The sequence below is a fragment of the Balaenoptera ricei genome, chromosome 15 (assembly GCF_028023285.1).
Source record: "Balaenoptera ricei isolate mBalRic1 chromosome 15, mBalRic1.hap2, whole genome shotgun sequence".
NCBI classification, from domain to species: Eukaryota; Metazoa; Chordata; class Mammalia; order Artiodactyla; family Balaenopteridae; genus Balaenoptera; species Balaenoptera ricei.
In genome coordinates, this window is record NC_082653.1 from 14,271,385 (window position 1) to 14,391,035 (window position 119,651).

The 119,651-nt window shown below is 46.6% G+C and overlaps 3 protein-coding genes across 7 annotated transcripts in view; 2 read left to right on the forward strand and 1 right to left on the reverse strand.

The window, feature by feature from the left end:
- Positions 1 to 11,410, reverse strand: part of SLC2A10 (solute carrier family 2 member 10) — a 15,134-nt gene extending 3,724 nt beyond the window's left edge. Inside the window, exons 1-4 of one of the 2 annotated variants that reach the window (XM_059896784.1) lie at positions 11,370 to 11,410; positions 4,309 to 5,592; positions 3,757 to 3,879; positions 1,279 to 1,414 (exon numbers count right to left, since the gene is read on the reverse strand). In XM_059896784.1, coding sequence (XP_059752767.1) covers positions 1,279 to 1,414; positions 3,757 to 3,879; positions 4,309 to 5,592; positions 11,370 to 11,373 — 1,547 coding nt within the window. In that variant the 5' untranslated portion in view covers positions 11,374 to 11,410. Of the gene's footprint in view, positions 1 to 1,278; positions 1,415 to 3,756; positions 3,880 to 4,308; positions 5,690 to 11,369 lie in introns of those variants that run through there. The other variant, XM_059896783.1, reaches the window with a different exon arrangement.
- A 5,501-nt stretch (positions 11,411 to 16,911) lies between these two features.
- TP53RK (TP53 regulating kinase) lies at positions 16,912 to 19,797 on the forward strand. Its single transcript, XM_059896861.1, has 2 exons — positions 16,912 to 17,240; positions 18,823 to 19,797. Exons 1-2 carry the CDS (start codon positions 16,958 to 16,960, stop codon positions 19,299 to 19,301), a joined length of 762 nt encoding a protein of 253 aa, XP_059752844.1. The 5' UTR covers positions 16,912 to 16,957; the 3' UTR covers positions 19,302 to 19,797.
- A 17,116-nt stretch (positions 19,798 to 36,913) lies between these two features.
- On the forward strand, positions 36,914 to 114,846 carry SLC13A3 (solute carrier family 13 member 3). 4 transcript variants are annotated; one of them, XM_059896857.1, is made up of 13 exons: positions 36,914 to 37,033; positions 66,794 to 67,059; positions 70,083 to 70,243; positions 79,175 to 79,241; positions 81,950 to 82,135; positions 84,360 to 84,485; positions 88,752 to 88,847; positions 89,822 to 89,926; positions 94,284 to 94,381; positions 100,223 to 100,335; positions 108,617 to 108,778; positions 111,263 to 111,400; positions 112,679 to 114,846. In XM_059896857.1, the coding sequence occupies exons 1-13, from the start codon at positions 36,923 to 36,925 to the stop codon at positions 112,853 to 112,855; spliced, it is 1,806 nt and encodes a 601-aa protein (XP_059752840.1). In that variant the 5' UTR covers positions 36,914 to 36,922; the 3' UTR covers positions 112,856 to 114,846. The 4 variants fall into 4 exon arrangements, with proteins under 4 accessions (XP_059752840.1, XP_059752841.1, XP_059752843.1 ...); XM_059896859.1 differs by lacking the exon at positions 36,914 to 37,033 and adding an exon at positions 41,059 to 41,087; XM_059896858.1 differs by lacking the exon at positions 84,360 to 84,485.
- The last annotated feature ends 4,805 nt before the right edge of the window (positions 114,847 to 119,651 follow it).

The window sequence follows — 119,651 nt, forward strand, 5'->3', positions numbered from 1 at the left end:
GTCATGCAACAAACTGGGAGTGTGCGGCTGGCAGAGAACACTCTGGGGTGGGGTGGACCAGGTTTGAAGTTTCACATGGACTCGTTCTGCATCCCTTTGGGGGCCAGGTTGGGGCTTGGCAGGAAGCTGCAGGGAAGCAAGTTCCAACTCACCATTAGAATGATTTACCGTTTTAATTTGTTAGGGCCTCCCAGGAATAGAATGGGCAGTCAGACGCTGGTGACTCCCTTTACGACAAGAGGCAACCTGGGGCTTAGGATTATGGTGGTTTCAGGTCCCTTCTGACACCCCCCAGTATTCTTTATTTCAATAGCCCAAAGTCCCTGATGCTAAGATTTTGAACTCCTGTCTAGGACCTACAGACCTTATGTGATCTAGCTCCTGCCCACTTGGCCAATCTGATCTTCTCTCCTCCTCCCCTCCCTCCTTGCTCCGTCTGATCCAGCCACACTGGCTTCCTCGTTGTTCCTTGCATGTGCCAGATACACTCCCAACCTCAGGGTCTTTGCACCTGCTGTTCCCTCTACCTGGAAGGCTCGCCCTGCCTCATCTTTACGTGGCTGCCTCCTTCTCATTAACTTAAATGGCACCTACGCAGGGCGTCCCTCTCTGACCACCCACTCTGATTTAGCCACAACCCTGTGCCCCTCTGTCTCCCTCTCCACCAACCAGACCCTCTCAATGTATTTTGTTCTGTTTCCTTTTCTTCCAGCTACTCACCACTAACTGAAATGCTTTTGTTGCTGCATTCATTGGCTTATTTATTTTCTGTTCCCCTCCCCTAATAGAATGGAAGTTCCGTGAGGACAAGGACTTTCTCCATCTTATTTTCAGACACATTTCCTACGGCCCAGAATACCATGTGGCATATTAACACCCACTGAATGAGTAGATTATGCTCACAGTTCTTTGTGTGTGATTCAAAAGGCCATGATTATAATATTTTGTTTCTCCGAGCTTCCATGACTCTAAGATTCTGTGGTTTTGGGATCTAACTATTCTAACCTCCTATGAGTCCATAACTGCATGATTTTTAAATTCCTATGAGCTGAGCTCAAAGTCAAATAAAACTCTGCTGTAGGAAGACACAAAACAACTCAAGGAAAAGAGTTCATGTATGAAGACAGGACAAAACTCACTGTATCCAGGCAGTAAGAACAACAGGAAGAGAAGAAAAACACTCTTTTGCAAAGGGAAAGTGTAATGACTAAAATCCTGAAGCAAAGTGCTCAGGGTTTGATGCCACTCTTCCCCCCAGGCCAGCCCTGGCCCCCTTACCGTCTCTTCTGGAATTGCTGGTCTATCTCTATCAGCGACTGGCCTTTTGTTTCAGGGACAAAAAAATAGATGAAGCCCAGGCCGAAGACAGCAGTCAGCCCGTAGAGCAGGAAGGTCCAGGACAAGCCAATGGCACCTGGGAAAAACGGAGTGGGAGTGTGGGCAGGGCACAGCCTGGGCCAACTCCTCAAACACTGAAAATCAGTTCACCCAAAGCAGATCCTCTAGATGGTAGATTTGCAGTATGACTAACACGCTGTCAGATAAAAGTACCTTAAAGCAGGAGTAGGACTGGTTGTCCCAGAGGCAGGCAAAGGGCCAGGGCCCAAATCCACAAACATCTAGGACATGGTGTCTTTATGGGAAAGCCCGCTCACCCACTCACCCACACCCGAAATACTAGCCAGAGGTGCACACTTGGCACCTGAAAATGTGCATGGAGGGAAAATGACATCCACCTCAGCAGCCAAACAGCTGTGGGGGCAGCCTTGGCAAAGCTCAGCTCCGAAAAACCATCCTCAGAAATTCCATGAATTGGTTTTTCAATGAATCAAGCATTCAGCCAATTTGGCCTGTGACTGGTTTGCGAGAGAAGGCAGAAGCCTCAGCTCCATCCAGAAGGCTGTGGAGGCAGAAGCACTAATTACGTTTCAGACACCATTCTCACCTCTAACAGCCAGGGCCACACCTCCTCCAAGCAGCCACCCTTAACCAGCTTGACCTCCACTTAATCCTTATACCAGCAGAGAGAGTGCTGGGCTGGGAGAAGGAAGACGGGGTTCTAGTCTTCTAACTGCCTGGCTAGACTTGGGAAGGACGTATTTCCCAGTCTGTGAGATGGGGATGATAGGGATATGATACAGTTCTAATAAACCCTCCCTCCCTCCTCCCCTCTCTCCTTCCCTCCCTCCCTCTTTCCCTCCCTTCCTTCCTTCCCTCCTTCCTCTCTCTGTCTCACTCATTCATCCCACATAAAAGGGATGCTTGAAGACTAAGGCACCAGGGAGAAGCTTGGACTCCCAAAGACTGTGTATGGGAGACAGGCACGGTGGCTGGGTTCTTCTACCAGCATTTCCCACAGTCCCCCAGGGCTCCTCCTTTGACGAGGAAACACTTGGGCACGGGAAATGGGAAAATAACTAAACCCTAAGAACTGTGCCTTGGGGGCCCGCAGTGAAGGAGCCCCGCCCACTTTGGCCTCGATGACCACTGGCCTTGGGTCAGGAACATCCTCAGCATCTCAGAGATCCTTCCCTGGTGTTCTGGGCCTATATCATTCCCACCTGACCCCATCACTGCCCAGACTGGGTCTGAAGGCTAGTCAGGAAGAGAAGACGTCACCCAAACTAGATCTGAGAAGACCTTCCTGCTGGCAGGTGGGCATGACCCAGTTTAAGCTGGTTTAGAACAAAATGAAAAGGTTGTGGCTCCTACATCTGCTGGTCTCAGACACATTCTCTCCAGGGCAGGGGTAGACCTTCGCCTCTTATCTGGCCTGGAGGATTTTACAGCATGTCTGAGGGTTCTGGATGTTGTCAGACACTTCCGTGGAGCCTCTGCACAAAGTTTTATTTGAAGAATAGTTCTGCTGCAAAAAAAATTTTTAACTCCTCTGCTTTAAGAGTGGAAACTTTCAGCTACAGAGAGGAGAATGGACTTGTCTCGATGGGGGCACACTCAGGTGTCCCAAATCCCCATCCCCCCACCACCAATCGGAGATGGCTTCCTGGACAGAGGAGAACTGGATGCTTCAGCTCTAACCCCCCTTCAGCCTCAACTCCCAGGCTGTCAATAAAGCCAGCCCCCCACCAGCTGATGGGGCCTGGAATGAAGTAGAAAGCTCACAGGTCATATCTTCTGTTGTCTTTGCCTCCCAGCCCTCCTTTTCCTTGTTCTAGCCCCTCAATTTTCATTTGGGGCACCCTCCCCCAACTCTCAGTCCATAAAGTTGGGTGGGGCTGTCTGTCCTCCCCTTCCCCGGGTCTCCAGAGTGGGTATATGGCCCCAGGCCTGGGCATCAGACTATTCCAGCCCTCCAGACACAGTGATTGGGTCAGGGATGGGCACGTGATCTTGCTGAGCCAATGAGAATCAGCCCCAGGACATGAGTGACAGCCACTGAGAAAGACATGCTCTCCTTCCCCGGGGCTGCCAAGATGAAGAGACCCGCTCGTGGTCATCTTTGCATGGAGGTGGGTCTGCCTGGGAATGAAGCCCACGGCACAGGAGGCAGAGCCAAGAGAGCATGAAAGCTGGCCCACAGTTTTGTTGAAGCCTCTGGATCAGTGGTGCTTGAAGTAAACTACCCTCCTCTTTTCATGATTTAAGACAAAAATATTACCTTTCGTTCACAAACTGGTTTGCACGGGGTTTTCTGTGACTTATACCTGGACGATATGGAGGCCCAGGCTCTGTCTGGAGGCAGTTGTTTCTGGATCTTGAAGGAACCGGACCAAGGAATTAGGTCAGAGGACTCACCGATGAGGTCAAGGAAGGAGAGGCTGATGAAGAGGTTGGCAGCCCAGTTGAAGCTGTTGCAGAAGGCAAAGGCTCGCCCTCGGATCTCCACGGGGTAAATCTCGCTGAGGACGAGCCAGGTCACTAGGACAGGAGAGCAGGGAGGACTCTTAGGCTGCAGCTGGGTTTGCCCAGAAAACTGAGGGGTTTCCCGGGACATCAGACTTTCAGTGTCCTGGGCAAACTGGGATGGTTGGTCACCCTATTCATTAAATTCCTTTCCAGCTAAACCCTTCTGAGTGAGCTATCCAGGAGCACATTCTGGTTTTATGAGGCCTGAAGCTTAGACAATTTGGGGCCTTTATAAGAAAGAAAATACTACAAACATAAATTAGACCTCTGCCCTCGGAAGAAGTACCTCCAGGGAAGCAAGGAGCCCTGAAATCTGAGTTCATTGTTCTCATGGTCAAGCCACCTCTAGTCCCTCTGAGACCCTGACGGATTCGGTCCCCAGGCTTCCCACTAGGAGAGGTGGAAGGCTCCAGAGTTACCTGCAAGAGAACTCCCACTTACCTGGTCCAAAGCCAAAGGAGAAGGCGCTCACAAAGAGCATCATGCAGACCAGTGCGGTCCAGTGCAGCAGGGCATGCTCAGGGGCAGGAGAAGGGGGTGCAGCGGGCGCGATGCTTAGGGCTGGCAGAGGAAGGGCAGTGGGGTCCCCAGCTCCCGGATGAGGCTTGGTTTTCTCAGAGGTTGACAAGACTGGCCGCCCTGGGTTCTGGTCGGTCATTGGCCGCAGAGGTGGAGCCAAGCCCCTGGGCAGGCCAGAGTCTCCAGGGAGGCCTGACAGCCTAGTGGCATTGGGCATGGCCAGGCAACTTGGGCCTGAGTCCATGGGCACAGCAAAGCTGACAAGGCCGATGCCGCTGACCGACAGGGCCATGAGGGCACAGCCAGCGAGTAACAGGGCCCTGCGGCCCGCTCGGTCCACCAGCCCCATGGCGGTCAGCGTGGCCGCCACCTTCACGGCGCCGAGCCCCACGGAGGCCAGCACAGCCGAGGAGGCCCCACGGAAGCCGACTGAATGGAAGATGGTGGAGGCGTAGCACAGCACGTTGGGCTGCCCTGTTAGCTGCTGGAAAAGCACCAGCCCCAGCCCCACCGTGGTCCGGCCTCGCATGTTATCCCTGGTCCTGAAGAGGTCCAGGAAGGAGTATCTTGGCCTCCCCAGGTCCAGCTTCGTGGCCTCGCCTCCCTGGAGGGGGATGAGGTCCCTGTGGGCTGCAGCATCAGCTGTACCAGGGGGGAGGGGGAGGAGGCTGAGGGACTGCAGGAGAGCAGGTGCGGTGGCCCAGCCAAACATATGCCTCCAGCCCCAGAGGGCACCGGCCAGCGCGTAGTTGAGTGCATAGGAGAGCAGGATGCCCACGGTGACGCCTGCCTCGTAGAGGGACACCAGCACTCCCCGCTGCCGTGGCCCAACCAGCTCTGACACGTAGATACAGCAGGCCATGGAGGAGAGGGAGATGGCAAAGCCAGCCACTGAGCGGCCCAGGACCAGCCAGGTCAGGGAGCTGGCCAGGCTCAGGCTCAGGCTGCCTGCCAACAGCACCAAGTTGCTCCCGAGGATGGCTTGCTTCCTGCCATAGCGGTCGATGAGGAAGCCCCCTACCAGGGAGGCAAGGAGAGCCCCCAGGAGCAGACTGCCCACCAGGAGCTCCTGTTCCGAGCAGCTTAGCCCAAAGTCAAGCTGAAGTGGCAGTAGGGCACCCGATATGACTGCCAGTTCATAGCCAAAGGTCAGGCCACCCAGCAAAGACACAGAGGCACACAGGGGCAGGAGGAGTGAGGGTCGGCCTGGAAAACAAAAGTGACAGGGACAGAGTCCAGAATGTTTCCTGCCAGAGCATCCATCCAACCTCCTCTCCCTCTGTCCACCCCTCCATCTCTCCATCTATTCACTCATCCATCCATGTATCCTTCTACTACATCCATCCATCTATTCATTTATTCATCCATCCATCCATCCATTCATCATCCATTTCTTGCTTTGTCCGTCCATCCTTCCATCTATCTAATCCACCCGTTCACCCATTTATTCACATACCCACGCATGCATGCATCCACCCATTTGTTCACTTCTTCCTTCATTCCATCCATTTCTCCATCTCTCCATCCATCCATCCATCCATCCACTTCTTCCTTCATCCATTTCTCCCTCCAACCTTCCTTCTATCCATCTACTTCACCCATCCACCCATCCACTCCTTCCTTCATCCATCCACTCCATTCATTCACCCATCTATTTACTAATCAATCTATCCACCCAGCCCTTCATCATTCACTCCTCCATCCATCTATCTACTCCCTCCACCACATTTTCATCCATTCATTGGCCCATTTATCTACCCCTTAATTCACCCAAACATCCATCCATTTTTTGATCCATCTATCCACGCATCTTTGCATTCCATCCCTTATTTACCCAGACACACACCCATCCATTCATGCATCCATCCAATCATTCCAAAATTTATCTGGCATCTACAACACACCAGGCAGTGTTCTTGGGGATTGCAATACAATGGTGTTTTCAAAGATCTGACATTCTAGTAGAAAAAGGCAAATGATAAATGAATTAATATATAATATAATTTCAGGTGGTGATGGGTGTCATTTAAAAAAAAAAAAAGGCAGAGAAGGGAACTCCCTGGCAGTCCAGTGTTTAAGACTCCACGCTCCCATTGCAGGGGGCGTGGGTTCGATCCCTGGTCAGGGAACTAGATCCCCCATACATGCCGCAACTAAGAGTTCGCCTGCCACAACTGAGGAGCCCATGTGCTGCAATTAAGACCCGTGCAACCAAATAAATAAATATTTAAAAAAATAAAAAAATAAAACTACTTTCTGTGTATTCTTGGATTAAGTAAATGAAGAAATATATTAAGAATGATGGAAGCTATGTTTTAAAAAAGTAAAATAAAATGTGGCCAATGTGATTAAGGAACTGCGTTTTTAATTTATATTTAATTTTAATTAAGTGTGAAAATAGCCGCATGTGGCCAGCAGCTACCATATTGGCAGAACAGTTAAACAGGTTGCTCTTAATTTTTAATTCACATACGTAAACAAATATTTCTGGAAGCGTCAGGAGTAATCATGTATCTGTCTCACCCATCCCCACCCTGGACCTGACAAGAAGATTCATAACATTATAGCCAGATTTATGGAGTGTTTGATCTGGCCCCAGGCACTGCTTTGAGCACTTTCAGTGTTAATAGCTCATTTAATTCTCACCACAACTTTTATGAGGTGGGCTTTTGTATTATTTATGAATGAGTAAACTGATCATCAGAGACTTGCCTAAGGTCAAGAGTAGTGAGTAGCTGTGTCTAGATTCAAAGCCAGGTGGTCTGGCTCCGCAATCCCTGCCCTTAACCACTCCATTATTATACCTTGGCATAATAAGATTTCACCCTGTTCTCTTACGTCTGCCTCGCTCCATCTATGTTAGGCAATTTTTGTGCAGGGGGGAGGAGTTTCATGGGTAGAGGAATCACCCCCCACTTTCTGCTCACCCTTCTCCCCATCACCTCTGCCCCCCAGGGAATAGCCCCCTACCACTCCCTGGCTGGCCTTGTCCTTCCTCTTCATGACCATCAGTAAATACCCTGGGGAGATTATGCTGCCCAGGTCCTGCCCCTTCTTCACCTCCCTCTGCCCCACCTCCCTCGGTTTCTGGAGTTTACTGCCAGAAGGGAAGGTTCTTCCAGGCCATGTGAGGCAATCAAGTGAAAACACAGAATTTTTCTGCCATTTCCTGGGCTCTTCTTGAGGTGAATGGGAACCCAGCCAAAGGGCTCACAGGCAAAGCTGACTGTCCACAGGTTCTGCTGGAAAATGCAGCAGTACAGGTTCAGGTCACAGTGGTAAGAGCAGAACAGCAAAAATAAAAGTGAGATCAAACTGTAATAATAAAAAGTGTCATTGATGGAGTATTTCCTCTCTGCAAAGACTTTAGGTGCCTTCTCTCAATTTATCTTCATAACAACTCTAGGTGGTACTGCTACAATTATCCCCATTTGACAGATGGGAAAACTAAGGCTCAGAGTGTTCTCACAGCTGGGAAGCAACAGGATCAGGACTCAGACGCTGACCCATCTGACTCCCAAACCCATGCACTTAAGAGCTTTGCTGGATTGACTTCGAGCAAGAAGGGCCGATCAGAGATAGGTGGGGTGTGAGAGAGAGCAGGGGCGTAGGGGGCAGATGTGGAGGGGAAATAAAGTTCTCCGGAAAATCCCAAGTCACAAAGCATGGTGAAGTGCTACTGACCCATGGAGCTGTGAAGGACAGCCTCAAATGAGTCAGGGCCGCTAGAAAGATGGGGGAAGAGGATTCTCTTCCTTAAGCTTTCCAAGGCTCCCACCACCTGCTCCATTAAGTCCTAACTCCTTAGCATGACCTCCCAGGCCCTTCATGAGCTGGTGGCCCCAGCCCAACTCCTTGGCCACCTCTCCTCCCCACCCCTGTCCCCACCTCTCCAACACACCCTGCAAACACTGGTTCCCGGCACACACCGTAGATTTTCATGCCGCTCTGCCTCTGCATGTGCTGGTCCCTCTCCTGCTCCTCCCATGTTTCCCAAATGCCCACTTATCCTCATCCCGGCTCACCTCCCCAAGGGACCTCTGGTAATACACATCTGTTATTTGGCATCAGTCTCACCGGCTCTGTGGGGAGCTGCCCTTCCCTGTCCCATCTTCAACTCTCAGTCTCCAGATCTGGGGTAGAGATGACCTCCCTACTCCACCCCCACCATCCAGCTCCAGAGGTGTGTCCATGACCCAGATCTGATCAGCCAGCAGGTTCCCCGGCCTTGGACAGTGGTGAACGTCACGTGGCTGAACCTGAGCCAGTGAGAGCCAGTCCAGTCCAGGGTGTTTGCTTACTTGGGGTACTGAGCTGGTAGTTTACCTGCCTAGAGCAGCTGGGGGCCATCTCCCCTTGGGAGGGATTCCTGACAACGCTGCCTGAGCCCCTAGATCCAACCATGCCTGAAGCCATGGACTTTTCAGTGACCAATAAATAACCCCCCATTCTTTTTTTTTTTTTTTTTTGGCTAAGCTAGTTTGAGGGAATCTGTAATTCCTGTACGTCTTCCTCAACTTTCCAAGTCATATTTTTCACTTCCAACCAACTCTGCTTTCTCCTGCATTTGCTCACACCAAGTAATTGAATAAGTGATGTGTTTACCTTATTGAACTGAGAAGGATGGGGACAGAGACTTACTGTCTCTGTGCCTCCAGGGCTCCAGCCCCACCCTGACACCCAAGATGGGCTCAATAAAGTTTCTACTGAGTGAACAAATGACTGAGTCAGGGTCCAGGGCGGTATCTCCACGTCCCATTCCAGGACTGTGTCAGATACATTTGAACTTAATATACTGCTCAAGAGCAACTGGGGGGATCCTACGATAGCCCAAGTCAGACCACATCATTCTGCGCAGAGCCCTCCAAGGCTCCCACTTCACTCTGAAAAAAAGCCAGTGTCCTGAGAGTGGCCTTCAAGGCCCTGTAGGACCTGCCTCCCTTCACTGGGCTCCAGCCACACCAGCCTCCTTCCCGTTCCTCCTCACTCCAAGCCTGTCTCAACTCAAGGCTTTTTACCAGGTGTCACCTCTGCCAGGAAAGCCCTTTCCCTCCATCTCAGAGGCCCCAATCCCCCTTCCCTCTGGTCTCTGCTCAAATGTCGCCTTCTTATGAGACCTTCCCTGGCCCTCTACTTAAAAATGCAAACTCCCATGGCACCCAGCACTTCGTATTCCCTTCTCTGCTTGTTTTTCTCCATGGTACTTTTCATCATCTGAAATAACTATATGTTTTACATATCTATTGGGCTCCCCAAGCAGAATGTCAGCCCCAAAGGAACAGAAATTGTTTGTTTGTTCTCAGTTGTCTCCTGATGCTGGGGACAGTTCCTGGCATACAGTAGGCACTCAGTAAGTACTGGTTGAGTAGACAGATGATTGAATGAATGAATGAACTCAGCACATAGGGAATCCAGAGAGAAAGGATCTTGGCTGTTGAGCATCCTGGGGTGGGGGTGGGGGGTGGTGTCCAGGGCATGGAAGTGGAGTAAATCCTGGCCTCCAAATTAGGGTGGCCTAGCCTGGATTTAGGAACCACTCTCCCTTTCTATGGATTGCCTGTCTAAATATGGTATGTGAAGCTGTCCCACACTGGAGGAAATCCCTCAGTTCTCTAAGCCTCTCGCTGTGGAAGGCAGAGCTGCCCAGGGAGAGAATCAAGGGGCAGGTGGAGTGGAAAGAACCCAGGTTTTGGGTGCCCATATCACCAGCTGCAAGTCCCAGGGCACCCTCAGTTGGTGACACTAGAGCAGCATTTCAAACAGAGTCACAATGTATTGGGTCCCTCCCCCACCAGAGACCTGCCATGTCTTCCCCTTAAAATCCAGGGAAAAACCAGGTTTGAAACTGAACCATGCAAATATATTTGGCTTCCAAATGTCCCAACAACAGGTGATACTTACAGAGCAGTCACTATAACCAAACTCACATCCTTTTCCAGAAGCCATACCTGTATCAGCTGCCTTAATCCCTACAGCAACCTTGTAACACAGGCACTGGTGCCATTCCCATTTTACAGATGAGGCAACTGAGTCACAGAGAGGTAGAGACGTTTGCCTACGGTTGTAAAGTGACAGAGCAGGTTCTGAACTCGGGCAGTCTGACTCCAGAATCCCAATGTTGGGTGTGATAAAAAAAATAAAAGCTCATGTTAACTGACCATTTACCATGGGCAAGTGGTATATGGAGTAATTAAGTTCATATTCTCACGTCATTCACATGGCTTCCCTGTGATAGGGTGTTTTATGGTGACTGTTTTGTAGATGAGGAAACCGAAGGTCAGAGAGCTTAACTACACTGTCCCAGGTCATGATGCACCCGGGGAAGTGGGAGAAGGAGGGCTGGAACGCAGGTCTTTCTGACCCCAAAATCTATACACAGGGCCACTGAGTCCCCGACCCCTAAACCAATGTCTGCCACATAGTAGGTGGATGAATATTGACCCTTTGATGCTTCCGAATCCAGAGAGAAAAACAGAAACCTTAGTCCCCTGGAGCAACAAAGAAATTCCCTACTCCCCACCCGCCCCCATCTCCCCTCTACTGAGTATCTGGAGAGTAGAGGTTTTGTCTATTTTGTGTAGGGCAGCATCCCCAGGCCTAGAACAGCGCCTGGTGGGAAGTGCTCCGCGAGTGGATGAATGAATTTGCTCCCTTCGGAGCCTCCACTTCTTCATCTGCAGAATAGGAACAATTTCACTTGCTTGCTGGATGCTGTAAGGCTTAAAGCGGTCAGGAGAGGGTCTGGCCCCGAGTAAGCGCCCAGTATCAAGCAAGGAGCCCTCTCAGGTCACTTTTTCTGGGCAGAAAGGAGCATGGAAGGAAGTGGGCCCACGTCCCTTCCCAGCCACCAGCCAAGGCCTGCTGTCCCGGCTGCCACCCGAGTGGGCTGTATCTGGTCGGGGAGCTGCAGCTCAGGGCAAAGAGTGAGCGCGCAGGGATGGGGTCGCCGGCCTTCCCTGCCCGCAGCGCCGATCGAGACTTACCCATGCTGAGCAGGACTCCGAGGCAAGCTGGGGGCTCTGGGGGCCCGGGCGCGCATCCCCCGGCCGAGTCCCCGCCTCCGCCGCCAGACAAACTTTCCGGCCCGCCTCCAGCCTCCGTCCCTCCCTCCCCGCCTGCCCGCCGGCAGCACAGCTGCCACGTCGGCCAGCCCTGGGCCCCTGTGCCTGGAGGCGGGACAGAGGTGCGCCCTGGACGTCCCCAGTCTGGCCCAGCCTGGCTGGGACCCCACCCACCGTCATCCCCACTGGGGGGAGGACCCCACAAGTTGTCTTTCCCTGTCCTCCCCGCGGGAAGGAGACTTCCCGATCACTGTGGTCCTCTAGTCTGGCCTCAGACTAGGCCACTAGTCTGGCCTCTTCAGCCAGCGTGTGTGTACACACACACACACACACACACACACACACACACTCATGCATCTACACTGACTCACACATACCCACTTCAGCCGTTCACTCTCTCACATTCATCTTCCATTCACTGGACACTTAGGTTTGGACACGTCCCACCTGCGCTCAGGCAGTGTCCTAGGCCTGGAGGATGGGCTGGGAGAACCAGACAGACAGTTAATTTTGTTCCTCTGGAGTTTACTTTCTGGTGGGGGAAGAAGAAAGATAAATAACCAAAGGAACCAGAGAAATACCAGCTAGTAGTGATAAAGGCCAAGCAGAGAATTAAGCTAGAATGCTGGGTTAGGCAAGCACAGTGGCTGCTTTAGCTGGGGGTGGGCTTGGGAGGGGGTCTCTGGGAAGGCTGCTCTGGGGAGGGGATTTCTGAGCTGAGACCTCAGGTTCCAGACAGAAGGGAGACCAAAGGCAAAGGCCCTGCAGGAAGGAGCTTGGGGAGCATAAAAACAGAAATGAAGCCATAGTGTCTGGAGCACAGGGGTTGACAGGGAAGGTGGAGGGAGATGGGGCCCGAGGCAGGGGTTGGCAAAGCCCAGACCGTTTAAGTCCTTGGGAGGCCAGGATTAGGATGGGATTTTATTCCAACTGACACAGAAATAACTGGGGAGTTCTAGCAGGTTATAGGGAGCAAGGGTGGAAACAGGGGACCACTTGGGAGGCTATTGCAAGGTGAGAGGTGAAGTTGATTTGGGCTAAGGTGATAGCAGTGGGGCTGGAGAAAAGTTGGCAGATCGCAGATAGACTTGATAAGGGCTGACAGACGGCAAGAGGAGCAGTCTGGGGTGGGAAAGGAGATGTGAAGTTCTGTTTGGGCTGTGTGATGTTTAAGATGCTCATTAGGCATCCATGTGGAAATAGATGGGCAGTTCCATATAAAAGCCTGGCGTTCTGGAAAGGAGCCAGGCTGGGGACACCCCCACTAATTCTCACCATCAGGCAAAAACATAAATGCAGGCTCAGCACTCACATGGTCAGAGGCTTATCCGGCCTCTCCCTGCGTGTTCACATGTAAACACGTTTGTTCACATGCATCAGTAGCCACATCCTCACCCAGCAGGAATCCGGTGCCACGGACACAGATAAGCATCTTGGCAAAGAAGACAGCATCGACATGATCTTCTGAGCCAAGGGACCCATGTACAATTCTGAAAATATTAATAGCTGGGGGCAGTTGGAAAATATGGCTCCAAAATTCTTTGTTCCTTCCCTTGAAATCTGGGTGTGCTTGTAACTGCTTTGGCCAGTAGGTTGCACAGAGTGGCGTCGTGTGATTTCTGAGGCTGGGTCACTGTGACACTGGACACAGACCTGGAGCTCTGAGCCTCTAAGAAGTCTGACTACTCTGAGCCTGCCATGCTGTGAGGAAGCCCAAGGCACACAGAGAGGCCATGTGTGGATCCTCCTGTGATGGTCCTAGCCTTTGAGTCTTCCCAGCACTGGCTCCAGAGCCAGCCTTCAGATGATTCTGGCTCCCAATCCGCAAATCTTTCCAGCTGAGGCCCCAGACATTGTGGAGCAGAGACAAGCCATCCCTGTTGTTCCCAGTCTGGATTTCTGACCCACAGATTCCATGAGTATAATAAAATGGTCGTTTTAAATTTGAAGTTTTGGAGTAAATTGTTATGCAGCAACGATAACCGGAAACAACAGTTTAAACTATTGAGGGATAATTGATTTAAGCACCGTATGTGTATTTACAACTGCCTAATGAGTAGGGATTATTAAAATTTACCCCCATTTTATGAGTGAGGCAAAGGGAAGTGAAGTAACTTGCTTGCATAATAAACAAATAAATAAAAACAATAGTGCTGGGACTTCCCTGGAGGTCCAGTGGTTAAGACTTTGCCTTCCAATGCAGGGGGTGAGGGTTTGATCCCTGGTAGGGGAGATAAGATCCCACATGCCTCGTGACCAAAAAACCAAAACATAAAACGAAGCAATATTGTAACAAATTCAATAAAGACTTGAAAAATGGTCCACATCAAAAAACAAAAAATCAATAGTGCTTAAGGACACACACTAGTATACAGCTGATCCGGAAGTCAAACTTATGGGGAAAACTGGGCTCTCATCCATCACACTCTACTGCCTTTCTGGCATGGAGAAGAGCCCAAGGAGGCCTCTTGGCCATTGCCATGTGACAATTCCTCTTTCACATGAGTATCTGGAATTGTCACCAGGAGACCTGGTACAGAAAAGGCTGGGCTGTTCAATTCCTGAGATAACCTATAGAAATCATATGATGAAAAAGGGCATGAAGTCGTTGATCTCTGATTTCTATGGCTTGCATTAAGTCAGGAAGATGTTTGCATGCCTGCTGTCAGGTTCTATCTCTCCTAGAGAATAGAGAATCCCTCTTCACTGGTTGCCCCAAATGAGAAAGGAAAAGTTCTAATTGGGCATTTTGGTAGGCATCTTCAAAAATGGCTTCCCTTAAAAAAAAAAAAAAAAGGCTTCCCTTGAGGGTAGGCAGGATCTAGTGACCCACTTCTAACAAATAGAATACAGAAAAAATGATGATTGTTATTCTAAAGATCAAGTTATAAAAGATGGAGATTTCCATCTTGCTCACCCTCTCCTGATCTCTTACTCACTCACTCTGATGAAGCCACCTGTGTGTTGTGAACTGCCCAATGGAGAGTCCCACCTGGCAAGAATTGAGGGTGGCCTCCAGGCAATAGCCAGGGAGGAACTAAGGCCCTCATATTAACAGTCTGTGAGGAACTAAATCCTGCCACTAATCAAATAGTCATACAAACAAACAAAAAGGCAATGCAAAAGAGGAGAGATTCACAGGGGCACCAGGAATTATCAAGGTGGTTTTTCCCTCCTATGAGAAGTCAGGGAGGGCTTCCCTGAGGAAGTGACATTTGAGCCGAGAATGGAAGGATGCCTAGATGGGTCTAGGCAACAAAGAGAGGGAAGAGCACTTCTGACATGGGAAATAGCAGGTGCAAAGACCCCGTGGCAGGAGGGAGCCTGGCAAGAATGAGACTGAGAGAAAGCAAACGTGTTTGAAGATCACAGAGCAGAGGGGAGTTTGGTGGGAGATGAGTCTGAAAGAGGGACATAGGGCTGCATGCAGGACCTCATGGATCTTTATCTGAAGCACAACAAGGAGCCACTGAAAGGTTTTAAATAGGTTTCCTACCACAGAAGCCAGAACCAGTCTGACCATAGCAAGCCTGGGACTTGTAAATATGTTTGCACAGTGGATTTTCCAAAGGAGGGTGTTGGACGTCGGAAGGAATGAAAAGTACCCACCGAACTGAGAAGTTATCTTGAGAATAAAAAATGAGGCAGGCAGCTCCATATGATCAATGGATCTGTTTATTATAGGGGAACTTACAGGGTAGGAACTGGTGGACAGCAATCCACCCAGTGCATTTGCAGCTGCACTCTGAACCTTCAAGGGGCCATTGGGACAACTTTATAGTTAACCTAGGGTATGGGGGCACATGCTTGGAAACAGGAAGTGTATTCCTAAGTCAAGAGTTATGAATGGGTAACTAGTTCTGTAGGTACCAGGAGTACGTCAGCAAAGGTCTTCATCATTGTTTGGAGGCTAACGGAGCATAGAGGCCACCTGGATCTAAAGATCATTAAACAATATCTATTAACTACAAAGCCCTTGATGACAGAGAAAAGATTTACTATGCAGAACAGCTGTAGGTAGGGTCAGTGGAAGGACAGCAGGAACTGTACGGACACAAGATGGCGTCAGTTATGCTAACAGCCATACAGAGGGGTTCAGGCAGATTTGGTAACCATGGAGATGATCATGTGGACACTAACAATTATGATAATGAAACTACAAACCTGGGAAACTGGGCACTATAAATAGAATTGTTTCTGGGTGAGCTTTAAGTATGCTGGCTGATGAAAGGTGCTGGAAACCACATTATGTCAACAAAAAGGGTCTGATGATGGAAAAGGTGACCTACCCTGTGTATGAATGAACGCAGGGACTGTGGAGCTGAGGGTTGGTGTCAGTCGTAGCAACCCTCAGACCCAAGGGCTTTTCTTCAATATTTCAAACAGGGTCTCAGTGATGGGGGAAGGAAAATGCACACGTGAAGAATGTATGCAATCCACCAGGTACCCTCACGAGCAATACCTTATTTAATTTTAATAAGCTACTGCTGAAGTAAAACTAATTATCTTCGTTCTGAAGATGATGGATCTGAAACTCAGAGAAATAATGTTTGTTGCTGCATCTCACAGTGTGACAGGCACTTGAGGCTGCCTCCACTATGTGTGAGAGTGAACACATATACATTAAAAAAAAATCTGGAAAGAAACTTTATACAATAGTTGACGGGGGGGCGGGCAGATTGATGACAGGGATAGGGGTTCTTCAATTTTTCTTGTGGACAAAACTGTGTATTGTAAGAATCTGTTATAGCCTGTATTAGGTTTGCAAATAAAATAAACAGTAAAAGTTTATTTGCTAATCACTCCCAATTCGGCTAGGGTTCTGTCTCCTTTGAAAAACTCCGCAGCCTGATTATCCCCACCACCCTCTCTGACTCTCAATTATTATTTTTTTTTCTGTAAAATGGGTTTTCATCATTTAACTTTATTCCTCCTGAATGCACTCAACAAACGGTAGCTGTTACTATCCTAGCTCTAAAGACGACATCGGACACATGGTTCATTGTCCACCAGCCACAACCGACGCTGACTAGTGTAAGCCCCTATTGGGGGGGAATTCAGGAGCCCAGGGACGAGGAGTTCCAAGAAGAGAACTCCTGGGGGTGCAGCTTCCCGGGATCCAGAAAGACTCCTGAGGAGAGGAGATTCCGAAAAAGTTTTTCCGCGAGAAGCACCGAAGCTTTCCGAAAATAGCCGAAGAGCTGGGATGCAAGGGCCAACAAAGCCGACCGCGATAGTCACCAAGGGCTTCCGGAAAGAGCCGAGGAGTGGAAAGAGCGGTTTACCGAGAGTTTCCGAGAGTTTATGGAGATAGCCGAAGAGCAGGGAGGCGGGGCCACTAGGCTTCGAACAGAGCCGAAAAGTTGGGAGGAGGAACCACTTCCACAAGGCGGAAGTGTCGGCGTTCGAGTGGCCGAAGAGGTCCGAGGATTTCCGGAGCGAGCCGAAGCAGCGCCGACAGTTTCCGGAGAGGGCCGAGGATCTCCGAGTGGCTATGCGGAGGCGCAAACATGGCGGAGGCAGGCCCTTCTGCGAGTGAGCTGAACGAGGGGCTGGCGCCCGCGGCCGAAGCACTGGTAGCGGCCCGGGAGCGGAGCAGACGCTTCTTAAGCGGCCTAGAGCTGGTGAAGCAGGGTGCCGAGGCGCGAGTGTTCCGCGGCCGCTTTCAGGGCCGCGCGGCCGTGGTGAAGTACCGCTTCCCCAAGGGCTACCGACACCCGGCGCTGGAGGCGCGGCTCGGCCGGCGACGGACGGTGCAGGAGGCCCGGGCGCTGCTCCGCTGCCGCCGCGCAGGTGAGGCGGCCCGGCTTGGGGACGCGGGTAAGGGGCTCCCCTGCGCTGCGGGGCCGCGATTTGCCTCAGTTTCTCCGTTTGTACCTTCTGCATGGCTTTTCGTTAAGAAGTGTCATCCTTTCATCCTTTTCGTTCATTAACTCTTCAGAAGCCGCTTGGCCTTGCAGCGACTAGCATTTGTCCCGGAGCCACTGGCGCCTGGTTCAGTTCTAGGCTCTGCCACTCATGCTCAACGTCGCGCATGTCATTTAACTGCCCTGAACCTCTGTTTCCCCATTTGTACCGTCTCAATTTTCGATCATTATCTTTTTTTTCTTTTAAGAAGCAGACGTAATTGCAAGTACTTGCCCAGGAGCCAGGATCTCTGGGTTCAAATACTCCGCTGCTTCATATATAGCCTTTCAGCAAAGTTATATAACCTCAGCCTCAGTTTCCTCACATGTAAAGGGAAGTCACTGTAGCTATATCCATCTCATAGGGATGTTGTGACCATTAGACGAGATGTGTATGCCATGTATTATGTTTGAACGTAGGACTGACTTGTGGCGCTCAGTAAACATTAGATTTCATTCAATTGTTTATTTTTTCATTAAAACACCATTATGCACCATGACCATAAACCTTGTCCTCAGATGAGAAACGGAGACTCAAAGGGAAGTAACTTGCCCAAGCGACCCAGCCAGGCTCTCAGCCCGTATTCCTCTGAGCCAGAAAACACTGGCTTTGCACTTTTACACTTCCTACCTTTGTTTCTGTCATTGGTATTTTTTAGATGTCTGCTGTACTCCAAGACACTGTTAGGTGCAGGGAGATCTGGAGGAAATTCAGTGGCGGACAAGCAGATGCACCACTGCCCTTGCTCAGATTTAACGACGTTATTCACGTGTTCATATTTTCTATTTTCACCCTCTCCAAGATCTAAGTTCTGTTAAGCAGGGATCGTGCCTGCTTTGTTTCCTGCTGTATCCCAACAGATTTGTCTCCAGTATCTAGAAGTGTCTTGAGGGTGATTGACATTCAATGAAGATTCATTGAATCTTCAAATTCAGAGAAGTCATTGAATTATTGGAAGTATTGATCTCATGTTATAGAAGCAGAAATGGCAGCTTAGAGAAATTAATGTGACTTTAAAGTTATACAGCTAATAAGGAAGGGAGCAGGGATTTAAACTTGTCCTTCCTCTCTATAAAGATGAATCTCTAAGCTGGCACATGGCTTGGCCTCCTGCTGGTGTCCTTATCAGGTAGAAACGGCTCTGACTGGGCTGTGCGTACCCTTCTGGCTCTTTATTTTGTTTTGTATTTTAGCGAATAAGTATGACAAATGAAGTCCAATCATAAAGGGTAGAAGGTAGGAGGGAGCTTTGGCTCTGCTCACCTTAGCTATGGGGTGGTCTTAGCACAGTCCTGCAGGGGAAACTTCAGAGAAGTTAAGCTGTACCATTCTGCAGCATTCCTAAATCTTTTTCCCGAAATACGCAGATACACACTGTAAAAAACTGGCTCAGTCTTTGAAAATTAAGCTTACTGTTAAAAAAAAAAGGAAGTATCTAATTCAATGACCCCTTATGTCTTGGTTGCAGGAATATGTGCCCCGGTTGTCTTTTTTGTGGACCATGCTTCCAACTGTTTATTCATGGAAGAAATCGAAGGCTCAGTGACTGTTCGAGATTATATCAAATCCACTATGGAGACTGAAAAATCTCCCCAGAGTCTCTTTGCCTTAGCCGAGACAATCGGACAGGTTTTGGCTCGAATGCACGATGAAGACCTCATTCATGGTGATCTCACCACGTCCAACATGCTCCTGAAACCTCCCCTGGAACAGCTGAACATCGTGCTCATAGACTTCGGGCTGAGTTTCGTTTCAGCACTTCCGGAAGACAAGGGAGTTGACCTGTACGTGCTAGAGAAAGCCTTCCTTAGTACCCATCCCAACACCGAGACTGTGTTTGAAGCCTTTCTGAAGAGCTACTCCGCCGCCTCCAAAAAGGCCAGGCCAGTGCTTAAAAAATTAGCTGAGGTGCGCCTGAGAGGGAGAAAGAGGTCCATGGTGGGGTAGAAGAATTCTGTGTGATGACCACAGACGGTTAAGCTGTTCACAGTAACTTTGAAGGAATGCTATGAATATGAGATTCGACCTAAATAAAGGCGGTGGGATATTTTTAGGTGCCGTCTGTGATCATGCTTCTTAAGCATTATCATCTGCAGTTGACTGTTCTCAAGAGTTTACTCTGTACATAAGACATGTCTGGCAGAACTGGGCATTCAGAATAAATCTCAGGCTTTCTCTGCAATTGTGCCGTGTACACCTCAGGTCAAGGGCATGGCGTAACAAAACATTGAACCACATACTGAGGACCTTATTCTGTTTTCAGTCCTGGTGAGGCCAGGACAGAGGCTCAGCTGGTGGCAGTGTGTCTTTATCAGCCCTCTAACCCAGGCTTTTTGTTGTTGTGTTCATGACAGACTCCTGTGAAACCAGTACAGTGGGTTACAGCCAGCATTTTAAGAAAGAAATGGAATCAGAGATTAGAAAAATCAGAGCACATTGCATGTAGTATTGTAAGTATTGTTTTATGAAACGTGTTTGAAATGTGTATATAGACAATGGTATGTGCTAGGTTTTGATGTAAAATATAGTTCTTTTTGAGGGTTATGGTAAAAAAAAAAAGATGAAAAATGCCGCTTAACTCCAATTTCTCCTTTTTAAAAAAAGCGGGCTCATAGCTTTCAGGCAACTGAAATTTATGTAATTCTGTACAAGACAACTTATTTTTTTGTTGCTCTGTGTTTTTATGGCTATCTTCTAATTAAGACAAGTGATTGGTATCAAGTTCCTTTTAATTTCTGTAAGTAAAAAAGCCAGTTTATATCAAAGACAGTAAGTAGATTGAGCGAAGATAGTGAAGTAGCTTGGAAATGACTGAAGTTTGATAAAACCTGGTTTAAGAGAAGGTGCAGGAAAACTGTATTAAGATTCAAAGTACCGCGAATTAGCTCCCACTTATCCTTGCCCAGTTTCTTCCCCCAAAGAATTTGTGTGTGTGTTGGGAGGGAGGTGGGTATAATAAAACACTTTCCTCCTTGTAAGCTCTAACTAGCAAGTCAATACTTTGAGTGCGGGCACTGTACTGGGTACCAGGTGCAGTGATGAGCAAGATGGACAAGCATTGTTCTCATGGAGTGAACATTCTGGAGCAACTTGGACTGTGTCAGTGTTGTTCACCACAGTTATCACTCTGCACATGGCAGATGCCCAGGAATGAAAGAAAACTTCCCTTTCTGGGTAGCGGTGACTGGTTGAGAGAACTGACATCATTGTTTGGTTACTACACGTCAGGCATTGGATCTAAAACAACGCTAAATTAGGTATTGTCACCATTCGATAGAGAAACGGGCTCAGAAAGGGGGGAGCTTGTCCAAGATGTCACAAGTAGCAAGGGGTACTTTTCCCTGGCTCCAAAGCCTGTATGCTCTCCACTGATCCTTTAAGAAATGAGATGCATTTCAATATATGACACATATTATTATAATATGTATTGGCATTATGTTACACTATTTTCAAATAATTCCAAGGCCACAGGAGCTGGCCATAATTTTTTTCAATGAGTATTCTCAACGTGACTGAAGGCTCATTCCCCAGTTTCCTCATATACTGTACAGCTAATATGGCTAATCTCTACCTCGTGGGGAGAATGGTTGACCCATGTGTGCAGCCGTTAAGTCAGCAGATACCTAGTGCTCGCTGTGTGCCAGGCACTGGAGATACAGAGGGGACACGAATCTCTCTGGAAACAAACTAAGTACCTAAGACAACTTCAGACAGTGGTGAGGGCTGTAAAGCAGCGGTCCCCAACCTTTTTGGCACCAGGGACCGGTTTCGTGGAAGACAGTTTTTCCGGGGGGTTGGGGGCGCTGGTTCAGGCGGTAATGCCAGCGAAGGGGAGGAACGGGGAGCGGCAGATGAAGCTTCACTCACTTGCCCGCCGCTCACCTCCTGCTGTGTGGCCCGGTTCCTAACAGGCTACGGACTGGTACTGGTCCCGATCCGAGGCCCGGGGGTTGGGGACCCCTGCTGTAAAGGATGCTGAGATTCTGAGTGACCTCGAGTGGAGGGAGAGGGAGGAGTGGTCAGGGAAAGCCTCGATGAGGTGACATTGGAAGCAAGACGTGACAGAGAACCAGCAGATGGGGCATAGAATGTCATGTACCAAGTTGGTGAAGGAGGAACATTCTTGAGGGACAACAAGGCTGGTGGGGCTGGTTTGCGGCCGAGCAAGGAGGAGGAGCAGGAAATGAGATCAGAGAGGTGGGTAAGCGCTGGGTCACGCAGGGCCGAGTAACAAGGCTGGGTTTTTATTCTTAATGCAGCTCAGGAGGTTTTAAGCAAGGAACATCTGATTTACATTGTGAAAGGATGACATTGGTAGAAAAAAATAAACTGCAAGGGGCCAGAGTGGAGGCAGGAAAACAGTGAGAAGGTTGAGCCTGTGATGATGGTAGACCAGGGTGGAGGCGTCGGCAAGCATGCCGCAAGCCGTGTGGCAGTCACCGGGGTATGTGACACGGTGGCCAGCGGCTGTGGGAGTGGCGGCAGCAGCAGCAGGGAAGCAAAAATGACCTCTGCAGGCATTAAGAGGGAGAGGGAGACACCAGAGACTGGAGACACTTCACACGTGATCCCAGCAGGAGTATTTCCTGTCTTCGTACTCAGCCCGTGGCCAGGGCAGGGAAATAAGGATTAACAAGCCTTCCTAGGGGAGCAGTGCATTCCTCTCCTAGTTCAGTGTCTCACAGAGGGCTAAGGAACCCTCTGCGATCCCAGATCCCTCAGAGTCCACAGGGGACAGACAGCCTGTGCTTTGCACCGATGAGCCAATGGCACCAGCAGCAGCGTGTGAATTCCCACCAGTTATAACAAGGGTTATAACGGATGAGGAAACACTCTTAGCAATGAGGAGTAGGACGTCCTAGGATCACAATAAGTGACAGAGCTGGGATTGAAGCCCACATTTTTAACAACCGTTAAGTTTATTGAGCAGTTACTAAGTTCTTTGCGTGCATTAACCCATCTTACAGAGGAGACAGCTGAGGCCCAGAGAAATTCAGTCTTGCCCAAGGTTACACTGCTAATGAATGGCAGAGCCAAGGAAATGTGATGTGACACAGATGTGTCCAACACTGAAAAGGACACAGGGCCACATCTCCTGGGAAATTGTGGCCAGTCTGCCGGCCACAGAATGGAGTTACCCAAGCCTGGCCTACTGAGTGCCCCGTATAGGCATGCTCTTATTAAATGATCTGAGCTGGCCGAGAGGAGATGGGAGCACCTGCACTCATGAGGCACGTGGGCTATAATCTCTGCCATAACTGAGGACGTCAGCCTGAATCCTGATCCTGGTTCCAATACAATTTTATTTACAAAAACAGGCAACTGGTTTGTGGGCCACAGTTTGATGTTTTAAAATATCACATTAACATACTTGTCTCAGTTAACTGAGTTTTAGGGGCCCCCTTGAGTTTGTGCCCTAGGCAGGTGCTTCTCTTGCCTCGCCGGAGTCCTAACCCTGCCGTCACCAACTGACAGAGCCCCTGACAGTGAGTGCCCACGTCCTTACAAGGGCCTGCCCCAACCCTCTTTCTGGAACTGGGTATATCCTCTTTTGTCTTGAATTCAGGGCCCTGCAACTCCAAAGGACTGAATTCCCCTTTCCCCGAACCCAGTGGAGTGGCTCTCCTTCGCCACCAGAGGTCGCAAGTTACCGTCATTCTCTGTGCAAAGAAGTCAAAAAGAAACTTCCCTCCCCTTCCATCCTCTCTTTCACTCCCTTCTCTCCTCCCCTCCTCCTCCTCCTCTGTCCTCCTCCCCTCCGCCTCCCTTGTTCTCCTTCCTCTCCTTCCCTCTTTTCTTTCTGTCTCCCTCCCTTCCTCCCTCCCTCTCTCCCTTGAACTTGTTCATTTATTCACTCAACACCTTAGCTGAGTGTCCAGATGTGGTGGGCACCATGCTTATCACTCAGGATCCTAGTGAGCAAGACAGACCAGACGTGGGGACGTCTAGTTCCCTCCCGCCTTGATTTTGTCATCCGTTCTCTCACTCACCAGGCATTTAGCAAGCATGCTGGCTGTGTCCAGCTCAGTGCCAGATCCTGAAGAAGCTACAGTGACGAGGAAGTCCCCCTACCACTATCCCAGTGCCGCTGCAATCAATGGTTTCCCCACTGCTCCCTGTCCCCCCACGCCCCACTTCTTCCCTGGAGCCCCCTGCATTCTTCCTCACTCAGCAGCCAGAGACACCCTTGTAAAGCCAGAGGATGCCACTTCCCTCTTCAGAAGTGTGATGGCTTCCATCCCATGTCTCCTTGCTCACCAGCTGCATGGCTTGGGACCCCCTCACTGTACCTCTGAGCCACAGTGTCCTCATCTGTAAAATGGACTAACAGTGGTGTCTACCTCGTGGAGCTGCTGTGAGCACTCTCCTGGGTCGGAATTCCCAGGAAGCACACTCAGCGATGCAGTTTAGCGTATAGGATGTTTATTAAGGTGTCAGCCTCCAGAGAAGGGAAGGGAGGGAAGGAAGCAAGGGAGAGCGGGGGCAGAAGTGGGGCTGAGAGGCAGACCCAACAACAGCCTCAGCCAGCCTCCCCGCCCGGTGGAGGGGGGTGTCTGCAGCTACAATGGCCCTGCAGAGATGTCCCAAGTTGGGCAGAGATGGCCAGGCCTTCATAATCTCACATCACCCAGACATGAGCGGGCCACCCCTGGAAGGGTTTGGGCTTGGATAAGGCCACTCTGCTTGTGACTCGATTCCTGAAGGGGAGACAGATGGAGGCTGCCTGCTGACCACATCTGCATCTGGGGCAATCGGTCCTTCCTTGAAGAGGGACTGGGTCTCACATCAACGCCCCCATAAGCATTAATGAAATAATGCACGTAGAGCACTACTGCAGTGCTTGGCACATCGTAACAATTAGCTGTTGTTGTTATTATTATATAATTTATATTGCTACTATTTTTAGAGACCAACAAACAGGCAATTATAATACAGCATCATTTGCTTTACTTTATAAGCCAAGAATACACAGGTGCACATTGCCTGGCCCCAACCCTAATCTATCGGAATCAAAAGGTCTCAGGCTGGGCTGAGAATTTTCGTTTCTAACAAGTTCCAAGGTGCTGCTGAGGCTGCTGTTCTGAGACCACTGACCTAAGGGAAATCAAGGTGTTTCATGGGAAGATCAGGAAATGGACGCTGGTAGGACAGAAACAATAGTTCTTTGCTCTACCCCTTTTACAGAAGAGGAAGCTGAGGCTCACAGATGCTAAGCACCTTGCCTAGAGTCATCAGCCTCTATGGTAGAGACTGTGCTAGACATTGTCTGTTGCCTACTAAAAGCCAGCCCCCTTATTCCTTTTGGACAGAGCCTGGATTTGTCCAAGTATTTATTAGGTGCAGATAACTTTATCTCAGAGAAGCTCAGATTGGTCCCTGATACAGGGGTGGGCATGTGACCTTTTTCTGGCCAATAAGACACAAGAGAAAATTGCTGAGTTTGCTTTTGGGGAAGATTTTGCTTCTTACAGAAGGTGAGAGAATTCCAATCCAAGAGCATGGGATATCTTTCTGACACCCTTTTCTCACTTTGGGTCAGCCACCCGGTTCTTCCAATAGGCAGCCATGCTCCCATCTCAGGGCCATTGTACTTGCTGTTCCCTTTGCCTGTCACACTGTTCCTCACACATCCTCACATGGCTACCGCCTTCACTTCCTTCAAGTCTCTGTCAAACACCACTTTGTCTTCCATGAGCACCCTGTTTAGAAGCTAACACCCCCAGCCTCAGCCCTCCCCATCACCTCCCCAGCTTTGTTGCCATCCCATTCACGAGCACCTGCTACCGTTTATATTCACTTGCTCATTTGCTTCTTGTCTGCTCTGGGGGGCAGAGGGTCCTGTTTGCTACACTGTCTCAGCCCTTGTTTCTCTATTGGTGCCTGGAAGGTAGTGGGTGCTCAGTAAACATTTACTGAATTGAACTGAATTCCCTCATACAAGCCCAGCCTGCTTGTTGGAAAAAAACCCAAGGAGCCACGTGAGCCTTCCTGCCGCTATGCCAAACTCACACACACACACACACACACACACACACACACACACACCACCCCCACCTACCCACAGTCTTCCCTGCTGGAGGCAAAGCAGAGTAGGGTCCTGGCCTGCAGCTTGGAACAAAAAACAGTCAGAACCCTGGGGGCTTGGTGCCGATCAAAGGCCTCCTGATGTTTGTAAACCTTCGCTCTCTGCCCAGGATAGAGGGGGTTAGGGGGTGGCCCAGAATCCAGAGTTAGTTGTAGCTCCAGGCCAGGGGAGTCCGGGCCCTGCCCCTTTCCCCGTAGAGAGGAAAGGCCCTGAGAGGTCAAGTTGCTTGACCCCCTCCCTCCAGGGTATCTCAAGGGGTGACTTATCCCAGCCCCAGCCTCAGCCCACCTGCTGGGACTTGCTTCAAAGCCAGTATTGCTCTTGGAGCTGTAGAGGCCTTGACCAAGGTGTCACGCTGAAAGATGCTGACCGTGGTATGGGCCTCAGTGAAGGGAATGGGGGAGGCACTGAGAGTCCCTTCCGTGCAGGTGAAGTGGAAAGTGGTGCCCATACTCTCCCCTCAGGCTCTCTCCCCTCTCCCTGCTTTATGTTTCTTCATAGCACTACACACCATGTGATATGCTATATATTTCACTCATGCATCTCGTTATAGAGCTGCCAAAATAAAAGCTGTATGAGAGCAGAGACTTTTGCTTCATTTGATCACTGCCATAGCCCAGAAAGATGCCTGGTACATAGTATGCGCTCAATTCATATTTGTTGAACGAATGATATGCTTGATTTTGGTCGATGTTCATAGTAATGAAATACATTTTATTTAAAGCATGTTCAGCTATTCAATAGTTGATTGAACCCCTGCTATGTCCCAGGCACTGGGACTGTGGCGCGGTAGGATCTGGACTCCTTATTCTCATGGGGCTTCATCTAGGAGGGAATAATTTCAAATGGTGAATCATGCTGTGAAGGAACAACTCAGGGGGTTTTATACAGAGGGAGTGTTGTAGAGTTGAGGAAGGCTATGTTTCATTAAATTAGGTAGTCACGGAGGCCCTTCTGAGGAGGTGACGTCTGAATTGAGACCTGAGTGAGGAGAGGGAACCAGCCACTGTGAAGGGATGGCGGGGAAGGAGTGGGGAGGAGAGATCCAGGCAGAGGGAGCAGTCAGTGCAAGAACTTGGCATGTTCAAGGATCAGGAAGAAGGTCACAGAGAGGGTGGCACCCAATGGTTGAGGGGAAGGCAGGTGGGACGTGGAGTTGAAGTATTAGGCAGGATTCAGTCATTCACGTAAGTGACCAGCACAGTGCTTGGCACATAGCAAGCCCCTTAGTAACTGAGCTGATGAGTATAATCAGTGTGTGTGTGTGTGTGTGTGTGTGTGTGTGTGTGTGTGTGTGTGTGTGTGTGTGTGTATATATATACACACACACACACACACACACACACACTTTACAGAGGTTGTTATTTGCGTATTAAAAAGAGGGGTAGCGATGTGTATCATTAGAATTTCAGCTCTACTGTGCGCTGGCCGTGGGACCTTGGACAAATGTCTTAATTTCTCTGAGCCTTAGTTCCTCATCTGTCCAATGGGCATACCAATGGGAATGAAAATAAATGGTAGTCAAACCATCCTCTGTGGAAGTTCTTTAAGAATTCCCTCCCCCGTCACACACAAAAGATAAAACACACCAAAAAAAAGAAAAAAAAGAATTCCCTCCCACACTCTACTTTCTTTTCAGTGTAAAGGGGGAAGAAACAAAGGCAGGGAGCTAATTAGTGGGTCCAGCCTTGGAGCCCCCTTGCCCCCTGTAGAGTTCTAAGTCAACCAGCTAGAGGCCTTATGTCTGCAGACTCTCCTTCCTATAAGAAGCTCTTCTCCAGGTGAGAAAAGTAATAGTGGTGGTAACATTTACCTATCGCTGTGTGACAAACTGCTCCAAAACGTAACGGCATAAAACAACCATTTATTATGTTTGCAGATTATGTGGGTCAGAACTTTGGACAGGGCAACCCAGGGATGTCTTTGATCTACCACGTCTGGGGCCTTAGTTGAAAGGCGAGGGGCTGGAATTATCTGAAGGCTCATTCACTCACATGCCAGTTAGTTATTGCTAGCGGCCTCTTGGGGACCTCGGTTTCTCTCCATGTGGTTTTTCTGCCCGGTTTAGTTTGAACTCCAAATATGACAGCTGGGTCTCAAGGGCGAGAGTCTCACAGAGTGAGGGAACCAGGCAGAAGCTGTACCCACTTTATGGCTCAACCTTGGAAATCACATCGCATCCATTCTGCCATGTTCTGTTGGTTGGTGCATCACAAGCCCCCACCCACTTTCCAGAGGTGGGGACATACACCCCCAACTCTCAGTGCGAAGTGTTACTCACATTGTAAGAGGAGCATATGGGATGCACACATAGGATGGAAGATATATATTGGTGCTGTCCTTGGAAAATCTGCCACAAGCAGAATAACAATGGCCAATTGTTGCACACTTACTATATGCAAGTACTGTGCTATACCCTCGCCTGTTAATCCTCCTAACATCCCTATGAGTTACATACAATTTTTGTTCTCATTTCAGATAAAGAAACTGAGGCCCAATGGAATTAAACATCTTGCCCAGGGTTGCATAACAAGCAAGTGGTACAGCCAGCATTTGAGTGTTGCTTCATCCAGTGCGGGGTGACAGGCTCAATAAGGTAATGAAAATGGATTATTATAAGGATTAAATAAATTAATACATGTAAAGTGCTGCAAACAGTGCCTCACATATTGTAAGTGCAGTATATGTGCTTGCTATTATTAATACTATCATTATTATTATTACTACATTTGAGTCACCAGATTGATACCTCTGCTCTAATAGAAGATATTTGTACTCTGAATCTCTCAGCTGGTTCCAGAAACAGGGAGCCAGTCCAGGGGCACTGGGTGCAATATACCCTGGTCCCAGTTGCCTCCATTTGGGCTTTGGGGAATGGACTTGAGTTTCTATGATGTCAGCTGGTCCAAATCCCCAGGGCTCGTTTTTCCGGTTTGGAGCACCCCATCCTCCCACACCCAGGCCTCAAATGTCCAAAGTGCTCCCTGCAGGGCCTCGCCGACCATCCAAGGCTGTCTGACACTAACCTGGCTAGAACCTTTGATGAAGCCGACTATCGGGCTGGCTCAAGGTCAGGTCTCCAACTTGAAAGGACATGGGAGAAGGTTTCATCACAGCCTGCAAAGGGTCCATTGGGAAATAACTTGCCCTAGGGGTTTACGGGAATCATGGCAGCATGACCTGGATAGGAAGTGAGCACTGCACCTGTTCCAGGGCCTTTCTCTTGCCATCTCTTGGTTTCCCAAATTTCAGATCTTTGCATCCAATTTTTGGAATTTTGCCATAACCATGCACTTTCCATACTAAGAGTTACTTAGTATTTTTCTTTGAGTTGCTTCACATTGTAAACTTCAATAGATTTAACTTAAAAGGAGGATTGTTTTAAAATCATGGGCTTTAGTTAAAAAAAAAAAAAAAAAAGAAATCACTTGTCCTAAGGCAAAAGTAATTAGAAGAATAAATAAAATAAAAAGAAACCAGTGCTGTCCAGTCGCAGCAAGATGTCGAAGTCTCTGGCCCTGAAGTCTTCTTTGGCTGTTACAAAGAGAGGAGTTACCAATGATGAGGTGTTAAAGGGACACTGACACCCAGCCGAGACCCTCTCTGTGGTGTAATGAAGAGTTAAAGAAAATTGACACAGGGAATAACTTTCACTCTGTGGGATTAAATGTTATTTAAATATTGTCTAGTACAACATAAAATGATCTGTGTTTCCTTACGGGTCTGCCTCTCACGTGTTGAGAAATATTCCACCATCTAATTCGGTCTCAATGACAGCTCCTTTCTGTCCCTCCCTCAGAGATCTGAAGACATGTCCACAGAAAAACCTGCACACAAATGTTCATAGCAGCATTATCATAATAGCCCAAAAGTGGAAACAACTCAAATATCCATCAAGTGATGCATGGATAAATAAAATGTGGTGTATTTATACAATGGAACATTATTTGGCCATAAAAATGAGAGAAGTACTTATACATGCTACAGTGTGGGTGAACCTTGAACAAAATCATGCTAAGTGAAAGAAGCCAGACACAAAGGACCACATATTGTATGATTCCATTTATACAAAATGTCCAGAATAGGCAAATCTAGAGAGACAGAAAGTAGATCAGTGGTTATCTAGGGCTTTGGAGGTTGCGGGGAGATTGGGGGTTGGTTGAGACTGTTAATGGGTGTGGGGTTTCTTTCTAGGATGATGAAAAATTTCTATAATCGATTATAGTAATGATTTCACAACTTTGTGAGTATACTAAAAACTATTGACCTCTTGGCTTTAAATGGATGAATTGTATGCTATGTCAGTTATATCTAAGTAAATCTGTTACTAACATAATGAAAGCAGAATCTGTCACTCTGCTTAAATCCCCGCAGTGGCTGCCCTTGTCATTGAGGGTGGAATGCAAAATCCTTACTCAGCCTTTCAAGATCCTGTGTCTTCTAGGCGCTGGCTGCCCTTCTGATCACACCTCTGTACCCAGTTCCTTGATGACTCTAAGCCAGGTCTTGCTTGCTCTTGCCTCAGAGCCATTGCACTTGGCTTTTCCTTCCTCTTGGAATGCTTCCTTCACATACTCAGAGGGTCCACTCGCTCACTTTCCTTGGGTCTCTGCTTAGCTTAAGGCCCTTAGTCACCTAGTCATCCAGGGCTTCCCTGACCACCTTATCTGAAATGGTGTTCCCGCCCCCCCATCACAAGCCATCTCCCTCTCCTGCCTTATTTTCCTCCATAGCACTTGTCATCTTCTCATCTTTACGCCATAATACATTTTACTCATTTGTTTATCATTTGTCTCCTCCAACTCCACCCCCCCCCCAACTAATTGAAGTTTCCAGGTAGGCAGAGATTTTAAATTTTTGGTCTTATTCATGATTGTATTCATAGCCTGGTATATAGTTGCCATGCAGTCAATATTTATTGAATAAAAGGAATAATGAAAGGTATGTATGATTAGCCCCAAGTTTACTGATGAGGGAAACCAAGTCTGGTATTTAAATATTCATTTAGTAAACATTGACAGAGCACTTACCCCAGACCACGCCCGAGCCCTGGAGATATTAAGTGGCAAAATTTCGGTAGAACTCAGGAGGGCCATGAGAACCAGACTGAAGTCTCTAGATGTGAAGTTATAGAAGCCAACTCAGATTTTGCATCAGGGAAATGATTCCACCAGAATCTGATGAAAGATGGATTAGCTTTTAGGGGTGTGGGGAGTTGGACAGCAGGGGAGTTGTTCCAAAAGTGGCTCTCAACCCCAGCTGCACATTAGAATCTGCTGGGAGCTCTTAAAAATCCTGATGTTCAGACCACATCCCAGACAATTAAATCAGACTCTCTAAGGGCAGTGCCTGGGCTTCAGCATTTTTAAAGCTTCCAAGGTGATTCCAAGTGCAGCCAGGGTTGAGAACCACTGTGTTAGATGGTTAGAGGAGTGTTGATGGCCCTTGTTATCTGATGGTACTGAGTATTAGGAAACAGCTTCTTGAGTGCATATGCTCAAATTGTTGACAACTCTCAAATATTTGAGGGGATGAGGTGTTATTTACTTTAATGTTCACCGTAAAAGTCATATTTCTTGTATCTAATAAACACACCTAATGAAACATATCTAATAAAACATATACTCTGAGTCATTACTATGTCATGGTTAGGCATGGGGACTCTGGAGCTAGACTACTGGGATTTGAATCCTCCTTAATAGCTGTGTGTCCTTGGATAAGCTACTCAGGCTCTCTGTACCTCAGTTTCCTCCTCTGCAAAATGGGAATATATTAGGATCTACTTCATAAGGTCATTTTTGTGTTCAGTGAGTTAAATCATATAAAGCTCTTAGAACAGGGCCTGGCACAGAGTAAGTACCCAGTGAATGTTGGCTGTTATTATTCATTAATAAATAAGATATGAAGCCAACATTCCTTGAGCATTTGACATAGATCACTAATTTGATTAAATTCTCTTGAACAGTATAAACTGCAATTATACATTTTAGTAAATCTGATTCTTTTGAATGGTTCAAGCATATTAAACAGTAGACCAGGGACTTCCTTGGTGGTACAGTGGTAAAGAACCTGCCTTCCAATGCAGGGGACGTGGATTCGATCCCTGGTAGGGGAACTAAGATCCCACGTGCCACGGGGCAACTAAGCCCGCGTGCCACAACTATTGAGCTCACGTGCCTCAACTATTGAGCTCACGTGCCTCAATGAGAGAGCCCGGTGCCGCAAACTACAAAGCTCATGTGCCCTGGAGCCCACGCGCCACAACTAGAGAGAGAAAACCCGCATGCCACAACTAGAGAGAAGTCCGCGCGCTGCAACTAGAGAGAAACCCGAGCAGACCATGAGCCATGACGCAAAGATCCCACATGCCTCAACAGAGATCCCGTGTGCTGCGACTAAGACCCGACACAGCCAAAAAAAAAATAAGGAAAATAAATAAATTAAATAAATAAATATATATATATAAAAAAACTAGTAGACCAAGTATATACAGATTCATTGTGGATGAAACTCATGCATACTCTTACACCAAGATAGGTTACAAAAGTGCTGACCCCATGGAATTTAGTTTATTTCTTATTCATATTTTTAGAAAACCATAGTTTTAAAAAATTTATAGATAGAACTATAGAAATTACATAAGCTGAACACCAGAGAGAAAATAGACTGAAAAAATGAACAGAGCCTCAAGAATCTGTGGGATTATAACAAATGTTCTAACATTTGTGTCATTGGAGTTCTGAAAAGAGAGGAAAAAGAGGAAGGAACATAAAAGTATTCAAAGAAATAATGGCTGAAAACTTCTCAAATTTGGCAAAAGAATAAACCTACAGACTCAAGAGGCTGAGTTAACTCCAAACAAGATAACTAAAAGAAACTACACCAAGGCATATAGTCAAACTTCTGAAAACTAAAGACAAACAAAAACACCTTGCAAGCAGTGAGAGAGAAATGACATCTTACCTCTAGAGGAAAAACAATTCAAATGACAGCGAATTTCTCACCAAAATTCATGAAGTCCAGAAAAAAGTGGCATAACATTTGTCAAGTGCTGAAAGAAAAAAGCTGTCAACTCAGAATCCTATATTCAGTGAAAATATCCTTTAGGAACAAAGGGGAAGTCAAGACCTTCTCAGATGAAGAAAACCTAAGAGAGTTTGTTGCCATTGGACCTACTCTAAAAGAATGACTAAAGGAAGTTCTCTAAACCAAAAGGAAATGATAAACAAAGGAATATTTGAATATCAGGAAGGAAGAAAGAACACAGCAAGCAAAAATATAGGTAACTGCAATAAACTGTTTTCCTCTTGGGTTTTCTAAATTATGTTTAATGGTTGAGGCCAAAATTATGACATTGTCTGATGTGGTTCTAAATGTATGAGGAGGAAATACAAGATAATAATACTATAACAGGGTAAAGTAAAGGGACATAAAGGGAGATAAGGTATCTATACTTTACTGAAATTGGTACCAGTAGACTGTGCTGAGTTATGTACATACAATGTAATAGCTAGAATAAGCACTAAAAAATCCATACTAATAAATGCACTCAAAATCACTATATAAAAATCAAAATGGAATTCTAAAAAATGTTCAAGTAATCCACAGGAAGGCAAGAAAAAGAAAACAGAGAAATAAGTGAGATAGAGGTAGAGATAGAGAATAGATAGAGAACATATAGAAAACAGAATGGCAGATTTAAGCCCTAATATATCAACAATTATGTTAAATATAAATGGTCTAAAAACACTAATTAAAAGACAGAGCCTAGCAGAGTGGAGTTTTTAAAAGCATGACCCAACTGTATGCTGTCTGTAAGAAACGCACTTCAAATATAATGATATATGCGTATTGAAAGTAAAAGGATAAAAAAATATATATGGCAAATGGTAGTCAAAAGAAATCATAAGTGTCTATATTAATATCAAAGAAAGTAGACTTCAGAACAAAGAAAGTTCCCAGAGACATAGAGGGACATTATATAATAATGAAGGAGTCAATACACTAAAAGATTTAGCAATCTTAAATGTGTATATGCCAAGCAACAGAGCTACAAAATATGTGAAGCAAAAACTTCACATATGGTTCTTTGACCATAGTGGAATCAAATTAAAAATCAGTAACAGAAAGATCATAGGAAAATCTCCAAACACTTAGAAACTAAACACCTCACTTCCAAATAATCCATGGGTCAAAGAAGACATCTCAAGGGAAAATAAAAAATACATTGAACTGAATGATAATGAAAATACACCACATAAGATTTGTGAGACACAGCTAAACCAGTGCAGAGAGGGGGAATTTTTATCATTAAATGTATACATTTGAAAAGGTGAAAAAGATCTCAAATCAATAATCTAAGCTCCCACTTCAATGTCCTAGAAAAAGAAGAGTGAGAAGCATGGAAAAAAGAAAGATAAGCCTAGAAATCAATGAAATTGAAAACAGAAAGACAACCTCCAAGCATTGTTTCTTTGAAAAGAGGATTAAATTTAAAAATCTCTAGTAAGACCGACAAAAAGAGAGAGAAAAATGCAAGTTACCAAATGAATGAATCAGGAGTGGATGAATGAATCAAGGATATCACTATAGAACCTGCAGACATCAAAAGGGAGTACTAGAAACTCTACATGCAAACATTTAACAATTTAGATGAAACAGACCAACTCCTCAGAAAATATAAACTACCACAATGTACTCAATATGAAGTGGATAATTCAAATAGCCCTATAACTGTTAAGAAAATTAAATATAAAATTTTGCAAAAAATTAAAAAAAATCTATAGGCCTAGATGGTTTCACTGGGAAATAATACCAAACACTTAAACAAGAATTAACACCAATTCCATGCAATCTCTTCTAGAAAATAGAAGAGAAGGGAACAATTCCCAGCTCATTTATGAGGCTAGTATTAACCAGATACCAAAACCAGACAAAGGCAATAAAAAAAGAAAAACTACAGACAATATCCCTCAAGATTATAGATGTAAAAATCTTTAATAAAATATTAGCAAATAGAATTCAACAAAATATAAAAATAATTATACATCATGATCAAGTGGCATATTCCCCAGGGATACAAAGCTGGTTCACTACTTGAATACCAATCACTGTAATCCATCATATTAATAGGCTAAAGAAGAAAAATCATTTGATCATATTAATTGATGCCCCCTCCCAAAGCATGTGATAAAATTCAACACTCATCCATGATAAAAACTCTCAGAAAAATAAAAATAGATGGGAACTTTCTCAATTTGGAAAGGAGCATTTACAAAACACCTACAGCTAACATTATAGTTAATAGTGAAAGATTGAATGCTTTCTCCCTGAGATTGTGAATCATGCAAGAATGTTCTTTTTCAAACTCTTACTCAACCATAGTGCCTGAAGTTCTAGCCAGTGCAACAAGGCAAGAAAAGTAAATACAAGACATACAGATCTGAAAGGAAGAAATAAACCAGTTCTTATTTGTAGATGACATGATTGTCTATATAGAAGTCTGAAGGATTTGACAAAAAAAAAAAAAACACACAAAAAAAATCTCCTAGAATAATTAATGAATTGAGCAAGATTTTAGGATATAAGATAAACATACAAAATTCAATTTTACTTCTATATACTAGCAGTGAATATATGGATCCTGAAAAAAATAGAATACCATTTACATTGCTCAAAAATGCAGTACTTATGTGCAAATCTAACAAAACATGTATAGGACTTTTAGGCTGAAAACTATAAAATGCTGATCAAAGAAATCAAAGAAGATCTAAATAAATAGAGAGACATACCACATTCATGGATTAGAAGAGCCAACAGAGTAAAGATGTCAATTATCTCCAAATTGATATGCAGGTTTAATTTTTGTAGATATAGATAATATTATTCTAAGAATTTACATAGAAATGCAAAGAAACTAGAATATCTGAAACAATTTTGAAAAAGAAGAATAAAGTGGGAGGAATCACTGTCCCTATTTTCAAGACTTATTATACAGTTACAGTCATTAAGACTGTGTGGTATTGGTAGAGGGATAGACAGATCAATGGAACAGAATAGGGAAACCAGAAACAGATCCACCAAATATGCCCAACTGATTTTTGACAAAAGTGCAAAAGCAATTCAATGGAATAAAGATAACTTCTTAAACAAGTGAAGCTGCAGCAATTGGTCAATGGTAGGCAAAAAAAAAAAAAAAAAAAGAACCTCAATCTAAGCCTCATACCTGATATAAAAATTAACTCATGGACTTAAATATAAAACATAAAACTATAAACTATCAAACTTCTAGAAAAAAATGTGAGAAAAATCTTCAGGATCTAGGGCTGTGCAAAGAGTTTGACACCAAAAGCGTGATCCAAAAAAGGGAAAATTTGATAAATTTGACTCCACCAAAATTACAAATGTTTGCTCTTCGAAAAGTCTGTTAAGAGGATGAAAAGCCAAGCTATAGACTGGGAGAAAATTTTTGCAGACAACATATCTGTCAAAGGACTGGTATCTAGACTATATAAAGTACTCTCAAAACTCAACAGCAGAAAAAACGGTCCAATGAGAAAATGGGCAAACAACGGGAGGAAATAATTTCCCCCAGAGAGGATATACAGATGGCAAAGAAGCACGTGAAAAGATGTTAAACATCATTAGCTGTTAAGAAAATGCAGACTAAAACCACAGTGAGATATCTCTACACCCCTATCAGAGTGGCTAAAATAAAAAATACCACTCCAATGCTGGCAAGGACGTGGGGAAACTGGCTCACTCATACATGGCTAATAGAAATGTAAAACAGTGCTAACTCTTTGGAAAATCGCTTGGCGGTTTCTTAAAAAACCAAGGGTGCAACTACCATACAATCCAGGATTGTACTCCTGTGCATTTATCCAAGAGGAACAAAAAGACTCCTCCAGGCTCCAACCCACAGATGACTGACCCACCGTGGGAGAAAATAAGAAAAACAATATCAATAGCAATAACTGCCAGCAGACCTCTTGTCTAGTAGAGACCATTATTGTCATCACCCCCACTTTGTGGTTGAGAAGACTGAGGTTCAGAGGCAGTTGTCAAGGTCACGCAGCTAGTATGTGGCAGAGCCAGTACCTGAACCCACTTAGTACTAGTAAGTGATTTCATCTTCCGGTTGTCAGTATGGCCCTTTTCACGGGAGAGTAAGGAAGGGTTCAGCCAGTTGCCCCAGGCCACATAGCTGGAAAGTCAGGAGGTTTAAACCGGAGGCTACTCTGCCTTCTGGGCTGGAGTCCTGTTCCTTAGTTCTAGGGTCGAACTTTTCCTAACTTTCCCGGATCTCTTTCGCCCAGTCCCAGGGGAGCAGGCACCACCCTTTTCCTCCGGGAGGCGCAGGGAGAGGGCGGGTCCCCAAGCGCAGTCCCCTCCCCAAACCCTCCCCCAGGCTATAAGCCGGAGCCGGGGGGCCAGGCGCGGGCAGTCTCGGACTGGCCCGCTCCGCGGGGCGATCGCGCAGATGTCGGCGCTGGCGACAGTGGCCAAGAAGGTGTGGAGCGCGCGGCGGCTGCTGGTGCTGCTGTTCACGCCGCTCGCGCTGCTGCCGGTGGTCTTCGCCCTCCCGCCCAAGGTAACGCCTCCTTTGCCTGTGGGCCCCCCGTTCCGCGTCCTGGGCGGCCGCGCAACAGGCAGGACCCTCTCCTCCCGAGCCTCTGAGGCGGGACACCGCTGAGGTCCCAGTCTAGACAGATTTCACCAGACCCCCTCGACCGTCCCCCCTTTACCCTGACTTGGACGGCTGTGAACACCTCTTGCCGCAGTTCCCCTTTTCCAGCTGCTCCTTGGAGCCTGGGTCCCACCTAGCCTTCTGGATCTTCTCACTTCTACAGGAATGATTTCTTTTTATTGAGCTCTAACTATGTGCTTGGCGCTGTGTTGCACATTTCACTTGATAATCACAAGGAACACTTGATGAATGCCAAGCTGTGTAACCTGGGGCAAGTCATTTAACCTCCCTGAACTTCAGTTTACTCATTTGTAAACATGGGGGAAACGATAATGCCAATCCACTGGGTTGTGGTGAATATTAAATGAGGCAATCTATGTAAATCTCTTAGAACTGAGCCTGATAGTAAGCTTAGGCACAGTAAGTGCCTACGAACGCACAGGCTGGTCTTATTTCCACGCGCCTTATATGATGGGGACGGCCAAGGTTTAATAAACGCTTACCGGGAGCAAGGTGCAGTGCTAAACTTTGCTTTATGTGCATCATCATATTTAATCCAGACTGAAAGTGCCCCTCAGAGGGGGAAGATTATTTACCCCATTTTCCAGAGGAGAAAACTGAGGCTCGGAGAGAAGTGACTTGCTCACAATCACACAGCAAGCAGCTGAGTGGGATTCAATCCCTGGCTTATCAGAATCCAGAACATGACCTGTTTCTAGACTCTCAAAGGAAGTAGTCCCTAGAAGATCAAAGGCTGTAGATTGAGGTCAGGAGTGTCATGATAAAAGTCACCACCAATGGGAGCTGGAAGGAGATGGTACTGTAGGTCCCTGTTGGGTCCCTCACCTCTGCTCAGCCCATTTGCAGCATCATGGGAGGGCACTAGGCTCATTAGACAAGGCTTCTACCTCCAGGAAGTTGTTTCATTTTCCGTCAGTGAGATAGTAAATGTTCATAAAAGTAAAAGTAAAGAGAGTGTGTAACTTAGTGGTGGATTACCCAGCACCACCAGCAGAGACCAGGGGAGCTGGGAGAGGTGTTCAGAGAGGGACGCCTGGAGGAAGGAGCCCTCCTTGGGCCCAGGGGGTGAGGAAGTGATACAAAGGAGATGGTGTCAGGAGATCCAGGGCAAGTTCTTTGGTGTGGAATTATCCAAGCAATTAGACTTTCTTGACATGCAAGAGAAAAACAATAAATCCTGGTGTAAGGATTAGTTTGCTTATTCAAAAACTAACCCACCCCAGACCACTCGCTGACTTCAGGACCTTGGACCAATCTCCTTTCTTCTTTGGGTCTCCCTTTCTTTGTCTATAAAATGAGGCGATCTCCATGCTAGCTTCTGAGATTTGATGTGAGGGGCTGAGTAAGGAAGTTACCTCGCTTTGTGAAGCATCACCGGTGGAAGGCTGGATGGGTCTGGGAGGTCCCAGGCGGAGCTCTGGGGAAGAAGTGATGAAACACACACAGTCTCTCTCCTCAGCAAGGGGTTCTGAAAGCTTCTCTCTGCCCTGCCCTCTAGCAAGATTTGTGACCTCAGGGGCAGGTCCAAGTGTTATGGGGCCTGAAGCATGTACTATTTAAGGGGCTCTCTTTAAGAAAAAGCATACAGATTTACAGATACAAAATTCAGTACAGGGTTTGGGAGTGGCTCTGAAGCTTAAACTTCATTAGCTTCACAGAGAATCCACTTCCATATGATCCCCAGTGTGCACATGTAACAGCGAATGCCTGACCCTCTGCGATGGTGGTGAGCCTAATAAATAAAGTGTTTCACTGAGTGCTTCACTCTTCTTATGTGCCAGGCTCCATGCTAAGAGTTTCTCAGGCATTGTCCTATATAATGTCCACGTAATCAGGGAGGCAGCTGCTGTTAGCGTCCCTGTAGTACAGGTGAGGAGATGGAAGCTCAGCAGGGTTAGGTGACTTGCCGAAGGTCACACAGCCAGTACAAAGCCAGAATGCAGTGTCTGTACTTCTAACAGCTGCATTTTATACTCTTTCTTTCGTTATAATTGACTAAGAACCTCTCCTGTTTCCCTACAGATCCCTGGTGGGTACTCTTGGTGTGGCCCTAGATGTCACTACCTTTTTAAGTGGCTGATAAGCCAGGGCCTCCTCCCAGGAGGCAGGTCTGACTTCTTGGGAGATCTTAGCCTCCCTCAAAATCTCTGTCGGCACACTCAAAGCCCCCTCCTCCATGTAATATGCACGTATTTATCATATTATATTATTATTATATCCTTGGATATTAATAACTGACATGTCTCTTAATGTACAATGTGAATAAAAGCATCCTTAGAGAATAATGAACAGAGAAAATTGCTGTTTTTATTGATCTGTGACATACATTTAAAGCAAACAGAGTGGGTGTGCTCTGCACACATACTTTCAAGACAATTCCTGTAACCGTAACCAGTTTTAATCCCGTGATGACCTCCCCAGACAAAGGCTGGCAGTCTAAAAAAAACATTGTGCTTTCTGTGCAAATGAAGCTTCAAGGCAAGTGTCCTCCGTGTCCACCCCACCCCCAACATCAGATTGCTGCTTCTAAGCCGCTCTCACCTGGAAACTCTGGAGCCACCTATGCCGGTCATAGGGTACACCTGGGTCCCCAAAAACTTTTGCAAAATTGTAGGTATCGGGAAAGAAGTCTGAGATCCTTGGCACTGATCATTTGCCCCTCGCTGGGTTCTGTTTTTCCGGCTTGATAAGGTCTACAGGCCATTGCTGCTCTGATGTTCTAGAAGTCTGTGTGATCGAAAGGGTTGGTTCTCATACACCTGTCCCCCGGCGACTGGTGAGGGAGGCTGCAGGGAGGCTGGGGTTAATCTGAAGGGTAGAGCCAGGGGGTGGGGATGGCAGGGGATGGGAACAATTCTTACATTATGTCCTCCTGGCTTGGAACCCTGTCAGCAGGGGTGAAAAGGAGTGGGATGCCCTTCTGGAATGCAGTGGCTGCAATTTCCAGGGCCACTGGGGATCATGGCTCTTGCCACAAAGAGTGCCAGAGACTAAGGAAGTCAGGACACTGCCAGAGGGACCACCTCAAAGTTTTCCAAGAATGGACATCTTGGGAGGTGGATATTAGAGGACCAGCCTTGGGCAGCTAGAGGGGACGGATGAGACTATTAAATCAGGCTTGCAAATCTGCACCAGTCCCATGTGTTTGCAGAGAAATCTTGCCTCCTTTCCCTCCTTACACCCACTGAAAGCAAATTTAGCTGGACTGGCCATCTGGCCAAGATGAGTTCTTACAGTGGGTACTCATAAGTGACTCTTTCTAAGGATGCTTTGAGGAGGAGGAGTTTGGGGGAGGGGGTGCTCTGGGCAGGACTGCTGCAGAGTGTTCTACAGGCTGTGCACTGCACAAGGAGACCTGAGGAGGCAAAACGAGACTGAACCAACCTGCACTCCACATGCCAAGCTGTGTACTCTGGTGCAGTGCTGGATCCACCTGAGGAAGAGCCCCTTTTCCCAGTTTGCACAAAGGCGTCAAGTCTGGCTAGCAGCACACTTGTTCTGGGGCGGTAGTACATCTGTGAAGTCAGAGGCCCACTTTTTTTTGCATATGCCTAATTCTTGGGTGGAGGAAATTCAGGTGGGTGACCAGGAAAATGGTTTTTTCATTCCCAGTTTTGAGTCTTTGGAATCAGAACTGGATTCTCATTCCACATCATTGCTCTGTGACCTTGGGCAAATCATTTGGCTTCTCTGGGCCTCAGTTTCTTCATTGATACCATGCCTATAACATCACCTTCCCCCCTGGTTATTATTTGGGCCCAATGAAATCGTATATTATACTTGCACCATAACTTCTTACTTTTTTATTCAACACTCAAGGTATGTTTTAACTCTCCTATTTTGCAGATGAAGAAACTGAGACTCAGAAGTAAGATGATCAAAATAGCATGGGCCTCGGAGCTGGGAAGACCTGGGTTTGGGTCTTGGTTCTGAAACTGTGAGTCAGGGAGCTTGGGTTGGAGATTTCACATTTCTGAGCCTCGGTTTCCTCACTTGTGAAGTGGGGAGAACTCACATGCTTCCCAAAGGACTACTATGGGACTTAATTAAGAGAAGATACAGAAATTGTCCAGTGCCGTGTCAAACGTGGTGGGAGTTTATAATAATAATAATTGCTAAAAATTTTTTCCATTTGCCCCACACTGTTTTACATGCCTTTCACATTTTAGTTCATTTACTCTTCACATCAGCCTTAAGAAGTAGGAATAATGATTATCCCCATTTTTACAGATGAGGAAAGTGAGGCCCAGAGAAGGACGGAAGTTGCCTGAAGCCTCACAGTGAGCTGTGAGTGGCAGGGCGGGGGTGAGTGCCTCCATCTCCCTCTTCTTGTCCAGTGATTCCCCCATCTCAGGCTCCCAGTCATCACTGTTTTATTCTATCAACATTTCAATTAATCTCTGAAGCCTAACTTCTAGATTAGGGATGCGGGGAAGCAGAGGTCAAGCTCCCTTATTTTCGTTCAGATTATAGTAAGCCCTCAAGAAAGGATAGGAACAGCTAATATTTATTGATTACTTACTAGAAGCTCAGGCCCCCTCTCTCCCTCTGCACCAGCCACACTGGCCTTCTTGGTGTTCCTTAAATATCCCAAGATTGCTCTCACCTCAGGGCCTTTGCACTTACTGTTCCCTCTGTCTGAACTGCTCTTCCCCCCAGGTGTCTGCAAGCCTTGCTCCCTCACTTCATTCATCTTAGTTCAAAGATGAACCTCCTCAAAGGCCTTCCCTGGCCACCCTATCTAACATAGAATACAAAAAATCCTTTACACTTTCTTCTCTGCCTTATCTTACTTCATGGTCTTCATCACTATCTGCCAATATATTATGTATTTAAGGAACGGGCAAGTCAGAGTAAGCAAACTTAGGACTGGCTAGTTCAAATAATTTCAGTGGGCTCTGGGACATAGACACTGTCCCTAGTTGTTTGGTCCCTGGCCCTGGATGATTACGGCAGGCGGATAGTGGCCTGGAGTGAGAGAGCCCAATAAAGGAGGTGGTTGGGGGTGTGGGCTCTGGATTGGCTGGCTTACATTTGAAAAACTGATGCACAGGTGAGTTGTTTACTATCTCTAGGAATTAGCTAGCCCTGGGAGAGGCAGACACTCCAGGTTTAGCAAGGTCCCAAGATGCCAGAGCATCAGATTCAGAAACTTGAAAACATGGTTGTTACAATCTCCCATACTCTTCTCTTCTCTCACTATGGTCCAGCCTCATAGGCCTTCTTTTGGTTCTTTAAACCTGCCAAGCTTGTTGCTACCTCAGGGCCTTTGCACTTGCTGTTCTCTGCCTGGGATGCTCTTGCCCCTGATCTTCCACAGCTGGATCTGTCTGGTCATTTGGGTCTTAGCTCCAAAGGCACCTCCTCCAAGGAGTCCTCCTTGATTACCTTTTCTCAAGAACACTTACTCTCCTCACCGTACAAAGCACTCTCTAAAACAGCTTCCTATTTTATTTCCTTCATGGCATTCATCCCAATCTGAAGTGTTCATTATCTGTTCACTGTCTGCCTCCGCCACTAGGCTGTGAGTGATGTAAGGGCAAGACCCGTGTGTGTCTTGTTCCCTGCAGCATCCCCAGTGCCTAGGACAGCGTTTGACACATAGTAGGTACTCGGTAAACAAGTGAATGAATGAATTTGCATTTGAACTCAGGTATCTCTGATTTCAGAAGACGTGCACTTTCTAAAACCCCAGACTGCTACTAATTTGTGGAAGATGTGAGCTGGAATCGGTGTTTCCAGCCCTTTCGTTTTTCAGTTGGGAAGACTGAGGCCCAGAGGGCACATGGAGGGACTTTCCCAGCCCCTCCCAGCCAGGTGGTCTCAGAACCCTCATCTGTGCCCCCTCCATGCTCTCCCGCCAGGTTTCACCCGTTGCCCATACAGACCCCTTGGCCTCGGAACCGCTCCTCTGAGGTCCAGCCAACTTTCCACTTTCCCGGAGCTCCTGCCAGGTGTGTAAACAGGCCAGTGCGATTCCTGGTGATGCGGCGGGGAGCAAGATCGTGTTTCCTGACCTAACTCGGCAGGACAATGCCCTCTGGACTGATGAGCAGGATTTCAGACACCCTCAGACCTTGAAGACACAAAGTCAGCATCCTAGCTAGGCTGGACCTGGCCAGGGCCTGGAACAAGTGACACAGGTGTGCCCGAACTGCTCTCTCCAGTGGAGATGCACCAGGGACGAGAGAGATACACAAGGCCACGCCATCTCTGGCAAGCCTCCATTTCCTCATCTCAAAAATGGGCATAATGAAACCCACCTGCTTGGAAGACTTGACAGTGCCTGACGCATAGTAGGAACTTGGTAAAGAATTGAGGCTCTTTCTGTTATCTGCAAAATAGGGGTGCCAGGCTCTCAGCTCTGTGTACTTGTCCCTGAAATTCATAGGGGGAGGGGCAGCCAATGGGAAGGAGCCTGTGCTGGGCGGGGGGTGGAGGAAGGCAGGAGGACTGATACACAGGACAGAACAGTGATCCCCAGTCCGATAAAGACATTGGAAAAGGTCTGGGGAGGCCAGCATGCCCCTCCTGGCCAGCCCAGTGGTTCCCCTGCCCAGTTCCTTTTGCTCTACTCTTCTGCGGGGTCCTCTCTCAGTCTGGGCTGAGAGAGGGATTTGATTTCAGCCGTATTAAGCTCTCCTACAGGAATGTGCTGGTCCCTGGGAGGCTCAGGAAGTGAATTCAAGTTTGTTGATGTCCTGGGCCACATGCCTTATTCATACTCTCTCCTCTGTCCCCCAGGAGGCCTCCTAAGAGCCATAGTCAACACCTCTCTAGCATTTATGAAGTGCCAGGCACGGTTCGAAGCACTCAAGATATGCTTGCTAGCTCGTTTATGCTCGCCCTGGCTCTGTGGCGCAGGTGCTGCTATTATCCACATTCATAGATGAGGAAACCGAGTCACAGAATGGTTCAGTCACTTGCCCAAGCTCCCACGTTTTGGATGTGGCAGAGCTGGGATTCCGACTCTGGCATTCAAGCCCCAGAGTCTGTGCTTTTAGCCGCTGTGTGACGCAAGGGTGATGGACCCATTTTACAAATGAGAAGACTGAGGCTCAGAGAGGTGAAGTCACCCGCCACCTCACGGCCACTGAATGAGTAGTGAGGCTGCCAATCGAGCGTACGTCTGCCTTGTTGAAAGCCCACACTCCTTCATGGTTCAGTGGAGGCAACGGGGAAAGGAGTGATTGTGCCGGGTGTGGTGGGGGACATTAAGAAAGGCTTCCCAGAGGAGAGACCTGTCATTCTGACACTGGAATGGGAGTTTGGAGGTCTCAGAGGGGCCTGAAGATAGGAACTAACGTGGCTGGTCAAACATGATAGGTAGGAGCTTGGATTTGGGTGCTTGGGTTCAAATCTTGGCTTTCTAATATGCTGTGTGACCTTGGGCCAGTTACTTAACTTCTCTGTGCTCAGTTTCCTCATCCGTGAATGGGTATGATAATAATTAATGATGCTTGTAAAGGGCTCAACAGATGTTGCCTGCCTTCATGGATTAATCACTGCCTGTGTCCTGGGCTCTGGGAAATCCTTTAAATCAGGGTTCTTAAGCATTTTGCTCCCCAGGAGACATTTGGCAGTGCCTGGAGACATTTTTGATTGTCACAGCTGGAAGGAGCTGCTACCGGCATCTAGGGATGCTGCTAAATGTCCTACAGTACACAGGATGGCCCCCACAACAAAGAATTCTCGGGCCCCAAATGTTAGTGGTGCTGAGGTTGAGAACCTCTGCCTTCAATGCGTTAGTTTGTTTCATCCCCCAGCAGGCTGTGAGGCAGGCACAGTCAAGTCCAATTTTCTGTCAGGGACACTGTGTCCCGGAGAGGGGAAGTGCTTGCCTGTGGACACACAGCCTGGCCACAGAAGGCCTCCCAGGGTGGAGGGGATTTGGAAACGGAGGGCGTTCCAGGCAAGACAAAACACCCCCTGGCCCTCCAGCCCCGCTCCGGGCTCTGCTGCATGGAGCTGACCCGTTCCCTCTGCCCTCTGGGCTGTCAGCGGGCGGGAACAGCCTCCTTTCCCTTGGCTGGGAGAAATAACAAGAGAGGCCCTTGTTTGCTGCCACCCACAGCCCGGATTGTCCCCTCGATTTCACATGCCGCTTGCACCTTACTCTCATGACAGTCCACTTTGCTGGCTGGCTTGGGAGGCCTGGAGAGTGGGAGAAGGAAGGAAAAGTCTTCCTGCTCCTTTTAGCCATTTCCTGCCCCTGTCTGGAGCCCCCTTGGATTTCTCTGGAAAGGGCTGGGACTCAGCAAAACTTCTCCTGGTGCCCGAGCTGGGCATTTTACAACACAGAGTCCAAAAAACAGAAGTGTAGGCAGTTTCCTGAGACATGAGTCCTGGGAACGTGGTCTGCTGTGCCGACATCTGGGACTAGAATGTGGGGTCTCCAGGCCTGGGGGAGCTGGCAGAGGCCTGATGCAGGGCCCTGCCCGCGACCCAGCTCCCACCTCTTGTTGGGGAAACTGAGGCTGTCCTGAGAGGCTCTTCCTACCTCCACTTAACTGGCCATCTACCTGGGAGACCTGGCTTCCTTTCCTGCTCCTGATTTTCTGTGGGATCTGGACCTCCTTCAGACCTTGGCTTTCCTCCACTTGACAAGGGGTCTGCCCAGAATCACTGGGCTGGTTTGTCCCCCAGAATCACTTTCTGAGGGGGAGGGGCAACATCATGAGAGTATGAACTCTAACACCAGATTTCCTGGACTCCAGGACGGCTCCCCCACTTCCTGGCTGTGTGACCTTGGGCAAGTTACTTAGCCTCTCTGTGCCTCAGTTTCCTCCTCTGTGAAATGAGGTGCACTAATGGGACCTACCTCAGAGGGGTGTTGTGAAGATTGGTTCAGATACCTAAAATACTCTGGGCTGCTCCTGATCATAAGAGGTATTAGGTAAATGTCTGTTGTTACTATGGTTGGCAGTAGTAGTATTTTTATTTGCATTACAAATGAGCCCATGGATCCCGTGGCAGTGCTTTATAGGGGATGAGACTTTCTTCTGCATCCTACTGGCTTCTTCCCTTTACTCTCTGTGTAGGTTCTTGGGTTCTCTGAGCCTCCATTTCCTCCACTGTATATGGAGTAAAGCTCATCTCCTAGGAGCTGCTGGGAAGATTAAATGAGATAGTGCTTATTCAGAGAAAAATCCCAGTGAAAGTTCCCTTTCCATTCTTTTTTTTTTAAATTAATTTATTTAATTTACTTTATTTTTGTCTGCATTGAGTCTTCGTTGCTGCACGCGGGCTTTCTCTAGTTGTGGCAAGCGGGGCTACTCTTCGTTGCGGTGCGCAGGCTTCTCTTTGCAGTGGCTTCTCTTTGTTGTGGAGCACGGGCTCTAGGCACACGGGCTTCAGTAGTTGTGGCACGTGAGCTCAGTAGTTGTGGCTCATGGGCTCTAGAGCACAGGCTCAGTAGTTGTGGCGCACGGGCTTAGTTGCTCCGTGGCATGTGGGATCTTCCTGGACCTGGGCTCGAACCTGTGTGCCCTGCATTGGCAGGCGGATTACCAACCACTGCACCACCAGGGAAGCCCACCCTTGCCATTCTTATTCTTGCGCTGAAGCCCAGAGCCCCAAAGGCCTAAGAAGTGAGGGATTGTGGGCAGTGGAGGGTCATTGTCAAGAGGGGCTTGGAAACTCCACAGGTCAGGCCTTAACAGCAGGGGTCAGCTTTCCCATCCCCCACTGCATCAGCTCCCAGGATGCCTGGGGCAGGGCCAGCTGGACCAGAGTGGAGGTGGGATGATGGTAAACGGTAGAGAATTGAAAATGTCAGGGGCAGGGAAGACCTCAGTGCCCAGGAGAAGTTAGGCTAAGTGGTGGGCACACAGGATGCAGCCTCAGATGATCCAGGATGGACCCCTGCCAAGAACTTGCTCTGTGGGGGGAAGCAAGACACTTCCCTTGCCAGCCTCAGTTTCCTCATCTGTCTCATGCACCCGCTTGCCTCATGGGGCTGTGGGAGGAGCCAGGGAAACCAAGCACTTTGTAAACAGTGAAGTACCCTGCAAATAGTAAAGTACAAATAGGGATCCTGCCCATCTTGTTCACTAATATACTCCTAACACTTGGCAAACAGGGTGCTTAATAAATATGTCCAGAATGAATATGGAATCAAAACAATATTTCTTTAGTGTTTCCTGTGTGCCAGACACTGTCCATAAGTGATTATTACATTTAGTTTAAAAGTATTAATTGAGCACCTACTACATGCCAGCTACTATTCTAGAGGAACACGGCAATGAACCAAATAGTCACAAATCCTTATACTTAAGGAGCTGACATTTTAGAGGGGTAAACATTAAAAACAAACAAACAAAAAAAAGCAAGCAGATAAATAAGTAAGATCTATAGTATGTCAGATGTTGATAAGTGCTATGGAGAATAAAATCAGAGAAGACAGGGAGCCTGGAATGGAGGTAAGTGCAATTTTAGAGTCAGGAAGATTTCGAGAAGGGAACATTTGAACAAATACCTGAAGGAGATGACATTGGAGCAAAGACTTGAAGGAGGTGAAGGAAGGAGCCCTGAGCGCATATAGAGGAAGATCATTCCAGGTGAGGGGACAGCAAGTCAAAGGTCCTGAGGTGGGAGCATGGAGAGTGTTCAAGAAATATCAAATGGTCTTCCTGGGTCCTCGTGACAGCCCTTCCAGGAGACTGAGCCCTGGCCCCCTGATCACAGGGAAACTAAGTTGAAGATCTTAGACGGGATTTAAAGGCAGATCCCAACATAATGCCTTCAGGCTGGATTTTACTTCAACCAGAGAAAGGCTTCCTTCCCACACCAGGCCTCCAAAGGTGTGGGACAGGCTGTCAGGAGCAGCGAGAGGTGGAGAAGCTCTGAGCGGGCTTTAAACACACCCGCCACCCATGTTGGGAACTGAAGGACCCTTTGGACAGATGGGGAGACTGAGGCCCACACAGAAGAAGGAACTGCCCAAGGTCACACAGTCAGTTGGCCTCTTTTTCAGAAGCACATGCTCTGTCCTCCTCTGGCTGAGCCAGGCCTCTGGGGACTCCTGGGTCCCATGCAGCTGCCACCCTGCCCCCAGCTGCCTGTCTGGCTCATGAATGATTAGCGAGGCCTGGGCGGCAGTGGGGTGTGAGCTGCCCCAGGAACGCTTTTAATGAATGGCTCGAAGAACTTTAACTTGTGACAACACCTGCTAATAAGTCCAGGGGTCTAACACAGTCCGTTCCAGAGGAAGGGGTAGGAGGATAGAGTGGCTGCCTCAGAGGTCTCCTGGGACAAGTCCCCCCCCTCCACTTTCTCCTCTTTCCCCCATTGAGTCTTGAGCCCAAATAGACACAGGTGGCTCCTAGCTGCTTTCTCAGAAGAGAGGGTAGGAGGGAGCCCTGCCTGGGAATCAGAGACCAGACATCTGCGCTGTCTCAACTATTTCCCTCTGGGTCACCCTGGGCTGGTTTCGGTCTTAACCCTCCATGCCTGTCTCCTCCTCCAGAAGGTGGGCACTCAGATCAGCCGGGCTTATCCTCAAGACTGAACAGATCCAGAGAGGATGTGAAAGGGCCTGTAAAGTGCTTTTCTGTTGAATATCTGTCCTTCCATTTCCAGAAACTACCAGAGTGTGGGAGGAGCAAAAGTCACAATAAGTGTAAAAGGCTTAGCTCAGCACCTGTACATAGTGAGTCTCAGTAAATGCTGGCTGTTACCATCACTACTGTTACTCTCCTCACTGAGCCCAGGACCAGGGCCCAGGGGATCAGGACCAGGGCCCTGAGCTCGGACCACTATGCTGAAATCACGGCTTCATCCCTTGCTAGAGATGCACACATGGATGAAGAAGCTGCTGGACCTCTGTGTGCCTCCAGTTTATCATTTCTAAACAGGGTTGTGAGACGAGCAGGTGAGCTAATGCAGGCAAGGCTTGCTGCCTGGTCATAGTAAGCCCTCAATGAACGGTAGCTTTATTATTCTCACCCGTCATTCACACTGAGGCAGTGTGAACTTGGGCCAGTCACTCAAGCTCTCTGAGCCACACGTAAACTGGGAACAGCGGTCGTAGCTGCCTCGTGGGGCTGTGGGTAGAGTTGAGTGAGGGAATCCACGAGCCGTGCCTGGCACATAGTAAGTGCTCAGTGTGGGCAGCCACCTTGAATAACAGCGCTGCTGCTCTGAGACCATGAGGGACAGCTGCTCGGGACACCACGGAGAGAGATGCTGCCAGCGTTGCAGGGCTTCCAGAGAACGGCCGCATCCATCCATGTTCTCTTTGATCTCCTTCCCAGCTCTCTCAGGATGGCGTAATAAGCATCCTGATATACGGATGAGGACGCAGAGGCTCAAAAAGGCCACCGGTCCTTCCAAAGCCTGAAGCTTGTAGGTGGTAGACCAGGATTTGCACCGGCAACTCTGTGACTCCTAGTGGCCTTGCACCCAGAGCCTCAGCTGGCCTTACTTAACTCCCTTTTTGCAAGTGGAGGCTCATGCCTCCGTGCCTCTCGGCCTCAGCGGAGAGGGTTTCTCCTGGGTTGTCTCGTCTTGCTGGGTCCTTTGCCTGGGCCTGCTGTGTGTGCTCCAAACTCCTTTCCTTTTGGGGTCAATATCTACCTAGCATCATTGCCTTCATCCCCACATGGCAGACTGGAAGTGCTTTAGGGATCACTGAGATGAAACTTCTGATATAAAGAGGGCAAGAAATGTGCAAAAGTAACAGATTCCATCAGTAGGAGGTAACATTTTATATATATTCCCTACTCTACCAGCACTCTGCTCCCAGCACTCAACCTACGTTCACTTTATTTAATCTCCATAACAATAACTCTATGAGGTTGAAATTCTTATCATCATTATCATCATCCCCATTTTATAGATGAGAAAACTGAGGCATGGAGTTAAGTCACTTTTCTAGGAAGCGGTAGAGACAGGATTCGAGCCCGGGCACCCTGGCACTGAAAGCCAAGCTAGTGACTCAGGCTCTTCTGCTCTCGGCATCAGGTCCTGATTTCAGCCCCCGTCTCCTAGCTCCCTGTCCACTGCTCTTTCTGCTGATCCCGACAGCTCCAGCTTCTCGGGAACTCGTCATTTTCCAGGTGCTGTACCACTGTGACTCTGAGATGCCATCGTTCCTGGGTTATCTGTGAGCTAACTGAGCTCCGAGCCTGCCCAAGGCCACTCACACCAGTCATGGATGCCTGAGCCACCGTGTTTCAAGCCCTGAGTGGCCCCAGGGGTTTTGACCACTGTGTAGGCCCAGCTTTGGGCTGGGGGTGATGAGGGGATACTGAGAGGTTTAAGGCATGGCTTTGGCCTTTCTAGAGTTCAATGTTCAGGGCTTCCCACAGCCCTGGCTCTGGACACTCCTGGGGAATGGGCCTCTAGTGGGCAGCAGGAGGGCACCACTGTGGGCAGCTGGCCCTGGTCCTGCTTCCTGAAGGGCCTGGCATGGAGCCTCCAGTGCCTGCTGAGAGCCTGGTCACAGCCCAGTGCCTTGACAAAAACTCAACCCAGCGGGGAGATGGGGCACAGGAGGGAAGGTAGTGGTGGATGCAGTTTCCGGACAGCTCCTGCCCTGGGCTCAGAGAACACACCATTTCTCTTTCTTTCTTTTCCTGAGTGAGGGGGGCAGACTTGAGGGCAATGGGGGAAAAGTTGCTGTGTGTCTGCCTGGAAATCATTCCCCAGCTCAAAAATTAACCGCCTGACATGGCACTTTCTTCTTTCTCCCCTGTCACCTCTGCGTGTTTTGCCTGCAGACTTTAATCCCCGTGGTTATGGATTGGCTGAGCCTGAGAAGCTGGGATTTCTTTGGCGGGGGGATTATAAAGCTTCCTGTAAGAAATGTCTGGGTTGGGTTGGCATGAATCAGGCTGGTCAGGGACTAAGGGGACCCCTGGCCCAATTCTTGCTCCCAACCAGGGTCAGGACTAGGGAGAGCCAGGCGAGGCACCCTGGGAACAAAGTTTAAGGAGGGACTCACTGTCAGGGTCATGCACCTGCCTCACCCTGGTCCCAGCCCAGCTCCCAACTCCTGCTGTCTGATAAGCCTCAGGGCGCAATGGTCTTTCCATGAAACAAGATAAAACAAGTCCTTACTTCTGACTTGCTGTGTGACCTCAGGCAAGCCACTTTCCTTCTCTGGGCAGTCATTGTATTAGGGGTTAAATTAGACCAGGGTTTCTCAGCCTCAGCGCTGGTGACATTGATCCTATTGGGAACAAATAATTTTCTGTTGTGGGGCACTGTAGGATGTTAAGTATCATCCCTTGCCTCTACCCACTAGATGCCACTAGCATCATCCCCTCCAATCACCCAAAAATGTCCCTTTGTCCCCTGGAGGTCAAAATCATCCCCTATTGAGAACCACTGGATTAAGTAATCTCAGGTTCATTCTGGCTCTGATATTTTAGGATTTATTTAAAGATTTAAGAACAATGTATTTGAAGCTCAGCGTTTAAGAAATTAAACTTGTATTATTAATAATAAAGTAACATTAATATATGATTTTTAATAATTATTACAACGTAACAATAGCTCATATTTGTTGAGCATTCCCACGTGTCCATCACTGGGTCAGTGGTTATTTTATATGAAATAAATCACTCTCCCAGGTAGGTACTATTATTATGTGCCTACAGCACACAGGGAAACTGAGGGTGAGGGCAGTTAAATAACTAGGTCACACAGCTAGAGTGTGGAAAGATTGAGTTTATAGCTCAGGCTTGTCTGATTCCAGAGCCCATACTATTTCTACAGTGCATGTTTATTGAAGGAAGATTAGAAAATACAGATAAGCAAAAGGAAATATAGTACTTTCTGATGACAGAATTGTTAGGTGGAAGGCACTTCTGGTTTAAGTTGGTGGAGTCCAGACTTTTCTATTCCATTCACCTTTCTGAAGCAGTCTGAAAACAGCAACAAAAAGCAACAAATGGAGAAGAAAATGCCATCTCTGATGAAAGAAGGGCAGACCACAATCCCACCCTTGGTTTGTGAAGAAAAGCTGACAATGGTGGTGGGATTTGGGCCAAATTGCAGGAGGGAACCAAGAGCTTCTGCAGCCCCTGGGCAGGAGGCAGAATTCTCCAGAAGTATTTTTCAACTCTATGAGCCCTTCCTAATCCCAGCAAAGCCTGAAGCATGCACACGGGAAGGGAGAGTCGCTGAAATGCATGTGACAGTTCAGAGTTCAGATGAACTGGATGAAGAGGCTCGAAGACCATTGGTAAGAAGCAGGATGTTAAAGTGGCAGGTGAGAGAAGGATGGGTAACGATCAACCATATGGTTGTATGGGCTCTAATTTTCTCTCTCGTAAGTCGAAGAGACTTACTCAAGGAGATACTGAAGAACTGTGACATTCTTGGGTCTTTACACTTAATCTCCACACTAAGTCTATTGCTTAGAGTAGAGATATATTTCAGGGAAGTGGTGGTGAGGAAGGGTTCTGAGATAATCCACAGGACTACTGCATAGACACCTGCTGCCCCAGCTTCCTCCTAGCCCCTCTCCCCACACTTTCTTTTAACAAAGAACTGTGCTAAGTAGCCAGCATGGGACCTACAAAAAGACTGTGTGAGAAATAAGAAGAAAAGGAACATCAAATGAAAAGTAGACAAAGAATAAATACTGGAAGAGTTGTGTAATGAAGAGAAACTACTGAACAGACATTTCTCTGTGAAATACACAAAAAATGAAAGAAATGATGGCCTTCCTAAAATAAATCTCAAGATGAGAAATAAAAGGGTCAAAGAAGAGATAATAAAAAGTAGATGGAGATGAAAAAAGCAGTCTTCTGGAAGTGGAGGGAGGAGAAAAGTGAAGCCACTCTATTATAAAAGCTCTTTTAGAAACAGCAAAATGGAAAATATTAAAAACATAATCAAGGACATGTTACACAGACTAAAGAAGATTGAACAAAATGAAGTGGGAAAGAAAGAGTAAAAAAGGATGAAAGAAAGATGATCAATAGGGGGGACAAAGGAAATCTAACTTCTGCATAATTGGTATTGCTGAAGAAGAAAGAAAAAGAAATCAAACAAGTAAAACAGAAAACAATATTGGAATCTTTAATAGTAGAAAACGTCTCTGAAACCAAACTAACTTAAAACATATGCAAATTTTCTGTCTCCCAGAAAAAAACTTATAGAGACTCATCAACACTGGTATTCATGGTAACATGAATGAACTTGAGGATTCAACCAAAAAATCTTATGGCTATTCAGGCAAAAATTTTGATGAGCTGTAAGAGGGAAGAAATCAGGCTGGCCTCAAATTTCTGCACGGTGAAATCTCTCCTAATTCTCAGAAAAAGAAAGCATAACCCCAGAATTTTACAGATATATTAACTGTGTATTCAGGGAACGTCTACTTTAAAAAAAAATACATATTTATTGTTGAAATTTGGAAAAGCAGAGCATATAATGAACACATTTATTCATAATCTCACTCCTAAAATAGTCTGCCTGTCAAGTACATATTTCAAAATGCTTTCACGTGCATTCATTCTAATGGGATCCTCTGTGACATAGACATCGCAAAATTATTATTTCCAATTTGCAGATGAATGAACTCAGTGACTTGACGCAAGAATTCAGTGGCCAAACCACTACACCCAGGCTTCCCGGCCCTCAGTCCCGAATGCTCTAGAGTAGCTCTGTCCAACAGAACTTTCTGTGGTGATGGGATGTTCCAGATCTGCTCCATCCAGAAAGGTAGACACTAGTCTCACGTAGCTGTGGAACGCTTGAAATGTGACGCGTGTGACCGAGTGTGACTGGAATTCTAAATTTCATTTAACTTTAATGAATTCAAACTTACATAGCCACAGGTGGCCGGAAGCTACTATATTCGGACAGCCCAGCGCTAGAGATTTCCTTGTCATTCTTTTTTTTATTACTTATTTATTATTTATTTATTTATTTATGGCTGTGTTGGGTCTTCGTTTCTGTGTGAGGGCTTTCTCTAGCTGCGGCAAGTGGGGGCCACTCTTCATCGCGGTGCGTGGGCCTCTCACTGTCGCGGCCTCTCCCGTTGCGGAGCACAGGCTCCAGACGCGCAGGCTCAGCAGTTGTGGCTCACGGGCCTAGTTGCTCCGCGGCACGTGGGATCTTCCCAGACCAGGGCTCGAACCCGTGTCCCCTGCATTGGCAGGCAGATTCTCAACCACTGCGCCACCAGGGAAGCCCTTCCTTGTCATTCTTTTCCCTTCTGAAAAATAAAGCTGACCACTTTCCACTTCAGCCATCTCCCAAGCACATCCACATCAAGTTCTTCCAAATTCTGGCCTCTGGGATCAATCAGCCTTCATAATTAGGACCAGCCTTCTGGCTTCTGGCCCCTGTCTTCTTGGGCTGCAGTCTCCTTCGGGCTTGTCCACCCCTGGAGGTTTTAGCTGAGTCACTCCAGCTTCTGCTGGCAGAGGGGACAGGCTGGGGATGTGAGAGATGTTTCACCTGGAGCCACGACTCCATCTACCCTGGGCCACCTCAGCAATATTCCCCGTCCTGAAGCTGAGCCTCTGGACAGAACAAGTGGCAAAGTGGCAGACTGCTGACTCTTGAGATGACCCAGAAAGTGAGCCTGCAAGATCAGACGCTTTCCCCCACCTCTGGACTCCAGAAGTTAAAATTCAAAGGAACAGGGTCTCGGGATCATGTGACTCTAGCCTTCTACCCTCCTTCTACCCTAATCTGCCCTTGAGGGATCAAAGGAAGATTCCATTCTGCAGACACGCAGGCTGACTCTGCCTGTGTCCAGGTGGCTGCTCTGAGTTCACCAAACAGGGGGCCCAGAGGTAGAGGTGGGTCAGACGTGCTGTGCACTGGAGTAAAATCATGGATTCACTGGACCCCACTCCCTGATCCACTATTTGGACTGGGAGCCATGAGATCTTCTCTTGTGCTCTATGTAGTCCTGAAGAGATCACTCCTCCTGTGACCTCAGTTTCTATACCTGTAAAATGGGGATTTTAAGACGGAGCAGGGATTTTTCACAGAGCATCCTGATTCCTAGTAATCTGTGAAACAGCTTGACATTAGATTGCAAGTTGTGTATGTGTGAGCACTTTTCTGGGATTTTCCACTAATTAAAACCATTTAGACGAGAGGTCATAAAGTGGTGACCATGGGTCTGATGCATTTTACAGATGTGTTTTTTGGCCCATACTTTCCTTTTAATGAGCAAATCATTTAAAATGGTGAGATTTCACATAAAAGCACAATTTCAAGCTTCTCTTGAAAAAACAGGAGATCTGGCATCATGGGCCCCACGTTTCCCCATGGCAACAGCCAGGAGCTGAGCAGCAGTTGCTGTTTCCAAGGGGCCTATATTCCCCACTTCACCACGGTCCCCACTCCTCCCTATTGCACCCATGACACTAAAGCCCAGTGCCAGCTGTAATTTATCATCAAACTTGGGCATTTTTTTCCCTGCTAAAAGGATGGTTTTCTGTACCCAAAACACTGTCAGAATTGCAAATCAGACTTGAGAAAACAAGGTGATATTTCTTACGCCAGCCCACCTCGTTCATTAAATTGTCCCTTGCATTTGAGTTTGTGATGCCTGATTTAGAGTACTTCATCATTCATTTAACAAATGTCCATCGAGGCCCTGAAGACAGAGGTGAACAAACACAGACAAGGGCCCTGTTTGTATGGAGCTTACAGTCTGGTGGGAAGAGAGCTAATGATAAGTGAACAAACAAGAAATACTTCGGCCATTGGTAAGTGCTTGACAAGAACAAGGCTGGATGGTGGATATCAGACCACAGACAATAGCGTGGTCTGTGAAGAGGTGACCTTTGAGATGAGGCCAAACAACAAGAAGGAGTGAGCTGCGCAGAGATCAAGGGGCCAGAGATCAAGGAGCGAGGGCCAGGCAGAGGAGACAGCAGGTGCAAAGACCTGGAGGTGGGAATGGGCTTGGCCCACTGGATGTCTGAGAGTCCACCACTTAGTGTCCACAGGCCAGCTCTCTGGTCGCTGCCTCCACGCCTCCTGGGAGACTTTTGCTCGGCCCACCAGGGTGGAGGGGTGGGGGTGAGGGGCAGTAGTACTTATTAATTCCTCACCAGATGTCTGGCATCCAGATGGCAATTCTGAATCCAGTTTGCCCACAGGAAGCTCAGCTGGGGCAGGGAAGCTATTTGGGGTCACCTCAGCCCTTCTGCAATCCCTAACCATCAAGATAATGAAACACTCTTGACCCACTCACTGCCCAAGCCACGTGTGGGCCAAGGATCGACTTCCCAACTCTTGTCATTTCCCTCACGTCACCTCCCTGGCTGACACATGCCGTATCTGGAATCATTCCTCCACAAAGGATTGATGTTGACATCCCGGCAAGAGCACCCAGAGAGCGAGGAGAGAATAGGAGGGAGCGAGAGAAACAGAGAGAGAAAAGAGGGGAAAGAGGGAGAGGGAGAATGCATGCCTGGGACTCAAGGCCTTTGAAAGGCAACAGTTGCAGCCAGAATTTACCAACACTTCTCCCCCTCCCCCCCCTTCTATAATGTGCAGAATTAATACATTGCACTAAAGAACTGGCAGGATGTCACCCCCGAAGCAGAAGTCCTTGAATATTTACAGCAGCTTTATTCATAATAATGCCAAAATGGAAACACTCCACTTTCCACCAGCAGGAAGATGTACAAAGAAAGAGTGGTATATTTACAGGATGGAATACTATGCAGTAGTAAAAAAGAATTAACTGCTGATACATGCAACTTCATGGATGAATCCACAGGCATTATACTGAGCAGAAAATACAAAAGTACATCATTTCATTTAAGTAAAGTCCAAGAACAGGAGAAACCAATCTACAGCAATGGAAATCACAGCAGTGTTTTGGAGGGGACGTGAGGATTGACCTGAAAGGGGCTAAGGGGAACTTTCTGGGGGATGGAAATATTCTATTCCTTTTTTTTTAAACTATAGTTGATTTACAATGTTCTGTTAGTTTCTGGTGTACGGCAAAGTGATTCAGTTATACGTATATACATATATATATTCTTTCTCAGGTTCTTTTCCATTACAGTTTATTATAAGATACTGAATATAGTTCCCTGGGCTATGCAGTAGGTCCTCTATTTTATATATGGTAGTTTTTATCTGCTAATCCCAAAGTCCTAATTTATCCCCCCAACCTTTCCCCTTTGATAAGTTTGTTTTCTATGTCTGTGAGTCTGTTTCTGTTTTGTAAATAAGTTCATTTGTATCATTTTTTTAGATTCCACATACAAGTGATATCATATATTTGTCTTTCTCTATCTGACTTACTTCACATAGTATGATAATCTCTACATCCATTCATGTTGCTGCATATGGCATTATTTCATTCTTTTTTTATGGCTGAGTAATATTCCTTTGTATGTATATTTCTTTATTGGAAATGTTCTATGTCTTGACTGGGATGGTGGTTGTATGGGTACGTACATTTGTTGAAATGCAAACTGTACACTTACAATGGATGCATTTTATTGTACGTAAACTATAGCTCATAAAGCTAATTTTTTTAAAAAAGTCATGTTTATTTTTCTCGCCAGCTGTTGCTCTAAAATGTATTCAGTAGGGGACGTTCTTCCCCTATAACCTGGACTAAAACTCCTGCAGACCATGACTTTCCCCATCACTCTTGAGAAGGAATTAAAATCCTCCAGTTACTTAAATATACAAACACGATCTCTATTCAGAAAGTCAATGTTCAGTTCCAGGCAAGGATCAAAATGTGGAACTTGGTTCGAGGAAGTCTTTTTCCCTCCCCTACCCGGGTGCTCCACGGGCTGGGAGCCACTGAGAGGGAGATCCTTCTCTCCCGGACTCCCCCTTAAGTTCTTCCTCTTCCTCGTGTTCTAGAGAGAGGTCTCTGACATCCAGTGTGAGAGAAGCCAGGAGGGCAAGAGGAGCCTGGGGAGCAGGTGCGTGCTTGCGGCTCCCCTGCTCGGCTGGCTTCCCCCGCTGGGGGCCTGGTACGTCCCCTGACACATTGTCTTGCGAGCATCGCAGGAGGTGGGGGAATAGAGGGTCCCCACTCCAGAAACACTTTCCTTGTGGGATACATTTTCTCTGATAGGCTGCACCCCTCCAGTGCCTGGTTTTCCATTGGTTTGCTGCGTGTGAACTTTTTGGGGGGTCCTAGATAGAAGCAGACTTCTTAGGCAGGATTTAAAGTGGCCCTGGTGACCCACCTCTGGTCCTCAAGGAACACTCGGGATTTTCCTCCTCACATCTTTGGAGTATCTGTCCAGCTAGGGTTGCCAGATAAAATACAGGGTGCCCAGTTGACTTTGAGTTTCAGATGAACAGTGAATAATTTTTTTAGTATAAGTATGTCCCAAATGTTACATGGGTTATACTTATGCTAAAAAATTCATTCATTGCTATTCATCCAGATGCTGATTGGACATTTGGAAGGAGCCTGCTTAGCTTCTCTCCATCTCCCCCTTCTGTACTGACATAATGCTAAGCGGAGGCCCGGGAACCTGCCTGTTTTATCCAGTAGGCTGCCCTTGTGACCTTGGCCAGGTTACTTAATCACTCTGTGCATTAGTTTCCTTATCTGTTAAATGGAGATAATCACGGGACCTACTTCATAAGGCTGTTGTGACAATCACAAGTAAACTGAGATAACACAGGGACAGTAGTTGGAACGGTGTCTGGCACATAGTACATTCTCAGTAAATGTTGGGTCTTAGTAGTCTTACTGTGGTGGTGGTGGTTGCTATCCTATGAAGAGAGGGGGGACTATAGCTTCCAGTTAGATTATTCTCTAGAGAAAAAGAGCCAAAATGGAAGGAAGGATGACGCTCCTGGATGGGAGAATTGGGAGGGGACATGGTGATTATTAAAAGCATGCCCTTTGGAGACAGTGGGGCACAGACGAGAAGTGATGGAGGGACATAGATGGCAAGGCCAGGCTTGAGAGGGGTTCTTTTGGTCTAGGAATGCGAGAGATTCCAGGGATGCTAGAGAGTTAGAGGCTGCAGGAATGTGGCAAGGGCACCCATGGATCATGCAGAGATGTGGAGTGGTACGGAGTGCAAACTCTGGAGTCAGACCGCCTTGGGTTCAAATCCTGGCTCTGCCTCAGCAACCTCGGGCAGGTTACCTGACTTACCCTCTTTGCCTCAGTTGTCCCATTGCTAAAATGGAGATAATAATACCTGCCTGCAAGCGTGGCTGTGGAACGGAATGAGTTAATGCATGTAAATTACTAGGAAAAGTACCTGGTCAGTTGTAAGCACTTGTTCATTAACTCTCATTATACTCGGAGCCCTTTAAATGTTTAGGGGAAGAGAGTTTAAAGATTAGAATTTCTGTTTAGATGTGCAGTTCATGAACAGCAACACTACCCTGGGACCGAATTACCTGGGTCACAGCTTTACATGCATGACTAAATCGATGTCATTTATAATCCCCTCTGAAAAATAATAGGACCTCTCATTAAATGAATTAATACATGTAAAATACCTGGAACTTAATAAATACTCAAAACATGTTGGTGGTTTTGGTTATCATTATTATCATAATTATTCTCCTGCATAGTGATGTGAGGCAGGATAGAAAAGGCAGCTCTGAACAGAGCTTCTTAGGGTTCATATTTTCCAGGTGGCTTTTCATGCCACTGACCTCAATCATTATAATATTCTCTTTTCTTTTCTTTTCATGCCCTTGTAAGGATAACCCAGGTAGCAGGGTTACTGTGGCCTCACAAAATGAATTAGGAAATGCTCCTCTTTTCTCTATTCTCTGGAAGGGTTTGTGTAAGATGGGTATTACTTAGTCCTTAAATGTTTAATAGAATTACCATTGAGGTCAGCAGGACTTAGAGGGGTTTTTTTGTTGTTGTTGTTTTTTGAGGGGAGTTTTTAAATGATTGATTCTCTTTAATAGACAATGAAATAGTCAGCTTTTCTTTTCTGATAGTTGGATAAGTTATGTTTTTCAAGAAGTTCTTCTGTTTCCTCTGAGTTATCAAATTTATTGGTATAAAGTAGTTCATACTATCCATTTAGTATCCTTTCGAAGCTGTAAGATTAGATTAGTTCATGAGGGCAGGGGGGGGGGCCCATGATGGAATTATAGCCCTTATAAGAAGAGAGCTTGTCTCTGCATGCCTGGCACCAAGGAAGGACCATGTGGGGACATAAGGAAAAGACAGCCGTCTGTAAGCCAGGAAGAGAGCTCTCCCCACAACCCAAATCTTCTGGCGCCAGGATCTTAGATCCTCCAGTCTCCAGAACTGTGAGAAATAAATGTCTCCTGTTTAAGCCACCCAGTCTGTGGTATTTGCTTGTAGCAACCTGAGCTGATTAAGACAGACATATATTCTTCAAACTGGAATACCTATTGGTCTGTCAGGTGGTGCATAAAACAGGATAGTTGTGTCTTCCAAAGCCAGCAGCAAGTTTCCAACTTTGACAGCAAATAATTGTATATTTTTAAACAATGGATGCATTATGGAGCATGATACCACACATGGGTTGAAGAATGTCAAGTTTGCACCAGAATGTGACCCAGATTCCTTGAGGGCTTTCCATGGATGTTCTTCTGCCTGGAGGCCCACAGAGTGACTGGAGCCCATGTACTGGCTCACGAGACCTAATGGTTACATTTTCATGAATTTTGCTAGCTAGTTGTTAAACATAGATACTATTTAAAATGAAATTTTATTAATTGGGGTTAAAAAATTATATCAAAACAAAGGTAATAGATAGTCAAAACTCATCACTTCCTAATTGTTTTACTATTATCTATGGTCTTGAGGTTATTTACATCTACTGTTATTTACATCTATATGTGCGGAGGAAATACTGTGGAGTGTTGTGATACAGTCCATCTCTTTCCAACACTGTGCTCAGTGATGTGACTTGGTGGCTTGAAATCAGCCATGTGGGTGTATTTACACCATAGAAATCACTAAACACTACAAATCAGGGCTTAGCTCATTGTTTGGTTGCTTGTCTAGACGTAAGAAGGTAATGGGAAAAGTTAGTAATACAGATCACACTTAAAATGTGTTGTCTATAGCTGTTATATTGTGACTAGCACAAAAAATGAGGAACTATTCTTCTGGTATTTGAAAACCATCATTTGATTCAGTAAAGAAGACACACCATTGGTAAGTGAGTGACGTTCTGACATATTCCTTCATTGTGTCTGTTTTGTCTTAATAATTAATGTAAATGAAAACATAACCAACATTCATAGTGGAACTAAACGCACTGGTCAGTGACATGAGTGACTTCTTAGCTGAATTGAATAATAATCAAGAACTTTTACACACACACACAAACATATACACCCACAGTTTTTTCAGAGAGCCAGTTGTTAAACATTTACCAGCACATCACTTGAGGGATATTTGGTGGGTAGGGTCTGATAAGGTCATTTGAGTTTGCGAAGAACTAGCCATTGAGAATGGTCCTATGATTGGCACTGTCAGATTTCCTGGTAAAAGTGCCATGACTGTGTCTCAGTCATTTTTGTAGTCTCAACTCCCAGTCTGGTGCTTAGCACGTGGTCAGGAATAATGTTTGCTGAATGGATGATAGTGAACATGTTGTAAGCACTGTCTGAGTTGCAGAAGCACGTATTAGTTATTCAATAAATATTTTGGGTTCCTACTGTGTGCCAGGCACTGTTCTTGGCTTCAGGGACACAATCCCTGCCCTCCTAGAGCTTACATTCTAGTGGAAGAGAAAACCAGTAAAGTATAAAATGTGCTTTCAGGTTAATTTTATGTCACCTTGACTAGGCTAAGAGATGCCTAGTTAGTTGGTGAAACATTATTTCTTAGTGTATCTGTGAGGATGTCTCTGGAAGAGATTGCATTTAAATCAGTAGACTGAGATCTGCCCTCACCAATGTGGTGGGCATCATCCAATCAGCTGAGGGCTTGAATAGAACAAAAGGGTGGAGGGAGGGCAAATTCCCTTCTGCTCGATCTGAGCCATCCACTTTCTCCTGCCATCGGACATCCGGGCTTTTGGACTCAGATTGGAACCTACACCATCAGTTCCCTGCTTCTGAGGGCTTTGACCTTGGACTGAATTATACCACCAGCTCTCCTGGTTCTCCTGCTTGCAGATGGAAAATCATGAGACTTCCTGGCCTCCATAACTGTGGGAGCCAAATCCTATCACAAATCTCCTCTTATATGTATCTAGATATGTCCTATCCATTCTCTTTCTCTGGAGAACACCAACTAATCCAGGTGGCAGCAATTGGTTATATGAAGAAAAATGAAGCAGGATAAGGGGATGGAGACAAGTGGTATCACACTGCTGCCACACAAGGAGCCTTCTACATGGCCTTCTACTTAAAACCTGGCTCCATCTCTAGGAAGCTGTGTGTCTTCAGAGTAGTCACTTGACCTCTCTGAGCTATGAAAACTGTCTCTAACTGATATTCGGGTCCATTTGTGGACTCACAGGTTCCAAGCCCTAAGAAGACCTTGTTGGCCAAATTTGCTTTTTTGTGGTCTGAACCTTTGGATTCATTGGCTTCCCGGGTGGTCCCTGAAACTCCACTGGCAGAACGTGGGCATTCCAGAAGCTTCTGTAAATGGGGTGCTGTTTATTGTGCTGCCACTTTCCTGCATCTTTGTTTGCTGTACTAGGAGTACCTGGGTTGGGTCTGCCCCTTTGTTTGCCTCTGTGGAACCCTGGAACGATGCCTTTTGGCTCCAAGCACCCATTGAGACAAAGAGGTCCTTTTCTATAACAGATGCAGCGCAGGATCTCAGCTGCCTGGGAAACCCCAGTTTGGGGTTCTAGAAACATGCCTGACACCTATCTGTTGCCTCTCTGGTCTCAGTGTTCATATCCGTAAAGCAGGGGGCTTGGCGATGGTCTGACTGTCCTCCATTGAATTCCTGGATCAGGGAGGTATTCGGTTTGCCAGGGTGGGTGGGAGGGAGGGAACGAACAGGGGGCCTAGTAGAGAGCTCCTCTTCCCACTTCTCCCAGAAAAACTCCTTTTAACTAAATTTTACTCTCAGGGTTTGTCTGTTTTATATTGTGATTCAATATACAATTTTGCTTGGACAAAGGGCTGGAAGTTATAAATACTTATAAATCCGTGATTATCTAAGATCTCTCATCCCTGATATGTAGGAATCTGCCTGGTATAGGAACCAAAAAAATGTTAGGAAATCAAAACTTAGGCAATTTTTAGTCGTGGTATTTGATTCCATATTATTGCTTTTGCTTTCGATCTTTAAAGTGTGTGTCCAATAATCTGACCTCTTAAAATATTCGTTTCAAGTGGTGTTGATTTGTTTTACAATTATTCTTCCCTGACCCCAACAACTCAAAACTGTGAGAACTAATAAATGAATTCAGCAAAGTAGCAGGATACAAAGTCAACACACAAAAATCAGTTGCATTTCTATACAATCTAAAAAGGAAATTAAGAAAATAATTCATTTACAATAGCATCAAAAGGGATAAAATACCTAGGAATTAACCAAGGAGGTGAAAGACATGTACAATGAAAACTACAAAACATGGCCGAAAGAAATGAAAGACATAAATACAGGTCTTCCTCAACTTGCAATGGGGTTACATCCCAATAAACATATTGTAAGTTGAAAATATCATAAGTCAAAAATGCATTTGATACACCTAACCTACTCAACATCATAGTTTAGCCTAGCCTACCTTAAATGTGCTCACTTACATTAGCCTACAGTTGGGCAAAAATCATCTAGCACAAAGCCTATTTTATAATAAAGTGTTGAATATCTCATGTAATTTATTGAATGCTGTACTGAAAGTGAAGAGCGGAATGGTTGCCTGGGTACAGAATGCTTGTAAGTGTGTCGGTTGTTTACCCTCATGATGGTGTGGTTGGCTGCGAGCTGAGGCTCGCTGCCACTGCCCAGCATCAGGAGAGAGGATCAGACTGCATATTGCTAGCCTGGAAAAAGATCAAACTTCAAAATTCTACTGAATGCATATCACTTTTGCACCATCATAAAGTTTAAAAAATCGTTAAGTTGAACCATCAGAAATAGGGGACTGACTGTAAGTGGAAACATGTCTTGTGTTCATGGGTTGGAAAACTTAATATTGTTAAGATATCAATACTACCCAAAGTGATCTAAAGAGTCAGTGCAATCCCTATCAAAACCCCAATGGTTTTTTTTGTGGAAATAGAAAACCCATCCTACAATTCATGTGGAATCTCAAGGGACCCCAAAGAGCCAAAACAATCTTGAAAAAGAACAAAGCTGGAGGACTCAGAAGTTTTCCTGATTTCAAAACTTACTACAAAGCTGCAGTAATCAGAACAGTGTGGTACTGGCAAAAAGACAGATATAAACCAATGGAACAGAATAGAAAGCCCAGAAATAAACCCTCACGTGTATGGTCAAATGATTTTTGGAGAGGGTCCCAAGACCATTCAATGGGGAAGGGACAATCTTTTCACCAGATTGTGCTGGGAAAACTGGATATTCATATGCAAAAGAATGAAGTTAGACCTTTATCTAACATCACATACAAAAATGAACTCAAAATGTGCTCATGATCTAAACATAAGACCTAAAACTATAAAAATCTAAGAAGAAAACATAAGACAAAAACTTCAGGACATTGGATTTGGCAATGATTTCTTGGATATGACACCAAAGGCACAGGCAACAAAAGAAAAAATAGACAAATGGGAAAAGAGGATTTGTTTTACAAAAATTCCCTCTGTAAGAGACTTTTTGTAGGTCTCTAAATTGCATGAGAGAATGTAAACACTGGTACGAAAGCTAAGGCACTTGAGAAATGGAAATTCTCCAATGTTGGGCGTGTTAAACAGTCTCAGGATGTGTTTTCAAGGTTTGGAAATGGATGTAGGTATGTCTTACAGTCTTCCCTCTCTCAGTAAGGGACAACCTCATTCTTCCATTGAGGCCAGCAACTAGAATTACCCTGGGCTTCTCTCTTTGCCTTGCACATCATAACAGATCCTTGGCAAAGCTATCTTAGAAATAGATCCAGAATTTGACGACTTCTCATTACCTACAGTGCTCCCATCAGACCCTAGCTGCCAGTATCTGTTGCTTGGATTATTGCCAAAGCCATCTCATTGGTCTCCCTGGACCATTGGACCTTGCCCCTTTAGATGGATTAACTAATCGTAGTGTCTGCACATAGTTTGATGCCTGTCCTGTGTAGCTGAGGATATGTTCTATTAGGATGGTTCTTGTTAGGATGGAATTCAGTTCAGTGTGCTGTGGACACTGAATAAAGTCGACAAAACCTACTATGAGTAAGAAGTAAGAAGAATAAATGGCACCAAACAGCACCAAATCCAAGAAATAGTCTGTGTTCACTGGAACATGCAAGATCATTGCCTTGAGAGAATATAAGAAAGCAAGGTCAGGGCAGTAGGCAGTTTTATTTAAATAGTGACTATGGGAATAATAAGACACTATTTATTATGGGTCCTGTGGGACACTGATGTATCAGAAGACGTTACCATTACTGCGCTCTTGTTTCATCAGCAGGTGAATAGTCTCACAGGTTTTGACAAATGTACAAACCCATGTAACCACCACCCCAATCGAGGTCTAGAACATTTCTGTCACCCCAGTAAGTTTCCTTTGTGCTCCTTTGCAGCTCCCCCTCCGCAAAACACAAACATCCTAACCCCAGACTTGGCAACCACAGATCCGTTTTGTTTTGAATCTTTGAAATTGCATTGTCAACCTTAATGCATAGATTCTAGCATTCAGCTGATAACAGCTGTGGGGTACTTGGTTAAGAGAGTTGGCTCTGGAGACAGATTGTCTTGTTTGCACAACCATTGCCTTGCTACTGACCTCCTGGAATCTCAGTTTCCCAATCCACCAAATGGTCATAATAATTATACGTACTTCACTGGGATTTTGTGAGGAATAAACAATAGCTGGTACCTACTAGCCCAATAAATATCAGTAATTATTATTACTATTTATAGAGTGGGTACCAAGTGTTGGACATTGTGCTAAATGCCGTGTATGGATGTGGCAGTTGCTACTGGTGCTCTGTCCACATCCCTGTTGGCGGTTACCATTCTGCACATGCCAATAGCTTCTTGCAGAACCCTGGATGCTCTGCACGAACTTGTTATCTGGCTGCTGCAAACGGCAGGTCGAAGTGCTGGAGAGTTAACGCTCCCATGAGCAGCCCTCAACCAGTGATGACCAAGAGCTGGCAGATAAAGAGCCAGCTTCCTTGCCTCCCAGGGGGACTACTCTGAGGCATGATCTACACTGTCTTCTAGGGTCCCCATCAGGATTGAGCCCCAGCTGCCCTCCGTAGTAACCTTCTTGTTAATACACTGTCTTGGCGTCCTTCTCTGACTTCCTCACTGCCCTTCCAGAACTTTCTGAGATTCCCTGTCGAGCAAACTACTTTTCCCTCTCATGCCCATCTCAGGGTCTACTTCTAAGACAATGGGGGTATTTCATTTTATCATCAAACAATCCTATAAAATGGACAGATATAGCTTCCCCATTTTATAGTTGAGCAAAATGAGGCCCAGATAGGTGACACCACCAGCTCAAAGTCTGAGCCTTTGGCACTTACCCTCTCCACTGCCTCCCCGAGGAATGGGCCCTGATGGGCCCTGCTCCAAGACCTCTTCTCCCTCTGCCACCCCAAGCTCTGCTGACCCTCCTGGGCCTGCATCTCCCCCCTGCAGGAAGGTCGCTGCCTGTTCGTCATCCTGCTCATGGCGGTGTACTGGTGCACAGAGGCCCTGCCCCTCTCGGTGACGGCCTTGCTGCCCATCATCCTCTTCCCCTTCTTGGGCATCCTGCCCTCCAACAAGGTCTGCGCCCAGTACTTCCTGGACACCAACTTCCTCTTCCTCAGCGGTCTGATCATGGCCAGCGCCATCGAGGAGTGGAACCTGCACCGGAGAATTGCCCTCAAGGTCCTGATGCTCACTGGGGTCCAGCCGGCCAGGTAAGGCCAGGTAATGGGTCCAGCCCAGAGGTGGCGAGGCAGAGGGACCACATCTCTTGGAGCCCAAACCCACTCTTCCTGCTCTGGTCATCCAGGGCAACAAACTCATCATGTCCCACCATCCACTTGTTTATTCGTTTCTCAAATACTTAGTGAGCCCCTCTGTGTGCCAGACACAGTGCTAGGCCCTTGGGCAGTTCTCCAAAGTACGTAAGAATCACATGGGAATCAGTTGAAATGCTGATTCCCAGACCTCACCCCCAGGGATTCCTGTCCAGTAGTTTTAGAGGGGGCCATATTAGCAGTTTGACTCAGACTACTTGGGGCTGAATCCCACCTTTCCTGCTCTGGGAGGTGACTTAGCCTCTCTTTGCCTGTAAAATGATGATACAGTAGCTTGGACCTGCACAGTAAATGCTGGCTTATCATCCTGGTTTTCTACTTACCAGCCACAGTGACATGGTGGGTGGGGAGTGGATGGAAAGATGGCCTTGGAGAGACAGGGAGGGAGGGTCCATTCCTAAGGGCCTCGGGCCCCCTAGCTAGGATTCCAACTTTTATTTTAAGATGATTGAATGGCCTTTAAAATAAGGTCATTGTTGTTCTTTTAATCTTTTTTTTTTTTTGCAATTTGTTGAATCTTAAGGATTCCTTCCCAGTAATGTTTTTAAATGCATAAAGCACAACACATAGGATTTAAAACAACAACCACAACAATTACAGCAAAATGCACTTATCCAAACAATTTTTTAAAACCACACAAATTTGTGATAGAATACTATATGTACTTCTTTATTAACACAATAAATGATGAGATCTAGTAACAACCTCATAGCTGTAGTTTTGAGGCAGTTCTGAGTGTCAGTGATATTCCAAGATGTCTCAACTATTATAATGTGATATGGAAGTGTCTGTGACCTTTATTGGTAACAACTCCCCTTCTAATAGAGACAAAATTTTTAAAATTAATTAATTAATTTATTTATTTTTGGCTGCATTGGGTCTTTGTTGCTGCACGCGGGCTTTCTCTAGTTGTGGCGAGCAGGGGCTACTCTTCGTTGTGGTGCGCGGGCTTCTCACTGTGGTGGCTTCTCTTGTTGTGGAGCACGGGCTCTAGGCACGCGGGCTTCAGTAGTTGTGGCATGCGGGCTCAGTAGTTGTGGCTTGTGGGCTCTAGAGTACAGGCTCAGTAGTTGTGGCGCACGGGCTTAGTTGCTCTGCGACATGTGGGATCTTCCTGGACCAGGGCTCGAACCCGTGTCCCCTGCATTGGCAGGTGGATTCTTAACCACTGCACTACCAGGTAAGTCCTCCCCTTCTAATAATACTGAACTTTTTTGCCTATGTTTATCACTGAAGGAAATATTTAATTTCTATTAGATGTTAGTAAAATAGAGGTGTATTTCCCCCTGTCATGTCCATTCTGAATTATATCCATGGCCCCCCTGGTTATCAATCTCTGCTTTAAAAAATTCTAAGCTGGGGAGTGACATGACCAGATTTGCATTTTTAAAAAAATTCCTCTTGGGCTTCCCTGGTGGCGCAGTGGTTGAGAGTCTGCCTGCCAATGCAGGGGACGCGGGTTCGAGCCCTGGTCTGGGAAGATCCCACATGCCGCGGAGCAATTGGGCCCGTGGGCCACAACTACTGAGCCTGCGCGTCTGGAGCCTGTGCTCCGCAACAGGGGAGGCTGCGATAGTGAGAGGCCCGCGCACCGCGATGAAGAGTGGCCCCCGCTTGCCACAACTGGAGAAAGCCCTCGCACAGAAACGAAGACCCAACACAGCCAAAAATAAATAAATTAATTAATTAAAAAAAAAAAAATCTTTAAAAAAAAAAAAAAAAAAAAAAAAAAAAAAAAAATTCCTCTTGGCTGCCATGTGGGGATCAGATGAAGGTGAGAAGCTGGATGCAGCCCAGGTAAGAGACTGTTCTGGGGATCCAGACAAGAGATAGTGCCACCTTGGACTAGGGTGGTGGCAGTGGAGATGGACTGAATGGATAGGTTTGAGAGCTCTTTTTATGGTGGGGATGGGGGTGGCGATGAGGGAGAAGGAGGTTCTGAATAACTCATGATTTTCTAGTGTCTGCTCTGGGCCAGGCATTCTGCTAGGCTCTGTAGCTGTTTCTTCATGGAGGAACTGTCAGTCCTATGGGAGAGACTCCATCTATAGAACTGATCCCAACACAAAGCAGAATTTAATACCTAAGGGACACATGGTGCAATATGAGCCCACATGAGAGATATAGGGTGACTTCTTGGAGGAGGTTACATTTGGCCTTGAAGAATGGATGAGGCTGCTGTCAAACACGTTTTAAAGTTACAACAATGAAAACAGTATGACACTAGTTCAGAAATAGATTTTTAAAACACAGAATAAATAATCTGGAAGAAATCTAAATCCGTGGGAAAGGGAAGGATTCAAGAAGTGGTGGGTGTTGGAATAATTTGTGTATTCTTTAGGAAAAAATTCTACTCAGATCCGACTTTGTTCTATACAACTAAATTCCAGGTGGATTAAGAGTTCAATGTAAAGAAAAACAAATCACTAAACTTAGATTCCTGTTGGTGGGAGGGACCAAGCAATGGCAGGACATCAAGGTGTGTTTGGGAGCTGGCGAGAAACTCAGCAGAGCCTGAGCAGAGGTGCCTGGGAGGAGTGGGAAGGGAAGGGGGAGAGGAGGCTGGGAAGGCAACTTAGGGTGAAACAGTGGAGAGTCGTGGTGCCAAACCAAGACACCTTTATTCTGCAGTGGGAGCTATCCAGGATTTGTGGGCAAAGGAGAGAAAATTTCAGGGTTGGTGTGTCTTTAGAACTATTTTACCTTGGGCACCTGAGGTCAGTTCACTTACATACACTGAGTCAGTTTCCTTAGATCTAGAATAAGCGTGGTGAATGGATTTGGTTTCTACTTGGTCACTAGCTTGTCCTCTCTGGGCCTTAACTTTCCATGTGTAAACAAGTGGGATACAAACCAGAGGCCCCAGTTCTAGATCTGCCTCTAACTCCCTCTATTCCCAGGCTCATCCTAGGGATGATGGTGACCACCTCCTTTCTGTCCATGTGGCTGAGCAACACGGCCTCCACGGCCATGATGCTGCCCATCGCCAGCGCCATCCTGAAGAGTCTCTTTGGCCAGGAGGTTCGTAAAGACCTCAGCTGGGAGAGTGAAGAGAAAGCAAGTGAGTCTGTGGGAAGGGACTGGGAGCAACTCCACCAAGGTGGATGAGTGGGAGTGGGGACATCCAGAGGGTGTTGGGGAAAGCCAAGGGGATGCACTTACTGAGCACCTACTATGGGCCAAGTTTAATAATAATAATAACTGAGAATTCACTAAGTCAAACCATGGTACCTTTTTTAAAAATTTGCATTTATTGAGCATTTACTATGTACTAAGCAATGAGTTAAACACTTTACCTACATTAACTCCTTGGCCTCTCAAAACAGCCTCATGAAGTAGGTACTATGCAACTTGAAACAATGATGGGATTTATTTCAATGAGATTAGCAAAAATAAGAAAGCTGGATAGTGCCCAGTGTTGGCAGGAATGGGAGCCATTGGAACTCTATGCACTTCTAGACAGTGTGGACAGTCAGCCTTTCTTAAGGGTATTCTACAAATATTTAATCAAATTAAGTGTGCATATACCCTGGAACCCAGAGGTTTGGCCCTGAATGCAAGTACTAAAGACATTCTGACACTGGTTCATGAGGAGACACGTGTGACCACGTTTAGTGCAGCATTCCCTGTGGTATGCTGGTTAGGGTTCGGGTTTGGGTTAGGGTTAGGGTTGTGGTATGGCCACCACCTCCAGTAAAGGAGGAGATTGAGTGTGGTGGGTGCACGTCACTGAGCACTATGCTGCTTTTAGGAACAAAGAATTAGAGGGACATATAGTTATATAAATAAATCTCATAAAACCTAGTTGTGATTGGAAAAGCCAGAAGGAGATATAGAACACAATATCGTTATGTAAATTAAAAATACTCACAAAAGACAAAACGTTTGCACGAACATAAACAAAGGAAAAGCTACACACTAAACGCATCCCAGTGGTTGCTCTGGGAAGGATGGAATTGGGAAATGGGGATAAAAGGGACCAAATTAATAAATAAAACAAAAAGAGTGGCCTTGTGCAACAGATAGTGAGAATGTGCCGTGAACTGAGGGATTGGATTCACTTAAATCTCTGAAATTGTGTTCTAAAGAAAACAAAACACAAGTAGCTGCCATGTTTTTAAATGACTAAATGAGAGCTCAGAGAGGGGAACTGACTTCTCCAAGTCACACAGCGAGCAAATGGTAGAGCCCAACTTTGCACCCAGGCAGTCTGGCTGCAGAGCCCACTCTCCTCCCCATGAAATCAGCTGCATCAGTGAGAATTCTTTTGGCTGCAGGTAAAAGGATGCCTGTCTGCCAGTGACTTAAAGAACAAGGGTTTATTTTCCTCAAATGTCAAAAAGTCAGAGAAGGGCAGTTCCAGGGTCATTTCAGAGGCACAAGGATGTCAGGGCTGTTCACTGGCATCTCTGTGATTCCCCTGGTCTTTCCCTCATGGTTGCAAAATGGCTGCCACATCCATCTGCATTAAAACGTCTTTCTTTACACACATGTATTTTAAAAGGAAGTTTTAAATTGGTATATATGTGGGCAGAGATTGCAGTATTAATTCTCCCTTTGTTCTTTTAGTAATAGAACCCCCACCTGGGCACATGCTTGTGCAGAGAAAAGACTGAATGTCTCAGCTTCCCTTGTGATTAGATGTGGTCATGTGACCAAGATTAGCTAATGGGGTATGAGTGGGAATGGTGTGTGCAGCTTCTGGGTGCTGCCCTTCCTGCTTCCTACTCCTGCTGGTTGGGATGTGAATAGGATGGTGCAGATGAGAGATGCTACCTAGGACCCAACGATGGAAGGTGTGTGTTGAGAGAGGGGATCGTAGATCTGCTCCAGTAGCTTTGGATCATTTACTCCAGTGAACACAGCATTTCCCACGAAACCATGGGCTTTGTGTGCTAGTTATAGTTTTTCGAATATGCATGAAAATAAATATATATCTGTTAAAAATCTAAATATTGATCCATGTGCCATCTATGTTAATCTCACTTACTGTGGTATGGGTATTTCCCCATCATGCAGTAAAGGATCTTGATTATTTTATTTCCGTGACAGCCCTGAAAGCTAGAAATGATTATAAGTACTTTACAGGCGAGGTTTAGAGAGGTGAAGAATCAGTCACAGTGTTGGTAAAATAGTAGAGCCGGGATCTATGCAAGGTCAAAGTCTTCCACATGGAAGGGAAGAAATGTTCTATAGCAGAGGTTGGCAAACTTTTTCTGTAAATGACAAGACAGTAAAATATGTTTTGCTGGCCATTGGTCACAACTACTCAAACTCTGCCCTTGCAGGGAGAAAGCATCCATAGACAATATGTAAATGAGTGGGCGTGGCTGTGTTCCAATGAAATTTTACTTGTGGGTGCTGAAATTAAAATTTTGTATAATTTTTACATCACAAAATATTATTCTTCTACTGATTTTAGCCATCTACTTAAAAATGTGAAAACCACAGCTGGCAGGCAGCAGGCCAGATTCAACCTGTGGACCATAGTCTGCAGATCCCTAGTATTCCTTAGTAGAAGCCTAGTATTGGCTTTGTCAGTTTTCAAACTGTTTCCCCTGAGTCTTGGGGCTCCAAGAGAATACCTCATAGTCACCTTGGGGTGGCAGCAAGCAGTTAACTCTGCTCTGGCTCTCATTTCAACCCAGCTGCCCCCACTTTACCTACTTTATACCCTGAGCTTCCAAGTAACAATCACCGATGTTTATTGAGCACTTACTTCTATGCAAGGTCTCATCTAAGGGCCTTACATCTGAATGACGTGGAGCTAGCTTTGACCTCATTTAGAGCAATGGAAATGGAGGAAGAATTTAAAAAGTGGTTAAAGTAGTCCCCAAGGTCACGTAATTCCAAAACAGCAGCTCTGGTGTTTTGAATCCAGGTTGGTTGACTTTAGCACCTGTACTCTTAACCTCTGTTGTTCTGCCTCCCATAGAAGATGTTTTTTCTAAGAGTTTAGTGGCCAAAAAAAAAAAAAAAAAGTGTGAAAACCAATTCCCTCATCATATGAAAGAAGATGAAAAACCTGAGACTCGGGAAGGAGAAGGGACTTGCCCAAGGTCACACACAGCGTCAGGTGCATAGGCGAAATCCAGAGTCTTTTCCCTTACGCTGCAGGATGTCAGGAGGCAGGAGACCCTGGGAGGCTGGGGCAGACCCCTGCTTTCGTAGGCGGCGGGATCAGAGAGCGGGGATTAGTTAATGATCAGCCCCAAGACCTAAAACGGGTAATTCCAGTGCAAAGAGAGATGTTCTCTTTCATACAGTTTCTGTGCTCTGTCCTGGTGGCAGGAGGTAAGGACAGGAGTGGAGGGAGTGGAGGGAGTGGAGACTCTGCTTATGGTCCAGGATAGGGGCGAGGAGGCTCCTGGAGGTTTAAGTCCCTGAGGGACACCCAGAGCAACAACTATAAGGATGATGTGAGCTACCATTTCCTGAAGACCCACCCTATGCCAGATACTGTGCTAAATTTTTCATACCCATTAGCTCATTTAATCTTCATAACAGTACTATGAAGTAGCTGACACCCATTTTGCAGATGAAGAGACTGAGGGTCAGAGAGGCAAAATGTTTTGCCCAAAGCAACATGGTGAGTTAGTTGCTGAGCTTTGTCTGAATCTGGAATCTGTGCTTACAAGCCAGAACAAGATAGAGCCTGGGGCAGGGCAGGGCTCACTGGACAAGACCCTGGGGATCCTCAGCCTTGGAGGGCAACCCTGCTCCTTCTCTTCAGTTCTTTTACACACTCTGCTCCTTGCACTGCCTGGGGGACCAGGGCCACATGGGTGGTGGCTTCTCCTTCTACATGCATGTTCTCATTAGATCCTCCACTTCAGCCCTGCAAGGGTGGCCCTATCATCATGCCCATTCTACAGAGGAGGAAACTGATGCACAGAGTGGTGAAGTATTTGCCCAAAGTCCCTCAGCCAGTAAGGGGCCCACTTGGCTTTTGAATCTAAACTCTACCACTCTTTCCCCCTCCTTTTTTCTGCCCAAAGGAGGCTAGGTTGCCACCCATGCCTTTCCTTTAGGAATGCCCAAGATGCTGTCATTCCAAAAGCAATCTTGTAAGCTGAATTAAGCATTGCCCTCCTCTTCCCTCTTCATTCATGAGACTGGGAGAGGGGACCTCTTCCTGAGGCTCTTCTCTCATCTATAAAATGAGGACAAAACCACCCATTTCGTACATATCATTGTGAGGCTTACATGAGAAATGAGAGCCTGGCACATAGACATGGTTAATACGTGGCAGTTATACAATTGCTGTTACATAAAAACCAGTATAAGAGTTCCAGGAATTGGAAAGAGTGGGTAATAAGACCCTACACCTTGATTCAGGTTGAAGTTTCCTATGACTGCTAGTTGAGAAGGATTTGTTTATTACCCGTCTCCTCCATGGACTCCAAGTTCCATGGGAGCTTGTGTCAGTCTTTCTCATTGCTGTGAACTATAGTATTGTTCACCTAGAACACTGTTTGGCACGTAGTAGATAATCAATAAGTGTGTGAAATAAATAAATAAACAAACCAGTTACTGAACTGTTCTACGCCTGTTTCCTCATATATAAAATGGGGATATTAATCCTTACCACCCAGGTAGTTGTGAGAACTAAGTAAATTAATGGATGTAAAACTGCCCATCCTGGGGACCTTTGACTTTCCCTGGGGTGCTGTTTACCTAATCTGATACAAGAACTCTTTCCTGAGAGCCTTCTGTGTGCCAAACTTCAAGAACATTTCAGTCATACCGGGGAGGTTCGATTAGAGTTAGCTGTTCCAGGTCAGAGCCAGGTGGGTGCCTTTGGAGGTGGGGTGAGATTCAAGGGGTGGGGAATCAGTAGTCCTGGGAACAAGCCCGACTCTGCCATTAACCCAGTGGGTCATCTTGATCCCACCCTTCCCCCATGTCTCCGGGCCTCAGTTTCCCGAGGTGTAAAGAGGAAGGTAACAACCCCTGCCCAGCTCTCTCAGTCTGTTCTGAGGCTGCTGTAAGATTACAAATGTGAAAGTTCTAAGTTCTCCCACCTGATATAAACTCAGGGATTGTTATTATTTGAATAAGATCTTACATAAGCACCAAGCTCCTAACCAGCCGGCGATTTCTGGACCCAGGGAAGTCAGAACCTTTGGAGACTTTGGCCTGTTTTCGTGTGGTCACTTGGGTCACCGTGGTCACAGGAAGTACAGGGATGACCCGGGATAAATGGTTAAGAGTAGCCGAGCTGCTAGGGGCTGAGTAGCACCTTGGTTTTCCAAGTTTTTTTCAACTTCATCTTCATTGGTTTTATCATCATCATTAGAAAAAAAAAATGCCTGGTATCAAATTTTTTCACATTACTAATTTGCATAAAGAAAAAGTGAAACTCCCTCCTTCCTAATCTTAATTGCTACAGATAACTACTGTTCATAGCCGTGTGTGTATGAATAGCTTCCTCTGCCTCGTCTGTAGCACGTACAGTTTTGTATCGGGGCTCTCCAACTCCGATGCTGGCAGCAACCAGCTTCCATGGCTGAGAAAAGCGGCCAGGTGAGGACTGTGGCAAACTGGTGAGCACTCACCCCCTCTAAGGTCATGGGCAGCCACTGGAGGCTTCAGTTCCCCATCTCTAACTTCAGGGGAGTCTTCTCAACCCTGCCTGCCCAAAAGAATGACCTACAGAGCTTTAAAAAATACTGAGTCCCCAGAGCCTCTAAACCAGAACCTCCAGGGTGGGACCTGGGCATTCTCAGCAAATTCTAATGTTCATCCAGGGCTGAGGAAGGTGGCCTATCGTTATACCCGAGATGCTGGTGAGCTCTGCGGACATCTGATGCTGCGTGACAGCCATTCCCAACCCGGGTGAGAAGGGTACAGGGAGAGCTAGAGATGGGTGGGGGGTAGGGAGTCACTGGGTCAGGATTCTTCCTGTCTGGCCATCCCCTGGGGAGCGACTTTGCCCACCAGCATCAGTGTCCTATTAACAGCCCTTCACTTCCTGCTTCAGTGCCCCGGCCTCCGGCCTCGTGTGTTGCATGTGGACATGTGTTCCCATCACGGGAGCCCTGAAGCCCTTGTCCCCGTGGCCCAGGGTGAGCTGATCTGAATTTAGCCTTCAGACCCCTGCTGGTGGTCACCAGCCTCAGGCACAGTAAAAATGACCCAGTCAACCACCATGGAATCCTGCTCCCTCGTGGTACCAGCAGGAAAAGAACAGCCCAGAGTGGAGAAGGGCAGGGACTTCCCCAAGCCCCCTGGTGAGACAGGGAAAGAACTGAGGCTGGAGTCTAGACCCTTCCACCCAGTCTACATGGCCAAAGCCCCCCAGGAATACATCTGTAGTTAAACAGGTTGAGTTTGTCATCGTTGCTGCAGTGAGGGAGAGCACACACCACGGGCAACTACAGTCAACTCACAAGGTGCTAGAAAGCACCTCTCATAGGATTTGGGCTTTGGTTGGGTCATTTGGGCTGGGGCTGGGGGCTAAGGAAGCAGGGTTTGCTCTAGATTGGGTGCTGTCAGAGACTGGGGACAATTCTGTGATTAGGCAAGAAGTAACCATTTATTTAGCAAGAGAAGTGGAAGCTTGATATTTTGTGGGTGGCAAGTGGCTTTGCACTTAAACGAGGTTAGGAGGTGTCCTTGCTCTGGCTCATTTTATCAGTCTCAGAGTGACTTTGTCTGAAGTCGGTGATGTGTAAGATTATTTAGGTCCAACAAGAGAATGATGTGTCGTATCTGGGTCAGACCAGTTCCAGACTTCAGGGACCACTCTTACATTCTTTCTTAATAGTAACCCACATTTTCTAAATCCCCACTAGCGCTCAGATTCCTGTTAAATTTTTAAAATCAGAGGCTGGCAAACTTGGGCCCACCAAATCTAGCCTGCTGCCTGTTTTTCATGCAGCCTGTGAGCTAAGCATAGTTTTTATGTTTTTAAATGGTTGGATAAATCAAAAGAAGAAGAATATTTTGTGACATGTGAAGATTATATGAAATTCAGTTTCAGTATCCAAAAGTAAATGTTTAGTCACACTTACTCATTTCTGTATTGTCTACGGCTGCTTTCATGATATCATGGCAGATTTGAGTGGTTACAACAGAGATCATATGGCTTTTCATATTTACTACTGGCCTTTTACAGAAGAAGTTTGCTAATCCCTACTTTAAATGCCGTTTTAGTTGTTCAGGTTGCTATGACAAAAATACCAGAGACTGGGTATTTATTTCTCCCAGTTCTGGAGGCTGCGAAGTGCAAGATCAAGGTGCCAGCAGATCCGGTGTCTGTTGAGGGCCTTTTTCTGGTTTGTAGACAGCCGTCTTCTCACTGTGTCCTCACATGGTGGAAAAGGCAAGGGAGCTCTGTGGGGTCTCTTTTATAAGGGCACTAATCCCATTCATGAGGGCTCCTCCCTTATGACCTAATCACCTCCCCAAAACTCCACCTGTTAATACCATCACACTGGGGATTAGGTTTCAACATATGAATTTGGGGGGTGATGAAAACATTCTGTCTATAGCAAATAAGTCAACTCTTTAATCCTCTTGATAACCCTAGGGGAATTATTACTTCCATTTTATGAATTAAAGATGTTCAAGGAGATCAGGGGATTTATCTAAGCCAGAGTTTCTTAACTTTGGCACTATTTGACATTTTAGGTAGGATAATTCTTTCTTGTGGGGGCTGACTTATGTCCTGTAAGATTTAGCAGCATCCCTGACCTCTGACCACTAGATACCAGTAGCACCCCAACTCCCCCCATCCCAGTCGCAACAACCAAAAATGTCTCCAGACATTGTCCAATGTCCCCTGGAGGCAGAATCGACCCCAGGTGGGAACCACACTGATCTAAGGTCGCAAAGCAAGTAATGGAGTTAGGACTTGAACCCTGAACCCATGTGTTCAGCTACCAGTCACACTTCCAATGCCCTGGGATGGATTCTTTTGCTCTTGGTGATGGTTTCAGCTGCAGAAACTTTTAATCCCTTCAGTTGTCTCCACGACACTCCAAGGCTCCCGAGGGAGACTGACCTATAAAGCAAGGGCTTCTTTAAAAATGAAGTCAGATCCTGTCCTGACTCTCCTCTGCTCAAACACTCCCCTGGCTCCACTCCCATCTGGCTCAGAGGAGAAGCTAAAGTCCTTACTGTGAGCCCCAAGACCTCTGTGTGATCCACACCACTTCCTGCCACCTCACCCCTGCCACTTCTCCCACCTCTCCTCCTCCTTCATGCCCCTCCAGCCCCACTGATATCCTTCCTGCTTCCCAACACACCAGACACACTCTCACCTCAGGGCCTTTGCACTTGCTGTTCCTGTTGCCCCCACCCCTCTTCCCACAACTCTTCAGATGATTGGCTCCTTTGTATCCTTGAGGTCTCAGCTCAAGTGCCATCAGCTCATATGTCTTCTCTGTTGACCTGATCACAATAGTCCACGTGCTCCTCCTCCCCACACTGCAGCCACTTTCCATCACATTGCCCAGTTTCATTTCCTCTGTCACTTTCATCACATCTTGAAGTTTTCTTTATTTGGTTATTGTCTGTCTCCCTTTCTAGAATATAACTTTCATGGGAGCAAGGACACTGTCCTATATTATTCACCGTGTACCCCAAGCTCATAGTCAATAGTACACAGTAGGTGCTCAATAAATGCTTTTTGAACGTATGGCAGACTGGGGTCACCCATCCCATTGCTGATCCATTACCACTCAGAGCTAGTCTTTCCCAAACATCCCTTTGACAATGACAGCTCAGGTTAGCCTAGGCTTGAGTTATGGGTTGTCAAGCAGCCTTGCAGCTAACTCCCTGCCCACGAGCCTGAAGCCCTCTCCAAAAAGGGATGGGTGGGACAGGAGGATGGAATTTTGAGTATCTTTTTTTTTTTTTTTTTTTGGATCCAATGACTAGTATAGGCCAGGACCTGAGGAAGCACTCTTGATTGGCTGCACAAGAATGGGACACTCCTGTCCCATTTACTACATCACACTAAAGACATCGTGTTCTTTCCTCCTAGCTGCTGTGCGGAAAAACGGCCTGCATACTGTGCCCACGGAGATGCAATTTATTGCCGGCACAGAAGAGTGAGTTCCTGGTGAAATTCACAGAGGAGCCAGTGCTTGATCCAAGGAGATGATGAACAAGAATTCAGTACTCCAAGCAATCCTCCGCCTACCCCCCAATTTTTCTCCAAATGACCTAATGCCCAAGTTTCCACCATTTATAGCTTTGGCTCCAGCCTCCTTGAAAAAAGCAAATGTGGGAAGGACAGGGGAGCACATTAAATCCCTAAAGGTCTGCTGAGGTGCAGGGTCTGGAAGGAGGGACCAGAAGAGCAGGAGGCACAAGCCACACGACAGTCGTGGAGGAGAGGGTGTACCAGGCCAAGCGGCTCCAAAGACAAAAATGTCCTGAGACACCCTTCGCACTTGTGTGACTTAGGAAGTATCTTGACATTGACAGCACATTTAGTCTTTGGTGTCTTTTGTATATGGCAGCGTGGATAAGATCTGGGTGCTTCGAACCATGCAGACCTGGCTTTGAAGCCTGGCTTTGCCGCTTACCGGCTCTGTGATTTGGACAAGTCACTTAACCTCTCTGAACCTCAGTTAGTTTCACTTACCAACTGGACACGATATCAGAACCCACCTTATAGGGCTGTTTTGATATTAAATGAGAACATGTAGCTAAAGCAGGTTTCTGGGCCTTCCGTGCACAGATGGTAATGCTTGTTATTAATGGCACTGTTATCTCGATTTAATGGTGATGAAACAAACAGCAGGAAGTAAAGTGACTTGCTCAAGGCATTGCTGGACATCAGTCAGGTCTGTTTCATTCATTCAACAAATATTTATAGAGAGCTTACGATGAGCCAGGTACTGTCAGGGATACAGCAACAAACAGAAAAAAAACCCTGCTCTTGCGGAGAAACAAATACACAAGTAAAATCCATAGTGTGTCAGAAGGTTGGTGAGTGCTATGCAGGAGAACAAAGCAGGAAAGCAGGCTAGGGATGGGGTTGGGGGAAAGGGCAGTTTTTAAATGGGTGGTCAGGGAAGGCCTCACTAAGAAGGTCATTCTTGGGCAAACGGCTGTGGGAGGTGAAGGATCTGTGGGAAGAGGGTTCTCAGCAGAAGGACCAGCAGGTGCAAAAGTCCTGAGAGTTCAAAGCAGCCAGGAAGCCAGCGTGGCTGGAGGTGGGGGTCAGAGAGATTCCTTGTGTAGCAGGAAGACAATGGTAGAGGGACAGAGCATGTGGGACCTCATCGGCCATTGATGTGGCTTTGACTTTGAATGAGATGGGAGCTGGTGGAGGGTTCTAGCAGAGGAGGGACATGATTTTACATGAGTTCACCTTATCCCATGGCCTGCGCTCCTTCCTGGCACCTTGTTTGGGGGCTTTGGGTCCAGCTTTGAGATATGGGTTCTATAGTTGGCCCAGCTACTCACTACCATGCAACCTGGGAACCACCTGCCCATGCAGAGCTTGTGCTGAGTCTTTTGGAAAAGAGCTGACCCCCACTCTCTGGAACTCCCTGTCCACTGGATGCAGTCCCCAGCCCCACTCCGGGCCTCCGTTTCCCATCCAAACGAGGAAGGGAGTGAATGAGACAAGCCTGAGGGCCCTTTCCCTCTCTCATTCTCCTGTGAGGCTCAGTCTGGTTGGAGCCCCAGGTCTGAGGGAGGCCACATGTTCCTGACCAGGCCTCGCACCCTGAAAAGTCAGGCCAAGGCATCTGTCTCCAGCTGCTTCCAGCCGTTGTCTTCCTTTCAGACCCAGATCGCATCCCCACTGCCCTCTGGAGAAGGGGCCCCTCATGTTAGTAATTAAGGCCTGAAGATATTTGAACTATCTTTCATTCTTTCAAAGAAATTGATTTGTTACGCAGGGACAATTCTTAGTTTTATTCACTTATAAACATTTTATAATTGCACAAGTAAAAAGAAAAAAACTCTTAAACAAAAAGAAAAATGTACTCAGTATCTCACTCCCAAAGATAGATTAGAACAGTTAGGTAAATACTATTCTAGACTGTTTCTTGATATCTCTCTATATACATAAGTGCATTTCTTTATTTAAAAAAATTGATCACGCTACATATGCCACTTTATAACGCATCACCTCACTTAATGGAGTGTAGTGGACATCTTTTCACCTCAATAGATTTGTGTCAACATCATTATCTTTTAATCATATAATTAACAATTCTTAATTTTATTTTTTCCCCAAACTCCTCAACTGTACCAGGAAAATAACCCAGATAATACAAATAAAAAGTAAAAGAGGAAAAAAATCCATAATTCCGTCCCCAAGAAAGGCACCAAAACAACTTTGTGTATACCATTCTAGACTTTTCTTAATATTCTTATATTCATGAAATATGTGCATATTTTTAAAATAAAAAAACTAAGTAGTGCTGTTACCTACCTTTTCACTTTATATAATGGACATCTTTCATTTTAATAAACACCCATCTAAATCACCATTTTTAATAGCTGCATTGGTATTCCATCCAGAAAGAGGATCATCTTTTTTAGCCAATCCCTTTTTGATGGATATTTAGGTTGTTTTCCATTTAAATTATATTTAATACCAATTATTACTTTAGGACAACTTCTTAGAGTAGAACACTTAAGCTGAAGGGTTGCACATTTTTAGAGGTTTTTGGAGCCTGTGCCAATTGCCTTCTAGAAAGTTCACTTAGCTCTCCCGTCCTGGGCAGTGTGTTTCCCCATAAGGCCAGGAATTCTGAGTGTCTTCTGAATGGCTTCTCTTTGGGTTTGTTTAAAGCAAAGACTGTCCTGAGGAGGCGGAGGCTCCAACGGATCTCCAGGCTAACTCCAAGAAGGAGGAGGAATATCGCAGGAACATCTGGAAGGGCTTCCTCATCTCCATCCCCTACTCGGCCAGCATCGGGGGCACCGCCACCCTCACGGGCACGGCCCCCAACCTCATCCTGCTTGGCCAGCTCAAGAGGTAAAAGCCAGTGCCCCCCCCCTCCCCAGCACTGGGGTTTCTTCTCCTTCTACTCTTCTCCTCCTCCTTCATCCAACATTCAGGAGTGTCTGTTGAATGTCTTCTATTGGCCAGGCTCTGGGGACCCAGCGATGCACAAACCCCAACAAAGTCCTTACTCTGGGACACTTCCATTCTGGTGGGAGAGACAAGCAATACAGGAAAAAGCAAAAGAATATATAATATGTTGGTGTGACGAGTTATGAAATAAAGCAGGATAATGGAGTAGAGGTGACAGGAGTGATGCTGTTTCATGTAGATTGGTCATGGATGTGTGATCTCTCTCATATGGTGACGTTTGAGCAGAGACCTAGAAGTGAGGGGGTGAACTTTGTGGACACAGGAGGGAAGAGCATCCCAGACGGAGGGAATAGCTTGTTCAAAGGTGGAACTGTCCTGGGGAACAGCACGAAGACCAGCCAGGCTGGGGTTCAGAAGGGGATAAGGTAAGAAGAGCCCAGACTAAGGGAACAATTGTAAGGATGCAGCTCTTCCTAAAAGTGAGATGGGGAGTCAGAGGAGAGCTGAGAGCCGAGGGGTGACACGATATGACATCTGCTTCTAAAACCAACCCCGGTGGGAGGTGTTGGTGTGTGGCTGTGATGTGCCGTGAGAAGCTTTGCAACCAGCCACACGGGCCAGCAGTGGAGTGGATTCTGCCAAGAAGTGAAATCTCCCCATCGCTGAAACTGTTCAAGCAGAGGCTGGGTGGCCATCCGTCAGGGCGTGAGAATCAGAGAAGGATTCGACAAGATGGCTTGTCGTTGATTCCATTATTCCAAACCTCTGAGTCTGAAGATTTAAAAAATCCTTAGAATCCTTCAAGATTCTAAGTATCTTCAGATTCCAGGATTCTGAGAGGTGGGGTTTCTAAGATTTCATTGCAGTGGAGATGCATTTACTCTTATGAATGTAAGCATTTGACAAACAATCAGCAACAAAATTATTTGGTATTCAACATGGCCACATGTGCTGGCCAGCTTCTTTATCTGGTATTCAACCAAAGAATCAAGGACTTACTGGGATGATGGAGGGAAAGCTGGTTGGGTTGGTCTTCCTGAGAGTGGGCTTGGTGTACATAAATCAGTACTATACTTGTGGGTAGTCAAAGTTATTTTCATGAGAAAACTTAAGTACGCCCATGTCTTACGTCATGAACCAATTTTAAAACCTTAACCCTGCACCGTATTCTCAGGTTCTCAAATCCTTTGATTTTAAGAGTATGATGAAAAACAGTGATTCTCAGCCATGGGTGCATTTTAGAGTCTCCAGGGAAGGTGAAAATAATATGCTTGGATCTCGGTTGCAGAGATTCTGATTCAGGAGGTATGGGATGGGGGCCAGGTATTTCCCCAATTGATTTCAGCCCACTGCAAACCTTCGGTGTCTTTTCATCTCCATTCTTTGAGCAAGACTTGGCTGTGAGACTGGAAAACCAGAAGCCAAGATGGTCCTGCTTCAGATGTAGGGACGATCTGGGCTGACCCTTTAGTCTCCTCCATTATCAGGAAGCGCCAGCAAAGGGGCAGTTGACTGGGAGGACAAAGCAGAGTGTTGGGTATTAGTTCTTGCTGGAGCACATCCCCAGGGCTGGACAGGAAAGACGTGGGCTCTGGGGGCCTCAGGGGCTGTTCCTGATTTGGGGGTTGGGGAGAATGAGAGGGCATTTGCTATCAGAGGGTTTTTAGGCTGCCTGTCTGCTCTGATGTGAGCAAGGCTTTGTTCCAACTTGAAAAGAAATTAGGGGGAAAATGCTGGAGCTGTAAGTAAAAGTATCAAACATGAAGGATTTTGAGTAAAGTGCATGCACATTACATGCAAATCATATATAACATGTAATTGCACAAGCTAGGACCTTCTGGTCAGGAAGGAGAGTATTTGAAAGGAATATGGGGTTAACGAGGGGTTCTGAATCCCCATCGGGGAACCTGGGGAGACAGGGAAATGGCTGCCCTGAATGTTCTCCTTGGCCTTTGCTCCCCAAATACATTTTATTAGTTTATTCTGATCATGCACGATATAGACACATTATAGAACACTCAGAAAATACAGAAAACAAAATTTGAACGACGTTCAATCCCACTGGTAATACTGAGCATACTTCCTTTAGTTTTCCTCTGTAAGTATATGTGCATCCATCGGCGTGGCTGACCCCGGCGGGCTCTCACCTCCCTCTTTTCTCCAGTTTCTTCCCACAGTGCGACGTGGTGAATTTCGGCTCCTGGTTCATCTTCGCCTTCCCTCTCATGCTGATGTTCCTGTTGGTGGGCTGGCTCTGGATCTCCTTCCTGTATGGAGGGATAACCCTGAGGTACCCAGGTGTTTCAGCTGAGCTTTGCGGCGGGATGAACCGTGCTCAGTAGCGAGTGGCCTTCCTAAGTCATTACAGTTTCATGTCAGATGTGGTGCCTGTAGTCCTCCTCGCCTCCCAGGGATGTGGGGGTTACAGGTGGTGTGGGAACTCGCCTGCTAAGCCCAGGCCCTCAGTGAATGTCGCTCACCATCAATAATTACTAATAGTATTGTTACTTAAGTAAGGTACACACATATCAGAGGAGAAGATGTGTAGCGTTTCCCATTTCACGGGGCCTCAGTACAGGAGAGAGTCTGGGGGGTCATGAGGACAAGGTATCAAATAACATTGACTCAGACAGTGAGAAAAATATTCCTTTATCGACTCATGTAGAATCGATCTGCTTATGTTGGGGAGAAAGTCTCAGTAGGGTGAGGAAAAACTTTAACTCTCTAACCTTTCCAAATTAGCCTTTTAAAAAAGAAAGAGCCAACCTCAGGCCCAGAGACTAGAGCCAGCAGTGGTATCTAGCCACTTTGCTTTGCTTTCATGTCTTTATTTTCGTGGGTACTTTCTATGTATGACAAGTGATTCTTGTTTTCTACGTACGGGAGCGATAGAAAGTTTTCCATTTAAATACATTTCTTTAATTAAAATGCTGAGTCTAGTTGGAGGAAAATATTAAGGAAACATGAGCCCTGTGGTATGTGACTATAGGAACATTTGTGGAAGTAGGTTATGAATGCCTGGAGTTTGGGGAATACTAAAATAGGAGCTGCAGCTCAGGGCTGGGGTAGCAGGCATGTCATAAAGTCATTCTCTGACTCAGTCCCCTCACCTCTCTGGACCTTAATTTTTCTCATCTGTAAAATGGGACCAGTAAGAGCTACTCTGGATCAAAGAGATGTGAAAACACCTTGAGAATAGAAAGGCTCTGATCGTGGTGTTCCTTGATCCCTCAGAGCAGAAACTCAGGGTTCAAAGCCCAGCTTAGCCGAGAGAAGCAAGCCCAGACATTGGACTCAGATAAACCAGAGTTCACATCATGGTTCTGCATGACCTTGAGCAACTCTGTCACCTCCCTGAGCCTTTACTTCTTTAATTTCTTCACTTGTAGATGGGGGATAATAATGAGCTACAGCTAAAATAAAGTCTAAATGAGGGAGAGTGCGAAAACTGCCCAGTGCTGAGCCTGAAACAGAGCCCCTTTCTCCTGTCTGCCTGTTCCTTGGACATCTGCAATACTTGGTCTCGGAGGAGGCTGTGATGAAGAAAATGCAGGTGGAGGGAAGCCCAGTGAGAGAGGTGTTTCTGGGTGGGTAGCAGGAAAGGTTCCGGCCAATCCCATGACATCGCCTTCCCTCAGCAAGTGTCCACCGAGCATCTGCTACGTGCCTGATGCTGTCACAGGTGCTGAGGATGCAGCCCCTGGGCAAGGCTGAGGCGTTCCTGCCCTTGGGGAGCTTGCAGTCCAGGTCGGGGGAGACAGACAGTGAACAGCTAATCAAAGCAGAGATACCAGTCATGATTAGTGCTGGGAGGGAAATGGTTGGTGAGATCTGAGGGTGCACGCTAGAGGGCTCTCACCTTACTGGGAGGGCAGGAGAGCTTCCTTGGGAAAGTGCGTTTTGAGCAGGAATAGGAAGAGTGAATAGATTAACTCAGTAAAGGGAGAGAAGGAGATAGGGGTGATGAAGAGCATTCCGGGCAGATAGAACAATGAGTGCAAAGGCCCCCAGGCCAGAGGTAGCAAGGGGTCTTCTGGAAATGAAAAAAGTTAAAGGGACTGAGTTCAGGGTGTGAGGGAGATTTGTGGGCGATGAGGCAAAATGACCAACTGGGCATGATTTTACCTCCCCCCACCTCACCCCGACCCAGGGACTTTTGGCAACATCTGGAGACATTTTGGTTGTCACAGCCGAAGAAGTACTACTGGGGTCCATGCGGTAGAGGCCAGAGATGCTGCGAAACATTCTACGATATACAAGTCAACCCCCTAAACCAAAGAATTATCCCACCCCACAACAAAGAATGATCCTGCCCCAATATTGTCAAGAGCTCCAAGACTGAGAAACCCTGGGTTAGATCACTGAGGGCCTTGTGGGACATGGATCTTCATAAAAAAGAACTGTTGTGAGTTTTTTAAAAAGCATTTATTTGTTTAATTTGGATAAGCAACACATACACACGGTTCAAAAATCAAAAACAATACGAAGAGGTATGCAGTGAGAATTCTTCCCAACCATGCCTTCGATTACCCAGTCACCCCATACATCCCCCCCAAACAGGTATCCACTTTTATTGGTTTCTCGGGTAATCTTCCAGAGTTTCCATAAGCAAATACAAGCAGATACTATATGTTTTCTGGTGACTGGTCTCCCTGACAGATACCATTTTGTATAGTAACAGGTATTTTTGTAAGGTAGATTTCCATAGGAGGGATTTCTTTTCTTTTTATTTTTTTAAATTAATTTATTTATTTTTGGCTGCATTGGGTCCTTGTTGCTGCGCGTGGGCTTTTCTCTAGTTGCGTCGACCAGGGGCTACTCTTCGTTGCGGTGTGCCGGCTTCTCATTGCGGTGGCTTCTCTTGTTGCGGAGCACGGGCTCTAGGCGTGTGGGCTCAGTAGTTGTGGCTCACGGGCTCTAGAGCGCAGGCTCAGTAGTTGTGGCTCACGGGCTTAGCTGCTCCGCGGCTTGTGGGATCTTCCCGGACCAGGGCTCAAACCCGTGTCCCCTGCATTGGCAGGCGGATTCTCAACCACTGCGCCACCAGGGAAGCCCCATAGGAGGGATTTCTGGGTCAGAGAATAAACACTTTATTTTAATAGATACTGTCGAGTCGTTCTCCATAGGAATTGCACTAATTTGTTCCCCCATTTACAATGTATGAGAGTGTCTGTTTCCATGCAGCAAAGTGGATTTTTGCCAATCTGATAAGAGAAAAATAATTTGCGTTTATTTTAGAAGTAATTTTGAGAAACTTTTCATATTGAGGAGCAATATGAAAACTTTTCATATATTCATGGGTGACCCTGGTATTTCCTTTCCTGTGAATTGTTAAACTGTGTGTTTATATCCTTTGTACATTTAAAAAATTGATTGTTGGTCTTGGTTTTATTGATTTTGAGTACTCTTTCTATATTAAAAGATTAGTGCTTATTTTGAGTATGAGTTGCATATATTTTTTCCTGATTTTTTACTTTCCTTATAGTGCTTTCTTTCATGCAGAATTTTTTAGAAACATTTTATGTAGATGAATTTATCAATCTTTTCTTATGTGGCTTCTGAATTTTCAATTACAGTTAGAAAGGTCTTCCCATTATAGGAGTTATAAAAGAATAATTCCATGTTTTCTTCTAGTATTTTAATATTTTTTATGTTTAAATTTTTTATCTATTTGGAGCTTATCCTTAGGATGCAGTGTAAGGACCCAACCTTGGGGTACAGGTTTGGATCCAACTTTTTTTTGGTTCCAGTTGGCCATCCAGTTGTCCTGATACCATTTACTGACACACAGACATTTTTAATTTTAATGAAGTCAGTTTATCTATTTTTGGTTGCTTGTGCTTTTCGTATCATGTCTAAGAAATATTTGCCTAATCTGAAGCCATGAAAATTTACCCTTATGTTTTCTTCGAAAAAATGTTACAGGTCTAGCTCTTCTTCTATTTAGGTCTTTGATCCATTTTGAGTTAAATTTTGTATGTGGTATGAGGTAGGGGTCCATGTTCATCCTCTTGCATGTGGCTATCCAGTTGTCTTAGCACCATTTGATGAAAGACTATTCTTTCCCCATTGAATGGTGTTGGTACCCTTATCAAAAATCAACTGACCATAGAAATGTGGGTTTATTTCTGGACTCTCAATTCGATTCCATTGATCTGTATGTCTAACATCAATGACTGAATAGGTCATCTTTTCTACACCAAGCTGGGATACCAACTTTATCATAGATTAAATCCCCATTTATGGTTTTGTCTATTTCTGGACTTTCTATTTTATTTCCTTGGTTTGTCTGTTTATTCATGAGTCTGTTTGACCCCCTAGAGGATTTTAAACCTGGGAGCCATATGATCAGATTCACATTTTTAAAAGACTATCCAGGCTATAGGTGGGCAGAACAGATTTTAGAAAGGGAACATAGAGGCAGGCAGACCACTCAGCAGGCTGTTGCAGAGTCTCCAAAACAGAGATAGTGAGACCTGGCCAGATGGTGGTGGGGTAGGTGAGACGTTAGTTAGACTGCAGTGGCCACTCCTAACCTCCCCACTTTCTGTTTCAGGGGCTGGAGGAAGAAGAAATCTGAGATCAGAAGTGATGCAGAAAATAGGGCTCGAGCCATGATTCAGGAGGAATTCCAGAACCTGGGGCCCATCAAGTACGTGGCACAGAGGTCCTCAGGGTGGGAAGAGAGCCAGGTACTAGACTTTCAGGAGAGCTACCTCTTGGCTTAATCCCTGACCCCCTTGGAGACTGAGTCCCAAGGGGATTTCAGGACCAGTGGCCTGGGAGCCTAGAGATGGAGGGTAGGGAGATGACTTACACAGTCAGCTCTTGCCCTGTCACTGGGGTAGATACCCTGAGGACCAGTAAGCCTCTCAGGTTGAACTTGGAGGGGGAACCTGTCACCTTCCCGCCTAATGCACACTTTCCTTCCTGGTTCATGGAATACCCGATGCTGCCTTGGGTGGCTTCCAGAACCTTGTTTAGCGCGTATTTCTCACATAGTGAAAATAACTAAGAGTTAGCAGGCCTTCACACAAGGTCTGACTCTGCCACTAATTTCTTGTGTAGCCTTGGGCAAGGCACTAACCCTCTCTGGGCCCTGCTCCCTGATCTGTGAAATGGGCACATTGGGTAGATATTTGCTCCAACATTCAGGGATTCTCTCTTTCTGCCTCTGTCTACCCCTCTCTCCATGTCTGTCCCTCTCTGTCTGTCCCCCTCTGTATGTATGACTGTTCCTCTCTCTTTGCCTAACTCTCTGTTTCTGTCAGTTTCCTTTCTCTCTGCTTTTCTGACTCTGTCTCTGTTTCACTTTCTTTTCCTCTCTGGATTGTCCCTAGGACTCTGGGAAATTCCCAGTGGGAAGGATATGAATGGTTTGTGGGGAGGGGTGCCTGATGCTCAGGAAGGATCCTAGGGCAGCATGGGAGCCCCGGGAAAGGAATCACTTACACCTGGGACACCACTCCCCACACTCTCGGGACCACCTGGGGAGTGAACTACTTCCAGCTTTCAGAGGTAGGGCCTGGCCCAGTCACACCCAGTGGGCCCCTGCCCGAGGGCTTCCTGTGCTGTGGTCCGGCCACAGCCCACGGTCACCATGGTGTCTGCATCTCTGTGCCACAGGTTTGCTGAACAGGCCGTGTTCATCCTTTTCTGCATATTCGCCATCCTCCTCTTCTCCCGGGACCCGAAGTTCATCCCCGGCTGGGCCAGCCTCTTCACCCCTGGGTGAGACTCTGGGGACCCATGGGATGGAGTTCAACAGGGAAGACACGGGGCTGGGCCGCCGGAGCTGAGGAGGCAGTGCAGCTGGGGAGAACTGGGCTAGGTTTCCACCTTTCATCCGTGTAATTATTAACAGTTCCTTCTTTTGCCCTCAAAAGAGTTTAGGTTTGGATGATAAAACATTTAGGGTCTCATGTGTTACAAGCTTTGCGTTTGGAATCAGACAGAACTGGGTTCGAATGCCAGCTCCGCCACTTACAAACTGTGCAACCCTGAGCACAGTTTCATTCATTCATTCACTCAAACAACTTTTATTGAGCACCTATTTTGTGTTAAACATTACTCCAGAGCTGGGGACAGAGATAAAAGCAAATAGACAACAAAATAACTGCAAATTGTAATGAGTGCTATGAAAGGAGGAGTGAGAGGGTTATATTATAAAAGAATGGAGTGGGGGGCATTGACTTTGGATAGTTCTGGAAAGAACCAAAATTTAGGAAGAGTAAAAATTAGAGACACACTGGGAATATCTACTAAAAGCCTGAGGTGGAAATCAACATTTGAAGAACTGAAAGAAACCCAGTGTAACCAGGGCCTGGTGGGAGGGAGGAAAATTGGCAGACATGTGACTGGAAGGGCAGGTGAGGACCAGACCATGAAGGGTCTTGTTGGACATGCTAAGAGTTTTGGTCTTGTTGTTTTTTTTTTTTTTATGGGAGATCAGTAGCAAGCTATTGGAGGGTTTTAAGGCACTTAACCTCTCTGTGCTTCAGCGTTCTCATCTGTAAAATGGCGTTGTAAATAGTCCAATTTTCATTGAATTGTTCTAAGGAGCAGTGAGTTAATACATGTCAAGTGATTAGAAGGGCACCTAGAAAGAGCTCAATCAAATGTTAGCTGTATTTATTAGGGAATGGATAGTGGGGGCAAAATATAGGTGGGGAGAACAGTTAGGAGCTATACCACCATCTAGATGATCCCAGCGGTCGTCAAACCAAGGCTCATGGACCAAATCTGGTCCACCGCTTGTTTTTGAATTTTTTTAAATGTTTTTAAGTGGCTAGAGGAAAGTCAAAAGACAAATAACATTTTGTGACACATGAACATTATATGAAATTCAAATTTCAGTATCTACAAATAAAGTTTTATTGGAACACAGCCACACCTATTCATTTACGTATTGTCTGTGGCTGTTTTCGTATTGTGTGCCCTTTATAGGAGATGTTTACTGAACCCTGGTTGAGGACGAAGGCTTCGATGGCTTGAATGAAAGTGGTGGCAATGGAGATGTAGTGGACAAGATATATTTCAAAGTTGGAAATGATAGGACTTGCTACTGGGTGGGATTTGGGGGCATGAGGGAAAGGAGTACCTGCATAGGTGGGTAGTTGGAAAATAACATTTCTTTAGGGGGTTGGGGGTGGCTTATCAACAGTTCCATTTTGGAGTTGTTTTAGACGTGTCAAGTCTAGAATGCCTTTCAAATACTGCAAAGGGTAGTTGGATGCGCAAGCCTGAAGCTCAGAGGAGTCAGGTTGCAGATATAAATCTGAGGGTCACCATATAAATTTCCAATTTAAATCCCTAGGAATTGATGGGCTCAGCCAGGGAAAGCATATAGGAGCATAGAGAAGACTCTGAGGAACCCCAACATTTAGGAGCTGTATAGAGAATGATCCCATTAGAGAAAATGGAGAAGAAGCAGTCAACGAGGTAGGGGGAAACACTGGAGCAACGGACTAGCGCAGGCCAAGAGAGGGGAGTGTTTAAGGAAAGAGTGAGTGGGCAAATGTGTCAAATTCTGGTGTGAGTTAGAACACGATTAGATGGAAGATATGTCCTCTGGATTTGGCGAGCTCTGATGATTTTGATCAGCACCATCCAATAGAGATGTAATGTGAACCACAAATGTAACTTTAAATTTTTTAGTAGTCACATACAAAAGTAAAAAAAAAAAAATACAGATGAAATTAATTTGAATAATGTATTTTATTTAACACTATATCATTTCAATATGTAATCCATACAATAAATTATTGTTGAGCTAGTTTACATTCTTTTTTCCACACTAAATCTTCAAAATCTGATGTGTGTTTTACACTTGCCACATTTAGTCTTGTCACATTTCAAGTGTCCACTAGACACATGTGGCTCATGGTGACCATACTGGATAGAGCAGCCCTACACACTTCACCCTCTGAGCCTCAGACTCCCCCCACCCCTGGTAAAATGGGGGATATACGTTCCAATTTCATGAGGGTTCTTATGAGGAAGAAACAATATAATATCATGGAGCCAAAGGAAGTGGCTCTTATTACCATTCTTTTATTTTTCCAAAATGTAGGTACTTTGGGTTTGTTTTCAAATGAAAACTGGTGTTATAAACATTCCAACAATAGTTAAAATCACTTAGAACCTCAGTCTCCAGTTCTGATGTACGTCTTTTTTCTGACTTAAAAAATACCTGTCTGGGAACTGTTCTACATCTTGATCGCATTGGTGGTTACAGGACCATATACATTAGGCAAAACTCATTGAACTATATCCTTAAAATGGGTGCATTTTATGGCATGTTAATTATACCTCAATTCAACTAATTTTAAAACACATGCAAACTCACTAAAAAGAAGCCTAGCAAACACAAGAATTTTTTAAACAGAAATGTGATTACAGTAAACGTAGTATTTGTTGGTTTTTTAACTTTTTATTGTATATTGGAGTAGAGTTGATTAACGATGTTGTGATAGTTTCAGGTGTACAGCAAAGTGATTCAGTTATACATATACATGAAACATAGTATTTGTGATCTGCTTTTTTCTTTGTTGTTTAGTTACAAAATTATGCTCGTTATAAAAAACTCAAACAATGCTAAATTGAAAAAGTAAAAGTTAGTTTTCCTTCATTCGCCAGAGATTATCACAATTAACAGTTTGGTGTATAACATTTCAGATACAAACACAACCCATATTAATACATACACACATACATATATGTTTACATATAACAAAAAATTGGAAAATACAATAATATGCTCATAGACAACTTGCTATTTCTGACCTACTTCATTCTTTTTAAACAGTGCATTGTAGTCTATAGAATGGGCACATCTTAATTTATTTAACCAATTCCTTTTTGGATCGTGTCCAATACTGCAAATAAAAACTTGCTTTTTTTTTTCTTAATGTACAAGGTAACTTGGTTGTATTTCCATGTCAAATGTAACAATTGATATTATCTTTTATCCTTTTTGTGAACAGCTGAGGGGTATTTCATTATATATATTGTAATACACAATGTATTTAAACATGTCCCTGCTAAAAATCCTCCATTTTTTCTAATCTTATCAATAATGAACGTCCCGGTACATAATCTGTGTACAAGAGCCCAATTATTTCCTGAGGATAAATTCCTAGAGGTACAACAACTGGATTAAGGGGTATTCACATGTAAAGTTTTGAAATGTATTGCCAGCAAGTGTTTCTCAACATCCTCGTTAGATATTATCACCCTTTTCACGTTTTGCCTGTCTGTTAGCATGTGTTTTGATCTGTATTTCTCTATTACAGTGATATTGACCATCTTTTCCAGTTTCTTGGCTGTTTGAATACTCTTAATCCCAAATATGTGGGCTGAAAGCCCTTTGTTGGCACTTGGCTCTGTGCTTCATTGAACTTGGAGCCAGATGTATCTGAGTTCAAGGCCATCTCCTCTACAGACTATGGTCTGGCCCTGAGCAAGTTGCTATTGCTCTTGGAGCCTCAGATTCCTCATCTGAAATGGAAGATGCCTGCCCTCAAGGGCTGTTTCTGAGACTTCTGTGGGCTTCATGTCTCCATAGGACATGTTGTGGATCCTTGCAAGGTGGTAGTGAGGTTTTGAGGGGCTATGAGGTGGGCTCCATCTGGGCTCTGCTGGTGTGAATGGCCTGCATCTCCATGTACTAAGCTGCCCATCCCAGGAGGAATGCAAGCAGGAGCCGAACAAATACATACAGGACTGTTACAGGAGCCCCGGTTATGGTGATGCATGGGGGTACCATAGACCCCAACCTTCTGTGGCTCTCAGATTCTCCCCTCTTTGATCAAGTCCCTCTTCCTAGGGTCCTTGAAATGGGAGGATAAACATTTGTTTGGCTCAAGCAGAGTCTAAATGCCCCAGGGAGCAGTGGATAAAGAGCTTCTGCATCCATGGGTGGTTGCATCCCTGCTGATTGCAGTGCAGAACAGAATCCGGTGGCCTCCAACAATGTCCCCTTCACTGTGGGCCTAATTCCCTTCGACAAATCCTCATTTGCAAATCTGCCAAACCTTGGCCTGCTGAGATGCCCAGGGTCACATGCTTTGGGGCCTTGTCATTGTAGGTTTATTTCTGATGCTGTCACTGGCGTGTCCATTGTCACCATCTTGTTCTTCTTCCCGTCCCAAAAGCCATCTCTCAAGTGGTGGTTTGACTTTAAAGGTAAGGTGGGCAAGGCTGGGGTGTCGGTGGCCTGGAGCGTGGTAATCAGTGGCCTGAAGGCAGGGCCCTCCTGGGACTGACAGCCCTATTGTACTAATCACGTGGTGCTGCTTCTTCCCTTTCCCTGTCTGAGCATTTACCATGTCTGGGTACTCAGTGCTGCCAGAGGTGACAGTCCAGGGCAGGGATTAGCAATTATAGTCCATGGGCCAAATCCAGCTGGCTGGCTGTTTTTATACAGCCTGTGAGCTAAGAATAATGGCTTCCACATTCTTAAAATGGTTGAAAAGAATCAAAAGAAAAATATTTCATGACTCGTGAACATGGCATGAAATTCAAATTTGTGTCCACAAATAAAATGTTTTAAATTTCTTCAATAAGAGGTTTGCGGACATCTATTAATATTTTCTTTAGTCATGTAAGTACCTATAAAATAGCCTCGACTTTGCCCGGAAAAACTCTGGGCCCAAAGCAGGAGTTGCAAGTCAGTTGCCTAAGGGCCCAGAGATGAAAACCGCAAGCTGGGTTTAAACAGATAGCAAGTGGTGGGGGAACTGAGGCAAAACTGGCTATAGGCATTCAGATTCAGCCTCAGGGAATCACTGAGCCCTCCACACCAAACTGCCTGTAGGCTGGCCTTCAGATCACCAATCTGTGACCCCACCGGAATTCCAGCCAGTGTCTGCAGAGGAAGGTGCCAACACCTGCCACCTGTGACAGAGGCTGTGACTGGCCCATCTCCATCTGGGGCAGTGGGATGAGCTCTGGACCAGGAGTCAGAAACTAGGGGGTCATGATCCAACTATCTTCTATTGTTGGAAAAAAATAGCATATTACACAGGACAGCTCCAGTTTTCAGGAGGAGTGGGGTTTTGTGTGTGTGCAGTACGGCATACGGACCAGTAGGGAGCCGATTTCCCAGGGACGCACAGAAAGTTACTGTAGCAGAGCTGGACCTCGAGGAGCCTAGCCCTGGGTCCGAGGGGGCTTAGGGTGTGGCCTCTGAGGCTCTGCCACTGAACGGGGTTCAGTTATTCTCTTCCTCTCTGCTTCTCTGTCCTACGGCCAGCCGGCATTCCTCACCATCCACTCTCGGTATCATTTCTTGGTCTGTTCAGAGTTTCTACTGCTTCTGAGTTTTGGCATCTTGGTGGCTTCTGCTTCATCCTAGTTGCCGCTTCACTGTAACTCCTGTTTCCTGGTGGGGTGGCGCCCTCTCCTTCACAGTACCTAATCCCACCGCTCCTGCTACTTCCTGCCTCCTGTTTCTGTCTCTCGAAGCATCGAGTCCCACACACCCTCTGCTTCCTCGTAGCAGCTACTCTCTTAAAGGGTTTACTCCTTCTCCGGGTGTGTCTGCTCCCTCCGAGCCACTGCCTCCTCACGGTACCTATTTCCTCATACGTTCTGCTTCCTCAGAACTCAGCCCACTCACGGCCTCCATATCACCCGGCCCTCTCTCTCTGTCCGCTCTTGCATCTTCAGTTATCACTTCTCTTCACCGAGTTGTCGCTCTACTTCCTACTGATGCTTCTGAGAGTCAGAAACTGCTTGGTCCAGCTTGTTCTTATAAAAGCAGATCGCTTCCTACTGTGTCACCTCGTAGCCTCATAGCTTCCTGGCCAGCCTGTGGCCTGGCTGCTCTAGATCAGGTACCCAGCCATGGTTCTGTCACCTGTGGGTGGGCTCATAAGGCCCAGAGCTTCCTCTCAGCTGGGACTGTGGGGAGGGCACTATGGCATAGATGTGCGGAATCCCAGCTGTGTTACGAATTTGCTGGGTGACCTTGAGAAAGTTCCTATACCCTCTGGGCCTTGCTTTCCCAGTTAGGAAGTGAGTGGGGCCCTTAGTCACTTTTCACCCCTGGCTTTAGCAGTTCTCTAGGACATGTCCAAACTCAAACGCCACATAACATTTTTGTGTGCCGCTGATTGGATGCAAGAGAATGTGTTTGGTGAAACTTGGCCCTCCCTGTCCATCTCTCCTTTCACATTTTTGAAACAGAGGACAGTTTCTGTATTACAAGGAAAACAGCAGCAGAGGATGATCGTAATTGGCAAGACCTTCAGTGTCAGAGCCTGGTGGGATCTGTGGAAAACAGCCAAGCCAATGTCCAAATAAAGGGGGCAGCTGTTACTCAGTCTCCCCTGACTGTCACTGTGTAGGAAAGCACGACTAGTTTTGCCAGATTTGCTGATTTTTTAAGAGAAGCAAAGAATCTGGAATTTTATGAAATCTCCCTGATTTTAAACTTTGGCAACTAACACTGGAAAACGAATACTACGTGGGCCCATCCAGTAGTGTTAAAACACATCTCTAGGTTGGATCTGGCCCATGGAGTGTAGCATCCTGCCTCAGCTGAGGGTTCTTTGAACTGGAGTTTTCAGTGTTGCCCAGTGGGTGGGGAGAGGGAATTCCATCCGCACTGCCCATCCTTCGGCAACCAGTGGGCCCGTGCAGACTTGGCTGAAATGATACTTTCTAGTACTCAACACCCATGTCTTACAGGCAGCCTTAGAGAGTGGTCAGTCAGTTTCCACGGAGAGAAAGTGACTTGATCAAGGTCACACAGCTAGGTAAAAAGAGACAGGAGGTGGAACCCAGACATCCAAGCCAACCTTGATTTTCTTATCTTACCCACTGTCTTCCATTCTTCTATGGATCTGAGTTGCACTTGCAACTCCCTTTATGGTCAGTCAGCAAGTATTGATGCTCTGCCCACTATGTGCCAGGCATTGTGCTTGTGGTTGAACAATAATGATGGTGATGATGATGATGATGTTGATGATGAGGATGATGTTGATGATGATGATGATGATGTGGATGATGAGGATGATGTTGTTAATGGTGATGATGATGATGATGTGGATGATGATGATGATGTGGATGATGATGATGATGAGGATGTGGATGATGAGGATGATGATGATGTGGATGGTGATGATGAGGATGAGGATGATGATGTGGATGGTGATGATGAGGATGAGGATGATGATGATGAGGAGGAGGAGGAGGAGGATGTTGATGATGATGAGGATGATGATGTGGATGGTGAGGAGGAGGAAGAGGAGGTGGAGGGTGTTGTTGATGAGGAGGAGGAGAATGATGTGGATGATGATGATGAGGATGATGTGGATGATGATGAGGATGATGTTGATGATGATGATGATGAGGATGTGGATGGTGATGTGGATGGCGAGGAGGAGAAAGAGGAGGTGGAGGGTGTTGATGATGATGAGGAGGAGGATGTGGATGATGATGATGATGATGATGTGGATGATGTGGATGATAATGATGATGATGATGTGGATGATGAGGATGTTGATGATGATGATGATGATGATGTGGATGGTGATGTGGATGGTGAGGAGGAGGAAGAGGAGGTGGAGGGTGTTGCTTGATGATGATGAGGAGGAGGATGTGGATGATGATGATGATGATGATGATGATGTGGATGATGAGGATGATGATGATGATGTGGATGATGTGGATGATGATGATGATGATGATGTGGATGATGAGGATGATGTGGATGGTGATGAGGATGATGATGTGGATGGTGATGTGGATGGTGAGGAGGAGGAAGAGGAGGTGGAGGGTGTTGTTGATGAGGAGGAGGAAGATGACCACCATGTGGATGGTGACAGCTTCCATTTCCTCTTTGCCCAACAAGCTCTTCCTCCAGATATCTGCATGGCTCACTCCATCACTCTATTCAGACTCTGTCCTAATGTCACCTCCCCAGAGAAGCCTTCTCTGACTACACCATCTATAAAAGCACCCCTCCTTTGTCACTCTGTCCCTTTCCTGTATTTTCTTTTTCTTCATAGCACATAAAATGTCCCAACATTATACGTTTATTGATTTATCACCTGCCTCACTTATTGGAATGTAAGTTTTCCAATGGGCAGGACTTTCTCTGTTTTCGCCACTTCCATATCCCCAGTGTCTAGAAGAGTGCTCGACACATGGTAGGTCCCCAATATACACTTGTTAAATAAATGACCGAGGACTTGCTCTGGGCCACATCCTGTGCTGAGCCCTTTGCATATATGGGCCCGTGTCATCTTCCCAACTGGCCTCTGAGAAGGTACTGTTGCTCCCTTTTGCAGATGAGGACACTGAGCCTCAGAGAGGTGGAGCCACTAGCGCAAGTCACATAGCCGAATGGCAGAGCCAGGGTTGAATTCTAGTTCCACCTCAAAGCCTGTGCTTTCAGCTACTGCTCTAGAAGGCAGCTGGCATAACGTGGAAGTGAGAAATTTAGACAGTTAGAGGCTGCACTTATGAGAAACAGTGACAAGGGCATGGTTGGATGGGAAAATAATAAAGGCAATAACAGCTAACGTTAATGGTAATGACCATATGGTGAGCCGTCTTATAAGCGCTCACGACTTAACTCACTTAACCTGCATTATGTTAAACTCATCTCAGGGCCTTCTGCCTCCCCTGTCCGACCCTGTAAAGTGAGTCACTTTACTTTTTCAGACCTTGGCTGTCTCTTTAATGAAATGCTATTTTATCGCCTGAAGGCAGAGGGCTGGGCCTCCTGACATCTCCAGCTGCCTCTTCTAGTTCTGGGCTTAAATCATACATTGTGTTTGGCCCAAGAATCCCCTGGTGGTGTGTGACATCTGAACCCAAGGGCTGCAAATTATCTAGGAGGGCCTTTATTAAGTAGCTTTGATTGTCTTTATTATCCAATTATTAACTTTTGTTTTAGAAAACCACGGTGTAAAATTTTGAAAAACACTGAAAAGGTGAAACAAAATATCAATGGGTACTTAACCAGGAACTGTCCTGACAGAGGGCGAACTGCTGTGAATGGGCCAGACCCATCCTCCTCCAGAGAGGCCGCTGGCAGCCCACGGTGAAGAGTGCCAGTTCAAGAGTGCTTATTCGGCACCAGGCACTGGGCTGTGTGTGTTGAATATATTATTCGACAAGTACTTATGGAGTGACTTCCAGGTGTCAGGCAGGGACACTGGGATACGGCTGCAAACTAAACAGAAACGTCCCTCCACTCACAGCTCCCTCGTTGCTTCATCAGTGCCCACAAGAACCCCCAGGTACTATTATTGTGTCAGGTATTGGCTGAGGATATGGGGGCTTAGAGGCAAGGTCACGTTTCAAGGGCACACAGTGAGCCAGGGTCCAGGAGGATGCTCTCAATGCAGGGATGACAAACTATAGCCCGTGGGCCAAATTGGGCTGCCACCCACTCTGTAAATAGAATTTCATGGAAACACTGCCACACCCACGTGTGTCCGTTTTGTCTGTGGCGCTTTCATGCTACCGTGGCAGCCTTGCTGCAACAGAGGCACGCAAAGCCTAAATTAGTCACTCTCCAACTCGCTACAGAAGACATTTGCCGACCCCTTGTTCTAACTACTGCAGACATGGCTGCTTTTGAAGAAATACAAATCATCCTGTATTTCCATGGACCAAACATTCCCTTGGTTTCTATTCTCCTGCATTCCCTTCCTCTTTTTTCCCTCTCTGTACACCTTCAGTTACAAAGAGGGCCTTTTCTCTTGTAAATGAGAGTGAAAGTAGTACTTACCCAGAAGGGCTGTTATGAGATTTAAAGGATGTTCTGCGTGTGGACTGCCCAGTTCCAGGAGATTCTCAAGCTGCATTCTGAGTAGAGCAGACGCCCCAAATCAGACGCTGGAGCCAGATTGTGGCTTCCTGGAGACCCCTGAGTGTCCCCACCAAGATGGGGCTGCTGGGGCCGGTATCCCCTCCTCCGGCTGACTGTCCTGAATGTGTGTTGGGTCCCCTCCCTGCCCGGGGGGGAAGGGTGTCCCCTTCCAGGCTAAGTGCCTTCTCTCTGCCCAGCTCCCAACACAGAGACAGAGCCCTTGCTGACGTGGAAGAAGGCTCAGGACACGGTGCCCTGGAACATCATCCTTCTCCTGGGAGGGGGCTTCGCCATGGCCAAAGGCTGTGAGGTAAGAGCAGCAAGCGGACTGCAGCCTGGGGAGGCGAGCGCCAGTCCCGGGGCAGCCGCAGAGGGCGCAGGCTACACGGGCCCCGCGGGCACCGCAGATTCCCCACCTGCCACATGGGGGTCATCAGAATGGACACCTCACAGCTCCATACTGTGCCTGGCGCTGCCCAGAAAGAGAGGAAAAAGGTACGATGGAGAATCGCAAGGAGCTTGCAGTGAGCATTACACTAGTACTACTACTAATATCATGACTAGAGGGTCCTGTGAGCACAGAAGAGTAACACCCTAGCAGGCTCACCCTGTACCAGGCACTGTTCAACGTGCTTTACACATATCGCATTTAAACTTCCCAGCAAGCCTATGAGATAGATGCCATCGCTATCCCCATTCTACAGATTAGGAAACTGAGGCACAGGGAGGTAAAGTAACTTGCCTGAGGCCACACAGCTATGTACTCAGGATTAGAATCCAGGTAGTTTGGCTCTAGAGCCTATGCTCTTGACCGCTATGTTAGGTGTTGTGAATATTAATTACTTGGTGTTACTATTAATGTTATTCTAGAGGGCTCTGTGAGCACAGAGGCAGAGCCGGGACTAGACTGAGGCGAGGGAGGCGCTGACAGAGCAGAATTTCTGGAGGCACGTGGTCTCAGCACAGCCAGCCCTGCTCAGAGGAAGTGCAGCTTCAGTGTCCAACATGTATCATAACATATTATCTCATTGAATCCTCACACTGGCTCTCAGGGTTAGGGAATATTTATTTAAAAAATTTTTTTTATTTTTAGCTGGGTTGGGTCTTCGTTGCTGCACACGGGCTTTCTCTAGTTGCCGTGAGCGGGGGCTACTCTTTGTTGCGGTGCGCAGGCTTCTCATCACGGTGGCTTCTCTTGTTGCGGAGCACGGGATCTAGGTGCGCAGGCTTCAGTAGTTGTGGCTCATGGGCTCTAGAGTGCAGGCTCAGTAGTTGTGGCGCACAGGCTTAGTTGCTCTGCAGCATGTGGGATCTTCCCAGACCAGGGCTCGAACCCGTGTCCCCTGCATTGGCAGGTGGATTCTTAACCACTGTGCCACCAGGGAAGTCCCGGGAATATTTTTATACCCATTTTCCAGGTAGAAAAACCGAGGCCTGGAAAAATGAAGCAATTCTCTTAAGGTCATACAGTTGCCCTCTGCTTAAGGGGTGGGGTTCGAACTCCAGTCCATCTGATTTCAGAGTCCAGCTGCCTAACGGCTCACTCTTGAGAACTTCCCAAGTGCCAGGCGCCTCGGGAAGCACTTTGCAAATACTGACTCTGTTAATCTTCAAAGACACAGTTGAAGTAGATACTGTTGCTGTCCTCATTTCCAAGATGAGGAAATGGAGGCAACTCGAGGCTAAACAAGTTGCCTACTTTTGTGCAGCCAGAAGGCAGAGCTGGGATTTGAACCCACAGCTCATGAAGCTGGGCCCCACCCCACCCCTAAATTTCTCCATGTAAGCCGAGGTACTCAAGGCCACAGCCAATTAAGGGTCAATGGGAAATTAAGGTAAAGGAAACCTGAAATTACTTCTCAAATTGCTTACTTTTTAAAATTCAGTTTTGTGTTTGCAAGGCAGAAATAGAGACACAGATGTAGAGGACAAACGTATGGACACCAAGGGGGGAAAGTGGGGTGGGAGGGTGGGAGTGGTGGGATGAATTGGGAAATTGGGAGATTTTTAAAAAATTTATTTTATTGAAGTAAAGTTGATTTACAATGCTGTGTTAATTTCTGCTGTACAGCAAATTGATTCAGTTTTATATATATATATATATATTTATACACATTTGTTTTCAAATGCTTTTCCATTATGGTTTATTACTGGATATTGAATATAGTTCCCTATGCTATACAGTAGGACCTTGTTGTTTATCCATTCTCTATATAATAATTTGCATCTTCTAATCCTAACCTCCCAATCCATCCCTCCACCACCCCTCTCCCCCTTGGCAACAAGTCTGTTCTCTATGTCTGTGAGTCTGTTTCTGTTTTGTAAATAAGTTCATTTGTGTCATATTTTAGATTCCACATATAAGTGATATCATATAAGTGATATCAGTATTTGTCTTTCTCTTTCTGACTTCCTTCACTTAGCATGATAATCTCTAGGTCCATCCATGCTGCTGCAAATGGCATTATAAAATTCAGTTTTAATGATCAGTTTCAAATAGTGTTACGGAAGCCCAGGCTTGGGGATCTGAGTACCTGGATTCAAATACAAGCTATCCTACTCCTTGCTGGGGCCCTTTAGGCAAGTTCCTTAACCCTTCTGGGCACCAGTTTTCTCAGCTATGAATGGGCTCGGAGTTCTTACTCTATGGGGTTGTTGGGAGTAATTAAAGAAGAGAGTAAATGAAGGGATACACCGCTAAAAGGAGCCAAGAGCTCCCTGCGTGTTCTCTCGAAACACTCACTGCATGGTGATTGCGGGTTCAGCTTCCAGGAGGCTGACTCTGAGGCGGGGATTAGTGAGCAGGCATTAGGCTGTGCCCTCTGGAAGGGAGGGAAGGAAGCAGGAGAGGTGGGGAGACTCCACGCCAGGAGTGGTGTAACCTCGGGCAGGACAACTTCCCAGTCTGAGACGGTCCCTCAGGGGCTGACAGTGAAGGCCGTCTGCTGCCCGCACTCCCTGCGCTGGGGCAAAAGGCCTTCAGAGTCCCGAGAGCGGAACCATCACGCTATGGACCCCACACCAAGGCCGCACTGAAGGGGGACTGGGGGGCACATCCAGCTTCTCTACATAGCTACTCTTTTTTTGTGAAATGTGTTTTTATTTTGTTCATTTTTTTCAATAAATGACACATACAAAGGTACAGACTTCAAAAGGAACAAAAGGATGGATGAGCAGAAGTACTGTTTTTGTCTCCATTTTAGGAATCCTGAGGACCAGAGAGGTTAAGTGACTCATGCTAGGGAACACAGCTCATAGGTAACAGAGCTGGGCTTTGAACTTGCATCTGTCTGACTCTTCTCACTATTCTCACTATTGCCTCCTACTGGGGATGTATCAGGGAAGGCTTCTGGGAGGAAGTGGCATGTTAACCATGGCCTTGAGGAGGCCATGCAATGCAATGGTAGAAAGCATGGGCGGTGGACCCAGACCATCTGGGTTGGAGTCGATCTTTCACCTCTGAGCTGTGTGCCTCCATTTCCTAATCTGTAAAATGGGCATAATAATGGTGCCCATCTCATAGAGTTGTTACACTTATTAAGTGAATTAATACATGTGGAGAACTTAGAACATAGCCAAACATAGTTGTTTATTATGATTAGATATTATGGAAAAGGGGAGGTTCTCGCCCTGAGCAACTCGGTGGAAATGATGCCATTTATCGAGATGATATGAACCTCACCTCACCCTGAGTCTGACCTGCACCCCAAAGGCTTCTCCAGGCTCAGGGAGTGGTGGACAAAGCCTGGCTCTCAGTGGGCCTGGCTGCAGGACCGCTGAGCATGCCGGGAGGCCAGTCTGGCTCCAGGCCCAGCCTTGGGCTGCTGGCCGCGGTTTCTGTTCAAAAAGGACTTTGTGTGACAGCTGCTCCCTCCCCCAACCCCTGCTCGTACCATCCCCCGCCACAGGGGGCCTGCTGTAGGAGGGACCAGAGTGCTCATGGCATGTCCTGCTTCCTAGCCCTGCCCAGTGCCCTCGCCAGGTCACAGCCAGGCCTCCTGGGGCTTAGAGGCCTTTGCACTGGGACTGGACTCCCACCTGCTGGTTCTGAAGGGCTGGAAGCAGATCCCAGTGCTTGCTCTGAGCTTGACCACTTGATGTCCTCACTGCAGGTTTCTCCCGCTGCAAAACTGCCCATATAATTAGACTCCAGTCTGATGGCTTGCCTTGGCCTACACACAACAGCCCCTGCCTACCTTCCTGCTGTCAGCCCTTACCTCTATCCCCTCGTGGGCTCCCCTCCAGTCCCACTGGCCCCTTAGTGTTCCTCAACCACACGAGTCATTTGCACCCCAGGACCTTTGCATCTGCTTTCTCTCTGCCGAATGCTCTTGCCTGAGATCTCTGAGTCCTTACCCTCAGGTCTCGGCTCCAAGGCCACGTCCTCAGAGAGACCATCCCTGACCACCCTGTCTAAAGTAGCGTCCACCCTTCACAGTCACTCTCCCTCTTATCACCCCACTTATTTCCTTTACACCATACCTACCCCCCAAGTTATCCTGTTCATTTGTTTGTTTGTCTATTGGTATCTCTGTTACTAGAATGTAAGCTCCACAAGGGCAGGGACCGTACCTGTCTTATCCATTGCTGTTCTAAGCATCTAGAAAAGTCCTGGTACATAACATGCTCGTTTAATAAATATTTGTTGGACAAGACCTACAATATGGGCTGTTTTGAGGACTGATGACATGATGGATGGCAAGTACCTAGCAGAGGGCTGATACAGACCAGGTGCTAAAACCAGCAGCCTATGTCAACCTTGCAACTTTTCCTGTTATTATAATTTTACTGTCTCATAGAAAAAGGTCTTATTCTGACACCTTCATTTATATCTCTTTTAATCTCTACCCACAATAAACTTATCTACAAATATATTCAGTGATACAAGCTTGGTATTAAATCAGGGTGGAACAGACCCTATAGGCAAGTAGAAATGTGTGTATTCTCCTGAATCCCTCATTTCCTGCTGGAGAGTTATCTTATTATTATTGTTGTTGCTATTGTTGTTGTTATTTTATTGACAAGGTAGACTGATGAAGTAAGAGCCAGATCCTGGGCTCAAAATTCCAAACTTATCTGACTTATCTGGGCAAATCACAACCTCTTTGTGCCTCAGTTTCTTCAACCATAAAATATAGATATTTATGCTACTTACTTCATGGAGTTGTTTCGAAGATTAATAAGTTAACATTAGCAAAATGCTTAGAAGAGTGCCCAGCACAGAGTGAGCACTATGTTAAGTGTTTGTTAAGTTAAATAAATAATAATAAGCCCTGTTCAGTACTTACTATATAGAGGAATCGTTTTTACCTGTACTCATTTAAGCCTCACCACAACCCCTTGAAGAAATCAAGGAACAGAGATGTTCATTAATTTGCCCAATGCCACACAGCTTGTAAGTATTACAATGGTTTGAATGTTCACACGTGTGCGTAAAGTCCTCATCCTTTCCTTTAATCAAACTGACTGGCTCTCTCTACCTAAGAATTCTTATACAGAGTTGTACACACACAGCTGAGCCTATTGTGTTTTATGAGGCTTTAAAAGAGCTTTTCAAGGGTTTTCTATTGAGATTTCAACTTTTTAAAAAAAAGATTATTTATTTATTATTTATTTATGGCTGCGTTGGGTCTTCATTGCTGCGCGTGGGCTTTCTCTAGTTGCAGCGAGCGGGGGCTACTGTTCGTTGCGGTGCGCGGGCTTCTCATTGCGGTGGCTTCTCTTGTTGCGGAGCATGGGCTCTAGGTACGCGGGCTCAGTAGTCATGGCTCACAGGCTCTAGATCGCAGGCTCAGTAGTTGTGGCTGGTGGCTCTAGAGTGCAGGCTCAGTAGTTGTGGCGCACGGACTTAGTTGCTCCGCGGCATGTGGGATCTTCCCGGACCAGGGATCGAACCCATGTCCCCTGCATTGGCAGGCGGATTCTTATCCACTGCGCCACCAGGGAAGTCCCAGAGATTTTAGCTTTAAACATTCCACTTCTACCATAACACCCTCCTTTAAGATCTGACCCTACTATATGTCAGAGAGATCAGGGAGAGAGGACCTCGTGGAACTGGGAAAGGAGGAGGAAGAGGGGGCCAGCTCAGCCTCCCCCTCCCATCCTGCGATGTGGCCTCAGGTACCTCTTGGCGTCTGTGGGGGCTATAAGGAGCACAATTTGACAACCACAGCACTGGGCAATTTCTGAGTGTTCCGCCCCCTCTGACATCTCGTGACTTGATGCCACTAATGGCAGCTGGCATGTTTTGGGCACTTGCCCGGTGCCCAAGCACTTTTCTAAGTGCTTTACAGATTAGCTCCTTTTCTCCCGACAGTAACCCTCTGGGACAGGGACTGGTACATCTCAGTTTACAGAAAAGGAAATGAGGCACAGAGAGGTTAAGTTACTTGCCCAGGATGACACAGCTAGAATGGATTAAGGTGGGGGGACAAACTTAATCTGATTCCGGAGCCCTTGTCCTCACCCCCTGGGCATGCTGCCTCTGACCTTGCCCATTGTTGGTCCTGGAGTCCCTGGGAAAACCATGTGGCTGTGTGTTTCCAAGGAAACAGAGCTTCTGATTCTAAGGGAATGGGAAAGGGCAGGTGAAGCCCGTTCGAGTCCCCTTGAGAGCAGCTGGGGGGTCTCCTCTCTCTGGAAGCTGCCAGACCTCCCTCCGGCTACGGAAGCTGAGCCAGGGCCCTGAGTGGCTGCTGGGACGTTGGCTGGAAGCCTGGCACCCAGAGGCCCGGCTACAGGGAAGCTCTTGGCTCCTCATTCATCCAAGTCATTAATATTCCCTCTCTCCAGCCGCTCTCCATTTAATTGCACACACTGCTGTCGGTCTCTTTGCCAGAGCTGTGGCCTCTGGGAAAAGCTAGTGGACCCATTTTTCCCTGCAGCGTTCCCTGGGCCAGAGGAGGGGCTGGGGCTCGACTCTGCCATATACTATAATTTCTAAGCTATCAAACAGTGCAGATATGAAAGAAGCACCTTAATTTTATAAGGTCTCTTCTAGGGAAAACTAAGCGTGTATTATTCATTCCTTGAAGGTAACTTTTAAGTCATACTGTATAGACAAATGTATTATTTTATTTATGTAAAAACAGAATACTGTATTCTAGAGTCCACTATGAAAGTTTAAGTTCTGGAATAAGCAGCAAATTTTCTATTAAACACGAAAGAGCATAAATTTTCTCTGATAAACCGAAGTTTGTTGGTACCAAAAGATACTGCGTAGACATACAAGTGTATGTCTACCATAAAAGGGCTATGGTAGACATACACTTGATTCTAAACGTTAGGGGTCTAATCCAACTCTGCTCTTGATCAGCTCCGAAGCCTACAGCTTTGTTATCTTTGTTAAGAAAACGACCTAGGCAGCGCCCTTGCAGCTTTAATGAGATATTGCTGCGTGGCACCACCAGGGGGTAGCATCGAGCACAATTTTACATCAGTTTTTCCTCTTTGTGGTCTTAATGAAGGTGCATTGGATTCCGGGTTGTTAACGATACATTTGAAGTGGTGAGGACAGAGGTGGGGGAGAGTATCATTATTAAATACTCGTAAGTACAGTAATTCCTGGAGAACTCAGCAGAGAGAGAGCTCGGAGGTAATTCTGCAGCGTTGATGGCAGGTGTAGTCTGGAGTCAGGGAGGAGACAGTCTACCTTGTCTTTTCTCTGTCCTGGAGGGCAGTGGTCCACTCTGGGCACTGCCCTTCATTAAGAGGTGCAGTGACAGTCTGGTGTATCCAGTGGAGGGTGCTCAGTGACAAGGAACTTTGCAGGAGAATGTTAGTTTACTGACGTACGTGGCCCTGAGTGCAAAATACATCTTAGTCACTATTTTGGGGACCTTGAGCAAGTCACAAAAACTTTGCCAAGTTAGGGTTCCTTCTCTGTAACACAGGGAGGAAAGCTTACCTTGCTCGATGGTTGGGAAGAGTCAGGGAGGTATTGCAGGCAGGTGCCTGGAGCCCTGTAAAGCCTCAATAATGGTGATTCTTATGATAATGAATAATATGTTACTAATGTTACTGTTTGTGGTACCACCATTGTAATACTCATTATAAATATCTTTATTATTGATAATCCTATTCATTGTGTTGTATTTGATATAATCTGACACGTTTCCTATTTTATATGATATATATAATATCTTGTATATATTTGGTATGTATTAATACATAATAATTATAAAATTAATAATGAATATTTTGTATAAATGTGTTAATATTTTTGTAATTAATAACCATCACTGGAGGAATGAGAAGATTTAGCATGGAGGGTCCAGTTCCCCTCTCCCAAGTTTAGGGGTCCCACAACCAAATGGATTATTTGGAGAAGCAAATGGATTATTTGAGGATCCAGGGGTTTGGGCCCTGGGCCTGCAGAGTATGGAGTACAGAGCAGCTCAGGAAGCGGAGAAGCTGACTGAAGTCCAGGCTGGAATATGTGACCTTGCGCAGGTGACTTACCCTCTCTGAAAGGGTGTAGTTGTCAGCGCTGTGGCCAACCCTAACCCTCCCCGCTTGGCCCAGGCTCGGGGTGGGGGCAGCTGTTGGAGGGCTGGGGGTGAAGAGGCGTCCTTGCTTCCTCCCCTGTGCAGGAGTCGGGGCTGTCGGCGTGGATTGGCGGGCAGCTGCACCCGCTGGAGCAGGTGCCGCCCGTGCTGGCCGTGCTGCTCATCACTGTGGTCGTCGCCTTCTTCACGGAGTTTGCCAGCAACACGGCCACGATCGTCATCTTTCTGCCTGTCCTGGCGGAGCTGGTGAGGGTCCACACAGGGTCCTGGGGCGGGAGGGAAACACCTCTCCCCAGCACACGTTCAGAAACCTCTTCCTCGCTCCGGGGAGCTCCCCCAGGAGCCACAGTTGGTCATTGCTCTCGTCCAAAATGCATGATAGTGTCAGAACCATGATATTTTTTTTAAAAAGAATACTGTTTTTTTCTTTAAGAAATGCATAAACAGAGTAAATATTTTCCAAATGCACCAAATTCCCTCCTTTGGGAAAAGTAACCCATGCTGACGTGGAGAGTTTTCTAGGAAAATAGGAATTGCCAAATATGGATTAAGAAGAAGTAGGAAATCTGAGTGGACAAATAACCTTAGGAGAAATTCTAATGGTAGGCAAAGCCCTAGCCTCCCTCTAAAGCAGGGTTTCTCAGCACTATTGACATTTTGGGCAGGAGAATTCTGTTATGTGAAGCTGTCCTGTGAACTGTAGGATGTTTAGCAGTATCCCTGTTCTCTACCTACTGGATACCAAAGGCATCCCCCCTAAATTGTGACAATCCAAAAGGTCTCTAGACGTTGCCAAATGTCTCCTGGGGAGACAGAATTATCCCCGGTGGAGAATCACTGCTCTAAAAATCACTAGCCCCAGAGGGATGTCTGAGGTGAGAGCTAGCAAACCTTCAAGGAACAGACAGTCCCCACTTACCCCAAGTGTTCCAGAGCACAGAAAGATCGAGAAAGCTGTTCAATCAAGGTACAAGGTCAGCAAAACCCTGACACCAAAAAACAGAAGGAGAGCAAAGGAAAAGAAAGTTATAACTCAATGTCACATGTAAACAAAGATGCGAATAACAAAATGGATCCAAGATCGTATGAATTCTACTAGAAATTTCAAAACTGATTAACAGAAACTATCAGTATAGTTTTATATTTAAATAGACTAAAGAAGACCAAACCATATGATTATCTCAATATAGACCAAAATGATAAAATTAAATGTGTTGCAAGTATATGCTTTGTATGTAAACAGTGATATACCAGGCACACTATCTGAATCACTTTTTGCTTTTTATTTATTTATGCATCAATTTATAATGGATATCACACTGTATTAGCACACACAGATACACTTTATTCTTTCTCAATGACTGGAGAATATTCCACTATGAATCCATAGTTGTTGATTTTATTTAAGCAATCTTCTACCGATGAACACAGAGGTTGTTTCCAGCCTCTGCTATTTCCCAACAATGCTGCCTTGGCCTCTCCTTGTCTGAGCACCTTTTTATATGTAGATACATCTAGATCTCCAGAGCTGAGATCCCTGGGTGAAAGAGCATGTGCATTTACAATTTTGTAAGAGATGGACAAATTGCCCTCCCAAGTGTGGGCGTGCCATTTCCACTCCCACCAGCAGCGTGGGGTAGGGGTCCCCATAGCCTTGCTAAGTGTGATTGGATTTAATCACACCCTTCCCCAGGATCTGATGGATCTGGCAATTGAGAGAGATGGGGATGCTCTGGGGGAGAGGAGGGAGAGCAGACCCAATCAGGTCTGCAGGGGCCGCTTTTGCTGAAGAAGATACTAGCAAATGATTTATTCTTCTAAACGTTGCTTATCATCAAAATCAAAACATGTTACATGCAAGGGGGTGATCTTAGTGCTTTTTGAGAAAATGTATATGCTTTGGTTTACAAAAATTCCCTAGAGGGGCCAGAAATCCTTATCTTAAATAAAATGCTGGCGAAGTGATCAACATGAGTTACAGGTGGACATGTCATTTGGGGGAGGTGATGAACCGGTGGTCTGCTAACTGAGGCCAACCCACAGACACCTTTGATCCACACAGTCTTAGAAATTTGGAAATGAGTGCCTACGGATGCTACCTTGAGCTCTCTTTATCTCTGAAATCCAGTGAGGCCCCAACAAAAGGTACCCAGCGGCCAGCTGTTTGGATTGTTAGGCTGAGAGAAGGACCAGGCAGGGGACTTGAGGTTTTTTAGAGCCATGATTCTCAAGATGTGGTCCCTGGACCAGAAGCCTTAGCATCACCTGGGGGCTTGTTAGAGATGCAAATTCTTGGGGCCCCTGCCCCAGACCTGCTGACTCAGCAACTCTGCAGGAGGCGGGGCGAGTGCTCTGGGCTTTAACAAGCCCTCCAGGTGATTCTGATACGCGCTCAAGTTGGAAGAGGGAGTGTTCTCAAATAATCTCCCCAGCCCATCCTCCCCGATGAACCTGCATGTGCTTGGAATGTCACTAACCTAGGAATGTTCTCTCCATATCTCCCTCGGTCTGGTTCTCTTCTTGTCTGTCTGTCTCTATTTCTGCCTGTGTGTCCATTCTGGCCGCATTTCTCTCTGTGTGTCTTTAAATCCGTCTTCCCGTTTGTTTCTCTCGTTCTCTCTCACTCGCCAATCTCTCTCCATGCGTCTCTGTCTCTCCACCTGTCTCCATCTCCCGTGTGGTTTCTCTGTATTTCTCGGTCTCGGTCTCTCCCGCCCCTCCTGGGCCCAGGCCATCCGTCTGAGGGTGCACCCCCTGTACTTGATGATCCCTGGCACAGTCGGCTGCTCCTATGCCTTCATGCTCCCAGTCTCGACACCCCCCAACTCAATCGCCTTCGCCTCTGGACACTTGCTGGTCAAAGACATGGTGAGTCTGGGCATTTTCTCGCAGAGGTCCGGGGAGGTGGGTGAACACCAGAGGTGGCATGCAAGGCATCAAGGCAGGACTTGTGCTTCCCCCAACATCCCGCAATTTCTGAATAGGTCCTTCCGAGTGGGACCAGAAATATACCTTTTAGCAAACACTCTGAGATGATTCGTATGCTTAGGCAACTTCAGGAAGCACTGCCTCAGCGACTACTTTCCAAAGTTTGCTTCAGAGACGAGGGGCTTCCCCTCTCTCTGGGCACCTCCCTGTCTTCTGACTTGTTTGGCCAAGCGCTCTGTGCCCGGTGGCGGCGTCTCTAGGAGAGGAGCAGCGGACCACACCTGGGACTTAGAGCCGGGCCTCGGTGCCCAGCCTGCTGGAGAGGAGACAGAGGCCGAGGGTCGTGGCAGTGGCGGGGGACCTCCAGCTTTCAGCAGGGCTCTCCCCCAGGCTCTCCTGCTGAACCGGCTCCTGCCCCCTCCTCTGCCTGCTTCCTGCCGCCCTGCCCCCTCCACTGGCTGCCTGGGGTGTCCGCACCGTGGGTGCTCAGGGACCTAAGCTTCGGGGTCCTAAGCTGGTGCAGGTGAGAAGGGGGAATCTGCTTAACCAGTCCTCCACCCACGCAGGCTCTCCAGGCACAGAGTTCCCAGCAGGACAAATGGAGACAGTGAGAGGCAGAAAGAGATCACAGAGCAAAGAGACAGCAGGGACCCAGGCAGACAGACGTTCATCCACCGTGGGTTCATTCACTGCACAGATATTTGCTGAGCGCATTCCATGTTCTGGGCGAGGGGTTGAGCAGCGTAGGGGAGACACAGGCCTGCCTCTAAGGAGGTTGCCTTCTATGAGGGAGACAGTAAATGAAAAGCAGAGGGTATGTTTACTGATCAAAGCAGATTATTTGCAGGTTGTGTGATCCTGGGTGAGCCAAATTCTCTGAGCCTCATTTTCCTCTTCTGTAAAATGGGAATAATGATGATGATGATGATAACAGCCCTCACAGGGGTGCTTTCAGGCTCTGTGACAGCTGCATGGCACAGTACCTGGCATCTAGAAACCGCTAAGTGAATGGGGACTTTTTCAGCTCCTTGAGGGTCAGCCTAAGGCGTGTAAAGATGGAAGGGTCTTGGGTGTCAATCAACCTGAGTTTGTGTCTGGCTCCATCACTTCCCAGCTGTGCAATCTTGGGGGAAGGACTTTCTGACTCTGAGCCTGGGCTTTTCCATCTGTATAATGGGCCTCAAGCAGGCCCCTCCCTCACTCTGGGCTCCGTTGCAGGCGCGGACGGGACTCCTGATGAACGTGATGGGCGTCCTGCTGCTCAGCTTGGCCATGAATACTTGGGCACAGACCATCTTCCAGCTGGGCACTTTCCCGGACTGGGCCAACCTCCACCTGACCAATGTCACAGCACTGCCATCCACCTTGGCCAATGACACATTTCAGACCCTCTGAGTCCCCCTCAGTTACTCTCTTTGGGCTGAGCCCTCCCAGAAGGTCTCGCCATCATCTGCTGCCAGGACCCTACAGGATGATCAAGCAATTCTTCTCTGTGATCCAGTACGCAGCAAGCAAGGGTGACTTCCAGTGGTCCACTTGGGTCCATAGTCTCGTTGTCTAGGATACCTTCTCCTCTGTCATGCAGTTGAGGGTGCAGCTACCTCCCAGATCTGCCGCCTGAGCAACAAGCTCCTTTATCTCTGAGCTGTTCTGTGGTTAGGACGCAAGAAAGCCCAATTTCAGCAACAATAAGCAAATCTGGAATGGCGTTTGCCTTGAATAGGTAGGGTGGGAAGCACAACAAGCATCCCTCACTGACTACACGAGTTACCATCTGGAGAGACCATCTTGCCTTTAGGGATCACCTTCCTTCAAGAGACTTTGGGGCTGCTGTGTCCCAGTCCAGCTGTTCCAGCTGTCACAGCTGGTGTGTGCTCTGCTTGGTGGGGGCCAATTCTCTGCCAGTTATTCAAATATCACCCCTGCTGATACCCAGCAGCCAGGGGTATTTTCAATCCCTGGAGACAGGGGGAGGGACAGATGACATCCTGAGGACATGGAGATCATGCAAAGCCTCCTTGCTGCTTCTCCGGGCTCCCGAGCACACAAGGGGAGTTCTAGACCTTTCTACCCAAGCTTATTAGGATTTTCCTGTTCAGTCTGATTCAGTGTGGCCACAGTTCCAAGGTCAGGCCAAGTCTGGGCCATGCCCTCTCACAGGTGACCCATGGCCCCTCCAGCCAGGCCCCTCCCGCACATGGCCCGCAGGGGCCTTCGTGGCTGCAGGCTTCTTCTTGTTCCAGGAGCTGGTCTTTACCTCCCCACCCCGACCCAAAGCGGTAAGCATGTTTGATTAGCAAAGGCCACATTTTTTAGGGGTGAGAGAAAAGTCAGAAGATAAATTGGGGCCTTGTAAAAGGTCAAATGTCTCAGGCAGGGAAACACCATAATCCTCTTCTACAGACAAGGACAACTTAAGACTTCCCCTGAGCCAGTGGCTGGTGGGGCCTGTCCTAGAGGATCTGACCCCTCCTCGCTTCAAGTAGGAACATCTCGGCATCCCCAGTGAATAGCACAGTTTGGACCCAGCGGGCGCTCAGGAAGTATCTGTGGAATCAGTAGGCAGGCATTAGCCCAGCATCAGAAAAGGCACCTGCTGAGGGGCCCAGAAAGCTCATCCCCAACTTCCTACGCCTCTGAGGGATGAGGTTCCCCAAGCAGCTCGGGCTGGGAAGCAGCACCCAGGGACTGAACTTGTTCTTGAAACAGCACAAGTGAGTCATGGATGTTCCCCTGGGAGCAGTGGGGAGGAGGGAGAATGGGTTCCCTGTCCTTCCCGTGGGGTTACTTCAAGATTTAGTCACAGTTACAGCCCCTTGGGGTGGGGCGTGCACTCCTATTGGATGGGGCAGTGGAGAAATTCATTCACAGAGAAACCCAAGGGGCTTATAACCAGATGAATCGTGATTTCAAATACTTCTGATTGAGAATTCTATAAAATAAAGAATGTTAATCAACCCTGGGCCTGGAGATTATTTGCCTTTGTGGCCATAAAAGAGCTTCAAAGCCCTAAATTCTGGAACTGGGGGTTTCACAGAATTGACCTCCCTGACCTCACTTCCTTACTGCTCTCCCCTCTCCACTCTACTCCAGCCACATACTCAAACTCTCCTGCCTCAGGGCCTTTGCACATGCTGTATCCGTTACCTAGAACACTTTGCTCCTAAATATATGCTTGTTTCTCACTTTATTCAGGTCTCTGCTCAAATGTCACCTCCCCAGAGAAGCTTCCCTGACCATCAGGTCTAAAATATCACCCTCATTACTTTTTATACCCTTATCCTGCTATATTTTTCTCCTTAATATTTAGTCAGGACACTGTATTATTTATTTTCTTGTTTATTAACTTTCTCTCCCTCTAGAAAATAAACCTGTGAGAATACAAACTTTATTTTGTCCAGTGTTGTAACTCCAGTTCCTAGAACGGTTTCTGGCACAAAGTAGATGCTTAGTAAACATTTGATAAGTAAATCTATACCAGAATTTATGAGAAAGCAAACTCACTCTTCAATCTGGGGTCTGTTTGGCTCATTTCTTTATTCACTCATTCTTCCATTTATTCATTCAACAGTATTTATTTAGAATCTGTTACGTGCTAGTTCACTGTCCCTAGCCACATAGAACTTAGCCCAGGAGACAGGCAGTAGGCAGGTAAACAAATAGGTAAAGTGACTCCGGGTCATAACGTGGGCTAAGAAGAAAATGAAACTGGCCAATGTGAGAAACCTACTCAGAGGCTATGTTAGCCAGGGTGATCAGGGAGGACTTCTCTGAGGAGGCGGCCCTGGGCTGAGACCAGTAGGAGTCACCCATGTGCTCAAGGTGGTGTGGGAGGAAAGGAGATGGCAGGGGTGGTACAGAGTCATCAGAAATTTACCAAGGACTCATCTGGAATACACAAGGAATACCCAGAAGCCAGAAGAGACAAAAACAAAACACTTACCGGAGGCTGCATAACAAATCACCCCAAAGTTCAGGGCCTTAAAACACAACACATTTCTGCACTTGGTCAGAGTTCTGCAGGCCTGGTTTTGTCTCTGCTGTACATGGTGTGGCTGGGGCCACTCAGCTGGGGGTTTAGCTGGCGCTGGAAAGTCCATGATGGCTGTGGACCCTCCAGGGTCACGTGGCTTCTCCAGGAGTACAGCCTGGACCTCTGTACATGGCAGTGGGCTTCTCAGAAGGCAAAAGCAGAAGCTACAAGTCCCCTTAAGGCGTGGGCTTGGGAGTCCAAGAACGTTAATTCTGCCACATTCTATTGGTCAAAGCGGGTCACAGGGTTAGCCTGGTTCAAGGGGAGGGAAATAACTCCGCTCCTTGATGGGGGGAGTGTCATCCGCATACAGGGCAGAAGATGGCTAGTCACCAACTTTGGAAGCCTTCCACCATAACACCCAAGAGAAAACTGGGTGAAAGTTACGAATATGCCGTTCTAAAAAGGGATATGTAAGTGGCCAGCGGGTTTATAAAGAGATGCTCAGACCACTTGTAATCAGGTAAGTGCAAGTTAAACCAAGGTTCAACAACATGCCAATCAGACTGGCAAAAACTAGAAAAGTGGACAGTGAGTGATGGTGAAATGGGAGGACACGGAAACCCTTGTTTTCTGTTGGCGAGACAACAAAGTATTACCATCAGCCTGGCAAGCAACTTGGCGGTAATCGGGGATTCATTGTCTGCATTCCCTATGGCCCATCCTGTTCTTGGGCTTCTATCCCAGCAAAATTATCGCATGGGTCCCTAAGGAGACAATGTAGGAGGATATTCATGCCACAGTTGTTTGAGGTACCAAGGAGCTGGAGGCCACCAAGGTGACCATCACTGGGGAAGAGGGGCATTTAAATAAAACATGGAGCAAGCACACCGTGGAAACATGGCCACAAGCAGACGTGATGAAATGTGGAGTGATAGCATGGACACGGACAGACTCCGGCACAAACGTCAAATAGAACTGCAGGATCATGTGGGCAGAGGAATGGAAGCTGTGATGGTAAATGAGGGAAAAAGGTGAGTAAAAGTCATTGAGTGAGGAGTTCAGTAAGCCGCATTGGACAGCTGGCTCCACCCATAACATCTGTATGACCTTAAGCAGGCCCTTTACTGTTTGGACTTTGGTTTCCCCATCTGAGAGAGGAGGGTCTAGTTACAAGGTGTGGGCAGGTGGTCACTTATGGAAACCACAAGAGAAAGCATAGACCCTGGTGGTGAGAGGGAGGTCTAGTCATGGAGAAGCACCTCTCAGCCCGGGGTCTGCGGGACAGCTGCTGACCTGGAGCTGGCAACTTTAGTCCAGGGACACATCCAGCCCTTGATGACTTCACAGGGAGGTAGCTGCCCTGGATCTTTCTCCCCCCTCTCTCTCTCAGCTCTCCTGCTGGGGTTCCCCAATGGGCAAACAGCTGTATTGGTGAGGGTTCTCCAGAGAAACAGAACCAACAAGATGTGTACGTATGGAAAGAGTTGCAGTTCAAGCCCAAAGGCAGCCTGCTAGCAGAATTCCCTCTTGCTCAGGCGAAGTCAGCCTTTTGTTCTATTCAGGCCTTCAAATGATTAAACGAGGCCCACCACATTATGAAGAGCAATCTGCCTTATTAAAACTCCATTGATTTAAATGTAAATCTCATCTGGAAACACCCTCACAGAAAGATCCAGAATAATGTTTGATCAAATATCTGGATACCGTGACCCAACCAAGTTGACACATAAAATTAACCGTCATACCAACAGAAGCCAGAATGTAAGAGAGTCCTTTGATGCAGCCAATCCAGGTCCTCCTTTATAATTTTTTGCATTAATTACATGTTAGAAGGATAATATTTTGGATGTATTAGGTTGAATAAAATATTTTATTAAAATTATTTTCACTTTTATAATGTGACCACTAGAAATTTAAAAACTTTCTATGTGACTCACACCATTTCTCTAAGAGAGCACTGCCTGTTTGATAAGACTCTAGCCACCTCTCCACATTCTGAAGCCAACTGGATGGTGGCAACATTCTACCCCCACAAGCTGTAAAATTCAATGACTCTAATATTCTATGGACCTCTGATTATGATTCTAGATCTGAAGACTTACCACTTCCTCTTCATGTTCTGTCTTATGGCTCTGAATCCTCCACCCAGAATTCCCCTCAACAAAACTCATTCTATTTTTGATGATTCAGACACTCCTTCCGGATGTTGTGGGCTTAGGCTCAGGCCAGCCTTATATAGGCAGAAGTGACTGCCTGTATGTGCTGAGAAAAGCCAAAAATATCTTCTGCCCTTTCCCTCCCTATGCTCACATCCTCCCAGATCTTATGCATCCACTAGAGGCCCTGGGGAAATGACCAACATGTTCCTTAACCAATCAGCTCCCTCGTGCCAGTGCAGTAACTAGGCAAATGCCAGTGTTTTCCAGGACTTTTCCCTCCAACCAGCACAATGCCCTGAAGTTTCCTGTGTGATGGGACCTAGGCCATGGGATCTGGTCCAGTGGGCATCATAGAGGCCTGTACGATCTGGTCTGAGAAACCTGGGGCTCACTCAGGCCAAGCTATCAGTCCAGGTTGGAAAGAGCTGGCCTGGAGCATTTACATATTGTTTACTGGGCACTGAACATACATTATCACATTGAATTCTCAACCTTAAGAAGCACGTACTAGTATTCTCCTCATTATAGCAGAGTACATCCAAGTTCAGAGAGGGACAGTGTCTTTCCCAAGGTCACACAGCACAGTAAGTGGCATAGCTGGCATTTGAGTGAAGGTCTGCCACCTCCACCCCAGGGACCCTGCAGATCAGAGGAACAGCTAGACAGCTCCCTGCATCAGTCCTACTGAGGCCTCTGTCAGAACTTGTAAACTGGTGGCCTTCATGCTGGCTTTGGCTCACAGACCTACCAAGATTGGCCTGCAAAATGGTATTTCATTTTTTAAAAATACTGGCTTTGGAAGCTTGGAGACTTCTACATAAAATTGGGAATGACTGGCATCTTTGGAAAAACTGGCCACCCTGGTAATGTTGGGCCTCATTTTCGAGGGGCTTCAACCCTTAGCTGGAGCGGAGTAGAAGCTACCCTTTTCGTAGGGCCTCCACATGGCAGTTCACCGCTGTTTCCACCTGGCCCGCTGCTCCTTACCTTAGGTGGCCACTGCAGGTGCCTGCATTTCCTGCTCTTGGTCTACTCTGTGTGCCCAGTTCTTTGCAGACTTGACAGTGGCCTGGCTTCCTAGAGGGGCTTGTGATCCAGGAAGGGTGTTAAGCCCTCTGAGAACTACAGGTGTCTCATCCAATTGTGTGACTATGAGAATGCCACTTCCCTTATCTGGGCCATGGGACACGCTCCTTCAGGCCTGAGCAAGTGACCCAGGCAATGTCCTTAGAAAGGAAATGACAGGGAGTCTGGAATACTGCCTAACTGTGCCCCCCGCCCCAGTCCATCCTGTAGGGTGGGGGGCTGGGGGCTCAGGAGAGACCTCCTGGCGGAGGTGGTCCTGCTGGCAGTGATGGGGCACAGAGACACTGGAGTGTAGGGGGGAGGAGGGTCTGCTTTCCAGGAAGGGACTGGCTTTCAGAACAGCCCAGAAGCACACCTGCAGGGCAGTGACTGCGGCAGAGCCCACAAACAGAGAATTCACATTCACTGAGTGTCTGCTCTTGGCAGTGCCAGATGCATCCCAAGGTCAACATGAATCTTGTGAATTCTTCCCTCCCCACCAGTAGGGCCCAGTGGCTGACCAGTAAACTCTGGAGGAAGGATGCTGACTATAAATCGTGGCTCTACCCGTTACTAACTGAGCGGCTGGGTTAAGGGACTTAAGTCACTGGATCTCAGTTTTCTGAACTGAAGAATGGAAATAACAGTCCCCGCCACAAAGGGTTGTTGGAAAAAAAAGATTCAGTGAACGCTAATAGAAGCTATATAGCAGCGTGCCTGATACTTAACAAGTGCTCGATAAATGTTAACTGTTCTTATCAATACGCTCTTTTAAGAGGAGAAAACTGAGACAGAGAGGCAAGATCACCTGCCCAAGGTCACACAGCTAGGGAGGGACAGAACTGTGATTGGAAGCCAGGTCCATGTTGGGATAAAGACAGGAAGGGAACTGAGAGGGAGACCAGAGTCCCTGATGATTGGAAAGAGTCATAGCAGAGGCCCAATTGTCTCCTGTGGGTTTCCACCCCCTAAGAGTTAGGGATCAGGCTCT

What these genes read in the sequence shown, in the direction of transcription:
- TP53RK (XM_059896861.1), top strand. Translation starts at nt 16,958, where the DNA reads ATGGCGGAGGCAGGCCCTTCTGCGAGTGAGCTGAACGAGGGGCTGGCG. An exon ending in GCTCCGCTGCCGCCGCGCAG is followed by an intron (nt 17,241 to 18,822) that starts GTGAGGCGGCCC and finishes TCTTGGTTGCAG; the next exon opens with GAATATGTGCCCCGGTTGTC.
- SLC13A3 (XM_059896857.1), top strand. Translation starts at nt 36,923, where the DNA reads ATGTCGGCGCTGGCGACAGTGGCCAAGAAGGTGTGGAGCGCGCGGCGG. An exon ending in CAGAACCTGGGGCCCATCAA is followed by an intron (nt 88,848 to 89,821) that starts GTACGTGGCACA and finishes TCTGTGCCACAG; the next exon opens with GTTTGCTGAACAGGCCGTGT. An exon ending in GTGGTGGTTTGACTTTAAAG is followed by an intron (nt 94,382 to 100,222) that starts GTAAGGTGGGCA and finishes CTCTCTGCCCAG; the next exon opens with CTCCCAACACAGAGACAGAG.